The sequence below is a fragment of the Caretta caretta genome, chromosome 26, assembly GCF_965140235.1.
Source record: "Caretta caretta isolate rCarCar2 chromosome 26, rCarCar1.hap1, whole genome shotgun sequence".
NCBI classification, from domain to species: domain Eukaryota; kingdom Metazoa; phylum Chordata; order Testudines; family Cheloniidae; genus Caretta; species Caretta caretta.
In genome coordinates, this window is record NC_134231.1 from 10,689,553 (window position 1) to 10,802,597 (window position 113,045).

The following is a 113,045-nucleotide window of genomic DNA, read 5'->3' on the forward strand; positions in this document are numbered from 1 at the left end:
GTTTGGAGTGTCATCAGCCTCGGACAGAGCAGGAGGGTGGCTGGCTGGCTGGCTCGGAGAGCCTCCCACAGGCTGGGATGGCAAACCTCGGGCTGCAGGGATTGCAAACCTCAAGCATCAGAGGGGTGCTGGGATTGCAAACCTTGGGAGGACAAAGGGGATAGAGCCTGGGGGGGGGGGGGGTGTCCTGGAAAAAAGCCCAGCGCACAGGGACAGTGGGTTTGGAGAGGCACCAGCTGCACGAACATCATTTGGGGAGGGGGGGCTGTGATGGGAAAGAGAGAAAACTTTTGTGAAAACCGTGGGTGGAGAGTCACAAAGGCCCCGGGCCCTGGCTCCGTTTGAGGATCTGGGCCAAAGGATCTCCCCCGGCTGGGGGCTCTCAGGGCTGTGTCTCACCCCAGATCAGACACAGTACGGGTCTGTAGGGACCAGGTGTCATGGCCATCTGATGTTTGACGCATGGTTGGAATGAGCGAGCAAGAGTTTTAATCCATGTCGAAGGCTCCATAAACTGGAAATTGAAGAGTTTTCAAACTGGGAATAAGGTGGAATATTTGAACCGTGTGGGTAATTAACTATGGGATCAGATTGCCCAGGGACATGTATTCTCCATCCTGGGAGTCCTTACATCTAGTTTGGGCGTGTCTCTCGGTCAGTGGTTCTCAACCAGGGGTAGATGTTCCCCTGGGGTACTCAGAGGTCTTCCAGGGGGTACATCAACTCATCTAGGTATTGGCTTAGTTTTACAACAGGCTACATGAAAAGCCCTAGTGAAGTCAGTACAAACTAAAATGTTCTACGGACAATAACTTGTTTGTACTGCTCGGTATACTGTACACGGAAATAGAAATACAATATTTATATTCCAGTGGATTTATTTCATAATTATATGGTAAACATGAGAAAGTCAGCCATTTTTCAGTAAGGGTGTGCTGGGACGCTTTTGTATTTTGATGCAAGTAATTTTTAAGTGAGGAATAACTTGGGGGTACGCAAGACAAATCAGACTCCCGAAAGGGGAACAGCCATCTGGAAAGGTTGCGAGGCACTGCTCCAGATTATTCACATTAGTGCTTCCACAAGCTCTTGGGCTCAGTGCAGGAATCTCCGGCTCTGACTCACTCCTCCAGCAGGGTCATGGACCCTGTGTCCTGAGCGCTTGTTGACCCAACTCAGGCTGACGTGTGTGTGGATGGAATTGGCACTTAGGCTCAAACCCGAGTCAGAGCCCGGGCTTCGTGTGCAGGTTAAATATACCCTGAGTGGTCTGATCTATCCAGGTGTTGAGCACCTTGCAAGTGTCCAGAAGTGTACAAGAACAAATGGATATGAAACAAGAACAAATGGATATAAACTGGCCCTCAGGAAGTTTAGACTTGAAATTAGACAAAGGTTTCGAACCAGCAGAGGGGTTAAGTTCTGGAACAGCCTTCCAAGGGAAGCAGTGGGGGCAAAAGACATATCTGGCTTCAAGAATAAGCTTGATAAGTTTATGGAAGGGATGATATGATGGGATAGCCTAATTTTGGCAATTAATTGATCTTCGATGATTAGCGGTAGATATGCCCGATGGCCTGGGATGGGATGGGATGAGAGTTACTACAGAGAATTCTTTCCTGGGTATCTGGCTGGTGCATCTTGCCCACATGCTCAGGGTTTAGCTGATTGCCATATTTGGAGTCGGGAAGGAATTTTCCTCCAGGGCAGATTGGCAGAGGCTCTGGGGGGTTTTTTTGCCTTCCTCTGCAGCGTGGGGCACGGGTCACTTGCTGGAGGATTCTCTGCACCTTGAAGTCTTTAAACCAGGATTTGAGGACTTCACTCGCTCAGACATAGGTTAGGGGTTTGTTACAGGAGTAGGTGGGTGAGATTCTGTGGCCTGCCTTGTGCAGGAGGTCAGACTAGATGATCATAATGGTCCCTTCTGACCTTAAAGTCTATGAGTCTAAGTTGTGGCCTAAGTAACTGGCCCAGGTTGGTGCCGAGCTGGGAATAGAATCAAAGAGTCAGAGGAACATTGGACTGGGCTTCCTGAATCTTCGAGTCCAGACCCCTTCTTTGACAGGCAAACCAATCATATAATCCCTTTAATAAACTGACTCTTTGTTCCAAGCTGCTGCTCGCAATAGTTGGGTGGTGGGGCTTTGTGTGCCACTGTGTGTTGGTGTAACATTGGTGTCCCGAACTTGTTCTGCTGGACAGGAAAGAACTTCTTAAATTGGATGGATTAGAACTATCTTTCTTTCCCTGCAGCTCCTCTTCTCTGTTGCTAGTGATGACGTGCCCGCCGTTGAATAGCGGCACTTGTACTCTGCAACAAAAAGACACCTGGCTTGCCTATGTAGCTTGTAAGCTCATCGAGCCAGGTGTTGTCTCTTACCATATGTCTGTCCATCTTCTAGCCCTGACTTCAGTTGTGCCCTCTCAATGCTCATATAATATATCCTTATCATTGTTCATAGTTTTCTATATGCAATTGGAAAAGGCTATTTGCATTTCCCCATCTTGTGCAGCGGTGAACAGTTCCTTGTTTTGTTTCAGAGTAGCAGCCGTGTTAGTCTGTATTTGCAAAATGAACAGGAGGACTTGTGGCACCTTAGAGACTGACCAATTTATTTGAGCATAAGCTTTCGTGAGCTACAGCTCACTTCATCTCATGAAAGCTTATGCTCAAATAAATTGATTAGCCTCAAAGGTACTACAAGTCCTCCTTTGCTTGTTTTGATTCACCTTTTATTTTTTTTTAAATGGGGATTTGTTTCTGGTCAATTTCTTTTAAAAGGGGCCTGAGAATCCCAGAAGTAATGGGAAAGTTCAGGACCAGACAAAGGGGGAGGGAGAGACAGAGACGGAGCGTGTGTTGTTGCTGCTTTGGAATACTTGATATCTAAGAGGCACTTGGGTACCGGTTGTGCTGAAAATCAGCCCCATAAAAGCACATAGCAGCGCCGGGCTGGAAGGGACCTCCAGAGGTTATCAAGTCCAGCTCCCCTGCACCGAGTCAGGACCAAGCAAGCCTAGACCATCGCGGACAGGTGTTTGTCCAACCTGTCCTTAAAACCTCCAGTGATGGGGATTCCACAAACCTCCCTCGGTAACCTGCTCCAGTGCGTAACTAGCCTTAGAGGTAGATGTTTTTTCTTCATGTCCAATCTCAGTCTAAATGAGGATAATGGATTCTGCCCTGCTTTGTAAAGTGCCTTGAGATCTACTGATGCAAAGCGCTACATAAGGGCGAGGGGTTCGTGTTCACTGCCTGAGGTTTTGTGGGTTGTGAAAGTCGCTGCCGTCCTAACAGGAAGCCAGCACCAACGCCTGTGGAAACAGTTTCATGCGCTCACTGGCAGCTCTTTTGCTGCACAGATGGACCAAGCCAAAGTTTTGCTGGGCAGCAGGACCGTGCTCACAGCTCCGCCCTTGGAGTCCAACTGCAGATGTGCTTGTCCCCTCCCTCACCCAACAGCTGGTTCAGAACTAGCCCCCTTCGCCCTCTGGAATTTGCAGCTTGAGCTGAGCCGACACCCCGGCCTAGAGGAAGTGCCGACAGGGGAGGCGGGGGCTGCTACAGGCTGAAAGATAGTGGTGTTGTATAACAGCTGTCTTTCCAGGCTGATTTTAATCTCAAATCCTCTTTCAGCTTTCCGGAAGGGTAGAGTTTTTTCCCCCATCCCCACTCCCCGCCCTGACAGCTGCGGTCCTGGATGTATCCAGAGGCCAGAACCAGCAGGGGTCTTAGCAGCGCAAGCTTGCCCGAAAAGCCATCCCACCTTGCGCTGGAGGGTTCGTTTTGAAGGGGTGCAATGTTGGTTCACCCTCAGTGGCACCTGCTAGCTACACTATTGCCATCCAGCAACTTACAGTGTCACTGAATTGGGGCACCATGAAGCAAGCTCCCTTTGCCTTTCCTCGTTGCTGCCCCCCTTGTCACGGGCAGGCACAACCAATGAACCCCTGGCGCTGATGATCTGCTTTGTGTACGTGTATGTTCCTTGCAGCATCTCTCCGCAGGGCTCAATGTGTTTACCGGACACCAGGCAAGCTGCGGCTAGCTCGGTCCCTGCAACCAAGGGAAGTTCTCGCCCTGCAAATGGAAATTAATGTGCATGAGCAGCTCCTTTTGTCTTCAGTACCTCTGACAAGCAAACCCGAAATAACTTTCCCATGGTTACTCGGTGGGTCAGTGGCAAAGGAAGGAATAGAAGCCGGGCCTCCTGCCACCCAACCCTGCATTTTAACTGCTAGAGAGGCCATGCTTCTTCCCTCATAAATGTATTTTTGTCATTAATTTTCATAAGCAAGCTAGTTTAACCCTTCTGTTCAGTGGAATTTAATCAATGGTGGGTGAGGGCAACTGGCACTGCCTTCTATTAAGGACTCTTTTATTATCACTCCGATGTCAGGATCAGAGGAACACACCAAGGAAAAATGCAGACGCGTCAATGGCAAACTCTGCTGATGTAGGCTCGGAGGCTCTCTACTTTCCTGGAATTAATGTGGACAGCGTCATCGACTCCACGTGCAGAAGGGACCCTTGTGATCATCTTGTCTAACCTACTGTATAACACGGGCCATAGAACTCCCTCACTATAATTCCTAGAGCACATCCTCCCACATTCTCCAGCAGGAGTTTAAAAGGTGCAGGACAGAGGGGGAAATTCCTTTGATCCTGACTTCCCAATTAGCAGCTGTCCAAGGTCCTGGATCTGCTGGATCCTGGCAGGGGGAAAGACTCTTGATTGTATTGCTATGAAAAATGACACTGTGTGAACAACTAATCCACCGAGACAGGACAATGACAGAGCAAGTGAAGAAGGGGTGCAGAAGCTTCCAGAATAGACATCTTTCTGCACACCTGACATTGTTAAAATAACAGCAGCCCACAAATCGCTGAAATTAGCCCAGAGTACCCGTGGGCATGCGCCTCCTAAAACCGTCTAATGGCTCAGCGAGGAGCCACCCTCTTTGATTTGCTCCTGCACAGATCAGATGCACAGCTCCTCCCTAGTTTCTGCCTGAAAGCAGATAGTGCAGCTAAACCGATGCACAGACCGAACTGCACAAACATTTCCATTTTGGGGTTCAACACTTTATGGCCACCATGCTAGGTATACTGGCAGATCAACACGCAATAGCATGAAGATGGATAATTTTTGTCTTGGGTTTTTTTTGTTTTTTTTTTGATGAGGACAGATTTTTTTTAAAAACTGATTTTGAGGAACATGCCCGACAAGAGAGAGTTCTTTACATATGTAAACTGACAGTTGTGAAACTCAACTGACTGCGTTCCTCCCTCAGTAGGGTCCAAGTTCAACTAGCTGACTTGAGCTTGTCATTCAGATACTTCCTCCTTTTTATTCATGCCTCGCAACCCCCCCGACAAGAGGTATCCATACACACACAACCAGTACATATTGTGCCATTATTTGTATTTTAACTTAGTTTTTATTAGACAAGTTATTCCTTGAAATAGTCAACCACAAACTCCTCTTTGTGTAGGCTAGGGGGCAGTATACTCGTCTGATTTCTGGCAGCTGTAATCCATCACCTCTGCTGTTTTCAGAAGCCATTCAAAAAGAGTAGCAAAAATAGCACAAAAGCCCTGGAACAGCTATTTGGTCTATTCATATGCTGGTAGGGAGTAAAATAGGAAAATAAACACATTCCCTTATGATCTTAATATTAACCTGTTCATTGGTCCTTTAAACTGGATGAAGGGAACACACTGTGGTCTAGTGGTCAGGGCACTGGACTGGGAACTAGAAGGGGGCCTCTGTTCCAAGCTCTCCTAACGATCTGCTCTGTGATCTCTCTGTGTGCTTCTTTTCCTTCCTGCCCTTTGCCTATCTTGTCTATTTGGATTGTAAGCCTACGGGCTGCCTCTCTCTATTTGTAGAGCACCTAGCATAGCTGAGCTCCAATCTCAACTGGAAGATTCAAGACACTGCTGTAAATAAAAAGGATAAATAAGCCTTTGCTTCTCTTTGTGCGAGTTCCATATTTCTTGAAAAATGAACACGACCAACAAACTGCCAAGTTGCATCTATGTCAGCGTTTATTTATACTGAAAGGCTTTAAAAATACAGAATAAAATAGCTTTATCTACTATTATTCACAACATCTGGTCCAAATATTACATATTTTTTAAATATTTAAACGTTTAATGAAGCAATGTTAGAAAAACAAAATACGAAAACTCCATAAAAGAATTACACGTTTCAAAAAATAAAAACAAACAAACAGAAAACCCTTGGTATAACACAAAATAAAAATGTTTACAGCCAAAGTCAGTCACAAAAAAAGAAAAAAATCATGGAAAAAATATTTATCCCCACTGTCTAAGAACAGTCAATAGTTTGTTATGCCAAAGGTTGTTATAAACAGACAAAAGTACAATAATTTGGACTGGCAGCAAGACGCAAAGATGTCACAATAAATGCCAGATAACACAGGAGGCAAGTCTAAATACATCTTTGATATTCATAAGTACCGATGACAATGTGCACAGTCACAATCAAATTGCAACTTGACAGGAATGGTTTGGATGTCGCTAAATATGAATCCCCCACATTTTTAAAGCAGCCCAGCACTATGTTGTATAGAAGACTCTTGGGCAGAAGCTAAATACCGGCAAGCGTGTGGCCTCCTCCAGTATTGTAAATAGCTACATAAAGCGATGGACATGCGACATTTGTTATCCCACGTCCAGGAAGGTTAACATAAGCCTGAGCAAGAAGTCCTACGACACATACACCAAATGGGAAACCAACCACTGGAGGATTTTCTGGAGAGGAAAAAGTGATTATTTTTGGTTTGAGAAGGCCACTTAGAAAAACAACCAAGGTTGTGCTGGTCCATCATGCATTTTTATTCAGATCTAAATTACGTTAGCACAAGCTGCTTTGGATTGTGTGCAAATATCCAATGGCTAACTTAAACCACCAGACACTGGCTGCTTTGGACTGTGAGCAAACATCCAATGGCTAACTTAAACCATCCGACGCTGTAAACCACAGATGCCTGTAGTGCTGTTTATACCATAAGTGATATTAACCCACTGAATATTTTTCACACTGTTTTGGTATGAAGGCATTGCCAAGACGCATTGTTCTTACCTGACTGACACCTCTTGCTGTATACATAGTACCAAGGATTTCAGTTCGTGTTGATTCGACTTTGCGCGTCACAATATTTCGGTAGCGAGGTGAACAATTCGTTTTCAGGAATAACGAACACGGGTAAATAAAGTATACACAACTACTATCGATTCGTCAATGAAGAAATTCTATCACCACATGACATTGTCATGACAATCATACCACTCCCTCCCAGGAAACCTGTGAAAATTATCCTGAGTGGAAATGTTATTTTTAATATATGGAAATAAAATACTGCAATATTCATGTACAGACCAAGTTGCCATATTGAAAGTTAGTCTTAAAAGGCGTAAAGCAAATCCCGAGTATGAATTTGGAAGAAAAAGGAAGAAGTCATGCTTTCCCCAATAGGTGACTGGTCAAGCTAGTCAGTCAACACACCCGAATAGGACATTCGTCAGTCATAGGTAAATTTGCTATGAAATGTAATTTTCAAGATGAATAATTTGTCAGAGTTCTATTTAGAAAACTTGTTAGCAAGAGTTCTTAATTTAACCAAAAAGATCAATACAATAAAAGATTGGCTACCAAAGCCCCAAAGCTATTTTGCTTTGAATATAGTTATACACCTTTGATATGACAAAATGATATCTCGCCATGAATATTTGCCATTCTAGATTTAAATAGAGTTGAAACACCTCATTCTCTTCTAGTCGGTGTTGTCTTCTTTATACAGTATTGTCTGACTTCTCAATTAGAAAGACAATTACATATACAGCAAACACATAGTATTGCAACAACAACCGTATTTCTATTTCCATCTCCCACGCCAACTTACCCCTTTAAGTATAAACGTAAACAAGAAACTTTTAAAGTATCTAACTGCTTTTCAAAATTACAGAGCAAAACTCCGCAGCGTATCTGCCTGCAGCACCTCATGTGGTAAACTTTGCATCACCTAAAGTTAACAGCATTTCGACACCATTCTAACTCAAATTTAACGTGTTTTTTTCTTGTTTTGGGTTTTAGGGGGTGTGGACTCTCCTACCATAAACAAAGGTATTAAAAATCTGCACTTAGTATTTGATTGGCAACTGTAGATTCCTCTGAGAAAGATGCGCAGAAGGGGGATTTCTCTTCCCAAGGCAAAACTGTGCACTTGAGCTTTTCCCCGGCTCTTATCTGAGAATGCGGAGATATACACAAAGAGACATCTCACATTCTGGGTGCTGCCATTATCAGATGTTAAATGCACTGCCAGTGACTTTGTTAAAACATTTTGCTATAAGCAGTGTTTCATCAGCTCTCTTCTGGTTGTCCTTGCAAAATTAAGGCTCAACGTTAACCATTAGCTTTCTTAAAAGAAGAGGATTCAAGAAGTCACCTTTCTCAGAAGTTAAACGTTTCAGGATTTTCGTTGCAAAATGGACTGCTCAACCACATTAAATACTAGTTTTTGTGTTGCCAAGTCAAGGTGGATACAAAAGCGAAGCATGTCAGCTACACATTGTGATTCTCCAGTATATACTTCACTCAACTTCTCTCACCCAGTCAATGGAATCAGTGTGGTAGGACCAGGGAAGAATTAAAATCTAACCATAAGATTTTAGATGGAGGCGGCTCTGGCTTTACATAATCCCATGTACTTTCTTCTGCCAAGGATGGTATTGTATCTCAGAAAAACAAGTCCTCAGAATGATGGTTCAACTGTTACTTGATTCAAACTACCACGCAGCACCTAAAGACTATTTAAAGTGGTTGTTCTTTCAAACATGTTTAATAGGCCATTCGTGTGAGTGCAGCACTTTACTTCATCCAAAGTAAGACCTTGTAGGAAAAAATCTATTTAATTTTCAAGTCAGGATTTCCCGTTGTGTTGTCTACTACTGTATGATGCGTCATGCTAATACAAGAATGCACAAGCTTCCTGGCATTTCAGGGTTAACATGTAAGTCATTCTGCCAACAACCTTGTAAGGTAGCCAAATTGTTCCTAAAGTTGTTATAAGATTTTAGTTTCTTTCCACTGCCTTACATTAACACGCTCTTTTGGGAAAAGATCAGAGAAGCCTCAAGCATGACATTCGCTGCTGAGTCCACAGAACAAAAATGTACTATCAGATTTTAAGTATCTAGAAGTCTGTTTTTAAGTAGTGGCATCATCTTTAATTCAGACTTTTGCCTTCCTGACCCCACATTTATAAATGAACCAGCTTTGGCATTTTACATGATTATAACCACCTCAAACAAGTGGCTTTTCTTTTTTTAATTGAAACTCCCCCACCCTGACATCTTTGGTTGCACATAAAATAAAAGGTGGAAAATTTAGAAGCTTAGTGTTACTGATCAGTGCTCTTGGCCAAATCCGTTCCTAAGGAGACGGGTAATTTCTGCAACCCCTCTCGTGGCCTGGAGAGCAAAACAGAAAATGTAAGACATCACTTTGTCTACTACACAATAATTCTTCTGATCGGCTTTCAACAAAGTCCAACTGACACCCCCACTGCAAACTACTGAAAGTTCCTTGGAGCAAGAACAAATACATGGTTTGTTATGGAAAAAGTTGTATAAAAATATGTGGAATAAACAGCCATGACATGCTGAAAACGAGATCAATGGAATCATTTTGACGCTGCACTATTCAATACTGATCCATTCAGCAATTTTCTTCCCCTCCCCCACCCCACCCTGTCCATGCTTCAATAACAAAATTTACTGCTCCCGTCCAGTAGTCAACTTTGATAAATATATTAGTGAATTACAGTATTTACCTTTTTTTTTTAATCCAGAGATACAAAACGCAAGCATCGTAGAGCATACTGGCCTTAAGAGTACATTACACTACACTTCCCTGATGATCTCCACAGCTTAAAAATGCTTTTTTGGGGCCACACTGAAACACTGACGTCTAAACTAACTTGCAATAGTAAGAACATTAAACATGAATAAAACCTTATAATTATGAATGCATGATGAGCATTAACATCCACATAACATCAGAGCTGAGGCTATTCCAGAAAAAAAAATAACTGAATGGCACCGTCACTGGGCCCAATACCCGTTAAAACCATCCAGTGGATGACGATGCCAAATGCAGTGTCTCTGCTATTTAAAAAATCCACTTGTAAAAACAAACAGCTGCTGGGAGAGTCCCCAGAGGAGGGGAAAAAGGCAACATATACATAGGCCGCTCTTACTCAAGTGGCACTAGTCAGACCGAGATCGTATCTGAGCAGGATGAAGAAAATTCGGTACAAGTCAGAATAAGCAAATGCTGATATTTTGCCCTGTTGATTTCTACGTATCTGGGGCTGCTTAGACAAATTCACATTTTCATTCAGGAAGAGTCTGTGATTAAAGTGGATATATGCACTGCATTGTAATGATAAAAGCGGTTGGGCTAGGAAAATGGAACCGTCTTGAGGTTAAATAGTTCCCTATCCAAGTAAAAATAAAGCTGACACATCCCTTAAAGAGAACTTGGACTTAGGCACCAGTTAGGTGGCTAGCTGCCAGGCAGACAAGAGCAATCCTATTTAAGTGAGTCTTGCACAGTAGTAGATCACGTGTGTCAAGCAGTGCTTTTATCTGGCGTAATTTAATAAGGAAACACTTGTCTGGAAATCTCTGAATGCACCGTCAATGATTGTGAAGATATTCTAGTGATATAACCATTAGCCACAACAATATAATGTCTGATTTACAGGTGGCTGTGTGGAAAAAATATGGAATGTATGAGCTATAACTGGAAAAAAATACAACTGACTTGATACTGGTGTCTATGTTTTACAAGTGAATAAAATGGTATTTACTCATTTCACACAAGGATTTAAATTGTCCGGCACAACTAACTGACAGCAATGGATGTGCCGAAAATGCCAGCAGCGATGATTTAAATAAAATAATCGGAGGATAAAATTTTCAAAAGCACCTAAGTAATTTAGGAGCCCACGTTCCATTTTCAAATGTGAGTTAGGCACTTAGGGACCTAAACCTGTTCTGAAAATGGGACTCGGGCACTTAAATTTTACCCAGATCGGTAACCAATTAGGCAACCAGACACACTATATAGAGCCATCACCATCCACAACAGGAAAGCTATTTTTTTTTTTTTTTTTTTTTAAATCTGTCTCAGCTCTGGTTCCAGAATTTAAATGCAGATGTACAAAACATATATTTTAATGCTTCTTAATCAGCAAGAAACTGCAAATACATCTGTTACTACAACGAGATAATATAATTGCAACCAAGGCTATACGGTAGCCTCAGAGTCTTCATCTGAACTCCTGCAGTTACTGCTTTTCCTGAAGCCTTTCCACGTGTAGCCCATGAAGGTGGGACTGATGGGCAAGAAGCTGAAGCACCTGCACTTTTTGATAAAGTTCATGCCAAAGGGCAAATCGTATGTTTCCATGCCCTCCAGGGACTTGCTGCCTTTCCCCACGCCTTTCTTCCATTTCTGGATTCCTCTCTCCTCGGGGCTTCCTGAAGTTAAATTTAAAAAAAAAAAAAGGGTGGGGGGGGGAACTCATTCTACTTCAAAAACATCATGTTCCACAAGCAGCCAGTCTAGGAAGCCATATCGTAGTCACGGGGAGGGAAAAACAGAACTTCACTGCAAAGGTAGAGCATCGAGTACAAGGTTGCTCCTACACCTCGAAGGGCTTGTCTACACTACTGGCCAGATTGACGGGCAGCGATCAATCCTGCGGGGGGTTGATTTATTGGGTCTAGTATAGAAGTGATAAATCGACCACCGATCGCTCTAGCGTCGACTCCGGTACTCCACCTCAACGAGAAGCGCAAAGGGAAATCGACGGGAGAGCGTCTCCCACCGACGCACCGCAGTGAAGACACCGCGGTAAGTTGATCTAAGTACGCCGACTTCAGCTACGTTATTCACGTAGCTGAAGTTGCATGACTTGGATCGATCCCCCCTGTAGTGTAGACCAGCCCAAGGTCAATGGCGACTTGATGGAAGCAGGATCAGACCTTATACGATCTTCTACTAAGGAAATGGCTTCAACAGTCTGTTCTTTTCCCTGGTTTCATTTTGTAATCATCAGTACATCTTTTAACTTACATTGCCCTTTCGGCATAGAGACGTTAAATGATTTGCCTAAGGCATCACAGCAAGTCAGTGAATTCAAGCCAAGAATTAAGCTCTGGTCTCCAGCATCCCCGTTCTGCGTTCTCATCTCCAAGCCATGCCACCTCCCCAGTTAACAGTGAGAACCCTCATTCAGAAAGGCAGGTGAAGCCATTTAAATTTCAAAGACAATTACAACGACATCACAAAACTCACCTGGAATGGTGTTATCCAAAATAAAGGCCACACACCCGCCGACAAACATGGCTGTAGTGAGAAGAACGTTTAACACTTGATCTATGCCTGCTATTCCTAGAAAAAGAAAAAGAATTAGGTCACGATTTGCAGTTTTTACATGTCCACACCCTATCTGGGGGGGTCTGATCTCATGTACCTTAACCAGGCAAGAATCCCAGTGAGCTCAAGGGGGGCCTTGCTTGAGTAAGCGAAGAACAGAGGATTAGGTCGTTGCAAACCGTTTACAGGAGCATCTGCCACTAAGCTAGTCGAATATGTAAGACTGAGGGAAGTATGTGCCTTACCTACTCTTTTTTTTTTTTTTTTTTTTAAGAGTCTACAGTTCTGGATTTAAATCAGTCAGGAAACTAACCTGAAAGGAATTCATTTCAGATTGCTTAGAATACCATTTTCTTTAATAAATATCTGGGAGACACTTCTGTTAATCTCCACACCATCTGGAACAACCTTCTTGGGTCTCACCATCTCACTCTACTGGGAATATATCTGCTCCTTTACATATGGCTCTCAGTCCAGGTGTACCCTACATTCTTTTATAAACTATGTTGGTCAGGCATGTGATCCCTGACCCACATAGCTGTGCCAGCAAAAGCCCTAATTATTCTGGCAAATCTGCACATGGAATAAGCTATGCCAGGGAAAGTGTAATTTTGCTCGGATAAGCTGCTTCCACACTCCGACATTACACCTGAATATACCTATACTGGCAAAGTGCTCCTACTGTAGGTAAGACCCTGATTATTATTATTATTATTATTTTTTTTAATAAACTATTTGTCACTAGCCCATGTTTCACTCGGTACAACATTTTCAACAAAACAGAAGTTGGTACCTGTAACCAGTGGATTTTGTTTGAGATAACTTGGAAGGACAAGTCCAAAGAAGATGGAAAATCCAAGTACAAAGAGGTTACGTGAAGAGTTTAAATCTATGAACTGGAGGTTGGACAGACCCACAGCTGTAATCATTCCTAAACAAAAACAAACAATCAAGAGTGCAAACTTTTAGACTCTCCCTCCTTTTCGTTCAAAGGTTAGCTAACGGCCACAGGTACATACCACAGAGGTCAAAGGCTGTCAAACAATCAACTCGCATATGAAGAGAAGCAGAGAAACAGACACTTACCAAAGAGGGTGCAGAAGAGGGCTCCAAGCACTGGGTCAGGCAGGGATGCAAAGAGCGCACTGAACTTCCCAACCATTCCAAGTAAGAGCATGAAGGCTGCACCATACTGAATAACCCTACGACTTCCAACCTATGAAGCACAAAGGGAGAGGAATGAAGCAGAATACTTCAGAAAAACACACATTTACACCAACTTTAATATCTTACTTTTTACACTAGAAAAATCTATATTTTATTGTCTAATCCCTCTTGAAATTCTCTCCAAACAGAGCCCAGCCATCTCCTGTAGTCCTTCACGACACCACAAAGCAAAGTAACCCTGCACAACAGTAGCTACTCTGGCTGAGACAATATACATAGGGTTGACTGAATTCTCCAGTGAAACACCCAGCACAATCCCCCCCAAACCCACACCCTACAGGAACTGGAGATCATCAGAGGAGCGGAAACTGCAGAAATCTCAATTTTAGGACCAGCTGCTTCAATTTTCCATTTAGATTTTTTTTTTCTCTTCTTAAAATACTGGCTGCACAGTTTTACAGATGTCTTGGGTTTCACAGGTGGAACATGGCTGTACTTCAACGGTGACATAATATGGTTTGGTCTTGCTTATTTAAGCTAGGCTGTTTTGAAACTAAAGCATCATTAACCTTGCCCAGCATGGTTTCCTTGATGTAGTTTGGTCCCATTTACAAAAGTTAAAATAAACCACGTCATACAAATTGCCCCAAGATGGTTTTAACAAATGGGACCAAAACGTATACATTTGGATTGGCACCACATTAACACCGCCTTGCAGAAAAACATATCGCCAGCTAACAGCAACGGAGTGAAATTTTGCCTCCCCTCCAATTCACTTCAGTCACGTGTAATTTCCCTGCCTGAGATCATGTAACTGATTTTAAGTCATCTCTCTTTTAAGCGGCTACAGTATTTGTCACCTGCAGAATTTGGCTCAGCTAATGCCGCAGGAACTTTAAAATGTAAAAACATTATGGAAACGGAAATACTAATTGTGGAACCTATAGTGTAGTATTACTCTTACATTTTAGGTTGTATTGTATGTTTATACACAAGTATAATATGTTTTGAACTAGAGAGAGACCTGGTGTACATACACACATATTTGTATGCACAGGACCCAAATCTGGTCGGTTTGAAAATTTGCTCCCAGCATAAACCTTTTAGAGGTTTTGAATTCAGCAATGTTAAGCTTCATACAAAACATAAGTAACAAAAATCACTTTTATGTGTGGGTGTTTCCAGTGCTTGAGCCCTTAACTGAGCCAGTAGGTATAACAGGGTGCTTCACCCAAAAAGAGACACTCAGCGTAAGCAACTATCAGAACGCTTGGGTACTAACAGGGTCAGACACAAGCAAGGGTGGCTCATGCTGCAATTATGTAACATTTGAATTTTAAAAAGAAACACATTATGCCTTTGTGGGTAGGAGAAGACTATTTTCACCATGTTCTTCATTGCTTAATCATTCGCAGTCTTACCCGCTATGTGTGAAGAGACCAATTGCAAAGAAAAGCCAGACTGGTCAACATTAGTTATTTAGTGGATTAGCAATGCAAACAACTCTGCAAACTATCTTGATTGAAAGTATTTTCCTATTTGTATAGTATTAATTTCCCTCTGACTTGCTATCCCTTTCCCATTACTGATTACTTGATGATAGAGCGTGAAAATTGCTGAAGAACTGAATCACCACTACACCCCCAGCCAGTAAAAAGGAAATTGACATGCAAATATTCAGCCTTTAGGCATTAAACAAATGAAGTCTCAACTGGGATTTGAATCCCACTGTGGGTAGTCTATTACTGAAAACATCGAGTTCAGATCTGAATTTGATCTGCGTACATGTTCCCAGACACTTACACATAAACTGAACAAAAAAGGTTCTTATTTCAAAACCAGAGGAAACCGCGTACAGCAAATCAGTATCTTATTGACATTTAATATTCTTTTCATCATGAATGTTTGCAGCGCAAGATGCCTGAAGCTTCTGCCCTGTAGTCAGATACATCACTCAATTCTCTTCTCACAGGGTAAAATTCACCGGAGCAGGAGTCTAGCATAAGGCCTAGGCCCTATCCAAGGGCCACTCAAAATTGGACCTTAAACTGTGCATGAGCCTTGTGCTGCACTCTGCACAGGGGTATATTTTACACCCACAGACTTTACACTGATAACAGGCTCAGCTTTAGTCCACAGTGTGCCAAATCACCTGACATGTCTTAGGCCAGGTCTACACTACACACTTACTTTGGTACAACTGTGTGTGGGTTTTTCATACCCCTGAGTGATATAGTTATACCAGCCTGAACCCTCTGTGTAGACAACGCTATGTTGGTGGGAGAGCTCCTCTCGCCGGCACAGCTACTGTCTCTCGCGGAGGTGGAGTAACTAAGCTGACAGGAGAATTTTCTCCCGTCAGCTTTAGAGCATCTCCACCCAAGCACTATAGTAGCGTAGCTGCACCGAAGCAGTGTTTGTAGTGTAGATGGGCATACGCAGGAATAAAAAAATTGACCACTTTCGGAGGGGCACGTTGTGTGCCCCACCCCGAGGCTGGGGCATGCCCCTGCTTGCCCCCCCCCTTATGAACCCCCAGGTGTAGACTTGCCCAGAGTTAGGTTTTTAACCCCATACAAAGTTTACATGCCTCTTTGCACCCTTGCCTTATGGTAACTCCCAGGAAAATTAGGCAGTAGACATTGAGATTATTTGGTCACAATAAACCTTTTATAATTAAACCTCTTTTTATAAACATTTACACTAATTTTTTCCTACGGAATTCCCTTCAATAATAAAAAGGAGGAGAGAGGTACAGTCAGCAGATGGCGCTGTTAGAATTTCTATTCTCAGCCAAAGCAAATACACTTGTTTTAGCAGAGACACAAATGGATAAAGACGCTCCAGAACGCTATGTGTATGTAAGAAAATGAAACCATCCCCCTGTACCGCCCAATGAGTTTGAAAATTAGATGTTAAATTTAAATAAAAAAATTTAATACAATTATTGAAAACGAAATATATACTTTCTGAGATCCATCATCACAGATCCAGTATATGCTGTGTACATCTTCTATTTTCATTTGCAAGAAGAAGCTGGATCTGATTGCTGAGTTCAAACACCACAATCACTTATGTCAAATATTGGACAAAAATATGGACATTCATAACAAATGGTTACTCTAAGTAATTTGATATCCTTAACAATATTAATAATGGAGGTTGAACAAATCAGTGTGTATTCTAAGGTCCCAATTCAGGAAGTTACTAAAGCATGTGCCCACTTAAGCATGTGAATAGTCCCCATTAATTCTGATCATAGAATCACAGAAGATTAGGGTTGGAGGAGACCTCAGGTGGTCATCTAGCCCAACCCCCCCGCTCAAAGCAGGACCAACTACATCTTCCCACTAAGGGCTTTGTCGAGCCGGCACTTAAAAACCTCGAAGGATGGAGATTCCACCACTTCCCTAGGTAACCCATTCCAGTACTTTACCACCCTCCCAGTGAAATAGTTTCTCCTAATATCCAACCTAGACCTCCCCCATTGCAACTTGAGACCATTACTCCTTGTTCTGTCATCTGCCACCATCTGCTGAGAACATGCGAGCTCCATCCTCTTTGGAACCCCCCCTTCAGGTAGTTGAAGGCTGCTATCAAATCCCGCCTTACTCTTCTCTTCTGCAGACTAAATAAGCCCAGTTCTCTCAGCCGCTCCTCATAAGTCTTGTGCCCCAACCTCCTAATCATTTTCATTGCCCTCCGCTGGAATATCTCCAATTTGTCCACATCCTTTCTGTCGTGGGGGGCCCCCTAACGGGACCGACTTACCTGCTTAAAGTTAAGCATATGCTCACATACTTTGCTGAACAAGCCTAAAGCACAGGGCATTTTCAAAATACACATATAGAAATACAGCATCCAAAGCATTTTAGGTGCTTTACAAACTAATAAGAAGCCAAGGACAAAGGTACTTAATTTAAACCTACAAGGGGGTTTTTAACCTCTGATGTAGCTACATCAATGCAACAGCACACCAGGGCAAACCCCTAGTAGGTGCTGCAGACAGTGGGGGATTTCACCAGTGCTGCTCAACAGGCGGCTCACACCCCCGCCCCGTGTGGACAAGGCCTTAAGGTTTGCACTGTATTATACTGTGCGTAAAAATGCACACAATGGGGGATTTCACCAGTGCTGCCCAACAGGCGGCTCACACCCCCGCCCCGTGTAGACAAGGCCTTAAGGTTTGCACCGTATTACACTGTGTGTAAAAATGTTTAGTCATTGTTATGAATTACCTCACAGCCAGGATACATACCAGAGCATTGATTTCAATTTACTTTAGAGCCCAACCAATTTGAAAAACTGTAAAATCAACTTTGTTTGCACAAAGATCGAATTGATCTCATGTTACATTCCTGAAATAGGTTTTCTAACCACTTCCGACAAAACAAAGAAAAGGTTTTACCGTCTCTTGTTCATAATGGACATCTTGACAGGAACATGCCCAGTGTAGACAGATGAAGGAAGTTCAAAATATTGTGTGGCAGACGGTTTGCACAACAAGCTACAAGAGAGCACTACTTCCCTGTAGAGGGTTATGTCATGAAACAATATCAACGGTGAGAGCCAGAGTACTACAAGATCAAGCAATACTCAGGGAACTGATTACTGGCTGATGAGAGTCGAACATGTACCTTGGTGATACCCAAGACCCCGATGTTAGGGCTCGAAGAGGTGGATCCATTACCGGTACCAAATACTCCATCCAAAACGCAGGAAAGACCCTCAATGAAAATCCCTCTGTAATTCATGTAGAGAAAAAGAGTTAAGCTTTTAGATTAAAATACTCTCACTTCAAAATGTATTAATGGTTGCACAGCAAGTAGGTGCTTATCATAGTCCCTGGTCCCCAAGTTCTGATCCACTGAACATTTCAACACTTAGGTACATCTAACCAACCACAGTGGGGTCTTGTTGCCCCATCCTAGATTTCTACATTCGTAAAACAATTTAGGAAAATACAATGATGTCGAAAAATCAACGTTTAGAATTACTCTCTACTCTTAAAATTAAATTTCAGCTGCATTTAACAAGATACCGACACTGATTCCTTAGAATGAATTTAAAGCCCAAAAGTTTAATGATTCTGGCAATATTAGGATAGACACGAGTGCTGCTCCTACTGAAGCCATAAGTCTAACTTCCATTGAGTTCAGCAGGTTCAGGATTGGGCTTTGAGTATTCTATTTCATACAACAGCTCAATTCAAAGCAGCTATGTTTTAGAAATCAGATCCTTGGGTTCTAGACTTGATCATATTGTAAAACGTGATACCAAAACATCTGATAACAAAACTCTATCTCAGCGAGAGTATGAAGCAGCCATGACAGCAGATAATACTATGCTTATTCTTTTCCAAGTGACTTACCTATTTATTGCATGAATAGGTGGAGGAGGAGCACAAGACAACCTTGCACAGGCATAGTAATCTCCGATTGATTCTATAATGCTTGCAACAACTGCACTAAGCATTCCTATTACTCCAGCCGCTGAAATCGTTGGCAACCCCCACTGAACTGTGAAGAGAAGAAAACTGAAATCTCTTTTGTTCTGCTGAAGACAATAATTTAGCTATTAAGATGTAAAACCACTGGTTCCCTTGCAGATTGCATGACTATCGCCTATGAAGATCATTCATTAAAACTCTATCTAGTTCAACTAGATATGAGAGGCAGAAACACTTGTTTAAATGTAAACCACTACAGTTTTGAGAGAGACTAAACCATTTTAACTGGCTTGGCCATGTTTAAAAACAAACTGCTTGCATTCATGAGAAATCTCAATGATTTGAGCTGCAGCTTGAGAGTCAGATCAGTGTGGGCTAATCACATAATTATGATTTGTTTGCACATTTGGTCTCTGCCTTCAAGGGCTAACGATCTAAAGAGGACAAACTACCAGCTGTGATGATCCACATACTAACACCCCATCTCTCCAAACCTTCACAATCCTAAAATAAGCCTGATTTGAAGGAAAGTCTTGCCATTGTTTTCATAACCACTGCCTCGATGCTTTCATCTTTTTTAAAGACCGAGGCACTCTTCCAATTAAGCAGTGTAAGTTATGCATACATTAGTGAGTGACCCAGGGAAGTCTAATATATCTTAGATTTGAAAATTAATACCACTACCCTCCCTCCTCACCTCTCCCCCGCCCCCCCCAAACATCTTCATTTGCTTTACATCACGTTTTATAAAACATACTTCAGAAACTACTTCTTTAAAATGTTCAGTATGAACTAAAGCACACGAAAAACCAAAACACAGTTACCTCATTTCTGTGTGATAGTATTGATATGCATTTCTGGTATTGCTCCTTTCACCTCAAAAGGGGCACAATTAAATTTGGCTGTAAAGCTGCAATTTGTGTTCATGAGAAATGTGACGGTAAGTCCCCCGTTACCAATTTTAAGCTTTAGATCCATCAGCAAAAGAATAAATGTCTAATAGTTTTACTGTAAAATTCACTTATGCCCCAGGTATCCGGTTTCTCCAACCCACTTTCACATTTCAAAAGTAAAAAGATACACTGCAGCATTTAATTGGTTAAAATTACCAGGTTGTAAATACTTCCATTTGGACATCGTGCAGTGCTCTGGACATTCACCTAGCACATAGAGTAAGGGAGTTCAGACACCAGCCCACAGTTTCAAATTTGATGCCGAAGGTTTGACACTTAGGTTTATTATTTAGGCCAATAAACAGAAGTGGTCTAATTTTCAGACTTGCTCAGACTCCCACAGAAAACAATGGGAGTTTGGCCCTTCTGAAAGCCAGGCCACTTCTACAGTGGTGCCCAATTTCAGGCTCCCAAATTTGAAAATTTTCATCATAATTATCAGAAGTGGGTAAGAAGAAATGTGCTCAATCGGGAAAACAAAATATAAAACCCCAGACCTGTGCATTTAAGTGATGCTCTTAGGTGGCTTAAAATCGAGACACCTGTATCCATTTGTTCTCACTATAGCTCTCAAGGACCTCAGCAGCTTAACAGGGCTATATGCACTCGCCACATCACCTATATCTTACAGTGCTATTAGCAGTGGAATATATGAAAGTAACAGCTTGCTGCGCAACAAACTGCACATCAGCAAGTGAGTGTTAAGGAAAATTCAACCCATCATTTCCCAGGAATCCCAGTAGCTGCTTTGCCGTATCCATTGATAAAAGGTTACTATTTTGTGGGAGAACACGTAAAAACAGACGTTAGTCATTAAACGGCAATAGTTATCTTGTTCTATCCTGTGAGGTACTGAGGGTCCTCAACTCCTACTCCAGAAAAGGCGAATTGAGGGTGCTCAGCACCTCTCTGAATGAGACCCTGTGGCTTGTGCTGTTTTTGTATGTAAAGGGAAAGCCATAACCAGGTTTAAAACTCCTGGTTTCTATAGGTCAGTTTAAAATCCCATCCCTCTTACTGTCTAAACACATCAGAACCCAATGGTATGACATAGTCGGTAATGTTAGCAAGGAACATTGAAAGGATGCTCGTGAGCATACTTCTAACTCCCAGCACTTGTACACATTTTGTAACATACTCACAAGGATAAGGAACCTTAAACCAGGGTGCTACCAACAGCACTCCTTGTCTAGCATCCGTGCGAGCATAGAACCCATACTTTGTGCTGTCGGGGGGAAAGACGTCTGTCACAGTAAAGATGAAGCAAAGCAACCATGACACCAGGATAGCCAGAATAATCTGCGGATGAGGGGGAGGGGGGGGAAAAAAGTATTTAAAGTGAACGCACATTTCCATTTATCAACAAGGAAATGGCCATCAATAGTGAATTGTTCATGCAAACCTCTATTACCTACATATCAGACATACTTAAAACCAGAATAATAAATCCTATAATGAACTTCTTGGGTAGATTTTCCTTTCATTAAACTGCATCTAGAAAAGCTTTCAAGTCGACTTTTCCCCCTTCTTAAATCAGTGAATGCTTCCAAATGAGTACTTCAGGAATGACTGCACTAGTTTTTATTTTAACAAAAACGTAAAAGGAAGCTTTTCGCATAACTCAAGTGCATATTACAGAAAGCCTGAAGATAGTGAACTTTACCACCCCCTACTTTGGAAGGCTAAATTTAAGTTGTGAACCCCTCCTTCCCCCTCCAGACTCCTTCACTCCCCCTTTTCCCACCCTGTACCTGTAACTGGCTCTGCACAGGCACAGGGGTGAGCCCACACGGAGCCAGCTGCAAGAATGGGGACTATGAATACTAGAGGTTTGTCACCATTTCCTGTACTAAATGAGAAATTTTGTGGAGTTTCTTAAAAGTGCATTTGTGGCGTTATCCCCATTATTATTTTTTGTGATCTGCTCAGCTGGTTCTAGAAAAATCAAAATAGTCTTCACCAGTTCAGGGGTGGTGGGGGGAGGGAAGAGTCCATTCAGACTATTTCACCATAACCTGTGGTATGGAAAAATCAAAGACAAATGGAATTACTTACAGGAAACATTTTAAAAAGCTGCAACCTGTAGGCTGTCCATCCTTTTTTGGATTTGTAAATGGGTAAGGGGAATTTGACATTCCTTGCATATTGGGAAAACAACAACACTAGGAAAATAGTCCTGAGGGAGAGAAAAAAGGGCCATAAATCATTCACATCAGCATGTTCAAAATCCTTCCCATTACGAATATAATATTGTAATCTCTTGCAGACATTCTACAGCCAAGGTATAGCAGCATATTTTGGTGCTTAACCAAGACAAAACATTTTTACAGAGAAAATGAATACTTTAAGTATGAAGCCATTGTAATGAGAAATCCAATACTATAAAATATGTATACATGCTTTAGAGTGTCATAATACAGTTAAAAGAAAAGGAGTACTTGCGGCGCCTTAGAGACGAACAAATTTATTGAGCATAAGCTTTCGTGATCTCAGCTCAGTTCACTGGATGCATTCACTGAACGCTGCAGCTCACGAAAGCTTATGCTCAAATAAATTGGTTCGTCTCTAAGGTGCCACAAGTACTCCTTTTCTTTTTGTGAATACAGACTAACGCGGCTGCTACTCTGAAACCTGTCAAAATACAGTTAGAGGTAAATAGGTCAGAACAGAGGGAGCGAGATTAAGAGATCTAGGCCACTGAGCGATACATATTCAGAGATGGGAAAGCCACTGAGATGGAGAGAGATTGTTCTCTATAACTCCTGTCTTTAGGGCGTTGCCACTATCCATAGCCTGTGTGTGAAAGCACAGATGTCTAGGACTCTATGAAATCTCACTGCTAAATACGCAGAAGGGGAGGTCAGAGACAGGCTGGAGGCAAGTACATGGTGAGATCTTAATACTCGGTACTTACATAAAGCCTACCATCTCCAAAGCACTTTACAAACATTCATTAAGTAAGTTACCAAAAGTCAGTTCTAGCATCAGCTCTTAAAGGCTCAAATTTTGTGGTGTATTCACCCTCCAACATCCAAGCGCAACAGTCAAAGATTAATGAGTTACACGTTAGCACAGGGTGAAATTTCATCCTGTGCAGGAGGACAGCTCAAGGCTTACACACCACTTAAGTTCTCAAAATAGGGTTTAAGTGATATACAGAACCTGTGCTGGCTCTCTAGCACAGAGGTATAATTCACTTATCCTTTAGGTTAATACATAAAAACTGCACTACTGATTTATGGAAAGTAAGTTCTGGTGAAGCCATACTCTAATTCCCATCCCACTGCGAAGTTTTTACAGAAAACACATTTTTTTCTCTGAAAACAAGTCATGACTTCTGAGAATCCAACAACAGAAAGAAGGAGAAAGTGTTCAAAAGTGAAAGAAATGCAGATCCATCTAGAGAGAGCACAAAGAAGGGGAAGATGCAGCATGTGTCATGCAGAGTTGTAGGGCAACATGAACTGCTAAAACCACCCACACCATTCTGTTGAGTAGGATACTTACAATGACAAATAAACAAAAATCAAGATCTCTCTCCCAGGCAGACCAATATTCCCAGTTCCATTCAAACTTTAGAGTTAATAATAATAACAACAATACTAAGAAAAGGAGGACCTTGTGGCACCTTAGAGACGAACCAATTTATTTGAGCATGAGCTTTCGTGAGCTACAGCTCACTTCATCAGATGCAAGATGAAGATCCGATGAAGTGAGCTGTAGCTCACGAAAGCTCATGCTCAAATAAATTGGTTAGTCCCTAAGGTGCCACAAGTCCTCCTGTTCTTTTTGCGAATACAGACTAACACGGCTGTTCCTCTGAAACCTGTCAATAACAATACTGTTTATTACTTGTACTATAATAATGCCTATAAGCCCTGGTATTAAGCAACCATTTTTCTTGGGCCAATGCATCTGACTCGAGTTTTGGACTTGCCTCAGGGTCACAAGTGCAAACTTCTAATTTAGAAGGATTTTAAAAAAATATTAATTTAGCACTGTTGTAAGATTTTAAGTCACTGCTGCTCATACTGTGAAGCGGGTCAACAAGGCACGGTATTTAATATTTTACTCAAGCTCAATATCGCGGAGAACGGTCTTAATGCCTAAAAATTACTAACAAACGACCTGAATGAAAGCCTATTCCAGGTCCTACCCAAAGTAGTGACCTCATAGGCTTCTCTAGTCTCTTATGGTATTCTCTGCTGACCTTGAACAAGATACTAGTCCTTATCTTGAGAGCCAATCTCGCTCTAGTGAGTCAAATCAGAATGCAAACTACATAAAAACTTGAGTTAAGCTGTTCTAAATATAAACCCTTTTTGAAATTCTAAAGGAGTAGGTTCCATCCCCAATTCAAAGATTTTAAGCTTTTCTTTCTTTCTTTCCATCTTTTCCTGTTCCAAATCACCTTTAATTCAGTAGAAAAAAGTTTTGTTCTCTCAAACTCCAGGTACAGCGTGTTCTGCGCAGGAGTAGTGTCATTCATACTTGCAAAAGTATGAATGATAAGAGGTACCTTTCCTTGCATATGAGGTACATCTTGCACAGTTCAAAGAAAGACATTACTGAAAGATGGACTACCTTTGTAAGTGTAACTAGCTCACCCTAAACCAGAGTTCAACTGGTTGCCTATAGTATTAAATAAAAGTAATGGTAAGAACTAAAACTGGATTACCCAAACATGACAGATGTTCCGAGCTTCCTAATTCAGAGATAGAGCTGGCAGTGGTTAAAGCACAGAAGTGGGAGTCAACTCAAAATGTAATTCCAGCTCTGCCATTGCCTCCTTGGGACCATACACAAGTAAACCTTTGCGTCTCAACCTGCTGATCTACTAAATGGCTGTAATATTAGGCCTGCTTCAGGGGGAAATATTGAGGCTTACTGGCAGTCTCTGTATAGTATTTTGCAATCCTTGGATGAAAGACATTAAGTAAACTCAGAAGTATTATTACTAAATTTGAATATTTTGCCCTCAGGCCCTGTGACAAGGCAATTTGCCTGCAGTATTCTTGGAAAACATGATTGAATTAAGTTTCAGCATCTTTGGAGTGCAAAGTTTATGTATTGTGAGATTGGATGTAAATTCTCAGGGGGGCAAGAGAGGGGAAGAGAGACGTGGCCAATGAAAGCCCTGGGAAGTGTGATGAGCTTCAAAGGACTATTTTAAACAAGACAAGAAGGATCTTCTGGGACAAACAAGTGAATTTACTAGGAAATACCTGGGGGAAAGTGAATGCAAATTCCCACCTTCAGACCCAACCTTTTGAAATTAAACCCCAAGGAGAGAAACGCCATCTGCTGATTATCTTTTCTCAGAATCTGAAGATCCAAGCTGTATACAGGAGAGACTGACTTATTCATGGGTGTGCTTCTTCTCAGCTAAAGCAATGATGAACTTGTAAACCACAGACAAAGCCCTTTGTGAGGCCTGAAGGCCTGATCAACTTACTAGAGCCCTAGCTGGATTGGGGGGTGATTTCTGGTAAGCTTATTAGCATTCATGCAGAGTTTTATTGTTTTTAATAGGTTCTCTCTGTAATGCTTTCATCTTAAGAACAAAGGTTTTTGCTTACAAAGAACTGCCGGGTAACTTAGAACTGGGCAATTACAGCTCTTTATAGCCTCTGAGGAGAAAGCAAAGTGCAGATGCAGGCCTGTTTAGGCAGTCTGGCTTGCTGCGAAGTCACAGCGGAAGTAGGGAACTATGCAGACTGGAAAATCCCCAGTCTGGAGGGAGACAGAGACAGGTCTCACTCAAGAGGTAACAGCTGAAGAGCCGGGAGCCCACAGGGGGTGCCCTTACTGGCCAATGCAGGGGGAATTCAGGTGGAGCTGTCCTGAACTGTGACAGGCCTTATTCACCAAACAGACCAGCGTCCCAGATGCACAACTGAAGCACAGTCTAGGAACTCATGTTTCCCAGTCTTCACATAGTCAACACACTATGATGCATCCTAAGAGTGAGTTATTTCAGCCTTGGACTCTGATTTGTGCAACATGTGACGTCAGAAAACTGTTTGGGAAATTAAAAATCCTGTGAAATAGGACTAACTGCCTGTTTAGTGTAGTTCATTCACAGGCATTTTTCTGCCTCCCAAGTTAGCAACCTAAGTCTCTGTCGCATGTCATAACAGAGAAGGTATTTTCAGAGACTTTTTTTTTTTTTAAATATACTGAGTTTAGCTGACTGAGGAGACACTTTCCAGTCTTGTACAAAGTTCTGCATTGCAGCAGTCGGACAGGATTTATTTATTGGCCGATGCTCAACTATTTAATTGCTGTTCGCTAACAACAAATGGAATGGGAGAGGAGGTGAGATGTCCGCCCACAGTGGGAAACTTGAGAGTTGCTGCAGGGATTTAAATGCAGAAGGAAGTAAGGGAATACACACAGAAAGTAAAAATAAAGGGCGAAAGTCACATACATGCTAAAGCTGTGCATATTTCCTCACTAACAGTTGTTCAGTGTGAACGCAGGAAACCTATATAACAAAAAAAACTACCAAAACATTAATTACTACTAAAGGCTATGTCCTATCCTTTGTGCAAACCGCTCCCTGACATGAGCAGGAGAACCACTGTGGAGTGACAACTGTATGCATCCTTTCTTCATAATGCAGCTCCAGTTAACCACATCCAAGGGTACTTACAACATAGCAATACCCCAGTGTTTGCCTGCTCTCTCCCCTGCAGCCTGGAAACCCGACAGGCCAATCAGAGCCACAGTTGGTGTAATCGTCAGAGGTCCAATGTATCTCAGGAGAACTCCAGGAAGGCCAAGGAAGCCAATCACCACTTCTATTAAGGAGGACATGATAATAGCCCCTTGGATCTGAATACACAAAGAATGGGAAAAAATACAGTTCAATTAAGTTTGAAACGAAACATTCTTTTTCGGCTCTGGGTTATAAACTGCAATTAAAGAATTCAGTGACAAAGCAGGCCTCAGCAAACTGTTTTTCGTCATACAACAGCTAATTATGAGTTTAAGTGACTTATTGCTTACGTATAACACTCATGTTTTTCTCCACAAAACTATTACCCAACGGACCAATGGGCCAGTTTGGTAGTTGTGTGGATAGCACATCACACTGTCATACAGGAGACCTGGGTTCCAGGCTAACCTTTAAGCTCTCAGATCGAACCGGCAAGGGCTGGTGGCGCCACGGAGGTGAGATGCTCTTAGCTCCTAGGGGCAGAGTATATGCTGCATTGTTCACAAGTGCTCCTTAGAAGCTGGCATAGAGCAGCGTTGTGGTCTCAGGAGACTGCCAGCCTTCTTGGCTGCAGGGCTCTTGGCAGGATGTAGCTATGGTTTGAACATGGGGAAGAGAGAGGGGTTGTTTTAAATTGAGGAAAAATTTGCAGCCCCAAGCGACGGGATGGGAGATAAGTTCCATGACACATGCCTCAATTGGACTATGCTACCTATCCTTCTGTAGTGTGATGTCTGGGCACAACCCCCATCCTGGGCTCTGCAGGACAAGAGAAAGTTCATACTGAAATGCTGGAGGTGGGGAAGGAATTGGGCAGACTCAGCACGTCTCTGGGGAGCATCAGCATCTCCATCAGAACTGTATCCAGCTTTAGAAACCTTGATATCAAGTGATTTGCTCACTGCAGATCATTATCCTTGGGGAACAGCCTATTGAATTACTGAGCAATGGTAGGCAAGCAGCTTAATAGCAGCTAAAGTGTTTAACTGCTATTGGTGAACACAAACTGCGCATTCTAAGTAGCAGAATATTAGTCTCCCTTGTGTACTGTATGTCTTTTTGAACGTGGTAGATGACTCATTGCATTCCATTTTCAGTAATGCATAAAGAAGTTGGAATGGTTAAAATTTGCACAAAGCAGATAACGGGATATATTCACACTTAATGGTAGTGAAGGACAAAATTACAAACTTAAAATACAAGAACATGCAGAGGTATGGATGAGAAACCTTAACTGAAATGGGATGATCAACAGAGAAAGACTACTTATGTTACCTCTCGTATCCTGGGGTACCAGATATGCTCAGTGTGCAGCAGCTCTGTTGTGCCATTAGTAACTGTTACATCTTGGAGGAATAAAAAACAAACACGTTTTCATTTCTGTGTCCCATTCAGAGTGTTTTTATTTTTAGTAAGTGAAAGATTCACCTAATACTTCAGCACTAGTTTATTTTTTAGACTGACCAATGTTTGAGAAACTAAACACTCCAGTCCCAGCAATCAGCTCTCAGAGTCTGGCTACACAGCAACTGGACACCAATGGCTGGCCTGTGCCAGCGACTCAGGCTATGTGACTGTTTCATTGCAGTCTATGCTTCTGGGCTCAGGCTCTGAGACCCTGCACAGTGGGAGCATCCCAGAGACCAGGTTCCGGCCTGAGCCCAGAAGTCTACATGGCAATCCAACAGCCCTGCAGCCCAAGGCCCGGGAGCCCAGGTCGAGTGGCACAGGCCAGCCACAGGTTTTTCTTTGCAGCGTAGACACATCCTCAGAGGATGAAGGCAGCATTTCCTAAGGGCTAGCCACCAGAGTGGAAAATCCTAATTTGCCAAATGTAAGGGTCACTTATGGATTCTTTTCACCCCAGTAAGCTGAGTGGGAATGTTTTCATCACGAGAATTACTTGATTTTATACGTCTAAAACAGTCAAACATTTGTCATTTACTAATTTAACTACTTCATTAGAGTGTAATAACAGCTCGTGTCTGACCCCTTTAGAAGGTTAGAAATGGTCAAGAGCAACACAAAGCAAGGGTCCTTTTCAACGATAAACTGAAACCAGTATCTCATTTGATCTCTAATACAGGAATAAGCCACAACAGGGTGTGTACTTCTAGGCTGTTAATACACGCTTCAGGGCACTGTGATGCATCCAGTTGAAAGCAGATCACGCTCCTTAGCATGGCTTACTGCCATGGACACTGAAAATTTGTGTGTAATTTCATCATGTCCAGGGCCTGATTTTCTGAACTACAGACTTGGATATCTACCTTCTAAGATATAAAACCTAACGTGAGCTGTTGCAAATATCAAAAAGAAGAACTGAATGTAAGAGGGTCACAATTAATTAAAGGGATCTGGGGCCTATGAGAGGAAGCCGGAAACTCTTTTTTCACCTTTTCATCTGCTGTTCCCTTCCCCAAGTCAAGCTGCCTCATTCTGCACAGGTAAGATCTTAAAATCTACCATAGAAAACTGAACTGAGAGCAATGACATAGTTCCGACTTCAGTTTTTTAACTTTAAGAGAGACCAGGTGGTCAGGTTTCATTTAAAAAGGTAACTATACATCTGTGGAAAACTTCTCAAGACACTGGGGTGGGCAAAAGAGACATTGAAGGCCTAATTTGGCCTACAGTTTGGTTTGCTTGTTTAATTGGTGACATTGAGGTGGAAACCACCAAAACCTGGCTCTCAAAATTCAGGCTCATTATGCAGAGGTAACAGTGAAACATCTCTTGCATACAGTTTATGGCTAAAAGACTAGCTCTTCTAGTCTGATCTCTTGTATATCGCAGGCCATAGAATTTTGTCCATTTACGCTTGTATTGAGCCCAATAACTTGTATTTAACTAAGGCATATTTTCCAGACAGGCATCCAGTCTCGATTTGCAGACACCAAGAGATGAAGAATCTACCACTTCCCTTGGAAGTTTGTTTCAATGTTTAATCACCTGCACTGTTAAAAATGTGTGCCTAATTTCTAATTTTAATTCTTCCAGCTTAAGCTTCCAACCCTTGGTTCTTGTTCTGTCTGTCTTCACTAAAGCCCTTTAGTACCTGGTATTTTCTTCCTATGAAGGTACTTATACACTGTAATCAGACCACTCAAAAAAAAAATTTTTTTTTGATAAACAAAACAGATTGAGCTCTTGAAGTCTCTCACTCCAAGGTATTTTCTCCAGCCTTCAAATCATGTTTTCTTCAACCTCAAATTTTCAACATACTTTTTAAAATGTGGGTATCAGGACTGTATGCAGAACTACATGCTATTTCAACACTGGTCTCACCAACGCTATGTACAGCAGTAACCATCATCTCCCTACTCCTACTCATTAATCCCTTTGATACATCCCAGGATTGCATCAGACCTGTGCACCACAGCATTGCACTGGGAATTCATGCTGAGTTGCTGGTCTACTATAACCTCTAACTCCTTTTCAGTTGCCAGGACACAGTCCCCTATTCTGCAGGTATGGCCTTCATACCTTATTCTTAGAAGTACAGCTTTGTATTTTAATACAGTCAGATGTGTTTTGTTATATGGGTCCAGATTACCAATCAATCCAGATGACTGCCCTATCGTCATTATTTACTATTCAGTTGGTCTTTTGAGTCATCCGCAAATTTTATCAGCAGCAATTTTATACTCGCTTCCAGACGGTTGACAAAAAATGCTGAATAGCATTGGACCTAATAGTAATCCCTGTGGAACCCCGCTAGAAATAACCCCATTCAATGGTGATTCCTCAATGACAACTATGTTCAAAGATCTCTCAGCTAGACAGTTCTGATTCCACTTCACACAAGTTTTGATATTGTATCGTACTATTTTAATTTTTGAATACTGATGTAACATTAGCACTTTTCCAGTTTTCTCAATTTTCTGTTTTCTCCTTAGGCAGATCTTTTATAACTCATGGATGCAAGTTATCCTGCTGATTTACAGAAGTTTATCCCCGGTAGATGTTGTTTCAAATCCTTCTTAATTAATAGTAGCATGCAAAGTACTTCAGAATGCTCATGTGACAAGAGTACATCATCCTGCTTCATTCCAAATGCACAACAGAAATATTTATTGAACACGTCTGCCTTTTCTGCATTGTTAACAACAATTCTGCTATATCTATCTAGTAATGGGCCTGTACCACTGCTAGACCCCACTTACTGAACAAAAAAACCCACCTTATTTTCCTTAGCGCTACAAGCCAGAGATTTTGCCCTGATATAATTAGCTTCTCGCTTTTTTTTAAAAAAAATACTTCATTTACAAGAAGAGTGTATTAGACATGGAAATCACTAAAAGAAAGTCAGAACTCCACAACAGCATTTTTACAAAATCATGTTTTCAAAAGCAAAAAGTCAAACAATTCTCCTAATCTCTCCACATAGGTGAGTTGCAAGTTAGATGTCCCATTTTGAGTTACCTGGGTGACTTATCACGTGGTTAAAATTCCATAAGCATACATGACTTGCATTTACCTGTGTTATTACACTTCCACTTCTCCAAGGAGAGGATCGCTCTGGCAGGTGCTAAGAATGCAAAAGCACTGGCTTGAAACAAAGGTAACCTGAAGGAAATGGAAAGAGAAAATACAGACCTTTATAGTTTGCAACATCATAACACTGTTTCTATGTACTTTTCTACGTGTGGTTTTCACGAGGTTAACCCTCTTCAACTTACTACTCTTTTTTTCCACTATTAGAAATTTTGAAGTAAACAATTTTTTATTTAAAGGAATAAAAAGAAATAAAAAAATCCAACCACCAGAAAGACATTAAATGCAATAGCAGCTATTATCAGTAACAAATGTTACTGAACACTTGTATGCAGATACCAGGTATTGGTACAACAAGACCTTTATTCAACGGGGGAAAGGCCGTGCATAACAGGTATATACTAAAACAATACAAGTGTGAGGTGCTGAATGTGCAGAAGTACAGTATATGAAGTGTTAAGTTAGCTTGTGAAAGGCAAGTTATTCTTCACATAGTTTGAATAAGGGCTAGTCTACACTGGCTTTAGCCTTGTTGGTGTAGTCACAGCAGAGTGCTGGGGGAGAGCTCTCCCAGCGCTCTAAAAAAACCACCTCCATGAGAGGCACGGCTCCCGGCGTTGGTACACTGTTCACACTGGCGCTTTACAGCACTGAAACTTGCTGCGCTCAGTGGGGTGTTTTTGCAGACACCATGAGCGAGAAAGTTGCAGCCCTGTTAAGTGCCAGTGTAGACAAGCCTTAAGGGACACACCTGAATTGCACAGCTGGGATTAAAAGCATATATAGTTTGATCACTGAGTTGATGTGTAAATAGCTATAAAGCAGGTAAAAACTGATAAGTTCCAGGAAAGCAAGAGCAATGAATCTGGAAGCTGAAAGGATATTAAGAGAAAAGACATGTTTAATATTGTTTATATCAATTCCCCAAACGGTTTTAAAAAGGACATCCATCTGTATCTTTCTGTGTATTCAGTAAGCTATAGCTTGCACGGCATGTTAAAACAGTAATAGACATTGCTTAACTATTTAAGAATAACACTTTGAACTGTTCTCTACAGACTGTGTTTGAGAGATGGTCACATCGTTCTCTTTAAAAACAGATCAAACTCTGGCACATCGAGCACTTCCTGCTCATGGAGCACTGGCTACACTCCTGCTTTTCTGCTGCTTGTACCGCCACAAAAGAGAGCCCTGATGCCGGCAGAATCAGCAGCACAGGAAAAGGAGCAAAACCAGCAGGCTCAGCTCGGGGTAACAAGTAGCCAAAAAAAGTAGGACTAGAAATGCGAAATGCCAGAACAACTGGAGGGAGGACCTTCCTCAGTGAGGTACTTCAGAGAGGATGATGAACAGAGGAGGTGGCGAGGAGATAGAAAACAGAGGCAATAGGAACGTGCATGAGTTAATGTCATACGTTCACAGGCAGGAAAAGGGATCAAGAGTTGGTATATGATTGGCAGGGGAGGTGGCTATGAGATTCTTTTACAAGAATTGGCCCACACAGAGAATTTAGAAACCTCTGCTTTTTAAAAATTCTAAGTACGGGCAGCACACAGACCACATGTGAATGGCCATGACTTTGCTTGGATTGTGAGGCTTATGCTCGGGTATGAGTCCCTATATCGGCTACTCGTGGCAAAAATCTAAACCATATCCTGAGTGAAGAGAAATGGTGTTTGCTGTGAGCAAATGATTCATCTCATACCTTTGATCTTCACTAGACAAACTGGCACCCAGGGCAAAATACGGAATACCTGAAACAAGCTGCTACTCCTCACCTCTACTTACCCACTACTCCCCTTCTCCTTTTACAAATCCTTTAATATACCTCTCAAAAACATTCTTCAATAATGAAGTCAGTTTAGTGTTTCAACTTGATTCCGGCAATTTAGTCCATGCAGAAAAAGCTTTTCAAACCTTGTGTAAATTTAACTTCATCTGTAAGATGCACATGTTGTGAGCATTCAAAGCTTAATATTTGTTCCTTTCAAATGATTAGTTATCAGCACATTCTATGAATATTAAATAGTCACAGAAGCCTGGACTTCTGCTTGTCAACTTGCCTCCATTTGACACAAAACTTCTTGACAGATAAATTTAGATTATTTATTTTTTTTAAAACATCATAGAATTGCAAAACTGCACTGTCTTGGAAGAGATCAGTGCAAAAGAATTCAGGAGTTGAGCTTTTTAACTATATTCGATAAGGAACTGTTATGTGAAGTGTTCAGAGATGCTCCAGGCTGTGGAGATTTTTAATTAATTCATGATGTTTGAATTTTCAAGTAAAACACTGATGCCCTGATTTAGGGAAGTATGAACATATGTGCTCAGGTTAAGCTTTTGGATATTCTCCTTTGATAAATTCTTTGTACATTGTCTAATGCGGTTTTGCATGACTGACCCCTCAGGCCTTGTAAGTCAAAGCTGACCTGCTATATTGATCATGAGAGTTTCTGCAGCAGACAAGATACCAGCTTTGTTTTTTCCTAACCAGAAATTAACATAACCTATCTTACTTTGTTACAGTAGTAAGCGAGTAAAGAACAACCATGACCAGTTATCTTTCAAGAAAGCTAGCATTAGCACTGGCCTGGGTTAATAGAATATCAGGGTTGGAAGACCTCAGGAGGTCATCTCGTCCAACCCCCTGCTCAAAGCAGGGCCAATCCCCAACTAAATCATCCCAGCCAGGGCTTTGTCAAGCCAGGCCTTCAAAACCTCTAAGGATGGACATTCCACCACCTCCCTAGGGAACCCATTCCAGTGGTTCACCACCCAACGTATTCCATACAATGCCAAACATATTCCGTAAAATGCCTTTCCAATTTTTAAGTTCCACACATACTGGATAAGAATTATGCTACTGTCAGGGTTCCTTCCCCCACTCTGAACTCTAGGGTACAGATGTGGGGACCCGCATGAAAGACCCCGAAAGACCCCCTAAGCTTATTTCTACCAGCTTAGGTTAAAAACTTCCCCAAGGTACAAACTTTCCCTTGTCCTTGAACCGTATGCTGCCACCACCAAGCGTTTTAAACAAGGAACAGAGAAAGAGACCACTTGGAAACGTCTTCCCCCAAAATATCCCCCCAAGCCTCCCCCCCCGTTCCTGGGGAAGGCTTGATAAGAATCCTCACCAATTTTGTACAGATGAACACAGACTCAAACCCTGGGATCTTAAGAACAATGAAAAAATCAATCCGGTTCTTAAAAGAAGAATTTGAATTAAAGGAAAGGTAAAAGAATCACCTCTGTAAAATCAGGATGGAAAATACTTTACAGGGTATTCAGATTCAAAACACAGAGGATCCCCTTCTGGGCAAAACCTTAAAGTTACAGAAAACAGGAATAAACCTCCCTCTCAACACAGGGAAAATTTACATAAAACCAAAGATAAACTAATCCGCCTTGCCTGGCTTACTTATACCAGTTGCAATATTGGAGACTTGGATTAGGATGGGTTGGAGAAGATGGATTACTGTCTGGCCTCTCTCAGTCCCAAGAGAGAGCAAACATGTAAACTAAGAGCACAAACAAAAGCGTCCCCCCACCCCAAGATTTGAAATTATCTTGTTCCCTTATTGGTCCTTTGGGTCAGGTGCCAGCCAGGTTAGCTGAGCTTCTTCACCCTTTACAGGTAACAGGATGTTGCCTCTGGCCAGGAGGGATTTTATAGCACTGTATACACAAAGGTGGTTACCCTTCCCTTTATATTTACCTACAGCCATATTTAAACCAAAGCTAATCTTTAATGTGTGATTTCTATTTGGGCGATAGTGCAGTACGTAGTCCTTAGTCCCATTTCTAACGTTTACACTGCAGTCAATTCACAGAGAGTAAATTCTAATGCCACACCAAGGCCAACACCATTGCTGCAGACGCATAAACCACAGTACAAACGCTGAAGCTCTTTCGTAAAAGATAAGGTTACTCGAAGAATAGCAATTCACAACTAACTTGCAAAAAGTAAGACGCTAATTTAGAGTTTAAGCGTAACAGCAAGCCTGAAGCAGGTTTGTAAAAGGTAAGGTTACTCGACGAAAACCAATTACTCACCTTCTCGGAACTGTTGTTCTTCAAGGTATGTTGCTCATATGGATTCCAATTAGATGTGTGCACGCCCTGTGCACAGTCATCCGAAAGTTTTCCCCCCTCGCAGCACACGTCGGGTTGGCTCTAGAGCGGTGCCTTCATGGTGCTCCATCTATGACCCTGGCAACCCGGTGCCTCCTCAGTTCCTTCTTGCCAGTTACTGCGACAGAGGGCAAGGGTTTGGAATGGATATCAGCAACACGTCTCCAAGAACAGCTACGATAAGGTGAGTAACCGTTTTTTCTTCAAGTGATTGCTCATATCTATTCCAATTACGTGACTCCCAAGCCTTAGCTAGGCAATGGGGTCGGAGTTATGGAATCGCTGATTGGAGCACCGCTCTGCCAAAAACTGCATCATCTCTGGCATGCCGGATGATGGCGTAATGAGAGGTGAACGTATGTATCGAGGACCAAGTTGCTGCCCTGCAGATTTCTTGCATCAGGCCCTGGGCCAGGAACGTCACTGATGAGGACTGGGCCCTCGTGGAGTGTGCCGTATGAGCCGGGGCCGGTGTTTTGGCCAGCTTGTAGTATGTGCGGATGCAGGACGTGATCCAGGAAGATATTCTTTGAGATGAGACCAGGAGTCCTTTCATCCCGTCTGCTACCACTACGAACAACTGGTTCGACTTCCCGAACAGCTCGGTGCGCTCCATGTAGAAGGCCAGCGCTCGCCGAACATCAAGGGAGTGCAGCCTCTGCTCACGACTACAGGCATGAGGCTTAGGATAAAAAAAAAAAAAACAGGCAAGAAAATGTCCTGACTATTGTGGAAGTGTGACACAACCTTAGGAAGAAAGGCCGGGTGGGGTCTGAGTTGCACCTTATCCCTGTGGAAAACCGTATAAGGTGGGTCAGAGGCAAGGGCCTAACTCAGACACACTCCTTGCAGATATAATGGCAACCCAAAAGGGTATCTTCCACGACAGATAGAAAAGGGAACAAGTCGTCAGCGATTCGAATGGGGGCCCCATCAGTCTGGAGAGGACCAGATTAAGGTCCCCCACGCGGACAGGCTGTCTGATCTGGGAATGTAGCTTTTCCAGACCCTTGAGGATCTGACCAACCATAGGGTTGGCAAAGACGGAGAGTCCAGACGCTCCTGGGTGGAAAGCTGAGATAGCAGCGAGGTGTACCTTTCTGGAGGACATTGCCAGGCCGTGCTGTTTCAGGTGCAGAAGGTACTCGAAGATGAGAGGTACAGGTGCCTGAAGAGGGGGTGTATGACTCTGGTCACACCAACACAAAAATCTCTTCCACTTTGCCAGATACATGGCTCTAGTGGAGCGCTTCCTGCTGCTAAGGAGGACTTGTTCTTAGCACAGAAGCTCCATGGGGTTCAGCCAGGAAGCTTCCAAGCTGTGAAGTGGAAGGACTGCAGGTCGGGGTGATGGATGCAACTGTGGTCCTGAGTGATCAGGTCGGGGAGGAGTGGCAACGTGACCGGGGCGTCCACTGACAGTTCCAGGAGCGTAGCGTACCAATGTTGTCGAGGCCATGCTGGTGCCGCGAGAGTTCTCTCTGCCCCGTCCCTGCGGACTTTGAGGAGGACCTTGTGCACAAGAGGGAACAGGTGAAAGGCAGAGAGCAAGCGGCCTCCCCAGGGTAGCAGGAATGTGTCCGTGATTGAGCCTAGGCTGTGTTTCTGGAAGGAGCAGAACACTGGGCACTTTCTGTTGCTCCAGGTGGCCAACAGATTGATCTGGGGAAACCTCCACCTTTGGAAGATGGAGTGTATGACATCCGGCCAGAGGGACCACTCGTGATTGCGGATGGACTGCTGAGGTGGCCCGCCAGTGTGTTCTGAACTCCTGGTAGATGGGATGCTTCCAGGTGAATGGAGTAGGCTACGCACAACTCCCACAGCCGGAGGGCTTTCCGACAATAGGAGAGAGGAGCGGGCTCCACCCTGCTTGTTGATGTAAAACACTGCTGTCCGTCAGAACTGCTACACACTGACCTTTCAGTCAGACCTGGAAGGCTTGGCATGCTAGTCGCACCGCCCTTAGCTCCTTGATATTGACCTGGAGGGAGAGCTCACCCTGTAATCACAGGCCCTGTCCGTCGCTCGCCTGCAAGCACTCTGATGCAAGCACCCTTTCTTGTCCCAGCATATAAACAATGACTAAAACGCCAACAGTCTGATAGGAGAAAAGTCCACTCCCAAACTGGAGTCTCTCATGCCGCAGTGGGGCCGAGAAAGCAGCATGCCAGCCTGCAAAGAGTATTAAGTTGGGTAAATCAGCAGACTCCATAGTATATGGTTTTACTACCCACCATAAAAAGGCACAAGAATTCTGCTACATAATTAAGCAATGAATGCTCCAAAGAGCTTCTGGCTGAATTCCCCTCAGTCCAATTGCTAGAATAAACTCCAATTCAGCTTGCAATAAAAGTAAAACTGGAAAGGATCTAAAACAAAGCGAACAGCTCGACTTTAGCAATGCTATTTCCACAGTGGCTTTATCTCTGTGTTTAAGCCTGGACGAGTTTGGGAAAAAACGCATTAGGAGGTCTCTATTAGATTCCCTTTTCACGTCATATCCACGGAGATGGTGATTATCTTAATGGTGAGGAGTTATTCCAAATGAAAACTGACTTTTTTTTTTAAGCATAGAATACAGAAGACACTGACTGTAAAGTTGTTTGATTCGTGCCCCTGCATTTTTCTTCTCTCTCCAGCCACTCTCCTTTCATCTAAGACCTAGGAAGTTGTGTTTATGGCTGCAGAATCAGTAATATTCTTTTTGTTAATGTAGTGACTTCCCATACAAAGCTACATTTTTCAGTAGTTTAAAATTTGTTTGACTAGGGCAGTGGTTTTCAAACGTTTTGTATTGGTGACCCCTTTCACACAGCAAGCCTCTGACCCCAACGTAACCACCTTGTGACCCCAGTTTGAGAATCCCTGAACGAGGGGTCGCACGCTTTGTAGCTTGCGTAGGCTGAGCTCATTGCACCCACAAGGGGCTCCAGGCATCCTTCCCTTCTCCCTGTCCCCAGCTCCCTATGTGCCATTCTTCCCTCCCCCTCTATTGCAGGGACTCCCTGCAACCTCCCCCAATCTGCTCTCTGCCATGGGGTCTGTGCCCCCCCTATTCCTCCCACACCAGCAGCGTTGTGTGCACCACCTTCCTTTCCCACTTCCCCCACGTCATCCATTCCCCTCCATGACATTCTGGCCACTGATCCTTAGATCACACGGTGAAATTTTGAAATTGGTCAGGTGCAGCATTCAAAAGCGATTGTGATGCACGCATAAGGCCTCCCTGAGCTTTGCTAAAAAACTCACTCTGAGTTGAACACTGTTTCTGAACTACTTTTTTCAGCCCAGTCACAATGGACTTTTTGCCAAGGCTAAATTGGCTGGTCTTTTATGAGGACATGATCAAGGGACTCCAGTGGTTATTGCATTTCCTTCTTCTCAAGAGAAGACCAATTCACTCTTCTCAGATAAATACATAGTAATTTGTCAGCAATATACAATGAAGTGGCGATACATGGAAACACCAGTCAACAAAAATCAGAAGAAAAAACAAAAGGTGAGATGTTACTAGGTTAAGTAACCATTAAATCTCTTAGTGGAATTCTACCACAATCTTGATAAACTGAAACTATGCCCTAAAAGTACACTATTGTGAAACAGTAATACATCACATGCCTAAGATCACACAAATGTACAAAGTGGATACATTACCCAAGCCCATATAAACACATGGTCAGGATGCAATTTCAAGGGCAAGTGTGCATGATAACACCCATTGTTTCATGTTCTCTATGTATATAAACCTCCCCACTGTATTTTCCACCGAATGCATCCGATGAAGTGAGCTGTAGCTCACGAAAGCTTATGTTCTAATAAATTGGTTAGTCTCTAAGGTGCCACAAGTACTCCTTTTCTTTTTCAGGGCAACTCTGAATTTCCTAATGGTTGCGGTTTTGACACTCGCACTATTGAAGACAGCTTCTGAGTAATTAAAATGTTGTTTTTGAAACATCCTAGCTAACAAATACATTGCATATATGTAACAATGCTTAGATACTACAGACACACAATTCACCAAACCTAAAATATAGCTCTAGGTACATATTTATCTCTCAGATCATAATAGTTCCTTTGTATTAATCCAAAAGGCTGGCAAAGAGCTATGCTTTGGTAAATAGCCTGAATTCCTAAAATTAGTATGGATACCAGACGAACTACAATGGCTCCAGATAACTGGCTACGTCCATCTCTAAGGGCTTTTAACTAGTGAAAATTGACCTTTCTGAAACCGTAATGGCTTTATTTGTTTAAACATTTCTCAGTTCACAGGCTTGCCAATAAACCTTGTAAGAATCTCATTTCAAGTGTAGTTCATGTCTGCAGGTCCCAAGCAAATATAAAACTGTATCACATGCTAACAGTTACAAAATGTTCAGCCGCTAATTCTCCAAAAACAAAGTTAGTGGAATAGGCCTGAGAGATGATGGAGTAAGTCTTCAGTGGTCTAAAAAAATGAAGATGACTTTTTCATCTAAAAAAAGACTTATACTGACCATATCTTCCGATTTCCGTGACTATCCCTTGACCCTATACGTGAAGGCCAGTATAAGATGCAAGATAAGGAGGTAAAAAGTAATGTGTTAAAGGTAAAAGCATTTGAAGCAAGCAGCAACATAATCAGATATAGCTGCTCAATTTAAATGTGATTATCTTGAAGACAATGAGGGGCCTGGCCCATTCTTCTCTGCTACCCTCTCCCCCCCCCCCTTTTATAAATGTTTAGCTAAAATCTAGGAATAAGTGTGTTTGAGCTAACTCTCTTTGTCCTCATTTGAAGTTAACAGGAAGGAACAAACCGAATAGGAAAGAAAACTGTCTCATACGTGACAGGTTTCAGAGTAACAGCCGTGTTAGTCTGTATTCGCAAAAAGAAAACGAGTACTTGTGGCACCTTAGAGACTAACCAATTTATTTGAGCATAAGCTTTCGTGAGCTACAGCTCACTTCATCGGTTGCATCCGATGAAGTGAGCTATAGCTCACGAAAGCTTATGCTCAAATAAATTGGTTAGTCTCTAAGGTGCCACAAGTACTCGTTTTCTTTTTGCGAATACATGTGAGGGACAGAGCATTTTGTCTCAAGGAAAACCTGGTCTTAGGAAAAAGCAAATTCTTTTTCCTCCTTTCTGACAATTTCACCTAGACAAAATATCCCTTCCTATTTCTGAAGTAAGCATTTGATGAAAGAAATATCAAAGCAGCTTTACAATTCTTAGAAAAGCTGAGGGTAAGAAAAGGACAAAGAACCTTTTCTGAAGAGGTAGAAGGAAGGTGAGATGGCAGATCAGCTGAGTACTTTCTCCAGGCTATTGAAAACAAAACAAACACAAGGACTGACTCAGGACGCCTGAATTGCCCGAAGAGGTTTTGGATTTTTTCCCTTTGGCTGACCTGCATTAACAATCCTAAATGATTTGTTTAACGGGTTTGCCCTTTTCTCCCTACTGAGTGATCTCCTCCACCCAAAGAGTCTGTTTCTTGAGTAAGTGTTTTTAATTTAAACTACGTTGTCCATTTTTCACTGAAAGTCTAAGACTTCATCTTATATCATTTTTATGATGAATTAAGTGACACTTAAACAATAGTGCTTGGACATGCTAATACAATGAGTATCTTTCTTCTGGTCTTATTTTTCTTTCTTGATTCTATTCAAGATGCAGAAACAACCTTGTGGGTTTTATCCATCCCTTGACTCAAATAATGCACGAACAAGGGTTTAAGTAAATGTTTAGTTAAACTCTCTCTGCAGTATTCCAAGTACAGTGATAAGTGCTTTTTTATTTTTATTTTAACTTCACTGTTGTTAGAACGTACTCAGTTTTGGCAATAACGTATTATTTTAAAAATCTGGCAGTATTTGGACTAGTCTCAGATATGTCACCGTATTAAAATAGCACTTCCAGAAACAGTGGCGTAAAAGATACTCACAGGAACCCCAAAGCAAACACTTATGTTCCTTGACAGCTTGTGGTAAAGTGATACTGGCACCTCTGTGCAGTTAAGAAAGACGACCTTTATTTCCCACCCATTCCCACAGAAGGAATTTACAAGGGAACATATGCAAAGGGTATGTTATTGGCAGAGACAGTAAGGTCAGGGATAAGAAGTTGCCCTTCCTTTTTCTTAAGGTCTATTATATGATCTACCTTAATTATGTAAAAGTGATTCCGAAGTGCAAGGGTTTCGACAGAACAGAGAGACTCTTCTAGATGAGCATTTTATCCTCAGCTGTAAGCATGATTAACTACACAGGTCACTTGCTTTCACTGATATACACCTGCAACCTGAAGCATCAGAGTCGTACATTAGCTTCTTCAAGTATATGGCTCCAGAGATCATAGTATTTCAACATACTTTGACAATCACCTTGCGGAAACTGTCACAGCACAATATGACAGAAGGAACAGTAGATGTTACTGTGTCCATACACCAAAACTTCAACTGGTTACCTTTTGGAAGTTAGTACAAGGACAGTATTCTAAGCAGTCACTCTTTAAAGTAGGCTAAATCATTTTTTTTCCAAGTGTTCAATCATCTTGTTTCTCCTCACTATTTCCCCGCTCCTCTACTCTTTTTATTCTGCTCATGCCTTCTTTCATTCAAAACAGCTTCCCAGTTATCCAAAATGTAGTGCTGGTCTACATCAGAAAATTAGATCAACCCAGCTATATTGCTCAAGGGTGCAAAAAATCCACATCTCTGAGTGACGTAGCAAAATGACTTAACCCTCAGGCAAGTTTATTACAGTGCTACATCGATGGAATAATTCTTCCATTGATCTCGCTGTGACGTTGCACTCAATATGATTTTATCAAAGTATGCTAATGAGTGAATATCATGTAACTGGAATATGCTTCATGCAAAAGGTCTCTTGTAAGGTATCATTACAAAGCTTATAACTTAGTGAGTGTGGTCATCCTATTTGTATAAATGTATCCCTCTTGTATCTGAAACTAGCAATATGAAATATAGCTTTGTAGTTATGCAAAATGTGGGCCATTAATGGTAGTTTGGAATCTTAATGGCGCCCATCAACCAGGACAATTAATTGTGGATAGCTCTGTTCCCTCGCAGGCCTTCCTGTGAGTCAGACTGGGAGGAATGAGGGCTTGGAGTTTTACAGTGACATGTGATCATGTCACCTGAACTGAAATCCATCTTTAACCTGGTGCTTTTCCACTGAGAACTAGGAGTGGGAACCCAGAGAGAGACAAAGGATTCCCACCTGGTACAAAAGATATATAAGGGAGTGGAACAAAACAAAGGGGGCAGCAATCATGAGAAATCCCCTAGCTACCACCTGAGCTGGAACAAAGGCTTTGTACCAGGAGAAAGGATTGTGCCCAGACTAGGAAGGCGTCCAGTCTGTGACAGAAGCTTTCTGAAACATCTGACGGTGAGATTTTATCTGTACTCAGTTTTCTTACTGTACTAGACTTAGACTTGCGTGTTTTATTTTATTTTGCTTGGTAATTCACTTTGTTCTGTCTGTTATTACTTGGAACCACTTAAATCCTACTTTTTGTATTTAATAATTACTAAGTAAAAAGTGATTCTAACTCAGAGTACGTATTAATGCCTGGGGGGACAAACAGCTGTGCCTCTCTCTCTCTCTCAGTGTTATAGAGGGCGAACAATTTTATGCGTTTACCTTGTAAAAGCTTTACACAGGGTAAAACGGATTTATTTGGGGTTTGGACCCCATTGGGAGCTGGGCATCAGTGTTAGAGACAGGAACGCTTCTTAAGCTGTTTTCAGGTAAGCCTGCAGCTGTTGGGGGACGTGGTTCAGACCTGGGTCTGGGTTTGTAGCAAGCTAGCGTGTCTAGCTCAAACAAGCAAGGTTCTGAAGTCCCAAGCTTCCAGAGGGAAAATGGGCTCAGGGGTAGTCTCAGAACATCAGTTGGCAGTCCCAAGGGGGTTTCTGTGATCCAACCCATCACACTAGCTATGGCCTCTTGGGGAGGTGGATTTACTACAGCGACAGGAGAACCCCTCCAGTCACACTAATACGTGAGTACAGTAAGCGTACACTGAAGCGCTACAGTGGTGTAGCTGCAGCTATGCCGCTGTAATGTTTTAAGCGTAGAGACAGCCTTATTTTTACACTTCGTATCCATTTTGTGCGCGTTAAACCTTCCAAAATTAGGAAGGGACAACCCTATTGCCGAGCAAGCTTGAGTTTGAACTGTTATTCTGTGTTTCACATTCATCCTTCTGAAATATCCTATGCACTTCTTGGATCACACAAGGTATCCTGTACAATTAAAGAGATGTGTACCCCACCATCAGCATCTCAACAATAAAGAATGACGTAGGAGTTTGGATCTCACCTGCATCCAAAAGTGGTTTGTAACAAAGTAGTGATTCCCACACAGAAGAAAATGGTCCCAATCAGTTGGCTGGTTGCCCACTGGTCAAATCCAACACACATGGCGTCAGCTAGCAAAAAAGGTACAGCTATAGTTCCACTAAAACATGTCAGGTAGTGCTGCGAACACAAACAATGAACAGCGTGTTAACACTGCTAATCACACATACGAGAAGCCCCAAGATGCACTATTTTTCCTCTGCACTCAGTTTATTTATTGTTTTAAATTAACCACCAACTCTCATTGCTTTCAATTCCGATTCCAAATATTTTAATTCCTAGTGTTTTTTACTTTCCATGTTTAGCTACTTTCAGCCAACTACTAATGACTTCTACTTATAGATGATAAATTAGGCTATTTACATAGCTCAGTGGTTCCTGTTCTTATTCTTGATGAGTAGGTATCTAGGTAACCAGGCTGAAGCAGCTTCCAACTTACAGAAGCGGAAAAACAGCTCCCTCCATTTTGAAACACACAAAATCACAGGGTTTGAAGGGACCACAAGCGTCATCTAGTCTAAACCCCTGCCAAGATGCAGGATTTGTTGTGTCTACACCATCCAAGACGGATGACTATCCAGCCTTCTTTCGAAAGCCTCTAGTGAAGAAGTTTCCACAATCTCCAGAGGCAGTCTGTTCCATTGTCCTACGATTCTTACAGTTAGGAAGTTTTTCCTGTGACTTAATCTAAATCTGCTATGCTGTAGTTTGAACCCGTTGCCTCTTGTCCTGAACTCTGTGGCAAAACAGAACAATTCTTCTCTTTTTTATGGCAGCCTTTTAAGCAGACATGCCAAACCCGCGGAAAAAAAGCAGAAATCGGGCTTGTTTTGGGCTTAATTGGCTTGTGAGTTGCTTTTTGGCTAGTTTTTGGTTTGTAGCTTTTTGCTTGTTTGGCTTGTAGCAGCTTGTTGCTTTTTTTTTTTTTTTATCAGCACCCGGCAAGTAGGGGCAAGGAGGGAGAGAGTCAGGGGTGCACAGCAGGTCCACCAAAGTCCCACACTGCACACCGGGGGATCTTGTCAGATAGAGTGTTGGGATTCTTAGGGATTGGCTGGTTTGGGCCTTGTTTTGAAATGGGATTAGCTTGATATTTGGCTTATTATGGAAGTCGGGGTGCATATTTACCATGTGAAAGTTGGCAGCTGTGCTTTTGAGTATTTGAAAACAGCTATCCCCCCTCTCCCCCCCAGCTGTGTGTTATCTGCAAATCTGATCATTATGCTCTCTATTCCTACATCCAGGTCATTAATAAAGATGTTCAACATCACTAGACCCATAACAGATCCCTGTGCAACCCCACTTCAGACCTCCCTCTAATCCCCCATCATTCCATTAATAGTTACTCTTAGTTTGCGGTTCTTTAACCAATTGTATATCCACTGAATGGTCGTTCTGCTGAGCCAGCATTTCTCCAGCAGACTTATCAGAATGTCCTGTGGGACTGTGTCAAAAGCCTTGCTGAAGTCCAGGTATATTATGTCCACCACATTTCTCCTGTCCACCAAATTAATTCATATGAGGATCACATGATGGACTGTCTGATTAGACATGAATTTAAATAGTACTTCAGTATGAAAACTATATGGGAGATAAATTCTGGAATGTTAGAGATGAGCCAATCATGGATTTATTCTGCTCCAATTCAAGTAGATTTAAAAAAACATATTAAAAAGCTGTATGTTCAACTACATAAGAAAAAGAAAATTCCTGCAGTGCTGGCTGATGAATCAGTGCAGGCAGAAAAATAAGCCACTTTGGATTTCTGAGTTGTCATTTATTTGAGGATCTCCAAGTATTTTTACAAATACTAATGAAGTCTCAACACTCCTTTGGGGTAATTTTATTCCCCCTTTCAGAGAGGGGGAGAGAGATGAACGGACTTGCCCACATTCACAGCGAAACAGCGACTAGAATCCAGCTGTCTTGGCTGTCTGTTAAGTTCTACTCTGGCCACATCTACGCGACAGACTTCTGCTGGCATTGGTCAAGGATGCAGAGTGAGATGCATGACCAACAAAGCTGTCCTGGCAGAAGTCTGTAGTTTAGACAGAGCTATATCAGCAAAACTGTGCTTTTACCACTCGAGGTTGTTTCGTTGGCCGGGGCTGGGATTATTATACCAGTACAAAGCACAGCCTTGCCGGTCTAGTTGTGCCCACACTCAAAGCACTTTGCCGGTACAGTACACTGATATTCCTATACCAGTAAAGCACTCCTAGTGTAGACATAGTCTAACTCTCTAACTAACAGAAAGTACAAATGCCTGAAAAGAACAGGAAACTCAGCAGGCAGGGGGTGGTGGTTTTTTTCATAATTAACCAGCTTTCCAGACAGTGGATGCTGCCAAATTGGTGCTAGTCATTCCCAGAACTAACTCTCCTAAAAGCAGAACCTCCGAGAAAGATCTGAACATTAACACAGCATCTCTCCCATCTTCCATCCCCCTGTATTATCCCCACATGAATTCATGAGTGACAAGTTGTTACCGAATTTCAATTTTTACTTGAATTAAGGAACACTTTGTTAGGCAGCAGCCCAAATGGTTATTTGTGACGCAAGTCTCCAGTAATTCCTGAAATGCAACAGCTAGCAAGCAACATTATAGCTCATTGTCCATGGGTGAATTCTAGTGAGGTGGTGGTGAAGGGAAGGAGACATTTTGCAGGAAGGCTATCTTGCCACAATAAAAATTAGTACAGATATGAAAGTAGGGAAGCATAACAAATAGATAAGACTTTTATAAGCTTCCAGCTGTTTTATAACTCCCCAGTAGTACTTTCCATCCGTTCTGCTTCATTCACAATACACATAACTCTGTTGCCAGAGTGGGCTTCCAGCCTTCCAAACCACTTCATTAAGTAATCAAATGGACTCAAAGCAGAAGGCAAGTCACTAACATTGCTGAATATCTGTATCACGTACCATTTTGTACTATATAAGAAAATGTTCAGCATTTTTAAAGATTATAAACAAAAAAATGGATTTCTTCAGAAATATGCGTTTTGAAATGTACCTGTAACCCCAAGAATATGCAGAGGTACCAGGGAGGAACATCCTCAATTGTGTAAATCATGTCAGCTCTCTGCGCATCTAAACTTCCACTGCTGTCCAGTGTCTCTGCCAGAGAACTCTGTTAAATTAAAAGAGGAAAAGCCAACAGCAGTTTAATTGTTACGGAAGAATAACTGAATTTGGAATGTTAGACTTCTAAGGGACTCTTGAAGAGGACGGGGTTCTATTATTCCAAAGCAACATCGGTGCATATTAAAGCTTTAACTTTTGAAATGATCAACCGCTATCTCTAACTCTAACTACTGAGCATGCATAAAAAGATTCTCTTTCATAAACCATCCCCTGCTTATTCACACAAACAAAGCATAATCCTCCATTTGTGATATAACCACTTTGGCAGCAGATTATGCCAAACTAAACGGGGATTATCATGACTGATTGGTTTACACAAAGAAGGAGAATGAGAAAAAAGAGTTAAGGAGCAGAACATTCTACAATGGATATTTCAAAAGTAAAATGGCTATCCTTGCATAAGAGATCTAAACTGAGGGCAACAACGTTTCAACTATTGTGATTTCATTCTAAGATGGCCTCTTACTTATTTTAGTCATGCGCAATCATTTTTAGCAACATAGCAAACTCTATGGGGTTGCTGCTGCACACTGAAGCATGTAGGAAAACATGTTGATGTGGCTACATGAGGTAAATCCAGAGCATCTTTAATACAGACCAACTGAGTTACTCTGGATTTACCAAGTGTAAACGAGATCTGAATTTGGCCTATACACATTAATACATCCTAATTAGGAGAGAGCATGCAGATAACTGGAAAGGCAGCTACATGTTGGGAAGTACCTTCCAGCCTCCTGAGATAGTCTGCAATAATTTCAGAATCATTATCCTATTTTCTACAGCAAAATATTTTAAATACAATTTTAATGGCTTCATTTCAAAACTGGGGAATTAAAACTCTGAGATCAAAATACCTACATGTCTTGTAGTGCCAAGAACATTTGAGCAGGAGGGAGGATTTGATTTTATCATTTTAAACCCTGAATCATAACTTATGTAACTACTGTTCTGGCCTAATCCACACTGAACAAATTCACATGAAGAAGCCTTACCGCAAAACTGATAACTTTACCAGACTCCCCTTCCCTTTATTGAGATAAATCCAAGTAGAATTCCTACATGACCCAAATTTAGTTTATTGTCCAAAGCGTCATGGAAATCAACTGACCCATGACATTTCCTTTTCACACAGCACTGATTTTGTTAGCAAAACAAATACAACTGCCTGGGCTACACATCCATACTCAGATAAGTTACATAGGGGGCTGAGGAAGAATGAGGACATTGAGATTTTTCTGTGCAGAGTACAGCGATATTCGTATCCTAGAAGCTTACTCAAAATGTTAAATTCCATGTTTTGTTGAAGGAATGGTTGAAATGGGAGGGATAGCTCCTAAATGATCACTGAGGGGAAGCTGTTCAGCGTGGCTCCCGTCTGCCAGACCAGCGGCAGCACTAAGGGTATGCTTTAACCAAAGGATAGCTAAAAACAGAGTGGAGAAAAAGCAATTTATTTTTATGAGAGGTAAATTAGGTGAGGTTAACCATGGGGAGGAGGTACATAGCACTGACCTCACCTAGCCACTCTCATGGTAGACACTAAGTGCCTCTGTCTTCACTCAGGATTATACAGCAAGATAACTACAACACATTTTGCTTTGCGTCAGTGAAGACAAAGCTGAGTGAAGAGCATCAGTAGGGAAAGGAAAGCTGGCCCTGGGAGGGTGGAAGAGAGGGAGACGCAGAGGTTAGTGAAAATGTGGGGAGACCCGATGGCACCTTTGTGACCTATGTGACATGGGGACTTTTCCTCTTCATTAGGTTACGCAGCTGGACAACCAGAAGAGCCCAGTCTAAAGAGAGCTAAAGACAAATTGAGACTGACAGTCTGTCGGAAAAGAAGAGCCCTCTCCTGGGAATTTAAGTATACTTCAAGAGAAATTTCTGTGATGGTTTCAGTCTCGTTGCAATAAAGTTCTGTTCAACTTCTTAAGAGTGTTTCTGTGCCTGTATACATTTCTCTTCACCCTTCCCTTTGCTCTGAGATTAGCATATGTACTTGCTGAGGATTGTTTATCAAAGGGGATTTTGTATTTTAATTAATTTTTTGCCTAAGTCATCAACATACTGACTAAAAAGGGTCAAGAGGGAAACACCGCCACCCTGTTAAATACAAGCTAAGCCTAATACCAACAGAGACAAACCGTTTCCTTGTGAACAATGCCAGAGTTGTTTTGGTGAAGCCATCCATCTAGGAGCACAAATTAAACAGGATGGACAGTTGCCCTACACTCCTGAAGGCGAAATTCTCACTTGCCCCATTATCCAACAGAACACCTCAACACGCCGAAGTCATGGGTAACTTTCCAAGGTCAAGTCCTTCCAAAGACTGAGTGGCCTGACCTTGACAAGTTGCCTATGACACAGTGGGCTCGAGTGACATTTTGGCCTTCACACATGTTCAGAATGCCTCAACATTGGGTACCAGATTTCATGCAAACTCCAGGCCATAATTTGGGGACGCCGATGTGCCTTCATTGGTCCTTGCCCCCCGTTGGCCTCTTCTCTTCGTCTGCAGCTATGCTGAAGAGCTTCCAATAACTGTCCACAGCTGCATTAGCACCTTACTACCCTAAAACACTCCCCCCTGTTCTTCACAGGACTGGTGATATTGCACCAGTTCTACAGTGATGGCGGGAAATTTTCAAAGAAAGCTTAGTGTAGTCACAGCCTGGAGATAAAAGCGTTATTTATTGGCCCACTGTCCTACCTGGCCATTCCCCACCCAGACACAAGTTTACAACCCACCCATCTGCAACGAAAGAGATTAAAAACCTGAAAATACATTTAGAAATCGAAAAAATTCAAACACACATCCAGCAACTCTGAGCCCAGCAGTCTGTCAGCTACACACCAACCACACTCTGGCTTCCACCATCCTCAGATACTATACTTGCAGGATAACCCCACCACACTCCCAGGTCTGTATTTTTCCAAAATATTGTGTTCTGTACTGTCCAGCCCTTTGGGTGTGACCTGTATGCAAGAAGGCTGTTTGTGAGCAGCCCAGTTTGGGGGCTTCATCATCAAAACATTGTGAGGCACCCAAAGTTGCAGGGCAAGCGGTGACAACCCCTCACTGGTCTGGATTGCACCCTGGAACGTGTCATGAGCCATTTGATGGGCGTGAGTGTGTGACCAAATTTGTGGATTAGCGTGATGGAATAGATTGGAAAACAAGCAGATTACTGAACGGTTTTTTAGTGGGGCTAGGGAAGTGGGACCGATATAGAAATATATATTTTGAGAGAGAGAGAGAGAGAGAGAAACCACACAGAGTAAGGGAACAAAGCAAAAGGAAAGAAAGGCACCAAAAATAAATTGACAGACTTACTCTGTGACCTAATAAAAGGGAAAAAAATAAAGAAGCGGAGAGAAGCCAGAAGACAAAAATGCAAGAGACATAATGCAAGAGACATTTTTTAAAGTGTTATATGATGAGCTAACTGACAACACTTTACAATTAAATCAATTGTGCAATAAGTAGTGCACACGTGTTTATTTTTCTAAATTGGAGCCATAGGGCAGTGCAGCTATTTTCATTCTGGCTAGCAGGTCTAATATTGGGACTAACAGGTGTCAGATAATTTAGCATTCATAGTCTGCAGATGGATACATGTTAGCGTGCATATTTACTCGCCACAGATTATACAAATTTTAGTCATCTTCACTTTGAACTTTTTGGTTTAAGCCTTGTGTGGTCTTTGATGAGTGATATTTTATGAGTAAGAGAAGAAAAAAAGGAACATAATTGATACCGATACTGTTAGGGGTGATTGATAAACAGAAGAGAGAGATGTTTACGTAAAGGAAATTACAGTGTCAACCATTTGGCAGGTTTCAGAGGAACAGCCGTGTTAGTCTGTATTCGCAAAAAGAAAAGGAGTACTTGTGGCACCTTAGAGACTAACCAATTTATTTGAGCATGAGCTTTCGTGAGCTACAGCTCACTTCATCAGATGTTTACCGTGGAAACTGCAGCAGACTTTATATACACACAGAGAATATGAAACAATACCTCCTCCCACCCCACTGTCCTGCTGGTAATAGCTTATCTAAAGTGATCAACAGGTGGGCCATTTCCAGCACAAATCCAGGTTTTCTCACCCTCCACCCCCCACACAAATTCACTCTCCTGCTGGTGCTAGCCCATCCAAAGTGACAACTCTTTACATAATCAAGTCGGGCTATTTCCTGCATAGATCAAGGTTTTCTCACATCCCCCCCACCCCCATACACACACAAACTCACTCTCCCACACTAGATGGCTAATAGATAAAGCCCTCTCCTTTCACCTCTAACAAGTTCCTAAATCAAGCAGGTTTAGCTGATAAAGTTCACTATCTATATAGGGAAAATTATATTGTGCACTATTTACAATCCTGTTCACGTACAGCTTAAAAAAAGAGAGACACAGAAAAAGAAGTACCCAGAACTGAGTCGAAGCAATGAATGGATGTTTTCCTTCCATGTAATGTAATCTGAGTTACACTGGCATGTAGATGGCTAAATTGTCCTAGAACTGGATGAGGAGTTAGGGAGTTAACAAGAAATCAGTGGAGAACAGATAGAAATACCATTTAGGCCAAAAAATTAGTCAGCTAATGCATGCTTTCAAATCTGAAGACCAACCTACTATGGTGGTTTTACCATAATAAATTTTGCATATTAAGGTGTCTTTGCTTTGATGTGACCCAATCCCCATGGTGCAATATTAGCATCAGATAAAATTTACAAGTCACCAGTTGCCAAAAAGTTAATCTTTGCAGTACCGTAATGAAAACTGGAGTTTTGCCAGCTAAAATATTATATGACAAAGGTGGCATTAGAAACAGAAATAATCATGATTTATGCCTCTCTGAGTAAGCTTAGTGTTCGCAGCTGGACTCTAGGATAAAAGGTTTTCTGCATCTAGACAATTCGATACATTGTTGACTTTGTTTCAGATATTTATCTAACGTTCTTGTTAAATACAATATAATCCAAAATTACGCTGGTATATTATTAGCCTTCCAAAGTTATGGCTAAAAACCTCTTAGATTTTCTAAAGACTTTGAGATAGTTAAGGAACTAACTAAATATTAATAAAGAAAAGAATCTACGCAGCTCTTCTCAAAATCTCATTTATGTCCCTCTGGTTTAACAAACACCTTTCCATAAAGTGTGTGATTTTAGATCATTTCAAAGCAAAACACATTGACAATGAATTAAGACACTGATGCCTGTTTTAACATTGCCTATTTTTAGTCTAAATTTTAAAGATGAATAGCAGAACTGGATTCTAAAGGTCGCTATAAAAACCTAATATAAATATATAATTATAACTAAAGCTACCTTCAAGTCAGATATTTTTAACAGTCATTTTTAAAAGTTTTGGTAATTTGGTCACCAGAACAATAACTATTCCATATCCCATGCATCTGAAGAAGTGGTTTTTTACCCACCAAAGCTTATGCCCAAATAAATCTGTTCCTCTGTAAGGTGCCACCAGACTCCTTTTTGTTGTTGTGGCTACTCCTCTGATACTATTCCATACAGTTTCACTTGAAACATTTCAGGCTACAGAGTCTAGATTACAAAAGGGAAGGTTATAAGAACATAAGAAAGGCCATAATGGGTCAGACCAATAGTCCAATGAGGCCAATATCCAGTACCAGATGCTTCAGAGATAATGATCAGAACATGGCAATTATCGAGCAATCTATCCCCCATCATCCAGTCCCCGCGTCTCACAGTCAAAGGTCTAATGGCATTTGGGGTTCAAGCCCCAAATAAGGTTTTCCTTAAAGAAGCTCTCCAGTCCTTGGTGTATTAACACTCATCACAAAGATGTCACTTATATGGCTTAACACCAACAGTACTAGGGGAAATACAGTAATCAAGATTCTTTAGTTTCACAAAAATCTGTGAAAGTCAACGTTTGTTTCAATATAGAAAGCCCACTTGTTTAACAGGTATACAACACGACTGAAGAGTAATCCCATAATGACTACTGACACTTATAGTTCTATCTACCAGCATGAATAAGGCTAATGGAATAGATTAAAGCCCTCCCCTACTCCACCCTCTAGGATTAAGAGATCCTTAATTCTTTCAGATAGCCCTGCAGCCAGGTTTAAGGAGAGATTTTCAAAGGCACAAACGACAGTTATGCACCCAACTCTCACTGAAAGTCACAGGGACTTGGGTTCCTAACTCCCCTTTGTGCCTTTGAAAATCTCCCCCATAAACAGTGAACCAGTTTCAAGGGATGAGACACGACAGCCTACAGACAGCTTTGTGTCGTCCTTCTCATTAAAGAAGGGAAAGGGACATAACTCATGTTTGCCACCACCTAATCTATTATGTTTTTACTGTAATAGAGCAAGCAGCTTCCTGTGCTATCCGATTCAAGGCTTTTTATGAAATATTTTCCACCAGTCAAAAAAGAAATATTTCATCCCTATTAGAAATACAGATTTCTCAAAAGGAAAATCGGACGATAAAGATGACAGATGAGAAAATCTGCAAAGACTGCAAATAAGTAAAATGTGCACAAAGACTTGGACGAAAGCAGTGCATGGAGTGCCACAGAACCGTCTCTTTGAAGCTGACTTCAAAATTCATAGGCCCAATCCAGAGAGGGGCTGAAATCAAAAGGAGTTGCAACAGCAAAGCAACTCTTATAAAGGTCAAGTGTGAGGGGGAAAAAAAACCCCACAATTTACTTCTTGCATCACAAAGGTGCTGTGTCTAGTAGTGGCTATTTTGTCAGATTTTTTAAAAAGTTGATTAAAAAGAGCCCCACCTTGAACCAGGCCCCAAATTCTACATGATTTTAGCAATACAATAGTGGCAAGCTAACAGAGCAATTAGCAGAGCTTACCTAGCCCCGAGTTCAATGTAACCATCAGCAATGAAACAAAATTGCATTGTAAAAGGTAAAGAGCTAATTCTGACGGAGGAAGAAACAAGACACTTTCCGTTTCTTTCCATTTACGCCTCCTTCTGTGAGCTCAGTGACCAGGTCCAGCAGAAGGGCCTCTCTCTTCAGCAGATCCACCTAAGTCTGCATGTTTCATGCTGTCCCATGGATCATGTCTCAGGGATTTTTCCAGATTATGCCTTTTGGCTTTCATGGGGCTGATGAGGCCAAGTGTGTCCAGGATGATCAGCTGACTGTCTTCTTCTGTGATGACCCCAGGGGCATTGCATCGTGTGGTGTGCACCTTCTTATTGGAAGGCAGAAATGATGAACACTTATCAGTTCACGTCTGCCTGTTTTTGAAAGGTTTCGGGCATGACATGGACAGGCATATGCCATGTATTTGACATAGCATGAGAGCACATTACATTTAAAAAAGAGTAAAAAAAGAAAATCTGTCCCCACCGTTACAAAAAAATAAATATATATATATCTATATCTAAAAGCAGTTTAACGCAACAGATGAAACCCCAACTCTCAACACACACTGATAACCCAGAATGGATGCATGTAAGTGACACTAGACTACTCCAAAGGTATCACCTCTTCTTGCTCGGACTGGTCCATTCTTGCGAACCAGCAGGTATGTCAGAGGATCTGTCTACACGGCAAAAAAAGATGTGCCTTTCTAATCTAATCAGATTAATTTGACTTAAATCCCCCCTCAATACCCACATAGGTATAGTTTATCACCTTTAAGATTCTTTGAGATGGCCGTGTTGCGCTTGTGCTGACAATCTTAAAGGCATTAAACTGTGCTTATGTGAGCACTGAGGGGTTTTCAGTTGAGTTACCTACAGCTTCCTCATGATGAGAAAGCGTCACCCATTTCAATTAAAGGTGGGATATTAACCAGCTTTGGGGTATGCTTACACTGTAAAGACTAGAGCAACCCAGCTGCACCACTTCTGTGGCATAGGTAATCCCCTTCCATGGGAGACAGTTGCTAGGTTGACAGAAGAATTCTTCCGTCAATGTAGCACTGTCTACACCAGAGATAAGGTTCTTATAGCTACATCTCTCAGGGGGTGGATTTTTCACACGCTTGAGAGATGTAACTTGGCCCTTAGTTAAACTGGAACCAAAAGCCACGTGTGGCCACTGTGAATTGGATAAACCAAGTTGATTTCAATTTCATTTAAGTTGATTAGAAAGGTGTTAAAGCTAACCAAAATAAACTATTCTTAATCAGAAGTGCGTCCACACGGGCTTCCACTGTTTTAACTTAAATTGGTTTAACATTTAAGTTAAACTGGGGCAACATTCTTGTTTAGATAAGGCCTAACTCAACAGAGCTAACTCAGCTGAAACACTTGTTTTTGCCCATGCAGACCGATATCCAAGAACCTTACTGCCGACACACCAGAAAAGCTAAGATTCTTTTACATTCTTGCATATTCTGCCTGTTTGCATCATTGCCCTGCCTTATTAGCTCTTTATCTGTGTTCTCTTGCAATGTCGATACGACCTAGATAGAGCTACTATAAGGTGGGTGCATAACTGGTTGGAAAATCACTCCCAGAGAGTAATCATCAGTGGTTCACACTCAAGCTGGAAGGGCATAACGAGCGGGGTCCCGCAGGGATCGGTTCTGGGTCCGGTTCTCTTCAATATCTTCATCAAGGATTTAGATAATGTCAGAGAGAGTACACTTATAAAGTTTGCGGACGATACCAAGCTGGGAGGGGTTGCAAGTGCTTTGGAGGACAGGATTAAAATGCAAAACGATCTGCACAAACTGGAGAAATGGTCTGAAGTCAATAGGATGAAATTCAATAAGGACAAATGCAAAGTAGTCCACTTAGGAAGGAACAATCAGTTGCACACATACAAAATGGGAAATGACTGCCTTGGAAGGAGTACTGCGGAAAGAGACTGGGAGTTATAGTGGATCACAAGCTAAATGTGAGTCAACAGTGTAACGCTAGGTTTCAGAGTAACAGCCGTGTTAGTCTGTCTTCGCAAAAAGAAAAGGAGTACTTGTGGCACCTTAGAGACTAACCAATTTATTTGAGCATGAGCTTTCGTGAGCTACAGCTCACTTCATCGGATGCATACCGTGGAAACTGCAGAAGACATTATATACACACAGAGACCATGAAACAATACCTCCTCCCACCCCACTGTCCTGCTGGTAATAGCTTATCTGAAGTGATCATCAAGTTGGGCCATTTCCAGCACAAATCCAGCACCCTCCGCCCCCCCCCCCCCCCCGGCAAACTCACTCTCCTGCTGGAAATCGCTTATCCAAAGTGACTACTCTCCCTACAATGTGCATGATAATCAAGGTGGGCCATTTCCAGCACAAATCCAGGCTCTCTCACCCCCCCACCCCCATACACACACAAACTCACTCTCCTGCTGGTAATAGCTCATCCAAAGTGACCACTCTCCCTACAATATGCATGGTAATCAAGGTGGGCCATTTCCAGCACAAGTCCAGGCTTTCTCACACCCCGCCCCCCGGAAACACACACACACACAAACTCACTCTCCTGCTGGCAATAGCTCATCCAAACTGACCACTCTCCAAGTTTAACCAGAACATCGGGGGGGGGGGGGGGGGGGGGGGGAAGGAAAGAACAAGGGGAAATAGGCTACCTTGCATAATGACTTAGCCACTCCCAGTCTCTATTTAAGCCTAAATTAATAGTATCCAATTTGCAAATGAATTCCAATTCAGCAGTTTCTCGCTGGAGTCTGGATTTGAAGTTTTTTTGTTGTAAGATAGCGACGCTGTTACAAAAAAAGCAAACATCATTCTGGGATGTATTAGCAGGAGTGTCGTAAGCAAGACACGAGAAGTAATTCTTCCGCTCTACTCAGGCCTCAACTGAAGTATTGTATCCAGTTCTGGGTGCCACGTTTCAGGAAAGATGTGGACAAATTGGAGCAAGTTCAGAGAAGAGCAACAAAAATGATTAAAGGTCTAGAACACATGACCTATGAGGGAAGATTGAAAAAATTGGATTTGTTTAGTCTGGAGAAGAGAAGACAGAGGCGACATGTGTGACGCACTCTATATGATTTTATAAAAGTATAAGTGTGAATATCATGTAACTAAAATATGCTTCATGCAAAAGGTCTCTTGTAAGGTATCATTACAAAGCTTATAATCTAGTGAGTGTGGTCATCCTATTTGTATAAATGTATCACTCTTGTATCTGAAACTAGAAATATGAAATATAACTCTAATGAGGGCTTATTGTAGTTATGCGAAGCGTGGGCCATTAATGGTGATTTGGAATCTTGATGGCTCCCATCAACCAAGACAATTGACTGTGGATGGCTCTGGTTGCAGGCAGGCCTTCCTGTGAGTCAGGCTGGGAGGAATGAAGGCTTCGGGGTCTCACAGGACATGTGATCATGTCACCTGAACTGGAATCCATCTTTAACCTGGTGCTTTTCCACTGAGAAGGAGGGGTGGGAACCCAGAGGGACAAAGGATTCCTGCGTTATGGAAAAGATATATAAGTGGGTGGAACAGAACAAGGAGGGAGCCATCATGAGAAATCCCCTAGCTATCACCTGAGCTGGAACAAGAGCTGTACCAGGGGAACGAATTGTGCCCAGACTAGAAAGGCTTCCAGTCTGTGAAAGAAATTTACTGAAACATCTCTAAGGGTGAGATTTTATCTGTATTCAGCTTCTTACGGTATTAGCATAGATTTGCATGTTTTATTTTGTTTTGCTTGGTAATTCACTTTGTTCTGTCTGTTACTACTTGGAACCACTTAAATCCTACTTTCTGTATTTAATAAAATCACTTTTTACTTATTAATTAACCCAGAGTATGTATTAAATTTGGGGGGGAGGGGAAAACAGCTGTGCATATCTCTCTATCAGTATTACAGAGGGCGAACAATTTATGAGTTTACCTTGTATCAGCTTTATACAGGGTAAAATGGATTTATTTAGGGTTTGGACCCCATTGGGAGTTGGGCATCTGAGTGTTAAAGACAGGCACACTTCCGTAAGCTGCTTTCAGTTAAGCCTACAGCTGTTAGGGGACATGGTTCAGACCTGGGTCTGGGTTTGCAGCAGGCAAGCGGGTCTGGCTCAAACCAGGCAGGGCACTGAAGTCCTAAGCTGACAAAGCAGGAAAGTAGGAGCAGAAGTAGTCCTGGCACATCAGGTGGCAGCTCCCAAGGGGGTTTCTGTGATCCATCCCATCACAACATGATCACAGTTTTCAAGTACATAAAAGGTTGTTACAAGGAGGAGGGAGAAAAGCTGTGGGAAAAACTGTTTTTCTTAACCTCTGAGAATAGGACAAGAAGCAATTGGCTTAAATTGCAGCAAAGGCGGTTTAGGTTGGACATCAGGAAAAACCTAACTGTCAGGGTGATTCAGCACTGGAGTAAATTGCCTTGGGAGGTTGTGGAATCTCCATCATTGGGGATTTTTAAGAGCGGGGTGGACAAACACCTGTCAGGGATGGTCTAGAATGATAATACTTCGTCCTGCCTTGAGTGCAGGCAACTGAATTAGATGACCGATCGAGGTCTCCTCCAGTTGTATGATTCTATGATAAATGCTACAAAATCAAAACCAAGCTGACTGGTTCAATTTTAGGCCCAATTGCCTTAAGACTTTCTTTGAATAGTTATTAAGCCACTAGCAATATCCAAGGAGAATACTTATGGGTTTATTAATGACATGAACTTTGTTCACAATGCTTTCAGTAAAGAACAAAAAAAAGGCCCTCATATTCAGAAGGATTAGAAACTTGAGTATGTGAGAAACAAGACAAAAGGTCACAAATCACCAAAGTCTTAATGTTGGAACACCTGCTGGCAGGTTTTCTGCAATTCTCATTAATTCTGCCTTCTAAAAGGGAAGTGAGAAAGTTCTTGTTGAAAACTTCAATGTCAGAGTGATTGAATCAATATTTAGAAATTGTTATTATGGACACTAAGATTAAAACTACCCATCTGAACAAAATTATAGAGGGCTACTGGGGGGATCTAAATGCATTGGAATTGGCCGGGTTTTGTTTGCAGAAAGTTGGCTTTAGAGAGAGATCTAAAAGGAGATAGAAATCTATGTTGCTGCAGAGAACCACTTTGGGAAGAGACTAACCGTAGCAGTTCACTAGCCAAAATGAACATCGGAGAGGAGGAGCATATGGGACACGGAAACAGTCCCGAGGCTTTGGTAGCAACCACAGAATAGTTATGAGGCTGCTGTGTAGACTAATGGTGGGAGGAGGACATCTTGCCATCTCCTGACACATAGGAACTCACTGAATTGGGATTGACAGAGGGGTTGAGCCCGTGGTCCTTTGTTCTTTCCTTTAAGGGCTTGTCTACACTGGCACTTTACAGCGCTGCAACTTTCTTGCTCAGGGGTGTGAAAAAACACGCCCGAGTGCTGCAGATTTCAGCCTTGTAACATGTCAGTGTCGACAGTGACCCAGCACTGGGGGCGTAGCTACGCCCCTCATGGAGGTGGCTTTTTCAGAGCACCGGGAGAGCTCTCCCCCAGCGCTCTGCCACAACCACACAATCCACATTAAAGCATCACTGCAGCAGCGCTTTAGCATTGCCAGCGTAGACTAGCCTTAAATTGATACATTTTAATCCTTCTAGACGTCTTCAACGGAAGCAATTTCGACAGAGTCTGGCAGCATATGGGGATGTGTAAAAGGCCGGATGGAGTTCAGAAAGGCAAAAAAGCAGCATATTAAGAATTAAAGAAATTATGTGCTTTAACCCCCTAACCTAATTGCTGTGTCGCTCCTTGAGCTCCATAATCCCGGACCTGACCCTGCAGTCATAAGGAAGGCAAATACCCCAGTGAACCAAGAATTGGGGCTGTAAATCAGTGTATTTTGTGGAAGTACAGAAGGTAGACAGTGAACTGAAATTAATTAGAAAGAATGTCCAGGCCCTAGGATGAAGCAAGAGTAAGTTATTTTATATTAACATGAGTTTTACAAAACATTTAACAAAACGTTATACCTTTTCTGCTATGCCATTTTCTGTGGTATAGATTGCCATCAGCTCGGTGTCCTCTGTGTCCTGATCACCACTCGATGTCGCTCCACCACTTATGACAACCTACAAAAAATCCACATACAGTATTGTAACTTACGTAACTGTACAGCTTATGTGACCCTATTTGAGGTCAACTATCACTAACAAACTTTCTGAATAAAAAGTATGTCACAAGAAAATTTCTCACTGTAGCTCCTTAAGAATATATTCAAGTTGTTCTTGTGGCCATATTCCAGTTGTTCTCAACCAGGGGTACACAGAGGTCTTCCAGGGAGTACATCAACTCATCTAGATAGTTGCCTAGTTTTACAACAGGCTACATAAAAAAGCACTCGCAAACTCAATACAAACTAAAATTTCATACAGACAATGACTTGTTTATATTGCTCTATATATTATGCTCTGATTGATTTATTCAAATTGATTTATTTTAGAATTATATGGTAAAAATGAGAAAGCAAACAATTTTTCAGTAATAGTGTGCCGTGACACTATTTTTTGTAATTTTTATGTCTGATTTTGTAAGCAAGTAGTTTTTAAGTGAGGTGAAACTTGGGGGTACGCAAGACAAATCAGACTCCGAGTCCTGAAAGAGGTACAGTACCCTGGAAAGATTGAGAGCCACTGCCATAGTCTATAGCAGTTTATAAAGTAAAGGTCACATTTCCAGACATCTTGCTGAGAAGGTACTTTAAAACTATGTATGTATCATCGATTAAACGCACCACAGTGTTCAAGTCTTTTCTTTACTAAAGAAGAGAATGGTTTGCAATAATGAATCAACAACTGTGTCTTTTGCTTGTGTCTTTAATGGCACTTAGCTGAAAATGGGGAATTGCTGGCTTTAATCTTCACCTTGTTTCCCAAGTAAGGGAAAGGGGAAGATTCTGTCAAGTTCTCAAATTCTTTCAGCATGAGCATAGTAATTCTCTGGAAATTAGATACACTTTCATTACTCAAGTATTTTAATACAACACCATGAAATCCATGTCATGAGTTTTTCTTAACTCCACACATCTTATTTGATTGCATATTTGACAGTGTCAAAGCAAATGCTAAGCATTTTTTAATTTGCCTTTTCTCCCAGAGTACTCCCCTCCTAAGTGCCTGTAATAAATCACTTGTGATGCAAAGTATTCCAGTCTATTATTATAATTTCTGACTTTGGACCATGAGATAAATACCAATTATCTAAATAATGTGGATCACTGGTCTTTTTAACAGGCATTTAACAAAAGAATATGCTTAATTGTGTATTATAATCAATTGAGGTTCTGATCCTTACCACCATCTTCCTTTATATCCTGGAATACACTATACACAACATGAATTGCGGTTTTCAGTTTCACAATCAGCCCCCCATAAAAACACCCCCCCCCCGCAAAGATTGACCCAGTGCATGGGCGTGAAGTCACATCCGCAATTTAGAAAATAAACCTGTTAAGGCCACAAGAGCAGTAAGTTACAGCCATTCAGGCAGTGAACAACGACTACAGGAGGAGGAGGAGAGAGGAACTGAGTAACACAAGGAAGTGGGAGAAAGGTAACAGCAATACTTCTAGAACAAGCATAAATTGCTCTCTGAGTCACTCTTGCCATCTGTGTCAGCACGATAACAACTCGAGGAATTATAGCCCCATAATTTGCTTATCTATGTACATATTTTGCAGAGAAGGGCTCCCTTTGATTGACCATGCCTCTCTCCCCACTTTCTTCTCATTTCTGAAAGACCTTCATTTATCAGTTGATTCATTTTATATTTGTTCTTTCCTCCAGAGAGTAAAAGCTAATCATCTGCTGCTCTATGCTTTTAGACTGCATTTAATATGGAGTAACAAAGTTCTCAGGTCAAAATTAGGAAAGACAGATTTTGGGGTTCTTCTTATCCATCATGCCTTGGATACAAGACTCATCCTGAAAGCAAAAACCCATCCTTAAAAATACAACACAAGTTCAAATGCGGACAGTGATTTAATACATTATTCTCTTTTTCCTCTATCAAAATTGAGAAGACATTAGTTTGCATGGTATAAATTTTACCTCCATTTTCTACTAGTTGTAAACCTTCTGGGACAGATCAAAGGCAAAATCAAACAAGATGTCAATAACCTAGTACATTCACAAAAAGAAAAGGAGTACTTGTGGCACCTTAGAGACTAACCAATTTATTTGAGCATGAGCTTTCGTGAGCTACAGCTCACTTCATCAGATGTGAGCTGTAGCTCACGAAAGCTCATGCTCAAATAAATTGGTTAGTCTCTAAGGTGCCACAAGTACTCCTTTTCTTTTTGCGAATACAGACTAACACGGCTGTTCCTCTGAAACCTGTCTAGTACATTCAGTTTGCTTGTTCACCTAAAAACTGCATCAGCAAATTATTAACAACAGCTTGTGCACTGGTAAAACAGAAGTGATCCAATACCATTTTATAGCTACTTTGAACTATTAGAACTTGATGTTTTAGTTGAAAATTAACTAGGTTAGAAGTCACAGAGATCTTAACATTCACGTTAACATTTTCCACGGATGAGCAAATATTACTGAGTACTGAAAAATCTAACCTTTCCTCTAGCTAGAAATAGCAGGCATAATTCAATCAGGGATGACGAAAAAAGAGCTTTCACACAGAGTTAAGAGGCTATCTGGCAGATAACTACACTGTTACCAACAATGATTTGGAAGCTCATTTCTGTACCAATTCTGGGTTAGAATCCTTTTTTATAGAACACTTACAGAAATAAAAAGAACAATTCTTTCCCAGGCCTGGAAATGACCTAATTTTTAAGATATGAAGTTTATCTTAGAAAAGCGTACACACTTGAAAATAAAGCATTTCCACTAAAAGAATGCAGCAACAGATATTTGTGGTCCGGTGAACACTCTTTTAGATACACAGAACACAACCCTCGTGTCTGTCCTCAAAACAGAGAGACAGACACACAACTCCACAGAAGTCAATGAGAGCAGATGTCTTATAAAAATTTATAAATGGTAAACAACGAAGCGGGCCATGTCTGCATTCTTGCTTGCAGTACTTCAACAGGCTGATACATTTCAGGCCCTTCCATATTTTAGGAACATTGTATAAGGCAAATAAAAATAATGAGAATCTTGCCTGTGTAAAGATTGCAGGATTAGGCTCAGAACCATCAAGAAACAAAAAGGAAATCCCTCTTCCTGCTTTCAATTAGTTATAGTCTTCTCCCTATGTGTCCTTCCACAAACCCACACACATTCAGGAGGAAAAAAACATGCATTCTGGGTAACAGTCAAAACATCTCACAAGTCACTGAAGATCTTAAACGGTAAAAAAACTGAATGAATTTCCATATGCATTCTTTTAAGCAGTGCATGTTTCCCAATACATTATTGATCTAACCATTTCTCAAAACTTTCTCTGATTTCACCACCTCAATGAATTAGAACATGTACGTCACGCCTATCCTCACATTCCTTCACTGGCTTCCAGTCAGGTTACAATGATAGTGTACAGCTTCGGTGCTAAGCGGTATTAACTGATCAAATCCCAGGTTTATCAGAGACAGAATTTTCATCTATGAGCCACCATGGCAGCAACGCTTCTCTGGGACAATGAAGCTCACAAAGCCCAGGACAAAGTGCACATCATCTGGAGATAAAACATTCTCAGCTGAGGGGATCCAGCTAGCTTCCAGAGAAGATTAGGCAACTTCAGAACCTGACCTTTCAAAAAGACTGCAAAATTTTCCTCTTCAAAAAAGCCTTTTCACCACAAGACAGGCATTCAACACTGACATCCACTTCTAGCCAATAAACCCCTCTTCCCCCACCCCGGACACACACACACACACACACGCGAAAATAAAACCTTAAAAACAATGCCCTCCCCCGCCCTCCCAAATCCTCCCATATTCAATTTCCGTGTAGGAAATTCATAAGCAGCTGTTATAGCAGCAAGGAGAAGTTTTTCACAATAGTATTTTGCACAATTCAAATTACTTATGAACTGCACTCTCGTATTTGAGCCATTAGATATTATGGTGCTGTAAAAAAAAACAAACAAAACAAAACTAGTTCCAACACAAACCCATCAGGAAAAGACATCCTTTTATTATTAACAGGGCAACTGAGATGTAACTGTTCACCAGCAAGAAATGAAATTGGACCATACGAAAGAAACCATGTCCCACACAGACAGTCACTTTTCCCTTTCTGTCACTGAGTTACTTATTTAGAAGCGACTGGGTGCCGTGTCTGCCATAGTTTTGAGCCATGCATCAAACTGAAACATTTTGTTTTAAACTTTTAAGGTACGGCATGAGATTGACAAAAAACAAGTAATACAGCCTCCTTCCTCCAACTTGACATCTCATCAGGGGATCATCGTACTGAAACGAAGTTGCCAAACAGATGACAGCAACCCAGAACATGGAATCGTCTTGTAGGGTAGCCTGGACTTAACTGTAAACTGTAGCCACACTACAGGCTTGTACTTCTACAGGACTGTAGCACAATACCCGAGTCCAGTTCAGGCCTGTCTACACTGCAAAACCCATGGAAATTCTAACAGTTTTATTTTTGGGTGCCGGGGAGGGAGGGTAGAGTGCCGGATGATTGTCATACTCTAACCAAGTACACAAAATTTGGTCGCTTCTACAGTGTAGTCAGAACCAAAACACTTTTCACCCTAAAACTTCAGTGTAATTTCTACCCGCCAGTCAGTCTGCTCATGGAGTACGGCTGGTGCGTTGCAGTAGAAGACAGATGAGGATTCAATTTCCAATGCCAGTTTCCAGTTGTTCCATGGGACAACGAACGTGAGAAGAACTGTGCAGGCATTGCATTCAGCACATTTGAAGACGACTGGCAGAGGCTAAACAATACCGCTAATTAAGGAGTACCATCTCACCTTATTAAAGGCAACTTCATCCACTACTCTTCAGCTGGGAGGACGTTGTCTGCAACGTTCATACGGGGAAGATGCTCATCAGGGATCCGTAAAGGATAGGGTGAAATGCTACTCCCATCAAAATTTACGTGACACCTCAAATTTTAAGTAGTCCTCCCGAAAGTGAAACTAGCTCAGTAAAATACCCATAAGAAAATCACCCAATTAAGGAAGGCCAGGTTGTCAGGCACAGGAGGAAGATGGCATTTTAGAATAATAAAAACAAATTGTATATATATTTGATTGCACCCTATTTTCACCCCTCCTTTGTATTTTACTTTTTTTAGGACTAAGCTGTTGAAAGCAGGAAGCATGCCTTCCTTTGCAATTGCCCAGCACTTAGTACAACAATCCTGACTGGGGGCTAATCTAACTTAGGTATGTATATGGCTCTGGACACGACGCTAATAAATAATTATAAGCAGTCCTTTATTCCAAGGCTCACCATTAATAACGTGATGTACAAGTCTCCTTTCCTCAACCTAAGACTGCTCTGGCTAAAACACCAGCGCTTTTAGAATAAAGTATCCTAGGAACCCAGATAATCTCTTCCTCCAGCACACTGACACTCAAAATCATTGTTGTAGCTGTCAGCCCCAGGATATTAGAGACACAAGGTGGGTGATATCTTTTTATTGGACCAATTTCTTTGTGAGAGAAGCTTTCGAGCCACACAAGAGCGCTGAAGAAGAATAAGCATGAGCACACAACTACAAACATTAATGGCAGCTGGAAAAAAAAAAATCCAACTGAGTATTTCAACAGCAAAAGCACGTGGTGCTCCCAAAACAGGGATGCTTTTATGATTCCTTTTTGTTGGCATAATTGTCTGCCTGTATGTTGCAATATGATTTTTCCACCAAGTCTTGTGATAGGATTTCACAAAAACTGTACAAAACAAGTGATAAACAACTCAGGACCATTGATGGGGTTTTTCTGTTTGTTTGCTTGAAGCACACACAACACAGACCATCTTATGTTTTCCACATAGTGGTATTTACAACAGAACTTATGGTACACAAGTTTATATTCAAAGGGCTCTTATTTTCCCATCACTTACCCTCTACTTCTTTTACTTTTGGCCTATTTTAAATGAGTTTCACAATGCTGGATGTATTGACATACGTGTGATCACAATTTAGTAGTGATGTATATGTGAATAAGCAACAGGAAAACAAAGAGCTACATAGTAATAGTTTTTTTTCTAGTATTGGGTTACTACAGTGATCTTTTACCAAAGGGGAAAAGAATTGTGCCCAACAAAACGTAACGTATCAAATATTCTCCTTTCAAAATTTCATAGATTCAAACTACAGCTGTTCCTGGACACTGCTCCTCCCTTCCTCATGAGAAACAGAAGTGATATTTTAAAGGATTCTCAAAGCAGAAAGGTAAACAGACAAGCCTTGATAAAATAAAACATTCTTATCACTGCGGCCTTAGTTCATTCATATACTTCCTACACCAACCAAACTATTTGCACTGAATCTTGCGGTGACTGTTTGGCACTGGTGCGACAACTGCTGAAATACAGTGTCCACTTCCAGTGCCTGCAGTTCAAGAAGGATGTTGATGAACTGTAGCGCGTACAGAGAATACCCATGAGAATGATGAAAGGATCAAAAATCATGCCTTATAGTGATCGACTCAAGGAGCAATCTATTTAGCTTAACAAAGAGAAGATTAAGGAGTGACTTGATTACACAGCCGACATGGGGAACAAATACTTAATAATGGGCTCTTCAATCTAGCAGAGAACAGTATAACATGATTCAATGGCTGAAAGTTGAAGATGGACAAATTCAGACTGCAAATTAGAGTAATTAACCACTGGAACAATTTACCACAGTAACGGGAGATTCTCCATCACTGACCATTTTTAAATCAAGACTGCATGTTCTAAAAAATCTGCTCTAGGAATTATTTTGTGCAAGTTCCCTGGCCTGCGTTATACAGGAGGCCAGACTAGATGATCACAATGGTCCCACCTTTCTGGCTTTGTAATCTGTGAATACCTCTCTTCTTCCTGTGTACATGTTCTAACGCTGATAGCATGACCCCTTTCATCCCAAACATATGCATATACTTTAACTGAAATATTTGCAGGGTGGGTTTTTTTTGTTTTTAACTGCTTGAGTTGTGCGTGTGTCTGACTGTCATTACACGGTTACAATAAGAAAGATATCCAGGTTCAAAGCTAATCTGTAGTGCGTTCATGAGCGTAACTAGCTACTGCCTCTTACACATCAATTTATTGGTATTAAATTTTCAGTTAGAATTCTAACAGTATTCTTTGGGCACCTACATCTTCAGGCTAAATTTTCTTTTTTTCTGAACTGTCATGGGGATGGATTTGTTTAAATTTGGTTTCATATTTTTACTTACAGAATTTATTCAAATTATAACTGGATTTCAAATATATTTAAAACCCAGGACCCAGACAAAAGTCAGGAGCCACACCTATCTGATGATGGTTTATCCTTCTGAGAAGCTTATTCCTTTAGGAGGTGTCACTTCACTGTCTTTGGTTTGTTTTTCCCCTTCAGAAAAGGCAAATCAATAAAAGAACCACTTAGATCGAAGTTTAGTGGAGATGTAAGTGCTGCTAAAATCATATTTGGATATCCAGGTTTGGAAGTAGAACAGTGACATTAGCAGGGGTGATTTACTTTGAACAGGTGCATACTGAATAGTGAGGAAACTGCACGCAACATCAAATCCCCAAAGTCTCTACTTCAGGAACTCTGAAAAATTATTGCTTCCGAAACCTCTGTGAGGAAAACTCCTCAATTGTCCATTTGCAGTTACATTTGATTACTTTTTCCTACTATAATCCATTAAGTGCAAAGCACATATTTAACAAATCTGATTTCTGACATTTTACTTTGCTACAAATGTTCTTTGAAGAAGCTCACTTTAAAAGAAGTGAGAAGACAACAAACCAGTAAGAGAGAAATTATATAGCACTGTCTACTGATATAAATAGTATACAATAAACTGAAGTGAATCAGATGGAGCTCTTTGGCCAGGTAAACTTGTATCAGTTGACTTATGAAATCTGCTAAGGGAAGACCCAATCCTGTTACCAATTAAGCAAGAGAGTTATGACTTCAGTGGGAGTAGAATTTGGCCAAAGCAAGGAAAGGACAAGGAAAGGCGGGGGAGATGCAAAAACTTAACAGGGTCATGAAAGAATCAAACAAGTGTAACCCATGCCTGCATGGTGTGGTACTCTGTCCCCCTCTAGTGCACGTAGACCATTTAGAGATTAACGCGTCTGCTATAGCCTTGGTTAAGAGGCACGCGGCTTTTGGCTCATGCAGTAGAGGCTCACACACTTAGCTTCAGGGATCCCAGGTTTGATCCCAGCCAATGACAGATCGTCAGCGTTACACAAGCATCAATGGAGCCTACTGCTGCAGCGTTTTTATTTTTCTCTCAACCCTCTGAACAAACCTACAGCCCATGGAGGTGGGGGGGGGGGGGGACATATTCTTTCACTCCGCCCCCCCATCCCACTTCTATTCACCCCAAATTTATACTTTGTGAGGTTATCACTGATAGGCTGCTTCCCCACACACATTTTTTATATATATTATACACTCACCCACATATATATTTACACAGACACACACAATATGGGAATGGTCAGGAGGAAAACAATATTTGGTTGGTCCACAAACAGGGATTCATGTCTAACCTGCATCTTCATGAAAATAATATTTGCACCTTTCATATTTGCACAATCTTTGTATAGGTCACTAGGACCATCAAATAGCTGACTCAAAAGAGCTCTGTTCATGCTGCTCCCAACAATCGATGTCTTTATAAATAAATAGCCCCTAGCACTAATATTTCAGAGGTCAAACATTTGCAGAAGCAGGCCAATATTGCAGGATTCAAAATGAAGACTAATTAGAGGGAACGTCCTACCCAAGCGTCAACCTTCTACTCTTAATGTCACCAAGCTCAGCATGCTGGTTCTCTATTTTGTTGACTGTGGAGAGATACTAGGACACGGTAGAGTTAATCTAATCAGAATTTTTAGACATGTGAGACTGATGACCGTGTGGACAGCTATATCAGGAGCAAACAGTGGCTAAACATTAGCTCCCGGAGGATAATATCAATAAGATCTCTCTCCCTTCCTCCTGAAACCAAAAATCTGATAAACTGTATGGAGATTAGATAAATAATTCAAAGTTTACCCACCACATTTCTGTCACTTCTTAATAGAAATAACTAGAAAAGGAACAAATCTGTGGAAAAGCAACCAGAAATATTTTTAATGTGAAACGCAGAAGAGCAAAATTATAGATCTGATTGGGGAAGACACCTTAAATTCACTCATGTTTCTACTGGAAACCCCAGTTCTCTTGATGGGGCAAGAGAACCAAATGCTAGTGCAGCAGCATTAGTCAAGTGGCAAAGCTTTCTTTATTTCAAGCTCATTATCTTAAAATACTGACATCCAGTGGAGTTGAGGAACTGATCAAGACGTTCCAGACCAGGGGTTCTCAAATTGGGGGTCATGACCCCTTACGGGGTCACCAGGTGGTTACGTGGGGGTCATGAGCCATCAGATCCATGGGGCTGACAGCCCTGAGCCCCCATTAACCACCACCCCCTCATTTTATATGTGCTGGGGCAATTTCAGAGGCTTGCTGGGTGAAAGAGGTCACCAAAATAAAAAGTTGGAAAAAACACTGGTCTAGACAGTCAAGAGAGAGCTAACACCAACAAAAACCACTATGATCCCATCCACAATGTGGCAAAACTGTGTTATCTACAATTGTGTTAAGTCTATAAGATGCAGACATTAAGCAGATACAGCACAGTTATGGAGGTTTGGTGCTAAAACTCACCTATTAAAAACATTTAAACAGGGTTGCAGTTAGCATAACTATGCTTCTGGAAAAGCTACTAAAATAAATTACCTCAAAATGGTTTTGTACCTACGGCACAATCCTTCAGCATGAAAGGAACCATGGCACTGTCTGGAATAATTCAGTGTCATTTACTTTTCACCTCAGTTAAAATAAAATTTCTTTTCATCTAAGTAATGCCTTCACTGCACACATTGTTAGTGTTTGTTTTTCTGAACAAAAACATATTCATTGCAACTATTCATAATATGGAACTACTTTCCCTACTTCAATAAAATTCTATTTCCAGACAAATTACAGCCTCAATTTCCTCTCAATAGACGCAATTTAGCCAGACAATTTTAAGACAAGATTCTTCCCCAAAAAAGGATGAGTAGGTGTATACTTACCAAGAGACATCTCTTAGACGTGTCAGAGAGCTATATCACAATGGACATTGAGGATTCAAGAATTTAGCTCACTGATCTAGTAAAAGCCTCTTCATAATGCAATGCCACTCAGAATTTCTATATCTAAAAAAGCTTAACTGCGTATCTGGACACTATGCTTAAGCCAACATAAACCCTGATAACTGAACAATACAAAAACTTTTTACATATTATTTAAGGAAGAACATTCTTGAATATTTTACTTACAGGTAGAGTGAAGAAGGCAGGATGCTTAGATTCATCTTCATATTTGCCCTCTGTTGAGCTTCCTGTCTCCACTGATTTAGAAGCAGTGTTCTTGCCAATCCCCATGGTTTCCAGAATGCCGAGGACCGTCACACAGTAGCTCAATTGAATTTTATGAGACGGGAAGGTGGAGAAGAACAGGGCAGTTTACAGACAGCAGCACCCCCGGAAGTTAGAACGGCACCTAGTAGTCAAGTTCAAGCATTAGGTCCTGGAAGTACCTTTAGCTTCGATGGCACCTAGAACCAAAGAAGTGAAACTAATGAAATTTTTTTTCACGATGACGAAGCATATTTGTAATACTTTATGAAACCAAAAAAAAAAAAAAAAAAAGAGTCATTGTTTTATAAAATTCAGTAACAGCCACAACCGTTCTAAGTGCAGTACCACTTTATCGAACATCCCATATGGAACATTACGATGATCCACGTTTCCCATAAAAACCTGAAAGAAAGCAACCCCAATTTTAGCTCTCCAACATACAGCCTGCTAAAAGTTTAGGCTCTGCCAAAAAAAATAGAGATCTTTAATTTCGCCCAATTTTGGATACAAATCAAGGCCACTTACTGGTTTGCTCACCCTTTCCCCAAAATCTGGAGCGTCATTGACTTACAAACACCATTTGCAGCATTCTGTACACTATTACTGTCTGAAATCCCAATGTGAACAATGTTTTACATGTTACACTAGCCTACATAGACACACATCTGTAATTTACTATAATACCCATGTACTTTATCTTGAGTGTTTAAGCGAGAGAGGTTTCCCTTGGGAAGGGTTTCTTTGATTATTCTCTCATGCTGAACAGTCGTTTCCTGAGAGGGAGGGATGTACCTCGTATCTTGAAAAAGTTATTTTCACCACCTTCAAAGTACTGGAGACTTGTATTTTTAGGGTTTTTTTTAATTCCACTAATTTAGATGGATTAGGACCATTTGTAAAAAACTTTCTGCAACCAGAAAAATCCCATCCTTTCGGGTGTGGAAGTATGATGATGCAGTTAGCCATTATTTGTTCCTGCCAGTTACGCTTCTTCAAGAAGTAAATCCTACAGACCTAGACACAGGTAAACCTGATCTTTCAAGGTAACCCCCTGCTGCCATTTTAAAATAGGAAAAACACACATTTAGTTTACTGAGCCTCATGTTAAGCACATTCCTCTGCTATAGAAACTTCGTTTTAACCTAAGATTGAAGATATTAGAGCCCATTGCTGGTTATAGAAACTTAGTTCAAAAAGTTTGTTGGAGAAGACAGCTGTTCGAGGATGCAAAAGTGATTGTTTTAGGGCCTCTACAGAACTGAATATGCATTTTACATAACACTGTGTAACATATTTGTTCCCGTACTCCCTTTGGGATGGGGACATTAAAAGAAAAATCTTCTGTAATTCGTCTCCTTTTAATTTGCCAAACCGACCACTGCAATGTACCCCCCCCCACCCCACGTTCCCTACTTAGATAAACATCCCAGCTCTGCAACAATCCAAAACCTGCCATCCCCAAGAGTGAAAACACAGCCTGAATATTCAACCCCAATTCCCCAACTGGCAATGCAGAACATCTCCACTAAGTTCCCGGGCCAGATAAGCCCTGTTTTGACATTATTTCATGTATTTGGTGATATTCTATCATCAGACACCTGAAAATAAAAATCAGTTACAGGCAAAATGCAAAAAGACTAAACCACAGAGAAAGAATATGACAGATCACAAAGAGGAATGAGAAAAATACTCCCCACCAAAAAAAAAAAAAAAGCACTATCAAGGGAAATTTCTGTGAAAGCAGCCACAAAATTGAAACAGAAGAAAAACCTATGGTACACTGCCAATGACATTTTCAATTAAATTCCTGAGGTGGAAAGGCAGTGAATGAATATTCAAAAACAAGTCAAGAGGAACAAATCTCAAAACAGCCACATAACTAATCCCAACCAAGTATTGACTGTTTATTCTCTTTCCTAAAGGTTGTCTAGCAAAATGCCAGGAGTTTAATGTCTGATGCAACTGCAGTAATAATGACACTTGAAGTGTGATCTGTTCTGCACATGGCAGAGCTGGGGCTGTGTCCGGAATAATTATACAATACCTCTCAATATTTAAGAGCTAGTTCCAGTTTAAGAACTGTCCATTTGCTAGTCGATTCTGGTTACTCTGGTTGGCAAACAATTTAGTTTTAAAAATAATTTGACATTTAGACAGCCAAAAAATAAACACAGATATAAAAAAAGTGCTATTTGAGCATTGAAATGAAAGTGAAGCGCTCCTACTAGAAAAGTGAAATGGGCTCAAAAGTAGTACAGTGTTTTCTTAACTCAAAGGCTTAGCTAATAAGAGCCAGTAATTAAATTAAATTAAAACAAAACATTAAGGGGATACAGGCAACTCGTTCTTGTAGTTGGAACTTTAAATTAAAAAAACAAAAAAAGAGCCAGCCCAAGTGCTGAGTGTTTGGAACACCCTTTTATAAACTAAATGTTTCAATCCCCACCAGATGCACACATTTCCACTCGAAACATATGACCTTCCAGAGATGGAGAGTAACTAGTTTGCTTCTAATTTGTATACCTTTATCACTGTTGACAGCTCCAAAAATAATGTGAAAAGAAAAGGAGTACTTGTTGCACCTTAGAGACTAACCAATTTATTTGAGCATGAGCTTTCGTGAGCTACAGCTCACTTCATCGGATGCATACCGTGGAAACTGCAGCAAACTTTATATACACACAGAGAATATGAAACAATACTTTTTGTATTGTTTCATACGGATGCATACCGTGGAAACTGCAGCAGACTTTATATACACACAGAGAATATGAAACAATACTTTTTGTATTGTTTCATATTCTCTGTGTGTATATAAAGTCTGCTGCAGTTTCCACGGTATGCATCCGATGAAGTGAGCTGTAGCTCACGAAAGCTCATGCTCAAATAAATTGGTTAGTCTCTAAGGTGCCACAAGTACTCCTTTTCTTTTTGCGAATACAGACTAACACGGCTGTTACTCTGAAAAATAATGTGGTAAATGTTTGTGAAAAACCTACTGGAGATGTTCACCGTGTCTGGATGGCACAAAAATAGAAGAGAACACAAAAATGAGAGAGAGAGACATGGTGTGGTTATGGATATTTTTTTTTAAACCCACAGAATTACAAAAGAAACAAAAAGGAAAACAAAAATGGGATAGAGATTGCTGTTCTTTGTGCAAAAAAGTTACTTACAAGGAAAAACAGTGAGAGTGACTAAGTTTTGGACTACACGCACAGTGTGCCACTTTAACTGAAGACCAGTATAGTTTATTCCTGTACAGGAAGAGAAAGAGTAATAAATTATACCAGTCTAAACTGTTACTCCTGGGGGAATTCTGTGCCAAAACATTAAAGTTTCAGCACCAAAAAATGAAGATTCAGAACCAAAAATTAAAAATTTGGCGCACGGTATTTTAAAATTCTGCAACATTCTGCATATTTTATTTGTCAAAATAATGCAATATAATCACTCTGGTTTCAATTATTTTGGTAATTTCTTTGAACTACAATACAATGGATGGAGAATGGGAGTGGGGAGCACCGGCAGGAATACCCAAACCCCCTTGCCTAATAGTAATGTAAACAGGTTTCACCCTCTATTTCTAAAAGCAGCAAAGAGTCCTGTGGCACCTTACAGACTAACAGACGTATTGGAGCAAAAGCTTTTGTGGGTGAATACCCACTTGGTCGGGTGCATGTAGTGGAAATTTCCAGAGTTTTTAAATTTCCTTTATTTCCAGTTATTAGTCAACCAATATATGCAGCCATATGCTCAGTGTTAGATTATAGGCAACTGAAGAGCAAATGAGGACTGGCGAATCAAACTCACAATTTATATTGGCTACTGACCATCTCCAGAAAAGAAGGTAGCAAACAGTTCACGGAGCACATTTTGATAGGAAATTTTTTCAGACCGAAAAGTTAGACTAGTTCTAATCACGAAAGCAACATAAGCATTTATAAAGGCCATACTGTCCTTTTACCCACTGCAGCATTGCTAAAAATAGAAGTGTAGATGAAGCAGCGCTGGCTTAAGCAATGCCTTAATAGGTGCCCAGATTTCTGGGCAGGCTTATACCGTCCGCACTGAAGCCCATGTCACCACATCTCCACTATATTGTTTTATTTAGCAATGCTAGCATGGGTATGTCATATTGTGTGTAGATAGGTAGGTAGATCGATAGATAGGTAGGTAGATTGACACAGGAGATATGTCTACCCAAACTGCATCTGTCAGAGAGTTTTTTGTGCTGCCATATCCTGGTCAGCCTCTCTGATCACTTGCCCTCTCCCTTCCTGCCAGGGTTAGCCTTTAACCAGTTAGGATCTTTTGATCTAATAGGGTGTCTCTGCGCTGTGATAAAAAACTCATTGCACCAAGTCTCAGTCAGCTGATAAGGATCCATGAGGCTTTGCCTGTGGGGCTAAAAACAGCAGTGTAGACATTACGGATGGGCTGAAGCTCAGGCTCTGAGATCCTCCCGCTTTGCAGGGTCTCAGGGCTCAGGCTCTTGCCCGAGCCCTAACGCCGACGCTTCAAATTTGGCAAGCACCCCAAGCCCGAGTCAGCAATTCCAAGTTAGGTGATGCAGTGCTCCTTTTCATTTTCTCCACATGAACCCTTTAGGTTCAGCCTTTGGCAGCATAAAGCACCCTACCTTGGATAGCATCTGGAAGGTAAATTCTCCCACCAATTGATGGCCCAGCCATTATCTTAACTCCTTTGAAACTGGGTTTGTTTTACTTTTCCTGGGTGCTGGGTTTTATCTTTCCTGGGTTCTTTTACCCCCTCAGATTTAACTATCTGCATTCAGGCAGATAATACCCAGCTGAACAAGGTAAGCCACATATCGTATTCTTTTTAAAATACCAACATTCTCCCAGTTTGTCATGACAGCATTAAGTTATCTTCTTGTGAATATTTCAACTGCAAAAACTTTCCCAACTTTATGAAGTTGGGAAATGGGAACCTTAGAGTGAAAAGGTCATTAACATACAAACAGAAAATTGCGCTGGAAGAGTATTTGTTCAGATTCAGAGTTGTGGGGTCTTGTGAAAAACTTCAATCTTTTGCAGTTGCATCCAATGAAGTGAGCCGTAGCTCACGAAAGCTTATGCTCAAATAAATTGGTTCGTCTCTAAGGTGCCACAAGTACTCCTTTTCTTTTTTCAATCTTTTAGGCTGCTTAAATTGGCTTTTATACCCAAGACACATGTCTGCGGTTTATCCCTTACAGAGGTTGAAAGAGTTTACTTGAAATGGATGAAAGATCTTTATCGTCATCCTTGCTTCTTCCCACTTGACTCAAAGAACTCCCTTATGAACCAGAGAACAAAAAAAATAAGTAAAAACATATTTACATTCATTTCTACAACACATATTACAGTATTAGAGTTTCTTTTAGGAAAGACATGGAGAGGAGAGAAGGACCATCACCTTTTAAGTACAGTGTTAATTAAAGCACAGATATTAAAAAAGTAATCTCTGTCCTCTAGACTGCGAGCTGCTTTCAGCAATTACAATGTCTTTCTTTCGAGCTACTGAAAACTTAAGATGCCAGCTCTCAATAAATAAGCTGTTAGATTTCACAAGCTGAAAACTACCAAGGGCTTGGCAACAACAGAAATCACAAAAATGAGCAGTTTATTCTGAAATGAAGACTGCACTGCATTCAGGATGTATTGTAAATGCTTGGGTGTTTTTGATCTGTTCACTTCTTTTCCAAAATCATACTTAAACATTAATCCATTTGGCAGATGCCTAGCTAGGAACCCCAGGTCCACAGCCTTGTTTAAACTGCTTTATTTGAACACTAAGAGCACTTTCAATCCTGTAGGATTTTGAAATCCTAAATTCATCTCATCGCTGAAATGCTGACTTCAAGCCTAAAATTCTGGTTTGACAATCCTCTATCGCCATGGTAAAAATCTGAAGACATTCAGCTGATGGAATTTTTTCAGAACTTTGACACAAGAAGCAGCTTTATGGTATTTATGTAATAATTAAATTCGGACAGCAAAATTTACAAGACAATAAAGAGAGGGGTCGGATGCAGATCTTTGTGGGATTTGAAAAGTTTTACAATTCTGCTGAACTACCAGAACAAACTACCCAGAAGGATCACGGCAAGAGGCTATGGAAAATTACTACATTTTAATGAAGTTTGATTCCCCACAAGTACTGTAAAACTTGACAGAGGCTGACTAACATCTAGGTCCCTAGTAATTTACATTTCTGATGTTGTGAACAAGTAATATCCAGCTTCTCTAAGAAGTAGGTGGATTCCACTTCATGTCAAGTGGACGTTCTTGGCCTCTAGGAGTTTTCCTTTTTGACTATGATTTACATTTGGTTTGTTTGGGTGGGGCAACAGAGGACTCAAAGGACAAATTGAACGTCCCCTGCCACACCTACGAGCGAAGAGGGAGAGTGATCTAAGGTACTAGAATACAGCCACTGTGGTAACCCTTAAGGTGCCCAGCCTTAGGGTGGGACACTAACTGCTTGTATACACCACCACTTACTTTGGTATAATTTATGTCACTCAGGGGTGTGAATAATCCACACCTGTAGCACTTCTAGTGCAGACTAGCCCTAAGGTACTGCCCTGCGCTGGAGCACTGAGCAATGCGTTTTTGTTCCTGGGGTGGGAGGGGAGGGAAAAGGAAGGGAGACGTGGGCTGCAAAGCTCTTATGGGATGTGCCACATGCCCTGAGAAGGGAGGTGGAGTGGGAGACAGCTGCCCTTAACGTCCAAAGAAACCTCAAGAGCTAAGTGAGTTCCATCAACCTCACGCTAAGAAGCCCAGAATCCTGTAAGATGACACATTCAGAGAGGAGTGAATCATCTTAATTATAGGCTTAAGAAATTTATTATTTTTTTTCTTTAATTTAGCCCTAATGTTGATGTACGCCACTAACTGGCCTCTTCCACAACTTGATACAGGTCATGCCTGCTCTACTAGCAGATATTTGAACTAAGATCAACAACATTTAGCAACACTTAGCTTTGCTGCAATGTAAAATAAGGCCAGAACATCTATATAACAGTTGTCTGATTTTCAGAGGTACCAAGCCTCTGAAACTTCCATTGGCTTCAATGGTAGTTGAGAGTGCTTAGCACCTCAGAAAATCAAGACATACTATATTTAGGGACCCTGTGATGTAGACATCTCTAACCTCAGGTTCTGAGTTTGAAAATATTTCATTTCCCTATGGGCTTGAGACAGAGTTGTGGCCTGGAAAACTGACTCTTAACATTTCAGTATATGTACTGATAAGACAGAAAATATCGTTTGGAAACCAACTGGAAAGTGGAAAAGATTAATATTCGAGGTCATCCTTCTTTAGCTTGCCAATATACAATTTTAGCAATACTGCATCATTAAAACCAACAGACTGCAATTAAGGACAGCTTTCAAGTCCTGCTGTACCAGGCAGAAAGCCATGAAAACTTTAGGCCTGTAACCAAATCACTGGATTTACTTTGTTATCATCTCGAAAAGAACTGCACCTAAGCCAAGTAGTCTACATTGTTCTGCAGCAGATCCTTTGTGAAGGCATATTAAAGAGGGAGGAGATTGCATTCAGAAGAACAGGATCCCATACAATTTGGCTGCCAGCAGACATTTACATTTAAAGAGGTGAGAAGGAGGGGAGGACTCAAGACTATGGCTGCCAGAGAGTATCAAGGGAGACTCATGCCACACAAGATAGTGGGGACACCCCCCACCCCCATTGTAAAAGAAATTCTGCCTTCAACAAACACTGAATTGACCTGATTAGAGAAACAAGACTGGTTTTCAACATTCTTAACTACTGAAACAGGTAATTATGGAATGTTGTTGAGGCTCTAATTAACCAAGTTCACTTACTGGGTATAGCTGTCACTTGCCAGATAACCAATTAAAGACAAAAGCAAGGCAATTCCCAATTAATTACGGAATGGTAGCTTTATCCTGATTGTTACTGGCTTTGGTCAATTGTCAAGTCAGTAATGACAAATTTCAGTGTTTAAATTTCTCTAGCTGAAGTACAGATTTTTAAGGAGACATTTCCATGATATCAAGATCCTCGTGGATCTTCGACTGAGTAAATGTGAGTCACCTTTTGCATATTTGACTTAATACACATGAACACAACACAACTGCATCCGATGAAATGAGCTGTAGCTCACGAAAGCTTATGCTCAAATAAATTTGTTTATCTCTAAGGTGCCACAAGTACTCCTTTTCTTTTTACAACACAACTGCTCTTTTACAGACATTCTGACATATGCTGTCACAATAATTAATATTTCAAGTCCCACAGATATCAGACTCTGGGCACAATTGTATCAAGTCCACAAAATGGACACACTTTTAACTGTTCAGCATGAACACTAGTTTTTCCTGATTAAACAAAGCTGCAGTTTATGTTCACGTATTAAAAAGCAAGAAACTAGTTTTTTATATTTAGATTATAAACTGTTTGGAGCAGAAACTCATTTTCTTGGTAGAGTGACTAACAAAATGGGGCTGTCACGTGTGATTGAGGCCTCTAGGCACTACCATAAATAATAAAGTTGTGTTATCTATCAGCCTAATCTAGCCTGCAACATTCTGGTTTTTAAAATGAAGTATTTCTCTGCTGGAGGGTAAAAATTTAATCCCAACATGAAAGTTCATGACCAAGTTATGAAAGACTGAAAAAAACAAAGCTCAAAGAAACCTAACTTCTAGTTGAAGGATTATCCTTGCAGTTATGCTGACAAGTGTCACAATAATTATATGGTGGTGCCCCAAAACCTGTCTAGCTGACATAACTCAAGGTTAATAAAGCCCAATATGTACTGAAATTAATTTATATAACTTGAGCAAAATACTGATTGGGGAACAATCCTACAAGATGCCAGTTCCCCTCAACTCCGATTGGCTCACAGGATTTGCCCAAGTAATTAATCTTAAAATTGGTGCTTAGATAGGAGCCTTATAAATTTGTAAATTAACAGTTTAGGTCCCTATTCTGCAAACTGTTCCAGGTGGGCAAAACCCTGAGCCCACATGAAGGGGGGACAGCTTTGCTCTGCACGGTGTGAGGATCCACGCTTGCAAGATCAGGTCCTTAAACACTGTACTTATTTTATTTTTTAAACTATTTTTCTAGTTCAGTCTGGGAGAACAGATTTTCCACAGGGTATCCCAAACTGGAGCCTCCTTCAGTTAAAAGGCAGCTTACAATTTGTTTTCTTTTTACTGTACACAAGTCCTTTACAACAAGTTTTCCATGACAGGGACTAAAACGTAACAAAGGTCTGCAATATCTCGGAAAAAAGGCTTAGCACTCAACAAACAGCAGCACTCAGATGCTTACAAGGCAAGTATGTTTCAAATCCCTGATGCAATACTTTTGAGTATCATCGCTAAAAATCCTTTATGAAATAGGTGTCTTTGCTCAACAGAAATGTTGGGACTGTACAGAGAAGTGGATAAAGGGCTTGGCAAGTACCCCAAAAAACTAATAAAAAATTTGGCCTTTTAAAAATAGATTCAAAGGACATTTAGGTGACTCTTGGGTACTGAGTTAGTTTCTTACCTGGGTTTTGAGATGAGGGTGCTTTAGAACTAGTCTTCAAAAGAGAACAGAGTATTTTCAAGTGGTACGGTATTTCAACTGTCATACAAAATAATCTATAGAATTACGATTCCAGGAACATCCCATCCATCTGAAGCTAAGAATTTCTGTGGAGTCAACGGCTATGTCTATACGACGGCTCTTACAGTAACACAGCTGTACCATTGCAGCACTAAGCTCTCCTGTATAGCTGCTCTATGCCAGCAGGAGAGAGGTCTCCTGCCAGCATAATTAAACCACCCCCAACAAATGGCGGTAGCTATGTCAGCAGGAGAGCGCTAGCGTAGACAAAGCCGGTGTGACGCAACGGAAGCAGCTACAAGCATGGCTGACAGCTCTTCTTGTTCAGAATATCACCAGGAAGCAAGAAAGGAGAGCAGCAGAATATGGACCCTGGACTTCAGAAAAGCAGACTGACTCCCTCAGGGAACTGACGGGCAGGATCCCCTGGGAAGCCAATATGAGAGGGAAAGGAGTTGAGGAGAGCTGGCTGTATTTTAAAGAAGCCTTATTGAGGGCGCAGGAACAAACCATCCCGATGTGCACAAAGAATAGCAAATATGGCAGGCGACCAGCTTGGCTTAAGAGTGAAATCTTCTGTGAGCTTCAACACAAACAGGAAGCTTACAAGAAGTGGAAACCTGGACAGATGACTAGGGAGGAATATAAACACATTGCTCGAGCATGCCGGGATGCAATCAGGAAGGCCAAAGCACAATTGGAGTTGCAGCTAGCAAGGGATATGAAGGGTAACAAGAAGGGTTTCTACAGGTATGTTCGCAACAAGAAGGTGGTCAGGGAAAGTGTAGGAGGACCCTTACTGAATGGGGGAGGCAACCTAGTGACAGGTTTCAGAGGAACAGCCGTGTTAGTCTGTATTCGCAAAAAGAAAAGGAGTACTTGTGGCACCTTAGAGACTAACCGATTTATTTGAGCATGAGCTTTCGTGAGCCACAGCTCACTTCATCAGATGTGTACCGTGGAAACTGCAGCAGACTTTATATACACACAGAGAATATGAAACAATACCTCCTCCCACCCCACTGTCCTGCTGGTAATAGCTTATCTAAAGTGATCAACAGGTGGGCCATTTCCAGCACAAATCCAGGTTTTCTCACCCTGCACCCCCCCACACAAATTCACTCTCCTGCTGGTGCTAGCCCATCCAAAGTGACAACTCTTTACATAATCAAGTCAGGCTATTTCCTGCATAGATCCAGGTTTTCTCACTTCCCCCCCACCCCCATACACACACAAACTCACTCTCCTGCTGGTAATAGCTCATCTAAACTGACCACTCTCCAAGTTTAAATCCAAGTTAAACCAGAATATCTGGGGGGAGGGGGGGGTAGGAAAAAACAAGAGGAAACAGGCTACCTTGCATAATGACTTAGCCACTCCCAGTCTCTATTTAAGCCTAAATTAATAGTATCCAATTTGCAAATGAATTCCAATTCAGCAGTTTCTCGCTGGAGTCTGGATTTGAAGTTTTTTTGTTTTAAGATAGCGACCTTCATGTCTGTGATTGCGTGACCAGAGAGATTGAAGTGTTCTCCGACTGGTTTATGAATGTTATAATTCTTGACATCTGATTTGTGTCCATTTATTCTTTTACGTAGAGACTGTCCAGTTTGACCAATGTACATGGCAGAGGGGCATTGCTGGCACATGATGGCATATATCACATTGGTGGATGTGCAGGTGAACGAGCCTCTGATAGTGTGGCTGATGTGATTAGGCCCTGTGATGGTGTCCCCTGAATAGATATGTGGGCACAATTGGCAACGGGCTTTGTTGCAAGGATAAGTTCCTGGGTTAGTGGTTCTGTTGTGTGGTATGTGGTTGTTGGTGAGTATTTGCTTCAGGTTGCGGGGCTGTCTGTAGGCAAGGACTGGCCTGTCTCCCAAGACAATAACAAAGACAATAACAGAACGCCACTAGCGGTCACCTTCAGCCCCCAACTAAAACCCCTCCAACGCATTATTAAGGATCTACAACCTATCCTAAAGGATGACCCAACACTCTCACAAGTCTTGGGAGACAGGCCAGTCCTTGCCTACAGACAGCCCCGCAACCTGAAGCAAATACTCACCAACAACCACATACCACACAACAGAACAGGCTAACGGCATATTGGGCTGCATTAGTTGGAGCATTGCCAGCAGATCAAGGGAAGTGATTATTCCCCTCTATTTGGCACTGATGAGGCCACAGATTCATAAATGCTACGGTCAGAAGGGACCCTTATGATCATCTAGTCTGACCTCCTGCACAATGCAGGCCACAGAATCTCACCCACCCACTCCTGCAAAAAACCTCTCACCAGTGTCTGAGCTACTGAAGTCCTCAAATCGTGGTTTAAAGACTTCAAGGAGCAGAGAATCCTCCAGCACGTGACCCGTGCCCCATGCTACAGAGGAAGGCAAAAAACCTCCAGGGCCTCTTCCAATCTGCCCTGGAGGAAAATTCCTTCGCGACCCCAAATATGGCAATCAGCTGAACCCTGAGCATGTGGGCAAGATTCACCAGCCAGATACCCAGGAAAGAATTCTCTGTAGTAACTCAGATCCCACCCCATCTAACATCCCATCACAGGCCATTAGGACTATTTACCATGAATATTTAAAGATTAATTAATTGCCAAAAATCATGTTATCCCATCATACCATCTCCTCCACAAACTTATCGAATTTAATCTTAAAGCCAGATAGATCTTTTGCCCCCACTGCTTCCCTTGGAAGGCTATTCCAAAACTTCACTCCTCTGATGGTTAGAAACCGCCATCTAATTTCAAGTCTAAACTTCCCAATGACCAGTTCATATCCATTTGTTCTTGTGTCCACACTGGTACTGAGCTTAAATAATCTGGAGCATTGTGTCCAGTTTTGGGGCCCCTGCTGCAGAAAGGATGTGGACAAACTGGAGAGAGTCCAGCAGAGGGCAACGAAAATTATTAAGGGGCAGGGGCACGTGACTGATGAGGAGAGGCTGAGGGAACTGGGGTGATTTAGTCTGCAGAAGAGAAGAGAGGGGGGGGATTTGATAGCAGCCTTCAACTACCTGAAGGGGGGTTCCAAAGAGGATGGAGCTCGGCTGTTGTCATTTGTGACAGATGACAGAACAAGGAGCAATGGTCTCATGTTGCACTGGGAGAGGTCTAGGTTGGATATCAGGAAAAACTATTTCACTAGGAAGGTGGTGAAGCACTGGAATGGGTTCCCTAGGGAGGTGGTGGAATCTCCATCCTTAGAGGTTTTTAAGGCCCGGCTTGACAAAGCCTTGGCTGGAATGATTTAGCTGGGGTTGGTCCTGCTTTGAGCAGGGGGTTGGACTAGATCATCTCCTGACGTCTCTTCCAATCCTCATCTTCTATGATTCAGGTTGAATCATCACTGGATTTGGTGGTCTATTACAGTTCAGTTTTTAAGTTCTCAGCCATTTTGACTTTATGAAATTACACCTGTGCCTTGTACAGCCACCATAAGGTGTGTGCCTATGCCACACCAAGACTCCTAAACCACTATGACATCAGAGGTCATGCAACATACCAAATGATGAGGTCTATATTAGCCGTTGTCACTCATGAAAAAAAGCTTTTGGAGTCACTGTGGATAGTTACCCTTATGCTACCACTAATTTACGTGCAACAATTTTATTAGTTGTACAGGGGAGACTTGCCTAGATGCTGGGTTAACCGGCTCAACTTCCACACTCGTACGCCCAACATAAAACTCCCAACACAACTACGCCTTCCCAGATACAACCACACACAGCAACACCACAACCATCGTACAGAATAATTCCAAATACGTATAGCCTTGACTACTGCACACACCCCCTCATTCGCTACCAGCAGAAATCCAAACAACTCTCCCAGCACAATACAACCCACATATAAAATCAACAAAATCACCCATAGAACCAGCAAACAGAACAACCCGAAACATCACTCTGAACCCTAGAATGTGAGAGTCAGTGTGAAGCAATGGAAACAGCTACCAATATGATTGAGAGATCTTTTTGTTCAGAGTATCACAAGGTTCAAACATCACTGCGATTCATAGTCTGTTACTGACCAATTTTTAAGTTCTCAACTATTTTCAGCCCCCACCTTTTTTTTTTTTTAAAAACCAATATAACTTCACTGATTACACCCCCATGACTGCATGGGCTTTCAGCAACTGGTCTTTCCTCGTAATTCACCTGCTATTTGGGGGCATATCTACACAGGGATGCTCAGGAAAATTAAGCTGAATTAACTTAAGAAGGTGTGAATTCAAAGCATATTGAAACACTCCATGGACTCTCATGGTGAGAAGTAATATGGATTCAGTTCGCTTTAAACTCAGCCTGAGAGCCCACATGGCTTTAATGTACTTTAAATTCACACCATCAATTAACTTGGCTTAACTTTCCTAATGCTGCTGTATAGACATGCCATTCAGGTATATAACGCTGTTTACACTGAGAACAAAGATAACCAGTATTTTCTGGACACACTTGCCACTATATTTTCCTAGATTTTTCTCTGATCTTGTATTTTTTTCCGATTGGTGATCATTCTTCTTGCTATATCATCCTTGATTGGTTTAATCTCCTGTGGAACACCATACATACAAGTTCATATACAAATAGTGAACTCTAATAAAAAATTAACAAGTAGGATGCTTCCAATATAGGCTGCAACAACAGATTTGAAAAGGAATGTAATCAAAAATTAGGAGTTCGGTGTTTCAGATTTTGTGCTTTTTAGCTTAACAGCATTAAAAAATTTCAAGTTAATTCTGGGAATAATATCCAAAGCAATTTGAAAAACACATTACATTTGCAGTTTTCATTATGAAACAGAGCACCATTTTGAGTTCTTCCTCTGTACCACGTAGCCAGACATGTTAAAATGAATGCAATCCACGTCCATTTCTGGCAGAAATCACGTCAATTTTAAAACATTATATTATTTCTCCTCTATGTTGCATGTGTCATTACTGAAATGACTGCGCTTTTAAATGTTATCTACTGTCAATCAGTGTTTAGTTCTTCATGTCAGAACCTAAACAACATTTTTAAATGTGTATTACATGGCAGTGTATACCTTGCCCAGGAATGATTACATTCATTTATTTTGTTCTGGTGCAGAGAATTAGTAATAACCTGTAAAATTTCAAGGCAGTTTTAATCTGGATACACTATTTTTCCTTCAGAAAAATTCATGTAATTGACACCAAGGGGTCTTTTTGGCCCTCATGAGTAATTTTTTGTGAATTGAAAAATTTTGATATCCTCATGGACACACTACACAGTTTATGAAATACTGTTCACACGCTCATGAAGACTCCTGAGAGCATGCAGAGCAACCATTATTTGTTTAACCTTATATTAAACTGCCATGCAGAAGTAGAGGGTAAACTATCTTTATCCAGAAGCCCAGTCTCACCGTCATTTCCAGCTTAAATCAAGTCTTTGATCAGAGAGAATCCCCTTGTTGGAAGAGCATATTTAAACACTCCTCCAGACTTCCAAAAGCTAGAGCTCTCTGTCCCCTTCTAAAACTACAGTACTTTAAAGTCAACATGAGACTAATTAACCCAAGAGCGAGTGAGTGAGTATCCTGAGTATCAGAGTAACAGCCGTGTTCGTCTGTATTCGCAAAAAGAAAAGGAGTACTTGTGGCACCTTAGAGACTAACCAATTTATTTGAGCATAAGCTTTCGTCAGCTACAGCTCACTTCATCCGATGCACTGATGAAGTGAGCTGTAGCTGACGAAAGCTTATGCTCAAATAAATTGGTTAGTCTCTAAGGTGCTTCAAGTACTCCTTTTCTTTTATCCTGAGTATCTACTTTTAGTTAGGTACTTTACACAAAAAACTCATGACTGATAACGATCTACATAATTAACAGCTTCCTTTCTAGTTGGAAAAACTGGCTTTGTAAAGCATTTGAGAAATGTGAAGCTTCCATTTATTGTTCTTAAATATCCAACCTTGTTGGAAGAAAACCCAAACAGCAACAATTTTTTTCCTCCCCAAATCTCCTGCTCTAAACACACTCCAGTGTTTTCAAACACTGTAGAACTCCATTCTTAACGGAATGATTTTTCTCTTATTGCAAGGATTTTTTTAAATTAAGTCTGTAAGCAAATGTATTGCTACAGATGACTTTACAAATTAAGTTAATGCTTAAGCATTTCTTCCTAGATCTCTTTTCAGCAGTCACAAATCTGTTTTCTACAGTAAGCAAATAAAAGTGGTTCAAGTTCTCACATCCAAGTGACATGTTTTGAATGTTAGTTTGAATAATCAGAAGAATTTTTCATATGGTTTATAATCATTTGCATCTTATATTCTTTAGGTCTACTTAAATATAAACTGGACATTTGGTATCTGAACTTAAGCAGCTGAGTTCTTCCTTTTACTACTTCAATTCCAAGAAAATATCTTACCTCCAGAAATCTGTCCTAATCTCTACAGAGCCTCTCAACCAACTGACCACTCCAAAGTTTCTTGCGTTTTCTACATAGAGAAACTGAAGGCTGTAGTAGCATTCTACTAAAATGCAGACATACTGAAGGTTTTTTATAATCTGGATGGGCTCATTATATTGTATAACTATTTTATCCAATCAGAATCACTATTACACAACAGCTAAAAATACAGGAAGACAGCACATGGTCACAAGCTGTTACTACATGCCTATGACATAACTAGAAAATTTAAGTAAATGCACAGTAAGTCGTTTTATGAGTAATAGCATAATGCATACAAATCAAATTAAACCAACGGCCTGGAGGTGGTTTAGACATGATAAACTGTTGTATATATGCTGAAATATTATAGGCAGAAAATCCAGTGGAACACAGTGAAAATCCTCAAACTGAGGATGACAACTACTTAAATGCCTGATTTTGTAAAAGCTATAATCATGCCAGTGTGCACTCCCGACCCACCCCACCCGTTTCCAGTATTAACTACTGTTAATATTGATGTTATTATACGGTTAGGTACATGTTTGTAGGACAAAACACTGGAGAACACACTCATACAGCATACAAAGGAAGGGGGAGACAAACACGTGTTGCGTAACTGCAATGAAAATATTTTTATAGCTATTACCTTAAATCAATAAAAAACTAATGAACTCAAATCTTGTCTGACAGCACAAAATTTAGTCAGTGAAAATTCATCCAAGACCTATAAGGCAAGTATATATTGCGGTTCATTATTCTTACAGATAGGCTCAGTGAAGTTTGATGTTTGAGTACCTATGATGGGGGGGAAATTGAAAACAGGAGAATTGGAGCAGAAAATAAAATTAGGTCCTAATTTTAAAAGATTCTTTTAAAATTGTTTCTCTATTGCAGTTTACTAAATGTCCTATGTATATTAACACTTTGCATTTGTACAGAAAATGTAATCCGAAGACTTAAGTTCTTTCCAAAGACAGGTAGGTATGCATTATACGTTTTAACAGATGAAGGCCAAGTAAATGGCTTGCCAAAAGACACAAAGTATGTCAAGTATAGAACCCTGAAATACTACCTTCTAATTTCCATCTGAAACTACACTGAAAACTAGGCAGCCACATTATGTAAGTTCTGAACCTTAGTTTCTTAACCAGTTTAACCAAAAATATCATGAACAAACATTACAACAAATGAAGGCAAAGTATTGCAACACAATATGACTTACTAAATGACTTACTGAATGCTTACCTTTGCTAAAGCTCTTGGTGGCTATACACTGGCTTCCTCCGATTCCTTCTTAGTAAACAAGAAGTAAAACCTTCTCTTTAACACGATTTCAGTGTGAACAGGAACTGTGTAACCTCTAGCTCAGTGTGTGTTTGTTCGTTTTTTAAGAAAGGTGAATTAAGAACTATTAGCCTTCGCTCAGGTGCTGAGCATCCACAGCTTTAACTGTGGTCAACTGGAGCAACTGGCACTCCACACCTCCAGAAAATAAATTTTGTTGGCTTTCTGTTAAAAACAGCTTTAAAATTGCCAAACATTTGCACTGCTCACAAATTGAAGGGAGTTAGATGGCACTATTGCTTTGTTTTTCAGCTCTTAAAAATCCGAGTTCAAAAACTTCTTTAAATCGCAAGCAGCAATCAACAGATTTAATAATTTTAGTAAGATGATGTTAAAATAAAAAAATGGTACACAGTTTTAAGCGTAGAAGTTTCTGATTATCAGGGAATAAGGTACAGATTATGAAGTGGTGCAAAATTCGGTTTAGGATCGGATGGCGTAAGGAATACATAATCTGCAATATCCCCGTTTGGGGGTAAAATGTTCATGGGTCTAAGTACAGACATTGAGCAATGAGGGTATGTTGTTCATGTAATGGCTACCTTTAGGTGTGGAGTATAATGAGTGGATACGATGATGAGGATGGATTTACCCTCCTTTGGTGAGATTTAATGTTCAGTGAGTTTATGGCTCCAGTTTATATGGTCCAATGGGAAAAGTCTCTCGGCCCCTTTCTCATCGTTCCGGCTCACACCCCCTGGTACTGTCGGTGGCCAGTGATGTGTTCGATGTAGATGTCCCTGGATCATCAGATGGTGTCCGAGACCATGAGGCGCCGCATGAGCCGTGCATAGCGTCGACCCATCCCACAGGTCCGCAGCACATGCTCTTTGCAGGGGTCCCAGGCACCCAGGGCTCCGACGATCAGGGCATCCATCTGCACCTCGTAGCCCTTCGCTCTCAGAGTGTCAGCCATGGGGGCGTATTTTTCCAGCTTAGTCAGTCTCTCACCAGCACCAGAATGGTGGGAACACTGTAAATCTGCCTTGAGCTGTGTCTGCAGTGTTGTAGCCGGGTTGGTCCCAGGATATTGGGATATCTACACCAGCACTTTTGCTGATAGAACTTTTGTCCATCAGACGAGTGGAGGGAAAAACCCATCCCTGAATGACAAAAGGTGTGGAGAGTGCTCCATCAGCAGGAGACGCTCTCCCGCTGACACAGCTACCCCGGCTCATTGGGGGTGGTTTAATTATGGAAAAGGGAGTGCTCTCTCCTGTCAGCATAGAGCGGCTACGTGGGAGAACTTACAGCGGCATAGCTGCATCGGTACAGCTGTGCCGCTGTAAGGTCTGTAGTGTAGACATAGCCTTGAGACAATGTGGGTGAGGTAATAACTTGCATTGGTCAACTTCTATTGGTGAAAGAGACAAGCTTTGGAGCTCTTCTTCAGGTGTGGGAAAGGTACTCAGAGCGTTACAGCTAAATACAAGGTGGGACAGTTACCATAAGGAGTCAACATGTTTTAAGAGACCATTCAAGGTGAAGTGGGCATTTAACACCTCTGCAGTTGTAGGACAAAGGACAATTCCTGGGTTGCAGATTGTTGTAAGGAGCCATAAAGCCAGTGTCTTTATTCAGTCCATGATTTTGTGTCTAGGAAAGTTATGAATTTAAACTCCTAGGCTCATCTTTTCATAGACTTGTAAGCCTAGAAGTGACTGATGCGTACATTTGTGCACTAGGAACTGTAATAAGACCACTGAAGTATCAATTAGCTGGTGAATTATTTCCACATGCACAAAAACACACCTCTGCTCTTTGTGGAATGGAAGTTCACCTGAGGCTGCACAAACCCTATTTTCAGATTTCTATAGCCTGGAATGAAAGCTGAACTTTATGGAACTCAGACATAAAATAATCACAGTAATACTTCTACCGGTCTGCTTCTACACCCCTCGTATCTTACTTTTCAAGGTTTTCTACTAGCTCCAAAGTTGTGTTCTGCATATTGCTCCCACACCACATGACGTAGTTGACATTAGTCTGATGTACATAACATCGTGTATGATGAAACAAAAATAATACTCACAGCTTTTATATAGTGATCATCCATACATCTCCACATGTTTTACGAACGAGTGCAGTATCATTTATCCCCCTTTTACAAAAGAGGAAACTGAGGCACAGAATGGTGAAGGTCAGCCACCCAGAGGCAGAGCTGGAAACAGAAACCAGATTTCCTGATTTCCAGTCTAATACTCTAGCCACTGGACCGCACTGCCTAGAATTGGATGAATCAGCACACGTCCGTGGCCTGGTCTTTTCTGGGTTTATATGCCACGTTGCATAGTGAGAAAAGCGTACAGGAGAACCAGACGCTGATTTATTTATTCCATTTACCTTTGGGAGATTGCCCCTAGGATTCTGATTTAAAGGGAAGAGTGAAATCATGCTGGTTAAGTCACGTGCAACAATTTTGCAAAGCAACGCAAACGATCACAGTGACCCTCAACAGTTGATCATTTTTGTTTATGAAGTTTATTTGCTTGATTAATTTTCAATACCTAAAATAAACCAAGAGGAGTTACAATTGCAACAAGGAGAGATGGTGTTTTCCAAAGGCTGGTCTACACTGGCACTTAACAGAGCTGCAACTTTCTCCCGCAGGGGTGTGAAAAAACCACCCCCGAGCGCAGCAAGTTTCAGCACCGTGAAGTGCCAGTGTAGACAGTGCACCAGCGCTGGGAGCTAGTCCGCTCTTGGAGGCGGGTTTTTTTTGTTTGTTTGTTTGCTGGTGCCGTGACTACACGGCCACGTTAAAGCACTGCTGCGGCAGCGTTTTAACGTTGCTAGGGAAGAAATGCCCTCAGAGTTGGTTCACTTCAGGTACAACTTTGTTACTTTTCCCCTCCAAATATACAATTGACGTGTGTGTCATTACTTTGTCCACTTACAAAGCAGAGACATTCAGTCAAAGGATAAACAAATATTGCAAAATATTCTATTCAGATACCAGTATCTGCTATTAGACATATACAGGTCAAAATATCTGGAAATTTACTAAAAAAGAAAAGGAGGACTTGTGGCACCTTAGAGACTAACCAATTTATCTGAGCATAAGTTGCATCCGTGGAAGTGAGCTGTAGCTCACGAAAGCTCATGCTCAAATAAATTGGACAGTCTCTAAGGTGCCACAAGTACTCCTTTTCTTTTTGCGAAAACAGACTCACACGGCCGCTACTCTGAAACCTAGAAATTTACTGAGCACCCACCCTAACTTAAAATAGATATACCAGGACCCTCTTACCTGATCACTGTATTCACAGTTCTGACCAAACTCTTCCTTAAAGTAAAAAATTTTTTAAAAAACACAACAGCCACCCTGCCTCATTTACAAGTAAAACAGAATAGCTCCAAATCCTGGGTACCTTTTCCCCCAGTTTTGCCTTGCCTTATGGCAACATGCCCTTAACTGACACGCCTCCACGTTACATGCTCAAAAACAGAGGTTTGCTCATTTGGATTTCACTTAATCCTGTTTATATATGCTGCATTTCACATGTTCAATGAGAAATGCAGTCCTACTGCTCAATAATAGTTCCTGCAAACACTACACTTCACAGAATCATAGAAGATCAGGGTTGGAAGGGACCTCAGGAGGTCATCTAGTCCAACCCCCTGCTCAAAGCAGGACCAATCCCCAACTAAATCATCCCAGCCAGGCCTTTGTCAAGCCTGACCTTAAAAAACTTCAAAGGAAGGAGATTCCACCACCTCCCTAGGTTACGCATTCCAGTGCTTCACCACCCGCCTAGAGAAAAAGTTTTTCCGCATATCCAATCTAAACCTTCCCCACTGCAACTTGAGGCCATTACTCCTTGTTCTGTCATCTGCTACCACTGAGAACAGTCTAGATCCATCCTCTCTGGAACCCCCCTTCAGGTAGCTGAAAGCAGCTATCAAATCCCGCCTCATTTTTCTCTTTTGCAGACTAAACAATCTCAGTTCCCTCAGCCTCTCCTCATAAGTCATGTGTTCCAGTCCCCAAATAATTTTTGTTGCCCTCCGCTGGATGCTTTCCAATTTTTCCACATCCTTCTTGTGGTGTGGGGCCCAAAACTGGACACAGTCCTCCAGATGAGGCCTCACCAATGTCGAATCGAGGGGAACAATCATGTCCCCCAATCTGCTGGCAATTCCCCTCCTTCAAGAGGAAGGACAAACCACAAATATCCTTTCCCTCCCCACCCCAATCTATCACATTCCCCAGAAAAATTGTTACTTTTTATTTAGGTGTGGCATGACAATCCCATGCACTGCTACAGGGTGGGGACTGACTGGCTAAGCAGCAGTTCTGCAGAAAAGGATCTGGGGATTACAGTGGACGAGAAGCTCGATATGAGTCAGCAGTGGGCCCTTGTTGCCAAGAAGGCCAACGGCATATTGGGCTGCATTAGTAGGAGCATTGCCAGCAGATCGAGGGAAGTGATTATTCCCCTCTCTTTGGCACTGGTGAGGCCACACCTGGAGTATTGCGTCCAGTTTTGGGCCCCCCCCCACAGAAGGAGGGATTATAGAGAGTCCAGTGGAGGGCAACGAAAATTATTACGGGGCTGTGACACATCACTTACGAGGAGAGGCTGAGGGAACTGGGCTTATTTAGTCTGCAGAAGAGAAGAGTGAGGGGGGATTTGATCGCAGCTTTCAACTACCTGAAGGGGGGTTCCAAAGAGGATGGAGCTAGGCTGTTCTCTGTGGTGGCAGTTGACAGAAGAAGCAATAGTCTCAAGTTGCAGTGGGGGAGGTCTAGGTTGGATATTAGGAAACAGTATTTCACTAGGAGGGTGGTGAAGCACTGGAATGGGTTCCCTAGGGAGGTGGTGGAATCTCCATCCTTAGAGGTTTGTAAGGCCTGGCTTGACAAAGCCCTGGCTGGGATGATTTAGTTCGTGTTGGTCCTGTTTTGAGCAGGGGATTGGACTAGATGACCTCCTGAGGTCTCTTCCAACCCAAATATTCTGTGATTCTATGACAATAAATTTGCATGTTCCTTTTATTTAGGTGTGAAATGCCAATTAATTGCATGATCATGAATGCCAAGAAAGCAGGATAACATGGCCCAATGCATGCCAACTCTTCCTAATCAAATCACTCTTTTTGATCTTTCATACATCTGTTATCTTGTAACACAAGACTGAATAAGAAAATGATTCCAGTGCTATTACAAAACTTATCTTTAAAATCTGTTTTAAAAAGAAAAGAAGTGTCACATTTGATAGCTAATGTTCAAATACTTGAGGCTGCCCTTGTTGGAGCAGGATTTTTCAACGTAGTAGTCGGTCCCTTGGCAAGGAAATCATATAGGGGACACATCTGATTAATCAAGGCTAGATGAGTCTCTCTCACGTGTATCAATTATTGTGCAGGGTTATCATCTAATTTAACTGTGTTCTCCCTCAAAAATGGAAGGCTTGAAGTTTCTTCCAACCATCAAATTACATAGCTGTCATAAAAATAAAGGGAACCACCTTTCTGTATACAGTGCTATAAAAGCCCTTTCACCTGTAAAGGGTTTAGAAGCTAAGATAACCTCGCTGGCACCTGACCAAAATGACCAATGAAGAGACAAGATACTTTCGAATCGGGAGGGAGGGAGGGAGGGAGGGAGGGGAAAACAAAGGGTCTGTCTGTGTGATGCTTTTGCCAGGAACAGATCAGGAATGCAGTCTCAGAACTTCTGTTAGTTAATAAGTAATCTAGCTAGAAATGCGTTAGATTTCCTTTTGTTTAACGGCTAGTAAAATAAGCTGTGCTGAATGGAATGTATATTCCTGTTTTTGTGTCCTTTTGTAACTCAAGGTTTTGCCTAGAGGGATTCTCTATGTTTTGAATCTGATTACCCTGTAAGGTATTTACCATCCTGATTTTACAGAGGTGATTCTTTTACCTTTTCTTTAATTAAAATTCTTCTTCTAAGAACCCGATTGATTTTTCCTTGTTCTTAAGATCCAAGGGTTTGGGTCTGTGTTCACCTGTACAAATAGGTGAGGATTTTTATCAAGGCTTCCCCAGGAAAGGGGGGGTAGGGCTTGGGGGGAAGACGCCTCCAAGTGGGCTCTCTCCCTGTTCTTCGTTTAACACGCTTGGTGGTGGCAGCATACTGTTCAAGTACAAGGCGAAGTTTGTACCTTGTGGAAGTTTTTAACCTAAGATGGTAAGAATAAGTTTAGGGGGTCTTTCAGGCAGGTCCCCACATCTGTACCCTAGAGTTAAGAGTGGGGAAGGAACCTTGACAATAGCATATCCATATATGAACATCTTCCCTTTGAAGTACTCCTAAAATAACCAGAGGACAAGCAAAGCAATTGTACAGGAAAGTAGCATTACATATTAACAGAATAAATAGACCTAAATCTCACTACTATTTAAAGAGCCAAAAAACAAACAAGTTTTATCTTGCAGACATATTTATAAGTATTTAGAGATTTCAGATTTTAACTGCAGGTACAGTAAAGCACAGCCTTCGGTGGTAAAATGTACTCTAAATTCAGAGAAATTACTACAAGTCCTTGAATACCAGTATCATCTTCCTTACAAAAGCATTTAAGATGCAGCCCTTTAATATGAAAGCACTTAGGGCTCCTACATTTAATGCTTTGTAAATTACATACGGAGGGCTACATCTGATTTGTGAAATTGTTCTGAAATCCTGCCATTTGACTTCAAGGCACGATCCTTGATACTCGGCACTGTTACATGTTTGCTCCTTACAAAACCTGACTTGTGAAAATCTAGGTCTTTCTGCTGTAACAGAAAGAATGTCCACTGCTATTCTATCAGTGATGTAACTGGAATTTCATTTTCTGGTTTGCCAAATTTTTTATTTTTATCCTAAATCTGATTACAGGGCACATTACTTTGGAACATTTCTTAGAACTTTTCCAGCATCTGTATGTTTTTACATATTAAAATCAAAGGATAAAATACTCAGTTAAAAAAAAATAGTCAAGAGGGAGTTACATTTTTAAATATATGCTCATTACTCAAGAAGAAAGCACATCCAATACATTGTGGTTTTCAGGACCAAGCGTCAGAGATCACTTTCAAATATCTGAAAAAAAATTCCCTTCCATATACAGGGCCATGAGCTTCGTAAGCACAGAGGTAACTGTCCCCCACAAAATAAGGCAAGATGGCAGCCAGTGATCTACTGTTCTTTTTATTAGGTTAGCAATCTTTGACATTGATCACATTCTTCTTTACTGGACCTCCATTTACATTCACAAATCATTCTTAATGGTGGATCAACTGCCAGAGATTATCTTTACAACTAAACTTGGATTGGCACAACAGTCAATAAATGGTTCAATGTTCAATAAGCGTTAACTTGACGTTGTTCATTTCAATGCTGACATCAGCTTTAACTATTACTTTCAAGTTTCAGGGAGAACCCGGGTTTCTTGCTTCCAAAGACTGTGTCAGAAAGAAGTACTCACACACACGCAATAGTACAGCCACAACTCAAAGAAACAACTTTCATTGCAACAGACAGCCTACCTACTGCTGAGTATCTAATCTGCTATTAAGCAAGGTGACCAAGTACTCTCCAACTATACCTGATGTCTGCCAATATCTTGCACCCTTCACAGTCAGGCTTCATATCAGGATACAGCACACAAATGATGCTAACTCCGCTCAGGGGGTGATCTGCTAGCCACAGAGGCAAAAATCCACACTCGTTCTATGGGATCGCTTTGCAGAACCCAATGCCACAAATCACAGGATGCTACTGACACACTTTAGGAAACCTAGGCCAGGTCTACACTTAAAACATTTGCCAGTATAGTAACATTGGTTAAGGGTGCGATTTTTAAGGACACTTTCTATACCAGCAAAAGCCATAGTTTAGAGGCAGTTATACCAGCAAACAACTGCTTTTGCTGATGTAGCTTATTTTGTTCAGAGAATCTGTATAAGCAAATCAGCAAAAGCACGCTTTTGCCAGTATAAACCACATTTATACTAGACTTCCACACTGAGATGATTACAGGCTGTGCACAAAACTAGAAAGAATTCCATTTTTTAGGGGAAGTTATTCTCTATTTTTATACAAACAAAAGCAACTCCAAAATGCATACATTCTTGAACTCAACATGCTGTTTGCACAGGTGCTTAGGAAAAACTCCTGCACTAAATGCTAACTGATCAAGCAGAACAATCAAGCCCAGGGATCGGCAACCTCTGGCACGCGGCCCGCCAGCATAAGCCCCCCTGGTGGGCCGGGACGGTTTGTTTACCTGCCGCGTCCGCAGGTTCGGCCGATCGCAGCTCCCACTGGCCCTCCGTCAGCACGCGCCGCTTCCCGCAGCTCCCATTGGCCCAGAGCAGTGAACCTCAGCTAGTGGGAGCTGCGATCAACCAAACCTACTGACATGGCAAGTAAACAAACCGGCCTGGCTCACCAGGGGGCTTACCCTGGCGGGTGGGCTCGTGTGCTAAAGGTTGCCAATCCCTGATCTAGCCACAAAGGTGAAGCAGCGTTGGAACTAGGGGAAGGAGATAGGTGTGCAGGCCTGCCTCTGCTCAATCTTCGCTTCAAATCCTGTTATCTCATTCAGGACTCAGTAAGCGAGTGATACGTACAAAGTTATTCAAGTACTCCCTAGCTGCTGCAGTAACCCTAACACACCTACTTTCATCTGAAATTAAATATTCCCACCAATCTTCAAAGCATGGCCACAAGTCCATTTCAAATTTACCATATTTTCTCACTTTCTTTACAATAATTCAGTTGGTAGAGTAACGCCCCTTCTGATTTGGTGACTATACATTCCTTTTGGATTATTTCAAGGACGCTCTTCTAGGAATAGTCAGCAAACGTATGCTCATTTTTCTGTGAAGGAACTGTTAGGTTTCAAGTGCGGGGTACTCAAGTCTTTCAGTTACCCATTTTCCTCAATCCAGCTCTTACCTCACTGTAGAAGTTTCTAGCTAACTGCACACCCAGTACAGTGGATGCTGCAGAGTGTCGCCCCCCTGGACTACATGGCTCAACATCTCACAGTGGGCAACTGGGAGTGCTACATGTTAATGCAACCATGTTTGCCATCTACTACTGAGAGTGGTAGTTGCCATTGGGAAAAGAGTAGCAGCAGAGCAAAGGGTGAGACACATTTTCATAGATTATAAGGCCAAAAAGGACCACTGTGATCATCTAGCATGACTTACTGCATAATACAGGCCATAGTATTTCCCTGAATTAATTCCTGTTTGAACTACAGCCCATATTTTAGGGGCGGGAATCCAATCTTGATTTTACCATTTCCAGCGGTGGAGAAACCACCACAAACCTCGGAGACAACGAGGAGACAAAAAGTGTGTGGTGGAGGGAGATGAAAGGGGAGAAAAACAAAATTATTCCATCAAGAGAAAATCCTTCGTTAGAGATTAAGTACATCTAGAAAACTTTATTCTGGAATCAGGAAGAGTCAGAGGTGATAAGGGACGGCTGACTCAGATGACCTGCAGAAAAGAAAAAAGCATAAAGAGCCTTTAAAGATCTAATACCTATGTTTCATCACTAGTGGGGCAAATTACGATTTTTATAAATAAAAGTCATCAATACGTTTCTTTCACTATAAGGCAATACGCAGTGTCATTCTAATGGATTTGGAGAGTCACAATATCCTGAAGTTAGCAGAATGCACTATTGCCTATTGTAGGGCCCCTCATTTTTGGTTTTTATTTTATTTAAAATTACCCAGGAAATTATCAGTATTTATCACAACAACAAAAACAGGTGAAAATCAGTGCAAAACATATTAATCATTTTTCTGGATAAATATCGGGGTTTTCTCTGGCGGACGGAAGCCCAGGAGAAAAAGGTTTATATTAATCTTCAGTATATTAATGCTTTGATGAACAGCTCATGCTCAAATAAATTGGTTAGTCTCTAAGGTGCCACAAGTACTCCTTTTCTTTTTGAGAATTCAATGTGGTTTGCTGTAGAACTAAAACAGAACTCAAAACACAGTTTCTCCTAGGAGTTTAGGAAAACAATCTCTCTCTAAACCCCAAATAAAACTTTTCATTTGAATAAGCAGTTTACTGTTGTAGCCTTGGTACTATTAGCCTATAAATATTTACATTTAATAATTGGGCCACACCATTTGCAGCACACACTCAACTTCATCCTTTTCTCCTCTTTTTTTTAAAGCTTTCAAATAATTCCTTGTGTTCGGAAACATATTATGATACAGATTTTCATTTTCTTCCCATTTTAATGCACTAAATCTTTAAACTGTTCTCTGCTAATGGCCTGAATGGGTACATGGTGGGCATGAGATTCATCAGTACATTCAGATGCGCCGGCACTTCAGAGCTTGCATGCGTGCCTGTTTGTTTGTTGTGTGTATCTTGTAGACTAACACACAGCCTTAGTTCCAAAGGCCTCTTTGCATATACATGCAGACTAATGTATTATTCTAATACATATCACATGCAATGTGTTGTATTTTCCTCATAAAATAAGTTATTTTTATGTATTTGAACCATACAAACATAGGGAGAAAATCAGAAAGAAAAAAAAAGATATTTTGTAAAACCAGAGGTTTTTTGGTAAAAAATTGGTTTAAACCGAAAACAAAGGGGCTTACCAGACTAGTCCAGTGGTGAAGAGGAGTGATAGCGGAGGAGGAGGAAGGGTGTGCTAGGGGATGAATGGGCTAGTGAGAACGTAGGTACCCCAGCTCCCATACAAGTGCCTTTGATAAAGGAGTTTGTCCATAGCCACCTCAAGGAGGCAGCAACTTTTGGACATATCCTTTAACTCGGGTTGTTTTTTTAAATAGACCTGAATTGAATTTTCCTCTCCTTCAACAGCTAAAAGCAACATGTTTTCCAGCCTAGTTCTTTTTTTCTTCGTTTGACATTTAAAAGGATAAAGGCAACTTGCTCTGGCACAAACTACAGAAGGGACAAGACTGAACACTGCAGATCCCAATGTGAGAGGACCCTTCAGGCTGAAGAGCAATTGCCCCAAACAATCTACTGGGATCTCTTCGTAAGCTTAGTATAAATTACTGCATTTTTTGTGCATCAGCGTTTGCTTATGTTTTTTATGCTTGCACAACTCTGAGAAATATTTACTCTCCTCGGTTTATAAACATTTTATTCACAGATACTGGTGTAAACAAGGTTGCATTGCTTATCTCCTGTTTGGTGTTGCCACTGACTTCAAGACGAGAAAGTGCTGATGGAATCAACACAGGCATCCATGGGTTAACAAAAGTACATAAGAACATTTAAGTTTTGCTGGTAAGGTTATAAGCACGCGCTCACTTAGAAAGAGCTGTGGAGTAGCTTGTAGCTAAGGGTAACAATAGGCTCTGAAGAGGAAAAAGTGCAGAGGAGGCCTGCCTTGCTGGGGAACTCAGTGTAGACAGGGAACTGTGCAGCCTGGAAAAACCCAAGTCGGGAGGGTCTCCGTGCAACAGAGGTGGCAGTTCGGGAGCTGGGAACCTACAGTGGGTGGTCTTGCTGAGTCATGGAAGGGGTATACAGGCCCAGTTGCCTTCAACTGTGACATCTACTACAAGCAATTACGGGGAAGGACCAGGATCTGAAAAAATTCTGAGAGGGAATCAATTCACAAAGATTTAACAGCCATCAGCAGTACTGAGGATAAGAGTTTCTATTTCAAAAGGGCTTAGATTTTAAGAGCACATGGCAAGTCCAGTGAAATTAGTGGCATAAATTCCATTCCCCTAATGCTATCCATTCAATACTCGCTGTTCTGTCTGCAAGAATGAGCACGCATTACAGACAGCACCTACCAGCAATCTACCAAAACAAATTGATGTACTGGGCCAGTGACAGAGCCGAGGCAAGTCTCACAGCTGCCCACAGGAACACTGAAGATCTCAGAGAGTTCTACCAGAATGCATACTAACACTGGAAATGCCACATGTTTATTAAGGGCTTTTAAAATCTAACCCCTCTTTTCCAAGAGGTGGTGACAACAACCATAAATTGCACTGGCATGTTTTTCAAATGATCACACAGGCCTGTTTTAAAAAAGATGTCCAAGTGGAAACAGTTTGCCGTCCAGCGCTAGCCGATGACTTGCAAAAAACCCACCAAACTGTTTGTCTGTTTGTGCGTTTTACTCCAGCGACAGTTCTTGCGTGGAGTTTCTGAAAGCAAGATTAGACTCTGAAAACAAACAGTATTAAAAAGCTAAAATTAACATGCTAATTTCAAACTGTCTCAGTTGCAGAGAAAGGAGGATGGTTATGTCGGAAGATGACTTTTTAAATGCAAATGTTTGCAACCACAAGAAAAGCAGTTATACGACAAGGAAAGTCTCAAAAAAACATTAATAGAACAGAACAAGAAACATGATTTACCCAAGTTGTGTTAGTTTTCCTACTGGTGACGAATCAGGAGGACAAACCCAGTGATTTACGATCAATAATTGGACATGGAGTTTCTTAACTATTTTTTAGGGGCTAGATCTGCAAAGGAGACTTAGAGCATTTTAACACCTAACTTTTAGGTGCCCTACTGCCTAGTGAGATTTATAACCCTGAGTTAAGTGCCCAGGCTCCCTATACAATGCATAGGGGAAGTCCGGCACCTAAGAATGGAGCCACAAATACCACCGGGCTGAACAGGAAGTTTCCTGACGTAGACAGTAGGAAATGCCCTAAGACCTGCCCCTCAAAAGGACTTAGATGCCTACGTTTGGAAGTCAGAGCCATGAACCCTCTCCTGAAGTTAGATGTCTAAGCCCTTTCTCACAAAAGAGTTGGTACTATCTTTATAACCTTTAGCCCAGTGTTTAGGGTACTCAACCAGGATGTGGAAAACCCATGTTTAGTTCCATTCTCTGCCCCATTGTGAAGCAGGGACTTTTGAACTTGGATCTCCCCACTCTCAAGAAATGCTGTAACCACTGGGCAATGGGTGCGTGCTGGGCCGATCTCAGGCTCTCCTGTTGAAACTGTTCCTCCATGTATAAATAATTAAATATGCACTGGCGCACAGGGACTGGAACCTGGATCTCCCTTCTCCTCCGTGAGCGTGCTAACCACTGGGCTAAAGGTTACTGGGGGGTTGGGGGAACGCAACACCATCTTTTCCTCATGTTGTTTTGTGCAGCACCCATTCTGGTAGGCAGTTTCTGACGCCACCTAGTAGATCGAGCCCCGCAGGTGAGATAGGCAAGGCAATGCCTAGTTTGAGGATCTTAGCGGTGAGCTAGGTGCCCAGATACCTAGACAGAGGCAGCTGTGTGCTGGCCCAGCTTCAGATTTAGGCACCGTGGGACTTTAGGAACCTACAGAGATAGATGGCAGCTGACTGAGGGATTAAGGTGGCTAAAATGGCAGTTAGGCATCTAAATCCCTTTATAGGTCTAGCCCCAGATGGTTTCTCATTCCAGAACAAAACATTAACTCCTATCATTCATGCTTTCTAAATTATCTGAGCACTCCTCACTCTCTTCCCCATACACGGAAGGATTTATGTAATCTTGCACTTTATTTCGTCATATTATGGCAACTATCTAATAGTTTATCACTTTCACAACAGAACAAGTTTGAAAAGATTGTTTACACAGACTGGCACACGTTCAACCAGTCCTGCTCATTATTCCCCTTGCTATCGTTTCAGATATGTTTAGATAAAAGATATTATTCAATCATCCAGCTTCACCTCCTCACCATTCTATGCTTGTGAAGCCAGTTTGCGGCCTTGGAAATTAACACGACGTTTCAAATTTAGCATTGCTACTTCACTGGAGGAACAAACAGGAAGAGGAGATGGGCAATAACGAGACCTTGCTTAAACACAACTGATATTTAGTCTATGCGGCAACTAAAATGATTAACATGGGTACAGCAAGGTGTGATTTACCACAATGGGTTTGAAATTTTTCCTCAGTAGAGAAGTCTTTAAGAAAGAAAAGATTTACAACACATTTAAGTCCAACATGTACCGAGAATTTATATTTAAACAACTTTTTATCAATTCTTCTCCAACCGATGTAAATGAGAAGGTAATAGAAATGAAATATTTCCATTTCTATGCTGGTCATTAAGGAATGTCACAAAGGAAAATTAGAATAGTTCAACAGTGGTTCAAACAGCTACAAGGATATTTTTACCATCTGCAGGAAAACCCTGAAACAAAGTTTATTCTTACAACAAGACTAGCCTTTTAAGACTACCTTATTTTAGGCCATGTATTTAAATTGGTTAAATTAATACATTTTCTGTCTTTTTTAACCTTTTGACAGGCTAGCAATTTATTCTTTTACCATGTATTAAAGTTAAAAGGCTTTTATGATGTTTCTGTACATAAATTTGGTTTGGCACGTTTTAGTAACTAGAGTTAAGTGTTAACCTCACTTAATTGGCATTACTTAATGTCCGTATGCCTTGAACCTTTTCTTAAAAGCACTAACTCTTTCACTGTTATTTACTATTTCGAGTAATACCCCTTTCTTATATATTCTCCCTTCAACAGACACAATTTCCTATTTGAATAATTAAGGCAAGACGAGATCAATGTAGATATCCACTTTTTAAAGATACCCACACACAGTGATGTCTCCACAACCAATCTATTACCTGCCATTCAACAAGGCATTGGCTGTCACAACAGCTTACAGAATAAAAGTGGTAATTATACTTTTATACTTAATATACCGGATGCATTGTTCTAAGGACAAAGACTGAGCATATTCAGAAAGTACTGAATGGACTATGAAAGCATTCATTAACTGGTGTGTAGAAGTTGAGCTAACATATGTCCAAAAGATCTTGCTAAAAATAGCAAAGGTCCAAGGATTCAGACAATTCCATGGTCTTAAGCTCATCTAATGCTAGGAAACAAACCCACTGCTGATGATCATCAATAAGTTCCTCTGAAAGTATGTTTAAAATTGTTTAATTGCTAGTATTGCTTGGTTTAACTGAGTCCCAGGCTTGGTCAACGCTTAACATTTACATTGGCATTGTTTTACATCTGCTAGAAGTATGAGCTAATGGCTGGAAGCTGAAGCTAGACAAATTCTGACTGGAAATAAGGTGTCAATTTTGAACAGAGGGTAATTAACCACTGGAACAATTTTCCAAGGTCATGGTGGATTCTCCATCTCTGGCAATTTTTAAATCAAGATTGGATGTTTTTCCAAAAGATATACTCTAGGAATTATTTTGGGGAAGTCCTCTCACCTGTGTTATATTAGGTCAGACTAAATGGTCACAATGGTCAGTTCTGGCCTTGGAATCTAGGAATAGGTAAATATGGTTCGGAGAAGTGGTATTTACTTTTATCTGCCTATGCGGCATCGACATGAAGGGGCTACGTCAGTGTAGCTAGGCTGACATAACCACACTGACATGAGCTCTGTAACGGAGATACGGCCTCAATAATGCTTTTGGTAATGGTGCTGAAAATTGTTTTGTCCTACCATGCTTTGTCCTTTCCAACTAAACGATTGTCAGAATAGATTCAGAGGGTATGACTACCCTGCTATTAAAAAAATCCACGGCTGGCCCGGGCCAGCAGACTCCGATTCACGAGACTTGGGCTAACGGGCTGTTTAATTGTGGTGTCGACATATGGGCTGCAGCTGGACCCTGCGAGGTGGGATGGTCCTAGAGCCCAGGCCCCAGCTCAAAGGTCTAAACAGCAATTAACAGCGTCTTCGTCCGAGCCAGCCACAGATGTCTAATTGCAGTGCAGACATACCCAGAGGGACCCACTGCCGAAACCTGTTGCCAGTGACTGGAGTGTTTCCTGGAGCAGAAGAGGCCTCATAGAGAAATATTCTCTGTCAAGACTATCAGCTACCAACTCAAGAGATCATGCTGACTCTCCCCCATCTCCTCCCTTAGTGATCTATACCACCAAAACTGGGATGGATTTTACAAACAAGACCATGGAAATATGCCAGTATGTTGGAAATACCATGACCCAGGTTTTGCAGAGGAACACTAGTATGTTGCTTCTATATTGCCTTTCATCCAAGGATTTGCGATCAAAGTCAGCCGACACAGCTGTGAGAAGATTACTACTGAGCATCTAGGAGCTCTAATCATGAACTAGGACCCCATTTTGCTAGGTACTAGGCTACACCAAGTCAAGGTCTTCATTACCCTACAAGTTTTCCGGCTCTTGATTTTAAAAAAATGCAAATTGGGATAGCTAGATCAAATAAATAGCCCAAGACTTTTGTGACTGGTTCCACAACAACACACAAACGTCAAAAGACTTGTAAAAAACAAAATACGTGCCTCCACCTGCGTGTGTTAAATTTTTTAAACGTATAAAATTCCATGAGTAAACTGGAGTAAGTACAATAATAATACGAACATATCCGGGGTAAATATCAGGTTCGTAAAACCACCGTCCGGTAGCCTGAAATGTATAATACTACCAGCATGACCATATAGTACTTTATAAACAATTATCTTTGCACGAATACTGTGCCGTAGATAAACACTGTCCCCATTTAAAGATGTGGCAAGGGGCACAGAAATTGTGACTAACTCACCCTCACACATCTTAAGAGCTTGATCCAACTGCCATTGAAGTCAATAGGAGTCTCTCAATGACTGTAGTGAGAGCTAGACCAAGCTGCTAGTCCATGCCATTAGCAGCTCATGGTTGATCCCAACATGTTCTTAGAAAGAAGCGATCCTGTCCAAACTCAGGGCAAAGCGGTGCTCTATACCATATCAGTTACAACACTTCAAAAGATGACGCCTTTACCTGAAATGCACATGGCTTCAGAGATAGTATTAAGATTCATGAGCTCTCAGTCTTGCATTTACCCTACTAGATTACAATGCCGCTCTGGTTAAACTGTTGACCTGTACTTAATTCTGCCTGTATTTCAGCCATCCAGAACATCTAACCTAAGTGAGAAGGAAAAGTGAGGACCTGCTTCAGTTTCCTTGTAAATATCACCAAGCAGCAGAAGTAATGGAGTATTTGCCCAGCCTGCTTCCTTATGAATTCCTCCTTCAGTTCTCGTTCATGCACTTCTCACAACTTGCCTACCAAAATTAACTCATTCTGGCTTCAGAAAAAAATTAGCCACAACCTTATTGTCTCACCAAATAACCAGGATTCCCTGGTCTAAAAGACATTACAAGAGACTAGTCATCAAATGGTCTGGGAACTGCAGGCAGAGCTTGGGTACTGTATCAGAAACTGTGTCCCATCCCACCATCTGAAATGGTTGGCATGTTGCCCTTGTTAAGAAGGACAGAAGCAGATACTGGAATCTCCATACAAAGGACCAGTTTCTCAGTTTCGGCCTCATTTATCCTTTGTAACTTAACACAATAGGGATTCCAAGACTCATAACACAAAGCAGGCATCCCTTCCCACAAGAAAGGTAAAAGCCACAGCCTGTTCAAATCGTACCACAATGCAGTCAGCTCAACTGGTATTTGACTTCATGGCATTTTAATTTTATTTAACGTTTGCCAGAGAAACAAGAATGTTGCTATTTTTGTAATGCAGCATTTTATTCCGAATTACAAGCTGCTAATAACTTCACAGAATGACAAGTGACAAAGCCATGACAAGCTATCAAGGTTGTGGGTTTGGTGCTTTTTTTTGGAAAGCATTTATATGCTCATGAATATTTTAAGATTATTTTTTTAAAAACTTACATTCAATCAGCACCACAAAATAGAAAAACTTTGAAATGTACACTTAAAAGCACAGTATAGTATTCTAATTGATAATGCTAAACTAGTGACACCAAAAAGACCACCAAAAAACAATGATAGTTCAGTAACCGAATAAGAGCCACGATCACAGCTGTGTCTCAAAAGTGGGTTCAGTATACATCTATAGTACTCCTCAAGTGTAACTTCAGGCCACACCTACTTGACCCAAAGCTCCTTTCAAAGACTTCCCACCATGGCTAATACCAGTTCAGCTCCACTGTCCTTAGCAATGTTGACAGCCCTGGGGTAGACAGGCCACCAGCATATTAATGGCCCCATCATCTACCTCCGCGCCAGCGGACATAGGGCTTCAAATAGCAGCCGCAGCCTGTTTACGCTAGGGTACCTGCGTGTGCACAAAGCCTAAAGTTCTCTCTCCCCACTCCAACCTACTTTTAAATTTTACAGCTGATCACAGCAAGAACAAGCATCCTGATAAAAGCTGAAACCACACTGAAAATATAAAAGAGAAGGAAACCTTGACCCGCTAAGATTGTGCCTCTCGAATCTAATGAGATATCAGGGGATAACAAGCAAGCCAGAGTAGCCACAATGAAAATGTGCACGGGCATTTTAAAGTACTAATGGGGCTCAAGCTACCTAAATGCATGTAGGCATAAGAATCTATTACTTGTACTCAGAAATTAGATATGGAAGAGACCTGTTAAGTCACCTTGCTCATTCACCGGACAATACAGAATTGCTCTCTTCAATACATTCTCAGAATGTTTTATCCAGTCCACTTAAAATGACTTATGCAATAAGGTAGCTGACTTACAAATATATGCAGCTAATAAATTTCACAGATGCCTAGAACATTCCAAGCCAGCCCTATGTGTAGTGTTAGATTTAAAACACCGGGGGAAAGAGAGGGAAATCAACCAACTTTTCCTTCAGTATTTATACCCATTTGACTCTGTATACTTTGAGCCATTTTATTCTAAAAACAAACACTGTTAATGTTAGCAGGTTACTAAAATCAGACCTCAATCCCCTTAATCACAAGGCAGATAACAAGCAAACATTCCTTTACATCTAACCTATGATTAGTAATTGCACTCAAGAAACGCTATTTCAGCCATTATTTTTAACCAACATAGAACCTAAAAGTCTAAAACAAGAATACAATTAAATGTCCTATTGCTGCTTACACCTTTTCAAATGCAATTCTAACAGAATTACTCTTCCTCTGTGCCCTTTTAAAACCCTGGAATCATTCAGAGAGCTCATTTTCTCCAGCACTTCGATGTCACAAGCATTGGATCAAAACACCACTTGTACAGAAGGGGAAGGATATAATGTCCTCTGCCACAAACAAGATCAGAACAGGATCATCATGGTTGTACCCAACATCACCTGTATACTGAAGGGCACATGATGCATGTCCTCAACACGAACAGAATTGCTTTGTGTTTAAATTGTCTCAAACTTAATATTAACATGATTTTGAGAACGGATAGCCGTGTGCCTTCCTGCCTGAAGCAGAGAGGTTAAGAACCTCTGGAATCTCCCCATTATTAAAGGTCAAAGGGCTGGGCTTCACTCCCTCCTGAGTCAGTTAGCACAGCTCTCTTAGCATCAGACACATGGATTGGAAGGCCCTGAAGTATGGCAGTAAAAGCACTTCAGTGGAGTCCAAGACAGAGGGAAGGGTAGCTAGTTTAGCAGAGAAACAAGAAGCTGAGAGGATCTAGGGAGAAGCCCGAAAAAGGCAAGCTGTGTTAAACTCAAACTGCAAGAAAGCAGCGCAAGGGGGCTTGGAGATATGAAGTGGCAAAGCGAAATGGCAGCCTGCCTGAAGGAGCAGACCTAGCTACTTTACACAGGGTCCCCAGGCAGAGCAGAGGGTGGGCCTGGGTTCCCTCACCAGCCACTGAGGCATGCAAGCTCAAAGGCAGGAATACTGAGCTCAAAGGCAGGCTCAGGAATAGCCCAAGGTGGGGAGCAAAAGGCTCTCTTGTATTGGGGGGGGTTTTGTGAACTTTCTGTTGGACCCTTCTGCTACCACTCTAGGGGACTGAACTTTGTAACTTGGCTGAAGGGCCGAGCCACAGAAGACCCACTGAGAGATGGGCTGCCTGAAAATGGTGCCAGAGACAAGGACCACTCACAGCACTGCACCCTGCCACAACTGGGCGCTTCAGGTGGTGAGTCCACTACGTTACAGTGCAATCACAGTACAAACCTAGAAGTTCAAAAAAAAAAAAGTGAGATTTCAAAATCCTGATCTCTCTTCCAAGGTGTGTGTTTGTTTTTTTAAACCAACATGGCTGAGAGTTGTCAATTTGAATTCACTTCTTCATAGTAAGTGATGAATTTGTTTTTATATACTTGTTTTATATGTAGAGGTCAAGATAAGTGCTTAATAAACTACAGTATTTGAAACAGTCGGTACGTAGAGGAAGACCTAAAAGTCTAAACTTCATTTTTTGCCTCCTGTAATCTGAAAATAGCTCACCACCACCAGACTTTTTTCCACCTTCCAGACGACAGTTACCATCAGTACACTACTAATCACTCGAAAATACGGTTTCTAATAGAAACATGCTCCACAATAAAGATAGCAGTATTACGGGTTGGACGAGAAAGGGATAAGTGAAAGCTTACAAGCAAAACATTTTAATGCAACAGAGCACAGCAAACAGATTTTGTTTTCAATTATTTTATTCCTACCTTCCACTACAGCATGATGCACATCCCCTTACATAACCCGACTGTCAGTCTCCTCTTCCTGCAGATTCTAAGCAAAAATAAAACATGTTTTAATTACTGGCATACTGTTTCATAAGTGTTCGCTCTTCATAAATATAGTTAGGTGAGTGGTGGACGGTAGTAACTGTTTCAGATACGTATGGACATAAAACAAGGCAATTCTTCCGGCTAACTACCCACATCTCCCCAATCAGTTCCAACACATCTCTCAGTCACATTACATTCTGGTTTGTTCTATACCCTCAATTTAATTTACATGAGGGACCCTAGAATACCTAAGAATGTCTTGAACATTCTTCTCCATAGCGCCTCAAGCTTGAAAACGAAATGCATGAGAAAAACGTGTTTGAAAGAAAAGTCATCCTTAAAAAATGGCTCCCCAGTCATAGTATCTCTAAGGCCTTGGCGACAGAAATAGTAGTAAGAATCTTGTCTACATGATGGAAGTTGATCAGAATAGCTATTGCAGAATTAACTATTCCATAGTATCTCCTTGTGTAGACACTTCTGGAATAAAAGTCCAGAATAATAAAGTGACTTTTATTCTAAAACAGAATGTCCACACAGGGAGCTATTCTGGAACAGTAATTCAAGTCAATTTCCCCTGAGCAGATAAGCCCTAAAAAAAAGTTAATACAGTCTCATATTAGATCATTATGGCAGGTTATCCACTATTTGTTGAGGAATCCATTAAAAAAAGTTTTACCAGTTTAATTTAAACCCCCTCCCAAGTGACAAACTAAACCAAAGAAAGTTATTCTTATACCAGAGTAATAGCCTCCACAGGGAGGGGAGGTTTCTACCGCTATGTCAATTACTGGTTTAGACTGGCAGGGGACTGGAGAGGGACACCAAAATTTCCCATGTAGGCAAAGCCAAGGAGAGAGTGACCAGCTGACTTGTTCTAATTATAACCCTTTGACATGGAAAACAAGACATTAATAAATTGAAACCCTACAATCAGCAGGATCTCTAGCTGTTGTTCTTTTCTACCCAATCTTTCGATCGCTGGAGGGTGGGGGGCACATTTTTAGCATTTTCTGTTTGGGGAAAAAAAATATTAATTGCTGCTGCCCTTACTAAGCTACACATGCAGAAAAATGTCTCTTTCCGAACAACACTGAAAGCAAAGCTCTGACCTTCATTCTTCCCTTTGAATTCAATTGTACGTTAACTTCAAAACAGGAGTGGGGGTATTTCAATGCTAATGCTATTAAGACAGACAACAAGAAAAACACTCAAGGCGGCACATATTAAAAATATCTATATTCTCCCACCCCTGTCTCAGGAAGGAGTCTTTTCTTGCTGCTCCTTCACCATGTCATACTACTTCTTAGAAAACTGTAGGGGTTGCTGTCACGTTTGGTATGTTTCCCTCTTGCTTCCCAAACTCACCTTTGGATCAAGAGTAAATGCAAGATGAGGACATGGTTCTTTACTGCAAACAAAAAGCAGTGAGCTGCTGCCCAAGTCGCTGCTGGAGAGACTGGTAGTGTACCTTTCCCCTAGGGCTTAGACAATACTCTTGTAACTCCCACTAAAAACACACATGGGGGGAGGGGGGGTATTCTCTCCTTACACATTAGTTAACACATGGTAAAATCCTAATGAACACAGGACAGTTTGTAGGGTTTTTTCCTCCACACGTTAGCAGGCTGAGGCAAACTTCAGGGCAGAGCCTAGTGTTCATCTCAACCTGTTAACTCATGTTAAGACCATGTGTGCCAAAAGTGAAAAGGGAAGAACTGCATCTGATCATTAATTACTTTGTTTCACACTAACCTAGAGACTTCCCCTTTCTGCCAGAACCTGCTTGCAAGGTTTGTGATTCCCCTTCAGGCTGCAGAGGAACAGCCGTGTTAGTCTGTATTCGCAAAAAGAAAAGGAGTACTTGTGGCACCTTAGAAACTAACCAATTTATTTGAGCATGCTCACGAAAGCTCATGCTCAAATAAATTGGTTAGTCTCTAAGGTGCCACAAGTACTCCTTCCCTTCAGGCTGTTAACTTCTGGTGCCTAAAGAACCACCCTCAAAAGCAGATCCAAGGCTGTGTTAAGAGTTTATCTTCTCTGACTAGGCTACAATAATGGGTTGTTTCAAAATGAAAGGGTGGGAATAAAAGTGAATCCTTCTTTTTCTGTCTCTGTATTTCATCTTTTATAGAAAAAATAATCACATATACACAGAAAGCTATGTTACTTGCATACACAATGCTGGGCATCAACTGCTCTACTTAGTTTTTAGGAAGTGAAATGTAACCGCAAGCTAGGGCCAAGCTTTGATGGTGGAATTTGATTGTGTCTGTGTCACTCATTTCCAATACAAATATTTTAAGATAAAGCAAATGCATACACAAGACACACATGGGAGAGAATGTGAGGAACATGGGGCTCACAGGTAAAAGCCACAAAACAAATGTATCCTTTTAGCTGTTCCAAATAAACGCACAAGCATATCACGAGAGAAGGATCAGTCAAGGAGGCGTGGGGGGAACCAGCCCACCCCCTTCAAAGCCATGCGAGAATTAACCTGAATTCTTCACTGGTTTACAAGCTTACCCCCTACCACCCACTTAGATCCTCATCTTTATTTGCAACCAAGTGGAAGAGGAAAAAACAAACATGCCACATAAAAAAAACCAAAACCCTTTTAGGCCCTTTTTCCCCCCTCCTTTTGCAAAATATAGGGATCCTCTTCCCATGCAGCTACTGCCATACCCGCACTCTAGACAGCCAGTATGACAGCCCAGGCCATGCTATTCCTGATGCAATTAGCTGGCTCTGCCCTCCTGGTACAGGCTAGGGAAGAATAGATATACGTATAGATGCCAAATGGGGACCCCTGGCTCCCAGACAGAACATGGAGGAGTCATCACCTTGCAGGAGGATGGATGAGAGGTGACACTGAGCAAGGGGGGGTATAGGGGGTTATACCAGACCTGAAGAGCAGGTCACCCCCCCACCCCAAACACACACAGCAAGAGGGGGCAGGGGGATGATGCTGAAAGCAGGGAGAGGGTGGCAATGGGATGGAGAATAGGGATCAGATGCGGGGGGGGGGGGGGGGGGGGGGGGAGATTATCCCCAGGCAGAGGATTAATACAAAGCAGGGGATAGGGGAGAAGGAAGGTGGGCCAATATCACACAAGATGGAGCAGGACGTTAGCAGGGGAGGGGCCATTGCCAAGCAGCCGGGTGGGTGGAGGGGGCATTGCTAAGGGACGGGGGGGGGGGGGGAGGGGGGGGAGGGACACACAGTGTCAGGCAACCAGGCGGGGGGGCAGTGCCAGGCAGGCAGGGGGGATTGCTAGGGGGCGGGGGGCAGTGCCAGGCAACGGCACTGCTGGGGGCGGGGGGGGGAGGGCAGTGCCGGGGGGGGGGGGGCAGTGCCGGGCGGCGCAGTGCTGGGGCTGCAGTGCCGGGCGGCGGGGGGGGGCAGTGTTGGGGCGGCAATGCCGGGCGGCGGGGGGGGGAAGGCAATGCCGGGGGCAGTGCCGGCGGCGGGGGGCAGTGCCGGGGGGGCAGTGCCGGGGCGGCAGTGCCGGGCTTCGGGGGGGGGGGGCAGTGCCGGGGGGGGCAGTGCTGGCGGCGGGGGGGGGCAGTGCTGGGGCGGCAGTGCCAGGCTTCGGGGGGGGGGGGCAGTGCCGGGGGGGCAGTGCCGGCGGCGGGGGCAGTGCTGGGGCGGCAGTGCCGGGCTTCGGGGGGGGGGCAGTGCCGGGGGGGGGGGCAGTGCTGGCGGCGGGGGGGGGCAGTGCTGGGGCGGCAGTGCCGGGTTTCGGGGGGGGGGGCAGTGCCGGGGGGGGGGGGCAGTGCCGGGCAGGCGGAAGATGCGAGCTGACGGGGCAGGGAAGGGATGGGGGCTATGGGGCCGCCGGGGAGGGCGGTGAGGGGCAGGGCTGGATGCTGGGGGGTCACCCGCGAGGGCGGGGGGGGCGAGGCAGGCAATGCCCGCGGGGGGGAGCAGCCGGGGGCCGCTCCTGGCGGAGAAGGCTCTGGGGGGAGCGCGGGGCGATGCGGGGCCCGGCTCGCTCCCTCTCACCTGCCATGGCAGCCCCGGGGCGGCTGGAAATGGCGCCGGGGGCTCCGGCTCCGCGCACTCGGCGGCGGCGACTGCGGAGGCAGCGGCAGCGGCGGGGCCGGCCCGGGCACGCGGGCGGGCAGGGGCGTGGCGGCTCCGCCCCCCGCAAGATGGCGACCACCCGCCCCCCCACGTCCCGGGGGGGCGGGGTTGGGGTCCTCGCCCTGCTGCCCCCTCCTTCCTCGCTCCCCCTTCACCCCGATTCTCCCCGTCCCTCCATTGCTCCCCCTCTCCCTTCCCCTGATCCCCTTCCCTCCACTCCTCCCCTTCACCCTTCCCCCCCAGTCAGCGCCCCTCCCTTCCCCTCCTCCCCTCTGCTCCCCCAATGGACTCCCCCACTCCTCCCCCTCTCCCTTCCCTTCATCCCCTTCCCCCCCCTGCTCCCCCAATGGGCTCCCCACTCCTCCCCCTCACCCCTTCCCCCCCCGTCAGCCCCCTCCCTTCCCCTCCTCCCCTCTGCTCCCCCAATGGACTCCCCCACTCCTCCCCCTCTCCCCTTCCCCCCCGTCAGCCCCCCTCCCTTCCCTTCATCCCCTTCCCCCCCGTCTGCTCCCCCAATGGGCTCCCCACTCCTCCCCCTCACCCCTTCACCCCAGTCTGCCCCCTCCCTTCCCCTCCTCCCCTTCCCCCCCTCTGCTCCCCCAATGGGCTCCCCCACTCCGCCTCCTCACCCCTTCCCCCCAGTCAGCCCCCTTCCGCTTCCCCTTTTCCCCTTCAATAGATATACGTATAG

General features: G+C 42.0%; 1 protein-coding gene across 1 annotated transcript; it reads right to left on the minus strand.

The window, feature by feature from the left end:
• Positions 1-6,033: 6,033 nt before the first annotated feature.
• Positions 6,034-108,262, minus strand: SLC23A2 (solute carrier family 23 member 2; the record flags this gene model as incomplete). The annotated part of the gene is given in 16 exon segments (XM_075123484.1): positions 6,034-11,581; positions 12,402-12,497; positions 13,276-13,413; positions 13,569-13,698; positions 18,287-18,392; positions 19,021-19,168; positions 21,194-21,350; positions 22,107-22,227; positions 26,707-26,888; positions 28,048-28,118; positions 31,253-31,341; positions 43,744-43,901; positions 46,798-46,914; positions 59,856-59,954; positions 70,340-70,617; positions 108,196-108,262. Coding segments are annotated over 15 exon segments (1,950 nt in total). The 3' UTR covers positions 6,034-11,348.
• Between the last annotated feature and the right edge of the window lie 4,783 nt (positions 108,263-113,045).